Source organism: Zonotrichia leucophrys, chromosome 21 (genome assembly GCF_028769735.1).
Source record: "Zonotrichia leucophrys gambelii isolate GWCS_2022_RI chromosome 21, RI_Zleu_2.0, whole genome shotgun sequence".
Taxonomy (NCBI): domain Eukaryota; kingdom Metazoa; phylum Chordata; class Aves; order Passeriformes; family Passerellidae; genus Zonotrichia; species Zonotrichia leucophrys.
The window spans coordinates 8,156,810-8,294,748 of record NC_088190.1 but is presented as its reverse complement, the minus strand read 5'-3'; the positions used below and the strand labels follow the sequence as shown (position 1 = coordinate 8,294,748).

The 137,939-nt window shown below is 47.5% G+C and overlaps 8 protein-coding genes across 18 annotated transcripts; 5 read left to right on the top strand and 3 right to left on the bottom strand.

The window, feature by feature from the left end:
• The first annotated feature begins 26,396 nt into the window (after positions 1–26,396).
• On the top strand, positions 26,397–28,152 carry HIPK4 (homeodomain interacting protein kinase 4). Its single transcript, XM_064730923.1, has 2 exons — positions 26,397–27,618; positions 28,016–28,152. Exons 1-2 carry the CDS (start codon positions 26,397–26,399, stop codon positions 28,150–28,152), a joined length of 1,359 nt encoding a protein of 452 aa, XP_064586993.1.
• A 6,522-nt stretch (positions 28,153–34,674) lies between these two features.
• On the top strand, positions 34,675–44,006 carry PPIH (peptidylprolyl isomerase H). Of its 2 annotated transcripts, none has more exons than XM_064730606.1 (10): positions 34,675–34,762; positions 35,122–35,186; positions 35,775–35,798; positions 36,302–36,346; positions 36,672–36,714; positions 38,177–38,269; positions 39,783–39,870; positions 40,715–40,755; positions 41,935–42,023; positions 43,873–44,006. In XM_064730606.1, the coding sequence occupies exons 1-9, from the start codon at positions 34,697–34,699 to the stop codon at positions 42,001–42,003; spliced, it is 534 nt and encodes a 177-aa protein (XP_064586676.1). In that variant the 5' UTR covers positions 34,675–34,696; the 3' UTR covers positions 42,004–42,023; positions 43,873–44,006. The 2 variants fall into 2 exon arrangements, with proteins under 2 accessions (XP_064586676.1, XP_064586675.1); XM_064730605.1 differs by lacking the exon at positions 43,873–44,006 and adding an exon at positions 43,612–43,843.
• A 3,123-nt stretch (positions 44,007–47,129) lies between these two features.
• YBX1 (Y-box binding protein 1) lies at positions 47,130–56,449 on the top strand. Of its 3 annotated transcripts, none has more exons than XM_064730480.1 (8): positions 47,130–47,439; positions 47,782–47,845; positions 51,160–51,193; positions 53,248–53,337; positions 53,553–53,855; positions 54,209–54,288; positions 54,391–54,656; positions 56,074–56,449. In XM_064730480.1, exons 1-7 carry the CDS (start codon positions 47,283–47,285, stop codon positions 54,623–54,625), a joined length of 963 nt encoding a protein of 320 aa, XP_064586550.1. In that variant the 5' UTR covers positions 47,130–47,282; the 3' UTR covers positions 54,626–54,656; positions 56,074–56,449. The 3 variants fall into 3 exon arrangements, with proteins under 3 accessions (XP_064586550.1, XP_064586548.1, XP_064586549.1); XM_064730478.1 differs by having other exon boundaries at positions 54,379–54,656; XM_064730479.1 differs by having other exon boundaries at positions 54,379–54,656; positions 56,079–56,218.
• A 1,902-nt stretch (positions 56,450–58,351) lies between these two features.
• LOC135456674 (claudin-16-like) lies at positions 58,352–62,672 on the bottom strand. The gene is made up of 6 exons (XM_064730687.1): positions 62,505–62,672; positions 61,029–61,150; positions 60,580–60,682; positions 59,448–59,612; positions 59,107–59,298; positions 58,352–58,537 (listed from the first exon to the last, which is right to left on the bottom strand). Exons 2-6 carry the CDS (start codon positions 61,140–61,142, stop codon positions 58,434–58,436), a joined length of 678 nt encoding a protein of 225 aa, XP_064586757.1. The 5' UTR covers positions 61,143–61,150; positions 62,505–62,672; the 3' UTR covers positions 58,352–58,433.
• Positions 62,673–64,796: 2,124 nt separating this feature from the next.
• On the bottom strand, positions 64,797–70,124 carry CLDN19 (claudin 19). Of its 4 annotated transcripts, none has more exons than XM_064730723.1 (5): positions 69,888–70,124; positions 68,802–68,966; positions 68,483–68,570; positions 67,920–68,066; positions 64,797–65,714 (listed from the first exon to the last, which is right to left on the bottom strand). In XM_064730723.1, the coding sequence occupies exons 1-5, from the start codon at positions 70,108–70,110 to the stop codon at positions 65,576–65,578; spliced, it is 762 nt and encodes a 253-aa protein (XP_064586793.1). In that variant the 5' UTR covers positions 70,111–70,124; the 3' UTR covers positions 64,797–65,575. The 4 variants fall into 4 exon arrangements, with proteins under 4 accessions (XP_064586793.1, XP_064586796.1, XP_064586794.1 ...); XM_064730724.1 differs by lacking the exon at positions 64,797–65,714 and adding an exon at positions 66,254–67,783; XM_064730725.1 differs by lacking the exon at positions 64,797–65,714 and adding an exon at positions 66,254–67,130.
• Positions 70,125–70,834: 710 nt separating this feature from the next.
• P3H1 (prolyl 3-hydroxylase 1) lies at positions 70,835–79,454 on the bottom strand. 2 transcript variants are annotated; one of them, XM_064730652.1, is made up of 15 exons: positions 78,923–79,454; positions 78,380–78,532; positions 78,025–78,214; positions 77,425–77,556; positions 75,340–75,479; positions 74,593–74,682; positions 74,430–74,482; positions 73,947–74,068; positions 73,643–73,770; positions 73,431–73,526; positions 73,166–73,316; positions 72,575–72,692; positions 72,310–72,385; positions 72,004–72,144; positions 70,835–71,926 (listed from the first exon to the last, which is right to left on the bottom strand). In XM_064730652.1, the coding sequence occupies exons 1-15, from the start codon at positions 79,403–79,405 to the stop codon at positions 71,813–71,815; spliced, it is 2,187 nt and encodes a 728-aa protein (XP_064586722.1). In that variant the 5' UTR covers positions 79,406–79,454; the 3' UTR covers positions 70,835–71,812. The 2 variants fall into 2 exon arrangements, 1 of the variants encoding a protein (XP_064586722.1); XR_010442588.1 differs by lacking the exons at positions 70,835–71,926; positions 72,004–72,144 and having other exon boundaries at positions 72,364–72,385; positions 73,627–73,770.
• A 128-nt stretch (positions 79,455–79,582) lies between these two features.
• Positions 79,583–85,116, top strand: C21H1orf50 (chromosome 21 C1orf50 homolog). Its single transcript, XM_064730795.1, has 4 exons — positions 79,583–79,760; positions 80,653–80,739; positions 83,025–83,156; positions 83,820–85,116. The coding sequence occupies exons 1-4, from the start codon at positions 79,596–79,598 to the stop codon at positions 84,009–84,011; spliced, it is 576 nt and encodes a 191-aa protein (XP_064586865.1). The 5' UTR covers positions 79,583–79,595; the 3' UTR covers positions 84,012–85,116.
• Positions 85,117–87,822: 2,706 nt separating this feature from the next.
• Positions 87,823–115,590, top strand: CDC42 (cell division cycle 42). 4 transcript variants are annotated; one of them, XM_064730664.1, is made up of 7 exons: positions 94,246–94,358; positions 94,772–94,881; positions 100,608–100,748; positions 105,219–105,291; positions 108,149–108,258; positions 108,354–108,551; positions 114,187–115,590. In XM_064730664.1, the coding sequence occupies exons 3-7, from the start codon at positions 100,644–100,646 to the stop codon at positions 114,274–114,276; spliced, it is 576 nt and encodes a 191-aa protein (XP_064586734.1). In that variant the 5' UTR covers positions 94,246–94,358; positions 94,772–94,881; positions 100,608–100,643; the 3' UTR covers positions 114,277–115,590. The 4 variants fall into 4 exon arrangements, with proteins under 4 accessions (XP_064586730.1, XP_064586733.1, XP_064586734.1 ...); XM_064730665.1 differs by lacking the exon at positions 114,187–115,590 and adding an exon at positions 112,715–113,565; XM_064730660.1 differs by lacking the exons at positions 94,246–94,358; positions 94,772–94,881 and adding an exon at positions 87,823–87,906.
• The last annotated feature ends 22,349 nt before the right edge of the window (positions 115,591–137,939 follow it).

The window sequence follows — 137,939 nt, the reverse complement described above, 5'->3', positions numbered from 1 at the left end:
CGTCAGGGCCTGGGTGGGATCCACAAGAGCCCGACAAATTCTTACAGTTCGCCTGGGCGCCCAGCAGCTGCAAAACACCCATCTTATAACATGACAGTCTTGCAGCCACATCACCCCAGTTGGGCCATAGGCCGAACGTGGACAGTTGTCCTTCAAGGGTCAAAAGAAAGATTAAATGTGCTAATTATCAGGCTCCAACCGTCGACGCCCCGAGCGGTCGGACCAAACAAAGTGATTAAAAGCGTGCCGAAAGGGAAAAACGCAACCTACCCTAAAACCCTACCCACTAGAGTTAGCAAAGTCCCAACCGGCCATGCGGAAGTCTTTCAGACAGACCGCGCAGCCAGGGCGGACTCAGACCCAATCCTTCGTATGTTAGAAGCTACCTTTATATCCCTGAATGAATCCAACCCTAACCTAACCGAATCTTGCTGGCTTTGCTACGATGTCAAACCTCCCTTTTATGAAGGAATCGCTTTAAACACTCCCTTCAGTTACTCCACAGCCGATGCCCCTCACCAGTGCAGATGGGAAACCCCTCGCAAAGGAATCACCCTGAGTCAAGTCACAGGCCGGGGCAGATGCTTTGGCAATGCAATCCTAGCTAGGCGGAGAGGCAACGTCTGCACCAAAGTTGTCAAGCCTAACAGGAAAAACAATAAGTGGGTAGTCCCATCCGCACCTGGGATGTGGGTTTGCCAGCGATCTGGAGTGAGTCCCTGTGTGTCCCTTGCCAAATTCGATGACTCTAACGACTTTTGTGTCCAAGTTCTGATTGTTCCTAGGGTCCTGTACCACTCAGACGAAGAAGTGTATCACCTTTTTGAGGAACCCAGCCGGCTCCACAAAAGAGAAATAATAACAGGTGTAACTATTGCGATGCTGCTTGGTTTAGGAGCAGCAGGAACGGCAATGGGTGTCTCAGCCCTAGCGACACAGCACCAAGGACTGTCCCAGCTGCAAATGACCATCGATGAGGACCTGCAAAGGATCGAGAAATCCATCTCCTTCATAGAGAAGTCAGTCTCCTCTCTCTCGGAAGTGGTCTTGCAGAACAGGTGAGGTCTGGACCTCCTGTTCATGCAGCAAGGGGGCCTGTGTGCCGCCTTGAGAGAGGAGTGCTGCTTCTATGCAGACCACACAGGAGTCGTAAGAGATTCCATGGCAGAACTCCGAAACAGACTGGCTCAGAGGCAGAAGGACAGGGAAGCCCAGCAGGGATGGTTCAAGTCCTGGTTCAATCAATCACCATGGCTAACCACTCTGATTTCTACCCTAACAGGTCCACTGGCATTGCTACTTCTAGCAGTTACCTTCGGACCTTGCCTGCTGAACAAGCTGGTCTCATTCGTTCAGGCCCGCCTGGAACGGGCCAACATCCTGTTCATCAGGCGGCGAATCCAACCAGGGAACACTGCCAGCCACAAGTCCTAACCTTGACTGGCGAAAACTTATTCAGATTTACCAAACCCCCTTTTCCCTATCGAACTGCAACCTTATACCTCATTTCAGTATATGACTACCTCATTCATTTGTGAAAAAGGGGGGGAGATGTAGCAGGTAGGGCCTGGCGTTCGGAAGATCTCGTGATGTTACGGGAAGACAGGGCCCCTGCCCCCTTAGATAAGAAAATTAACATAGGAATGTAGCCCCCTGAACCAGATGCCAGTAACTTTCCACTTGCCCAGTAACTTTCCATTGCCTACTAACCATAGATGGTAAGGACAGACCCTCACCTGACGTAGAAGCCCCCTAGACTATAAAACCCCACGAGAAGAGAGAATAAAGGCCTTTGATCCTCCACCATATTGGTGTCCGCGTGTTTCTTAGGCCCGAGCGACCCTGGGGAAGGGGATCGCCGTGCTGTCTCCCGAAACCAGGCCGCCTGCCTTGTATCAGAAGGCAACACAAGAGGCTCTAGGTGTCCTGGTTTAAGCAGGGGGGTTGGGTCTGGTGAGCCCCACTGAGCCCTACCACTCTCATTCATTCTGTGTAGTGAATTCTCTTCGAGATGCATTTCAAGCACTGGCATGACAAAGTTCTGTGCAGACAGAGATCCAAATGAACATGGCATCTAAGTTCCTTAAGCAGTGTTCAAGAAGAATGTAAAACTCTGGGACAAGTGTCTCTTCCCTAACTGAATCCCTTTCATGGGAAAATTCCCAGCTATAGAAAGATCTTCTGATACGCATGCTTAAGACTGACACTGGCTGAGCAAATTTCTCCCTATGTGTATCTAAGACCAGTTAGGATCTTCACCTGTCGGATCTCAGGATCTCAGTCCTGAGGTGCTGAGCCACCGAGACCACCCTGGGGGGTGGCTCGGGAGTCCTGGAATGTTGCCAGAAGTGTCTGGTGGCTGGATTTTGACCCTACACAGGAGACGACCTGTATGAGGATAGGAGGACTCCACCGGGGTGAATGGTGAAGGGATTAGTTAATTAGAGGGTGAGACACAGGGTTTAGGATTTCTGTACAGGGGGGTTTAGAGAAGTAAGATGGAGGAATTGGGGTGTGTCCTGTTCTGCTTCTTCTTCTTCTTCTCCTCCATCTTCTTTGGTGATGGTGGCACTTTTGGATTGGTTATTACTGAAAGTGCACCGGGTAATAAGAATAAATGGTATTGGGGAAAAATGATAAATATTGTACACGTAACAATGGGTATAAAGATACGTGGCTGTCCGGAGGACAGCACAGTGTGCTCATGGCTGACTGCTGAGCAGATCTCTGTCGGGCTGAAAGAACATCTTTTAGATAAACAATTAATAAACATAAAAACCGAAAGAAGAACTGAAGCCTCTTCTCGTCCTTCGATACGCGGGCTGTCCCAAGGCCACTCCGGGCCTTTCCAGGCCCTTCAAACAGCCGAAAACCCGACATTCACCCAAAGTCTTGTCAACATAGTCACAGAATGTCTATTGTTAAGAAGTGACAACTGACATCAGAATGGCAAATATTGGTCCACAAAATGGATTAATGGATGGGAATTATCTACTTGGGTTAAAAATAAAAATAAAGAGTTGGTCTTTATTTATCAATTTCATTGCAATATTGATAAGGGAAGAAAAAGACCTAAGTCCTTGACTTTCTGAACTCGAAGAAAGATTTTAAAAATTCCTTGTAAAAATGTATTATCATGATCAAACTATTGAAACAATTTTAGTTGGTAAAAAAGTTCCAGATTTGTCTAGATAGTGGCAAAGAAGGCAAGAAAATAGGAAAGAAACAAAAAGAGAGCCAAAGAGTCAGCTTCAGTGTTCAAGCTTGTTCTAGAAGTAGTCTGCTGGGAAAAGGAACCCCCAGTTGAATTTCCAATGTATTCCTGCGCTTGATTCAGTAACTGGTCAATGTAAAAACCAATCCTTTTGTACAACTTCTCCCAGCAACAAAAACTCCAACAGGTTGACACCACCATCATGCCTGTTCCAGACATATTTAAAAGAGAAATTATGATTTTCTTGAAAATCTACTTGCATAAAAGTTGCAAGACATTGGAAGAATTCCCACATTCTCCTTCCTCCATCTGGCTTGAAAGTATATTTGATAAAATATGCAACAAAGCCCATGATTTGTAAAGTAGAGTCAAATGAATGATTTGGGAATTGATCTCTTGTTGATATTAAACTTCATATCCACTCTGTGTGACGTTTCTAACACAAAACGTGGAGCTGAGGCATGAATCTGCCACAACAAGTGTTAAGCAAACATACACACTCCCCTTCACGTGCCCCCCTTTCCACACACACCTAGGCACACACAGAGATCAGTGTAGCAGATCATGAACACCTTGGAAAAGACTGAAATGCTAAATGCCTCTCTTTATGGGCAAAAGAGCTGGTACAATAATTCAAATGACTGGTACAAAAATTCTGTTTAATATTTAGCTCCTATTTAAAACACAACTTTTCATTTAATTCTATTTACAGAATGTTTTAATTTCATTTGTTTCTTTAAAATTACTTAGTTCTCACATCTTGTATGTCTAGGAATATTTTCTTCGAAAAATAGAAAAATATAGATTATATGTTTTCAGCAGAAAACATTGGTTGATACAATTTTAAACCATCATGATATGGAAGAATTTTTTTGTCCCTCTCTAAGGTAGAAGTAGTATTTGGATCACAGATCATCTACAATGAAATACTTGACATGTTTAAGATACTTTCAATCAATTTTGATCCTCAGTTGCTTATTCGTTGTAAACAGTAATTTTTCAGTGAAGGGAAAGTGTGTGTGGTATATCTACATGATGTTCAAACCCAATTCCTACTAATGGCTAGGCTGAACTCCTGTAAATCATGTCCCCAATGATATTTTGCCGCCTTCATGAAATCTTACCATGATGAAGTGCTGAAACACAGAGATTTTCTCTTAGAGAGTGTCTCATGCTGTAACACATCCCATGGATTTTATGCTGTAATTCTTATCTCTTTTAAAATTTGCTATCTTCTGTACAGTTTTCATGAACCTTTCTGTTACAGTAGTGAAAATCACAGATAAATGTCATTTTGTACAACCTTGAATTTACCCCAAGAGCTGAGAGAAAACTTGCTCCTATACTTCAATCCTAGTTGCTTCTATAGTCCAACTTTGTTTCTCTACCATCAAGATTCTCCTTTGTTGCTGCTCCAAGCCCCGTCCAAGCTGACCTGGAATACTTTCGGGGATGGGACACCCACAACTTCTCTGGGCAACCTGTTCCAGTGTTCCAGCACTCCCACAGTAAAAAAGGCCTTCCTTTCATCTAATATGTGTAGGAAATCATAAATCTAGGCATAGAAACTTGGAGTGCAAATTTGAAATTCTTTTGATTTGAAGCACATTTTATATGAATACTGACTTACAGGTGACTAAAAGATGTTGATGGGCATTTGAGCTGACAATTTTTGGAAAAGTGCATGGATTTTAAAATTGAAACCAGTAAAATTAAAAACTTCTTGCCATTTTCTTTTTCCTCTCATATTCAAAATTGTATATGTCAGATATCAGTGCTCCATGCAAACCTCTCAGATGCTCTCAGAGAAAAAGCTTTTCTTTCAGACTAACTTGCGGTTGGCGTAGAACACTAGTAGTAATGAAAGTTTTTCTGGGCATTGGGGCAACGCCTTCTCATTGGATTTGTGTGCAGAATGCATTTTATCCAAACTGGAAAATTGATCCCAGCTCTGTTCTATTCATCATTCTTACCGCATCAGGCCTGAAGATTCTGTGAAAAGTAGCCTGTGGACCTTGAAGATAGCTCATGTGAAACAGATGAGAGGTGATGGAGAAGTTGAGGGAGAGAACAAAGAGCATATGGCCCAGTACGGACACCAGAAAGTATCTCTTCATGTGATCCATAGCCTGAACAATTGTTTAGCACCCTTTAAAGGTGGTGTTTGACAAAAAGGGCTGAAGCAGATCTTCAAAGTGTCCAGGAGATCAAAATCCATTGAAGCAAATTCCCCTGGCCGGTCACCTTGCTGCTGCTAATTCACCCTCCCTACCAATTGATCAGGCCTAACAATGCTGCTGCAAAAATATTGTGAAAAAGGTAGGCACGTTTTCACAGATGCAGGGAATATCCCCTTGGATGATGATTCCCAGGGATAACTTGATGGAGGAAGTTATGCAGCCTTGTCTACTGGCAATATCTAAGTTGGTGAGTTCACCATCTGGCAGCATCACTGTAGAAAATAAATGTTTGATCCACAAAAAAAAAATTTTATATGTCCTGTCTACCTGCTTCATTTCAACCAATGAATAGGCTACATTCCATCAGCAAAGGGTTTATGATCCTATGTTTCTTTAAACTGTAATAATTTTTTATTTCTTTCTAAATCAGACACTGTCTATTCATAAGATTCAGATGTCCATGGTGGGAGTGTAATTAAATTCACATGTTAAAAAATATCCTTCTTGTTATCTTTTCTTTAAATTACCCACACGTAACATCAGTCTGAGAGCTGAAGAAAACCCCTTCATTTGCTGTTTGCCAAGTATCATCTATGTGATATAAATTCTACTTGAGAAATGACACCCATTCATTGCCATGTAAACAACCTTTTCCTCATCATTAGGTATTTTTGTGAAGTGAATGATTAGAACATAAGCAAGGGCATTTGTTCAAGATGCTCCATAAAGAGCTTTGGTCTGTTCTCTTCTTTGCTGCCTATGTTAGCACTGAGCTGCAAAAAATGAAAGATTACTAGAAAAAGTGTTACTTTTAGTCTAAATTCGTAAATGATGTTTGAAATAGCCTGTTAAATGAAAAGGTGCTCTTTTAAATGATGGCATCTTAAGGGGAAAAGTCAGCTTTAAACAGGTTTTGAGACAGTTGCTTCTGGAAAAAAAAATTGAGGCATCTAAGGTCTTTAGCCATCCCATCTTGAAGATTGATTCAAAACACAGTTCCTTCATACAGGAAGAACAGAGGACCATAGATGGCAACCTATTTGAAAATGGAGTTCTATTTCTTTCTGGTTGGGATTACCGGACATCATTTCTTGTGAAGTCGAGGGACTGCAGTTAGCTCTCCACTAATTTCCTTCCATGAAATTCATCTGCATTTGCTCCTTTGCCCAGAGTCCCCATTTATTAGTGATGCTATACTCCATCTATGCATTAGAATATTCAGCTAGAGTGTGTGACTCAGACTTGCTAGGTTAAATTTGCTGGAATGGAATGGATAGTTACAGTTGCTTGTATACAATAGTCTTATTTTGACAAGTTTTCTTTCAACAATGTTGAAGCAGCACTTAGCAAATAGGAAGTACAGCTTGTTGCAGGGAAAGACACTCTTCTGCTTTCTCAAGTTTGCTGTAGTTCAATAGACGCCAAAAGGCTTTTCATAGTACTACTACTGTCTTGTAGGAATACTTGATCTAATCCTACCTTTGATAAAATGGGCTACTCTTCTACAAGGTAGAACATTTTTCTTTTAATAATATGTTTTTTGTAAGTTGGAAACATGAACTTGTGTACCAGTCACGTGGAATGTACTCCTACTTCTTAATAAGTTTCACAACATTCTTTAGAGAATATTGACTCTCTGTAACTTCAAAATAAGAATTCTGGGCATCTTCATTCTATTGTAATTTTTTTTTTCTGCCATGCTGGTATTGTTTTCTGTCATTTTTACCAATAGAAATATTTTTCCCTGACACCTATGGAAAAGACCTATTTTTTACTCAATAGTGCAGCATCAGTACATTGTTTAGAATTATTTCAACATGGTCCCAAATATATCTGATAGCTAGACAGCAGAGGTTAGCAACAGTGAATGGGAATAACTTCTGAGTGGTTTCAGTAGATTTCCTAGGAAGGGCTTGTTTTCTGCCACTGCAAAATTTCCCAGAGATATTGTCTGGTTAAGAGTCGCATCAAAAGAGCTGGAGAGAGCAGCAGCTTCCGAAAGGCGAAGAACGAAGCCGCGCAACGCTGGGATTGTGTGGGCAGCTTGCAAACTGATAGAAAACAGGACCTTACCACTCTCCTGCCTTTTCCATTCACATTAAGGTTCGAATGGAAGGCATTTTGGACAACTTTCTTTTGTTTCTTGCAAAACACTCTGCAGACCTCTGTGCAACTTGCAGAGCATGATCGGAGATGTTTTCTGTGCTGGCACAGTTTCTCCTTGCCAGACATAGTGGAAAATCTTATCGCTAAGATGCACACGACAAGAGACACTAAAGATGAAGATAACAAGCTCTTGGAAGCTACGCGCCGATCCTGGAGGTCATTCAGCAGAGAAAGGGCGGTGCCATGTAAGAAATTGGCAAGCGTTTCTGGATTTCTCCAAAACTAAATTTGCCAGCAACAAGGACCCTCCAAGGCTTTGTAGCACCAAAGAAAACCTTTCAACTGACACCCAGACCCTGGGAAAATTATTTCCACATGGAAAATGGCCGCAAGTCTGAGGCCAGTCTGGCTAACTGGTCGGTGCTTGGCTAGAAATTGGCAAACTTTGCTGGATTTCTCTAAAACAAAAACTGCCAGCAAATACAACCCTGCAAGTCTTTAGAGCCCCAAAAGTCACCCCTCAACTGATACCCAGTCCATGAGGAAAAGACTTCTTTTTCCCTTGGGAAATGGCCTCCATTTGCAGCATCTCGCCCTGACTGACAGAGCGGTGCCTGCTCAGAAAACTGCAAACTTTGCTGAATTTCTCCATAACTAAAGCTGCCAGCAAATAGGACTGTGCAAATCCTTGGAGCCCCAAATGTCACCTTTGAACTGATACCTAGACCCTGGAAAAATGACTTATTTTTCCCATGGAAAAATGCCTCTGTTTTGTGGCAACATGCCCGGGCCAACAGTGCTGTGCCAAGCTCCAAATTGGCAAACGTTCTTGAATTTCTCCATAACTTAAGCTGCCAGCAACTTGGACCCTGCAAATCCTTAGAGCCCCAAACATCACCTTTCATCTGATACCTAGACCCTGAGAAAAAGGGCTTCTTTTTCCCTCAGAAAATGGCCTCCGTTTGCAGCATCTCACCCTGACCGACAGGATGGCGCCTGGTTAGAAATGGGCAAACTTTGCTGGATTTCTCCAAAACTAAAGCTGCCACCATCGAGGACCCTGCAAATATATAGAGCCCTAAAAATCATCCCTTAACTGATACCCAGAGCGTGAGCAAAGGTCTTCTTTTCCACATGGAAAATGGATTTCATTCTAACCTGGGCAGCGCCAGGTTAGAAATTGGCAAACTTTGCTGGATTTCTCCAAAACTAAAGCTGCCAGCAACTAAGACCCTCAAGTCCTTAGAGCCCCAAATGTCACTTTTCATCTGCTACCAAGACCCTGGGAAAAAGGACTTCTTTTTCTTATGGGAAATGGACTCTGTTTGCAGCATCTCATCCAGACCTACAGGGCAGCGCCTGGTTAGAAATTGGCAAACTTCGCTGGATTTCTCCAAAACTAAAGCTGCCAGCAAGGAGGACCCTGCAAGTCATTAGAGCCCCTAAGGCCACCTTTCATCTGGTACCCAGACCCTGGGGAAAAGACTTATTTTTCCCATGGAAAATGGACTCCTTTTGCAGCAACTCACCCTTGCTGACAGGGCGGTGCCAAGGTGGAAATGGACAAGCCTTGTTGGATTTCTCCATAACTAAAGCTGCCAGCAAATAGGACCCTGCAAGTCCTTAGAGCCCCAAATGTCACCTTTGAACTGATATCCAGTCCCTGGATAAATGACTTCCTTTTCCCACGGAAAAATGCCTCCATTTTGCGGCATCCAAACTGTCAAACTTTCTTGGATTTCTCTATAACGTAAGCTGACAACAAATATTACACTGCAAGTCCTTAGAGCCCCAGACGTCACCTTTCAACTGATTCCCTGTACCTGGAGAAACGACTTCTTTTTCCCACAGAAAATGGCATTTGTTTGCAGTATCTCGCCCTGACCAACAGGGCCGCACCTGTTTAGAAATTAACAAACTTTGCTGGATTTCTCTAAAACTAAAGCAGCCAGCAACTAGGACCCTGCAAGGTTTTAGAGAACCAAATGCCACCTTTCAACTGATTCCCCAGACAGAACGGAAACTACTTCTTTTCCACACGGAAAATGGCCTCCGTTTGAGGCCACTTGCTCTGACCGACATGGCGGCGCCAGGTTGGAAATTGGAAAACTTTGCTGGATTTCTCCAAAACTAAAGCTGTCAGCAACTAGGACCCTGCAAATCCTTAGAGCCGCAAACATCACCTTTCATCTGATACCTAGACCCTGGGAAAAAAGACTTCTTTTTCCCACAGAAAATCACCTTTGTTTGCAGCATCTCGCTCTGGCCACTAGGGCCACGCCTTGTTAGAAATTGGCAAACTTTGCTGGATTTCTCCAAAACTAAAGCTGCCAGCCACTAGGACGGTGCACGTCCTTAGAGCTCCAAAGGCCACCTTTGAATTGATACCTAGACCCTGAGGAAAGGACATATTTTTCCCATGAAGAATGGACTCCAATTGCAGCAACTCACCCTTGCCGACAGGGTGGTGCCAAGGTGGAAATGGACAAGCCTTGTTGAAATTCTCCATAACTAAAGCTGCCAGCAAATAGGACCCTGCAAGTCCTTAGAGCCCCAAACGTCACCTTTGAACTGATTCCCAGTACCTGGGAAAAGGACTTGTTTTTCCCACGGAAAATGGCCTTTGTTTGCATCATCTCAACCAGACCGACAGGGCCGCGCCAGTTTAAAAATTAACAAATTTTCCTGTATTTCTCCAAAACTGAAGCAGACAGCAATGAGGACCCTGAAAGGTTTTAGAGCACCAAAAGCCACATTTCATCTGATACCCAGACACTGGGGAAACGACTTCATTTCCACATGGAAAATGGCCTCCATTTGAGGCCACTCGCTCTGGCCGCTAGGGTGGCACTAGGTTAGAAATTGGCAAACTTTCCTGGATTTCTCCAAAACTAAAGCTGCCAGCAACTAGGACCCTGCAAATCCTTAGAGCCGCAAACATCACCTTTCATCTGATACCTAGACCCTGGGAAAAAAGACTTCTTTTTCCCACAGAAAATCACCTTTGTTTGCAGCATCTAGCTCTGGCCACTAGGGCCACGCCTTGTTAGAAATTGGCAAACTTTGCTGGATTTCTCCAAAACTAAAGCTGCCAGCAACTAGGACCCTGCCAGTCCTTAGAGCCACAAAGGCCACCTTTAGTATTAAAGACAAACACAGTTGAAATGACTTCTTTTTCCCACAGAAAATGGCCTCCCTTTGCAGCCTATCACCACGGCAGACTGTGCGCTGCCAAGCTTGAAATTGGTAAACTTTGCTGGATTTCTCCAAAATGAAAACTGCCAGCAACTAAGACCCTGCAAGTCCTTAGAGCCCCAAACATCACCTTTAATCTTATCTCCAGACCCTGAAGAAGTGACTTCTTTTTCCCATGTTAAATGGCCTCTGTTTTGCAGCCATTTGACCTTGGGCACAGGATTGCGCTTAGCTCGAAATTTGCAAACTTTGCTGGATTTCTCCAAAACTAAAGCTGACAGAAACTAGAACTCTGTAAGTCCTTAGAGCCCCAAAAGCCACCTCTGACGTGAGACCCAGACAGTGAGAAATGCCTTCTTTTGCCTATAACATATGGCCTCCATTTTTTTCCAGTTGCCCAGGCAGACAGTGTGATTCCAAACTTGAAATTGGCAAACTTTGCGGAATTTCTCCAAAACTAAAGCTGCCAGCAACTAGGACCCTGCAAGTCATTAGAGCCCCTAAGGCCACCTTTCATCTCATACCCAGACCCTGGGGTAATTACTTCTTTTTCCCATGGGAAATACTCTTTGTTTGTGGCCACTCGCCATGGCCAACAGTGCAGTTCCAAGTGAGAAACTTGCAAACTTTGCTGGATTTCTCCAAAACTAAAGCTGCCAGCAAATAGGACCCTGCAAGTCCTTAGAGCCCGAAACACAACCTTGAATCTGACACGCACAACTAAGGAAAAGACTTATTTTTCCCATGGGAAATGGCCTTGGTTTGTTGCCACTTGGCCTGGCCATGAGTGCGGTGCCTAGCGAGTAATTCGCAAACTTTGCTGGATTTCTCCAAAACTAAACCTGCCAGCAGCTACAACCCTGCAAGTCCTTAGAGCCTCAAAAGCCACCTCTGAGGTGAGACCTAGATACTGGGGAAATGACTTCTTTTGCCTATGACATATGGACTCCATTTTTTTCCAGCTGCCCTGGCAGACGCTGCGATGTCAAGCTTGAAATATGCAAACTTTGCTGGATTTCTTCAAAACTAAAGTTGCCAGCATCGAGGACCCTGCAAGTTCTTAGAGCCCCAAACGCCACCTTTAGTCTGAAATACAAACACAGATGAAATTATGTCTTTTTCCCATGGAAAATGGCCTCCCTTTGCAGCCTCTCAGCTGGGCAGACAGTGCGATTCCAAGCGAAAAATTTGCAAGCTTTGCTAGATTTCTCCAAAACTAAAGCTGCCAGTACATAGGACCCTGCAAGTCCTTTGAGCTCCAAATGCCACTTTTAATCTGGTACCCAGACCTTGGGGAAATAACTTCTTTTTCCCATGGGAAATACCCTTCATTTGTGGCCACTCGCCCTGGCCAACAGTGCGGTTCCAAGTGAGAAATTTGCAAACTTTGCTGGATTTCTCCAAAACTAAAGCTGCCAGCAACTAGGAGCCTGCAAGTCCTTAGACCCACAAATGCCATGTCTGTGGTGATACTCAGATCCTAGGGACATGACTTTTTTTTCCCATGGATAATGGCGTCTGTTTGCAGCCACCCAACCTGGCAGACCATTTGGTGCCAAGCTAGGAATTTGCAAAGTTTACTGGATTTCTCCAAAACTAATTCTGCCAGCAGCTAGGACCTTTGTTTTTTTCCAATTGCACTGGCAGACAGTGGGCTGCAAAGCCCTCTCCCAAGCTCTCTTTGTATTTCCGTCTTCAGAAATGATGCAAGAAATCTGTACTTGGCTAAAATTAATAGAGGTACTGGATGAGACAGAGTAATGTATGCCGTGGGAACACTGAGAGTATTTGGAAATTTGGCACCTCTTCATTTCAAAGCCTTCAGTCTCATCTACTGGAAAGTGCCTCAGTCTTTGCATCATCCTGAGAATAGGTGATAACCAGTTCTATGCCTTGTTCTCTCTCTTTTCCATGCCCTTCTTTCTGGTTCTAGTTTGTATTCACTTCAAAGGAGAAACCTCTTTTCCTTATAAAAGAGATAAGCCAATTATTTTATACTTGTTCTTTGTAAGAGAAGTACTTGTCCAAATCTCCACAATCTAAATAAATGACCTCTCCTTAGTGTTGATCAAGCCTCTAGGAAAGACGAAACAACAGAAAGTGCTCAATTTTGTGCCCTCCTGCCGTTGTAGGGTAAGAGGCCAGAGGCAAGAATCCAACACAGCTTTTCTTTAACCTTTCCTTTAAAAGAACACTGTCTGGTCCCACACCAAATGTACAGTGGGTGAAATACTGCCTGGAAGTGACAGGGTGTAACAAATAGTAGATGCTCTACTGCTCTCTTTCCAGAAGAGCTCTGGGGAATGCTTTACAAGTATGTACCAGTGTATATCTATGTGTACATGTGTACCAAGGTGTGTAAGTCTGCACATGCAATACCTGTGTGTGCTGGGTGCACACACACAAGTACCAAGGTGTACACATGATGTGTGCATTACTATATACATAAATGTTAAATTACCCCTTCTTAGGTATGACTAAATTAGTGTACAGCCCTGTGTTTGTGAATGTTCACAGGCTCTACAAGTGTGAGCATAGCCCTGTGTAAGATATGTGTGTTGATGACATTACACATATTAGTGTGCACAGATTTATGTGCCTATGTTATTATACACAAGTTCTACATATGACCAAGTCTCGTGTTTGTGAGCACATGTGCATTAGCAGAGGGTGTACATAAGTGAGTGTCTTTGTGGCACATGTGTGCTGGTGTGTGCAAGTAGAGGGTGCACAGCTCTGTGTGTGTGTGTATGCAAGTGTATGCTGCTGATACGTACCACTGTACCTATAGAACCAAGGTTCTATACGAGTAAACAAGTGTGTCTACTAGCTCTGCAAATACCCCTACGTGCAGACGTGGGCTAAGCACGCCCATAAACACCACTCTGGATGCACATCTCTGTGCCTCTGGCTGCTGTCCCACCTGAGAAAACGAACGTGTGTGTTTGTGTGTGTCTACGTATATGTATCACTATTGAGCTCTACTGATCACAGTAGCCCCAACTCCCTGTGTACGCTATGTTAGAATATGTAGAGTTCAACTTAGTTTATGTTCTTACCTTGTGCCTTAATTTTGCTGTAGACTTGTTAAAACTTATAAATGAGTAAACTCATTCTTGTATATTGATAAATTAGCATTATTCCCCTGTTGCTATACTTTGTGAAAGACAAGTGAAAGCCTCACAGGACTACTCTCCATGGTTTAAATAACTGTTTAAGTAACATTTATAATGGAGAATTTAAATTGTATTAGTCATTAATATAATCATCCTATCAAAATTACAAGTATCTGTTAAGGGGAGGAACAGTGTAAAGTGTTATAAGGATTCACTTAAAACTAAAGTATGGTGGGAACTGAGACCAAGACCAAGTTGGTCCCTGTACTCACCATCAAGAAGATTATAACCCAGCTGCAGGCAGCAATCCTGTAGGCATGGGAGGTGGGGGTAAAAGCCATACTGGACCTTTGTTCTCAAACTCCACCAATCATTTTGCTTAAAACCCTTTTCCACTATCCCCACCCATATCAACAGATATTATTATAACTAATCCATAATCAAACTTGACTTAAGAAAAAAACAGGAGTAGTTCATAAAAAAAAATTAGTGAATTGCTCGAGCCAAATAACTTACAAAAAAGAAAAGGGGGGTTTGTTTATGGATTATCCATTATCTATGATGGATAATGAGAAGAATGGCTCTCACAATTAAGGGATGAATATTGCGTGAATATTAAGAAAAGCTTTAGTGATGTATAGTTATGTTATTGTAGTTTAAATGTCTTCTCCTCATAGTTCCCTATCCCCCCCCATATTGTTGCCATCAGACAGCCAGGGTTGACTAGGACCAGTAGAAAGAAGGTGTGCACATGTGCCCCTTGCATGGGACAGTTGGGAATGGAAAAGCTTGTTGCTAGGCGGGCACGGCCTGATAACCCCTGACCCTCCAATCCAGTTACAAGAAAGCAGGTTCAACTGATAAATGGCAAAGAAGAGCTGCCTGACAGACTTTGGGAGAGGCCAGGGCTGGCTGATGCAACCTCCCCGCCCCAGAGCATAAAAGACTGAGCATCCATCTTGAAGATGAGCCAGCCACATGGTAGGCAGCCATGAGGGCAGTTCCCAGCACTGCAGTTTTCCCCTATTTAGTCCTTTTGTTGTGTTTTTTTAAGGTTTAATAAACTCTTTAAAATTTTTTAAGTGAGCTGTTGTTTCTCACAATAATAACAATGGCAGTATTAATAGCAAAAGTATACAAAAAGATAAGGTGTTTCACCACTGGGAACAAAAAAAAATGGTAGATACTTCTATATATTGTGTCCACATGACTAATATGGCAAGCATTCCCACACAACACTCATGTGGTCATCAGGAACTAAAGCAAGATGGCAGGGAAGCTCCTGTGGCTAAGATTTCCTGCATACCTAGCCTGAAATAACGAAAAACAGTGACAAAATAAACCCCCTGGAAGCCAGGTCATCCAAGTAGGGGTTGCATTGCCCCTCTGCTGAGCTCAGTTTTGCATGGATGCCTGTGGTGCCTATACAGCATTGTGGGGCCTCCCCTGCCAGTCCTTTGCTGCAATATAGCCTTCCTGACAGTGCTGTCAGTTCAGCACTACAGTCAATTAGTGTTTTCTATGCTGTCCATTTCAGCACTATGGTCTGTGGCTGCACTGTGGAGGAAAAATGGGAGAGGGGACCAGTGAGATGGCAGAGGAACTGAGGCCATAGAGGTTGATGCTGACACCTTCGCAGAACGAGAGGAAGATGGCTGAGTTCCAGTTACGTTGCCCAGGTTTTCCTGCCAGAACTAGTGATGACGTACATGATATAGAATAACAACTTGGTCACATCCACAGAGTGCTAAAACTCTGCTCCCTTTCTGTAAGCAGAACAATATCACTTTGCTCATAATGGGCATCCATTGTGCCAGTACTGCCTAAACTGCTCACTGGGTCTGGCCAGAGCTGGGTGGGGTGGGTGAAGTTGCCAAAATGTGAGAGATCCAACCCTGCTATCTGGACTGGGGCAACCTGTTGGAGACTGAAATGTTATAGTTTATGACTTAAACATTTTCATGGATAACTTTTGCCTATTATAGCAAACTGCATTACAAAAGCTGCAAAGAAGACCATCACATCCTGAATAGGCTGTCTGACTGGGGCACTGAACTATTCATGGATGGAAATAAGATAAAGTAAACTCAGTTCTGGGAAGAAAAGAATACATTCATGTAGGAAAGACATTCTGTGTTGTCCCTGGGAGCCAGCAGGGCCTCCTGAAGATAAGGAGAAGCCCTACATCTCTCCTGAAGGAACACCAAGGTCATTACCACAGAGACCAGAGAAGGAGAGAAAGCTGGGAGATATGGACTCTCGCTGGCTCAAGAGTGACGTGGCTCTCTGGGTGTCTACTGAGAACTTTGTTTCTTTTTTATGACCAATGGGCACTGTATATGTGTTAGAGGGGTGTCAGTATCTGGAGGAACTACAAAAGTTACCTTGGTTTAATAAAATCTCTCTTTCGCCCTTCTGATGGAGTTGTGTTTTACTGTACTGTGTCGCGCTCTACAGTGACATCTGTGCTCCGTGATTTCAATGGACTGTAAAAGGGAAAAAAAAAAAAAAGTTGAAGGGTACCCTAAAAAATCTGAGTGAAGGCAGCAGGGACGCTGCGAAGGTCCGGACCTAATTCAGACATCTGATTAGAGGTGAGCGATTGGGAAAAATAATGGGAAATAATTTATCAAAGGAGGAAATTACTGTTTTGTCCATGTGGAAAACTTTATTGAAAAGACAAAGTGTTGAAACTTCTGATTATGCACTTTGCAGTTTACTGATATGGTGCAAATCACAGGACTTTGAGGCTGATGTCGACACTGCCTTCAGTGTCCGGGCATGGAAAAGAGTTGGGAAGAGACTATGGGAAGTGATATCTAAGGGGAATAGGATTGTTGTTGATTTGGCTGCTACTTGGAGGCTGTTGTACGAGGCCTTGAAGGAATGGAAAGTAGAAAAAGAGAGAGAGGAGGAATTGGAGCAGCAGGAATTGGAGCAAGAAACTGGAGTAGAGGAACAGGAGGAAGGTGAGCTTGAGCCTGTCCATGTATCGTCCCCTGAGGAAGCTGCTGCAGCTGCTGTTGCTGTGGAGCTTCCCCCAGGGCTTACTATCGTGAGAATTAAATGGCAGGCTGGGACTGTTCCTCGGTATTTATCTCCTGTGATAAATAGGTATGATTTGTGCTGATAAAAATTGAAACATTAATCAATATTGATACAATAATTAATATTTGAGAATAATAAAACAGCTAATAGTTAAAAGTTGTAATGCCAAAGAAGAGAGGGAAAGGAGGGGCTCCACCCACCCCCCTTCCCAGCAGATGTTCTCAAGGACCACAGGAAAGAAGCTGAAGATACAGTTGCTAAAAATGACCAAGAACCTGGTTGGGTCCAAGAAAATGCTAATTATAAGGGACTTATTGCTTTGATATGCAGATGCAGTGATACGTTAGTCTTGGCTTACATTGTACTGGCTTGGTGCACACGTGTAACCCAAAGGTGAATTAAAGGACAACGAAGAAGACTACAGGGCCTTCATCAGTGACGACCCCCAAAGACTTGTGCGACCACCAAACCGAGTGGTGGCGCATGCGTGGTAAAGGTGGTAATGAAGGCGGAGACAGAAAACTGACGAACTGAAAATAGGAGGAGATGGCATTCACATATGGCATATAAGGGGTGATTTTCACTTGGCAAGCTTGTACGTGAAGTGGCAAGGGTCAAGAACCCTGCCCTCCGTACCCCGTGGTTGTTTTTGCTTATGCGCTATTATTTGAACCAAATTATCCCTGATTTATATATATATATATTTAACTATTTAATTAAAATTGTTGCTACCTTAAATATTGTTTGGTTTTTTTTATGATGGGATAATTGGGCAAACATAACACTCCTAAAGACTGTGTTAAACCTGTGTATACTTCACCTGCTCAACAGTTAGCTGAACTGAGTGCTAGACCAAAATATCTCACGCCTGCACAGCTCCTAGAAAAATGAAGTTACAGAAGGAGCGGAGTGAAACACAGGCTGGGTCGGCTGCTCCCCCCCGCACCTTCCCGCGGCTCAGCTGCCCCTCCCGTGCCCGTCCCTCGGTTGGCTGTTCCTCCCCCACCCGCCCGCTTTCCCTTGAGCCGTCCGCCCCGCCTCTGCCCTCCTTCGAGTTGTCTGCCTGCTCCTCATGTTCCCTTGAGCCAGCCACCCCCTCTCTGCCCCCCTTCGAGCAGTCTGCCTCCGCTCCAACCCCCGTTTGGATCCCCTGCCCCCCTCCTTGCCGAACTAGTCCAACAAATGCAATCTTTAACATTGTGTCCTGCCCTGTCCAGTGACAGCTCTGACGATGAACTGCTGGTTTTAAGTACATCTAAAAAGACACAGGAATGTGTTTCTGTTCAACCTCGTAGAAGATCCAGGTCTGCTGGTTCTTGGACTCTGCCTCCCTGCCAGGTGGCTGTGACCCCTCGACATTCTTTGCATTTTTGGGAGCACATAAGAATGAAATCAGCTGAAGAAGGGGATTGGAATTTGTTAGAGAAAATAGGTCCGCCTAGAAGGATGGGCATGACTGCTGCTGCTTCTGGTGGGCCTGTGGCTTTTCCTGTTTTCAAAGCTGCTCCTAATTCAGGACAACAAGACAGCCATCAGGTTTTTTTCACAGAGGGTTGTACAGGACCTTCAGTCCAAAGTAGATCAGTATGGTGTTAACTCTTCGCAGGTGATGCACCGGATTTGTGTTCTAAGTGCTGATGTACTTGCACCTTAGGATATTGTTCACCTTGCTAGGATTCTGTTTCAGCCAGTGCAGTATGGTGTGTTTCAAGCTACCTGGAAGCAAATGGCTGAAAGAGTAGCACTGGACAATATGCAGTTCCCTCAGCAGGATCCACATCACGCTGTGGGAGTTGATGCCTTGCTGGGCAATGGACCATTCTCTAACCTGGATTTGCAGGCAAGATGTGACCCCCTGGTTCTGGCACAGGCCCAGCAGCTGGGTATGAGTGCCTTGCTTAAAACAATGGAGATGTCAGCTCCTAAACCAAGGTATATTACCATCCAGCAAGTGGTGAAGGAACCTTTTCTGCAGTTTCTGGAGAGGGTTGCTGCAGCCCTTGAGAAGCAAGTTGAGGATGATAAATTGAGGCAAATTTTATGCAGACAGCTAGCACGAGAAAATGAGAATGACAATTGTAGGAGAATTATTGATTCTTTACCAGGAGAACCTTCGCTGTCTGATCTTGTAGTTGCTTGCTCAAAGGTAGGTTCGGTTGAACATAAAATGGCTGCTTTAGCAAGAGTCATGAAGTCCTCGCCCAGATGTTCTGCTTGTAAAGAATCAGGACATGTGAAGACCCAATGCCATCAAACTGCTGGACGAAGTGCACACTCTAGGGTAGTTTGGGCCAGTAAAGTGCCTTGTCATTGATGTGGTAACTTTGGCCATATTGCTAAATTTTGTAAGTTAAGGTCTTTTTCAGGCGGTCGACAAGCACAGGGAAACCGGAGGCAGAACGCGAAGGGGCGCGTGGAGACACAAATACCCCAAAGGCAATCATGAGCCCTGCCAGCACTGCAAAGCTCTCCATTTGTGACCGATACACAGGGGCCACAAGAGGCTCGGCAGGGATTGATATACCGGTAGCTGACACAGTGACTATTTTGACAAGGGGTATATGTAAAGTGCCTCTTGATGCTTATGGTCCCATAGGTCAAGGTTTGAGTGCTTTTTTTTGATGGGAAGATCTGGTAGCACTATTGAAGATATTAATGTTCATTTGGGTCTTATTGATTCTGATTATGTGGGACAAATTCAGGCTATGGTGTCTGTTAGTGAACATCCTGTTGTCATTCAAAAAGGTACTTGTATTGCTCAACTCGTTCCTTTTATAAGTTCTGTTCCAACTGTAGTGGACCGGAGTCGTGGCACTGGAGGTTTTGGATCTACAGGACCACCTCAGGTTCTCTGGACTCAAAAGGTGACAGATGAGCATCCGGTAATACAATATTTGGTCACTGCTAAGGGATATCGCCCAGAAACTACAACAATATCAGGTCTACTTGACGCAGGAGCAGATGTAACTATAGTTTCACAGCTTGTTTGGTCTCCAACATGGCCCCTCACTCAATCAACCTTTGGAGTTGTTGGGTTAGGTGGATCAACTGCTGGTGCTTTATCTGCAATCACGATCACTGTAACACATCCGAAGGCCAACAAGCTAACATTAGACCATATGTTACTAATGCTCAGCCTAATTTATGGGTACGCAATTGTTTAACCCAATGGGGTGTTAAAATTACCACGGATTTTTAGTGGGGGCCACTGGGATGCAGGGCTTTAAACATCCGGTTCTGTCCTTGACATGGTTGACAGATGAGCCTGTCTGAATTGAGCAGTGGCCCCTGCCTACTGAAGAGCTTCTTGCCCTGCAAAGCTTAGTGAAAGAACAATTACTAGCTGGACATATTGAAAACTCATTTAGCCCATGGAATACACCTGTGTTTGTAATAAAGAAGAAATCTGGTAAGTGGAGACTTCTGCACGATTTGCAGCGGATAAACACGGTGATGGCCGCAATGGGTGCTTTACAATCAGGTCTCCCAACACCTACAATGATTCCACGAGGATGGGAAATAATTATAATTGATTTGAAAGATTGCTTTTTTACAATTCCATTGGCTGATCAGGATAAGGAAAAAATCGCCTTTACGGTGCCTTCTTTAAATCATGAGGAACCGGACCAAAGATACCAGTGGACTGTTTTGCCTCAAGGAATGAGAAATTCTCCGAGTATTTGTCAGTGGTTTGTGGCACAGGCTTTATCTTTGGTCCGAGAGCAATTTAGCAACTGTTATTGCTATCATTATATGGATGATATCTTGTTGGCTTCTGAAAATAAACAACAATTGTTGGCTCTTGAAAAATGTGCTGTGAAAAATTTAGAGGCCTTTGGTTTGGTTATCGCTCCAGAGCAAGTCCAAAGACAGATGCCGTGGAAATATTTGGGGTTGATAATCACCAATACACAAATTGTGCCTCAACCTATAAAATTGGACATTGATATTAAAACTGCTGTTGACGTGCAGAAATTGGTTGGTGCAATAGGTTGGCTTAGGCCATACTTGGGGATAACAAATCATCAACTGCAACCTTTGTATGACTTATTATTGGGGATAACTTCCTCTACCGATGAGAGACATTTGACCGCTGCAGCAAAAAAGGCTGTAGAAGAAGTTGAATTTGCCTTAATATCTAAATTTGTCACCAGGATAGATGTTTCTGTTGATGTGCAATTGTTGATTTTGAGAGATAATGAAATACCATGTGGATTGTTGTGTCAATGGAATGACAAATGGGAAGATAAATTGCATATTTTGGAGTGGGGATTTTTGTCTTTCAGGTCACGAAAAACCGCTCCAGGTCTGTATGAGCTTTTTGCAGACATTATCAATGGTCACAGACAATGCCATGAAAGCTTCGGTTGTGATCCTGTAACTATTCTCATACCAGTACAGCAATGGTATTTTGAGTGGTGTTTTCGAAATAATCACGAGATGCAATCTGCTTTATCTTCCTTTACAGGTCAAATAGCATATCATTTACCATCTCATCCTATTTTGAATTTCACTAAGGAGATTCCTTTTCAGGGAAAACAACTTTGCTCTTCAGTACCAGTAGAAGGCACAACAGTTTTTACGGATGGATCTGGAAGAAATGGAAAGGCTGCTGTAGCCTGGAAGAAAGATGACCACTGGGAACATGAAGTAATGGTTCAACAAAGGTCTCCTCAGTTAATTGAACTTTGTGCCGTACTTTTGGCATTTACCTTACTTCCTAGCTCCGTAAATATAGCTACTGACTCTGTTTATGTTGCTAATTTAGTAAAGCAGTTGGATCAAGCTGTGTTGTACAATGTAAAAGGGAAACCATTTTTTGTCATGTTGTTTAAATTGTTGACTGTTATTCGTAACCGAAAGCGTTCTTATTTTATTATGCATATTCGTAGCCATACATCGATACCTGGATTGTTTGTGTAGGGTAACACCTATGTGGATTCCCTTGTGGCTGCCTCAGCAGTAAAAACTGTGCCTGATGTGAACAGCAAGCTGTTCTATCTCACCAATTTTTTCATCAGGGTGCTCAGGCACTATGGCAGCAATTTAAATTATCACACAGTGAAGCAAAGTCAATTATTTCTTCTTGCCCTGATTGTCATATGTCTCATGTCTCACAATATTACGGCACTAATCCTAGAGGCTTACTCCCTTTGCAAGAATGGCAAACAGATGTTACAAAAATGCCTGAATTTGGCCATTTCAAGTATGTTCATGTCACAATTGACACCTTTTCTCATGCCATGGTTGCCTCAGCATTGGCAGGTGAAACAGCTCGGGATGTTATTTGTCATTTTTGCCACACCTTTTCCATCTTAGGCGCTCCATCACATGTAAAGACAGATAACAACCCGGTGTATGTTTCAAAGAAATTGCAAGTGTTTTTTCGTGCTTGGGGTGTTGGTCATTCTACTGGTATCCCTCATGCTTCGACAGGCCAAGCAATTATTGAGCGTGCTCATGGTGTGTTGAAGCACCAGGTGCAAAAACAAAAAGGGGGAATGCAGAAGGAATTGCCTCAAGTGAGATTAGACAAAGCCATTTATGTCTTAAACTTTTTGTGTCCTTTACCTGACTTACAAGTCTCTCCTATATTCTACCATTTTTTGTCTTTGAATTCAAAACAGCCAAACTTTAAGAAAGGTACTAAGGTTTGGGTAAAAGATTTAATTACGGGAAAATGGACTGGCCCAGTAGAATTAGTAACATGGGGAAAAGGATATGCATGTGTTTTAACAGAAAATGGCCCTCGATGGTCTCTGCCCGTTGTGTCAAACCTTATTTGGAGCACACAGAAAAGGACAGGATGAATGGTTCTACAGTGGGAACAAAATGAGCAGGTAATTGCATTGATTATTAGGTGGATGGAAGCATAGACCCTCAAGGACTGTGTGGTAAAGATGGTAATTCAAGACAGAGTAAGGATAGTTATAGGCTTACATCAAAATTCCAAAAGTCAAGTTAGCGGATGTCACTTTTGCTTCCTTTTCTTGAATTCTCTTATAGAGAGGTTGGTAGTAGTGAAAAGTGTGCCTTTTGCAGAGCACCAATGGTCCCAAAATAGGGGAATTTGATGTACCTAAGGGAGAAGTGTTGCTTTTGCATAGGGGTTGAACTAGTAGCTGAAGTCCACACTTGGAGCAACTAGGTTGGTTGCCCGTTATGATAGCAGCAACCAATTGCAAGGTTAAGTGGATGCTACTTAGTTCTGAGTGGTGACTAGGCAAATGACTTGGTCTCTGACTCTATGTGGGAGAAAGTTATTTGATTGGAGGTGAAAGTGTCATTCTGCTACAAATGTGTTATCTGGAAATTGAGAGGTCTGTAACGGTATTTGAAGATCTGTCTTTATGTGTTTTGTTTGTATATGAACCTTACGATTGTGAGGGTGTGTGTTGTGGAGTTGGTAGAAGTTGGTTATCTGTAAGTGAATAAAGAATGGATCCTCCATCTGCTTGGATTTTTGCAAGGGCCCTGCAGAAGTCCTTAGCAGCTGTATTTGCTGGTCAAATACAAAAAGGGGGAATTGTTGGAAAGACATTCTGTGTTGTCCCTGGGAGCCAGCAGGGCCTCCTGAAGATAAGGAGAAGCCCTACATCTCTCCTGAAGGAACACCAAGGTCATTACCACAGAGACCAGAGAAGGAGAGAAAGCTGGGAGATATGGACTCTCGCTGGCTCAAGAGTGACGTGGCTCTCTGGGTGTCTACTGAGAACTTTGTTTCTTTTTTATGACCAATGGGCACTGTTTATGTGTTAGAGGGGTGTCAATATCTGGAGGAACTATAAAAGTTACGTTGGTTTAATAAAATTTTCTTTCGCCCTTCTGATGGAGTTGTGTATTACTATACATTCGCACAGGGATCAAGCTTAACACCTTCAGAGTGGAGACCAAAGCCCCAGGGCTATCAGCTGCCAGGTTCCCACAGGTCCTCACACCAAAGGGTGGGGGGAAAAAGGCTTTAGGTGTGTGATGAAAATTCCTCTGGTTTGAGGCAGTTATCACCCACCCTCTACTAGGACCCCAAGATGCAGGGGCCCTTTGTCCCAGGCAAAGCTTATCCACAGCACAAAGAGTGCCATGGTCCATCAAAGGCACCCCAAAGGGGTCCCCCAGACCCTGCACCAGAACACTGCAGATGATGCAACAAATTCACAATGTTGCAAGGGACAGTGACCTCCTGCAAGGGAGGCACATGGGAATTCCCACCTGCCCAAAATGTATGTTAATGCACTGGATTCCATACTTTTCATTGTAGTGTGGCACAGTGCGGCAACGGTGGACACTCACCACCAAGAAGACCAGATGAAGGGGAGCAACAATACATTGTTGGGACCCCCAGAAAGGTGAAATGTTTCTACCTAACCCCTGTCACTCTCTTCCTGTCCCCCCACCCCTCACACACACTTTTCTTTTTCTTTCTTTCTCTTTCTTTCTTTCTTTCTTTCTTTCTTTCTTTCTTTCTTTCTTTCTTTCTTTCTTTCTTTCTTTCTTTCTTTCTTTCTTTCTTTCTTTCTTTCTTTCTTTCTTTCTTTCTTTCTTTCTTTCTTTTTCTTTCTTTTCTTTTCTTTTCTTTTCTTTTCTTTTCTTTTCTTTTCTTTTCTTTTCTTTTCTTTTCTTTTCTTTTCTTTTCTTTTCTTTTCTTTTCTTTTCTTTTCTTTTCTTTTCTTTCTCTCTCTCTCTCTCTTTTCCCTGCTTCCTTCTGCCACTTCCTTCCTTCCTTTCCTCTTCTACTATTAAATAAAATATATAGATTTTTTGGCACCAACATCTAACCCCATTTGGTTTTAATCTCATTTTTGGGTATGTTTTGAACCTTCAGATTCTTTCCATTTTATACACAGAGACTTAGTTTTCTTTGCTCTTCTGAGTTTAAACCAGATCATAACAGGACCCCAAAATAATGAGACATAGGGAAAAACCTGGGAGCTTAATCATTGCCACAGCAGGAAGGAAGAAGTCACAGTCTCCTGGCACAATCCAGTTCAAACTGAAAACCAGGGGAATAATGGGAGATGAGTGAGTGCAGCCATTGACACAGTGGTTCACTGTCTCCACTGGTGGGTTACGCTGTCTCAGTGCAAAAACCAGAGGATCCAGCCAGGCAGAGGATACCAAAACCCACCAGCATGCAGGTGTTGAAGCTGCCAGTATTGAATTTGCACCACTGAGGACGGATGGAACAATGAAGGAGACCACCAGGAAGGATACAACTCTGGGATGCTGATTGAGAATCAAATTGCAAAAATTTGGTATAGTTTTGGTTAGGACTGGGTTGGAAGGTGAGGGGAGGATGAGGATGGGCAGTATGAAGAAAGCAGCAGTGGTAAAACTGAAGGTGAAAGGAGAAAGCAAACAGGTGGAGAACTTCCAACCCCATTTCAACAGGGCTGCAGAGGGCAAAGTCCAGTGTTGGCAGTAGGTGCCCAGCATGAGTTTCTCCTCTGGGAAGGTCCCCACCAGAGCCCCTCACCCAGCACAAGGGGAAGAAGAGGCTGTTTCCGAATGTTGAGCTCTTCCCCAGGGGCCCCCAATTCAACCAGCAGCCAGTGATGATGGAAGTCACCCCATGTTTCAGTCTGGGGAAACTAAGGGGTGAGGGAACCCTTAAGTTTCAGCTGCATAAGCTGGCACTGAGCTCCCAACTCTTTGGTGAGCAATGTACCCCCCACCAAGCATTGGAATCTTTGGCAATCCCTTAAAATGTTGATGGAGTAGTGGAGCATCACTGCCCCAAACCGTCTTTAACTCATTTACTCTCCTAAAACCATCTTTTTTGGTGGGTGTTCAAAGATTTTGTGTATACTTTCAAGCAGGGGAGGTGTTTAATAGCTCCTTGCACTTGGCTTGGCCGAAATGGGCATGGAGTTGGGAAGCCAGAGACAGGTTTTCTTGGGGCTGGCAATAAGCAGGGGCGGGGGGGGGGAGAGTTAGGCTATGTTTTGGGGAAACAGAAGTGGATTTCAAGGGGCTAGGGCTGGGTTTGGGGGGCCTAGGGTGGGTTATGTTGGGCTGGAGATCTGGAGTTTGGGGATGTATCATGGGGTGCTCAGTTGGGTTTGGGAGACTAGGAGAGATTTTGGGGGCCTTGGATGGGTTTTGGGGAATTGGGGATAGATCTTGGGGGGCTTTAATGGGTTTTGGGGAACAAGGGACTGTGTTTAGAGGACTAGAAATTGGTTTTGGGAGATTGTGTATGGGTCATGGAGGACTTGGATGGATTTTGTTGGACCAGGGAAAGGGGTTAGGGGGTTGAAAATTAGTTTTCGAGGGGCTGGGATCCTTTCTGGGGGGACCAGGAATGTGTTATGCAGTTTGAGGATGAATTTGGGGACAACAGAGCTGGATTCGGGGGGGGCAGTGTTGGTTTGAGGGGGTTCCTCCACCCAGGTTGCTTCTGTTGTGACATCATGTGTTGTCATGGTGATGTTGGAACCTACAGTGTTGTGAGGCTGGGTTGGGACAGTTAGGTGTCTCCAGTCCCCACTGGATGCTGAGCTGGAGGATCCTGAGCCCCTGGTGAAGAGCCAACCCACCATGGTGACACTAGTGGTAGGTGCTGAGTGCTATGACATAATGGCCATGGTGGGGAAGGGGACTTTTGGACAGGTGATCCAGGGGAAGTGCAGGAGCACTGGGGAGATGGTGGCTATCAAGATCCTGAAGAACTGTGATCATGATGGCCAAATAGTGAAGAATGAACTGAGGCTGCTGCAGGCTTTGCGGGAGGGGGACACAAAGGACTCTCACATCATTCATTTCCTCGAGTCCTTCAGTGACACGGTCTGGACCTACCTGGTCTTCGAGCTGCTGCAGCAAAACCTCTTTGACTTCCAAAAGCAAAACAACTTCTCACCACTGCCAGTCCGACACATCCGAACCATCACAGCACAGGTGCTGGTGGCACTGGTCAAGCTGAAGGAGCTCTCCATCATCCACGCTGACCTTAAGCCAGAGAACATCATGCTAGTGGACCATGCACGCTATCCATTCCGCATCAAGCTTGTTGACTTTGGTTCAGCTATCCTCCTCCCTGAGGTGTGCCATGTCCAGGAGCCCTATATCCAAACTCGCTTCTACCGGGCACCAGAGATCTTGCTGGGGTTGCCCTTCTGCGAGAAGGTGGACATCTGGTCTTTGGGCTGTGTGATGGCCGAGCTTCACTTGGGTTGGCCACTCTACCCTGGCAACGACGAATATGACCAGGTATGCTACATCTGCTCTACCTTGGGGCTACCCCGGGGTGAGCTGCTCTGTGCTGCCCAAAAGACACAGTCCTTCTTCCAACGTGCGCCATGTTCCACTGGTACCTGGCAGCTCAAACCACCAGGGAAGATGATGGCAAAGCCGATGGAGAGGAGGGAACATATCTTTTCCTCACTGGATCAGTTGGCAGTGGTGAATGTCTGCCCGAGGCCTGATCCTGATCAGGAGGAACTAGCCAAGCACTGTGATCTGTACAGGATGGTGGAGCTGGTCAAGAGGATGCTCACTTGGGACTCGCATGAGCGAATCACACCCAGTGCTGCCCTTCATCATCCCTTCTTCTCCATGAAGGAGGTGAAGCCCAGCTTTAAGGCCACCCAGTACTACCAGCTCAGTCAGGAAGACCTGAGGGCATCCTGTAAGGATTCCAGCATAGTCAAGGTCTTCCCAGGCACAGAGAAAGGTGCCTTCATCCCTGCCAGCCAGGGAGGCATCCAGAAAGCCACTGCTCAGATGGATGGGCTCAGCCTGGCTGAGCCAGCTGGGGACACTGGTGACAAATGTCAGCAGGACATCTGTCAAGCTCCCAGTCTCGTCCACTGTGGAAGCCAATACTGTCAGCATCACCGGTGTCCCCAGATGGAGCCCACCAGGGGTCACTTGGCTGTGCCATGGTCTCCCAGCAAAATGAAATGGTACAGCCACTGGTATGGCAGCCCAGTTGGTGGCATCATGGAACAGAACCTGCCTGGAAGATGTTACAGCTCATCCTGTGCCAAGGTACAGGGAGGGGGCTCCTGGGCATGGGGAGTCTGGGACAAAGGGTGCTTGGGGTCCCTTACATACTTGGGTTTCCTGGTGCCACATGTCCCCGGGTGCCTGAGGTTCCCACAAAAAAGGAGGTAACACTCACCCTGTCCCCATGCTTTCCGCCCTGTTCCCCACCACAGAGAGCTCTGGTGATGTGGCGCAACCCCAAGCCTCCAGGGATTTGGAGAATGGGCTCCAGAGGCTGGGCTGGGATGCCCCTGCAGTACTCAGCATGCTCTTCCTACCACAGAGCCAGTGGCACTCCCAGCACCACTGAGATCCCACAGCAACCCTTGCATACACTCCAGCAGTCCAGAGCTTGCAAGAGACCTTCTTCTTCCTCACCCTCAAGCACCCCAACCACCAAAACCCAGCGCCTTGCTGGTGGAGACCACAGTCAGGGCTGCAGTAGAACATACTGTGCCAGGTGCTACCGGCTATGTTTCTCACATTGATTTCCCAATAAATAGTTTTGCCAAAAAATGAGAATTTCAACTGATTATTTGCCAGGGGAGTTTGGTACTGCCAAGACTTGAGGGGTATCCCAGCTTCTCACCTGGGGCTGGCAGAGCACTTGGCAAAGGCCTGTCACTTTTCACCATTGCAGCACGGGGAACCCCCATCCTCAGGCTCAACAACAACATGAACTCCAGAAAACTTGGGTTTTCTGCTTTTTTTCCTGTAGCAGGGCATCTCACATCTCACAAAACTTATCTGTAGCTTGTTAACTTGTCAGATAGCTCAAACAGGGCAAGTTGTCTTGTATGAATTATTTTGGTGCCATGGGGTTAACATTAGTCTAGCATCTCCCAACTGCCAATAAACACATTACTGTTGAAGTGAAATTTAGCAAGATAAGCTGCATTTCTGACTGACAGACACTTCACAAAGTATAAAAGCTACTTTCACAAAGCAAAAATCTGAACATTTTTCTGGAAATGTGTGTAGTTTCTCTCCATATCTGGGATGCCTGCTTTTCAATTACTCCCCTGGAGGCTGAGTAAAAGAACTCTGTGTACATAATCATCATCTCGGTAGCAAGTTACATTTGACTCCTAATCAGTACTATTTCTTTTACTAGCTTTAATATAGATACCTTAATATTGTGCACTATTCGATATAATATACTAGTAGTTCCTTTAATTTTATACTGAGTAGTAAGTAATTCTGATTAATATCTTTCATGTTATCACCTTCTGTTTAATAAATAACTCATTTATAAATAGATCTAATGTGCTATCCCTAGAACTTGTGGGCCAGAGTAATTTCTTAAATTTAAACTGGCAAGGCTTGTCTAAGGCTTCTACTCACCCTGTGACATTCCCCAAACTGGAGTGGGAAGCCAGAGTCAGCACAGCCAGACCCAGTGGTTCCTCGGTAGAATATTCCTTGGCCTTGAATAGAGCCTGCAGAGGCTCTCCCAGCACTTGGCACTGCCTGCTTACAAACTGCCTGTGGCTGCTCTTGGGGGGTGCTGGTGGCATGGTATGGGCAGCAACAGCTCCACTCACCCTGAGTGTCGCCACCAGCACCGAGCTTGCTGGCTGCACAAAGTCCCAAGACCAGTCAGATATCCCTGCAAGGAGATTTTTGGGGAAGGACAAAACAACCCAAGAACCTCCCCAAAGCCACTGTCAGCAGCAGCTGGTGGTGACTCACCCAGAAGCGCTGACCCCAACCAAAATCCAGAGTGGAGGCGACACAGGCATTCAGGACACCCTCCAACAATATCCCCACACAGCACCCTCAAATACAGCAAGGGGCAAACCTCCCCCCACCACCCGTGGGACCCCTCCACAACACAGGAGGCCCCCTAAAAGAGGCCAAGACCCCCAGAACCCCCCCAATAGGTCAGAGGCTCCCCCAGCATTCCCGGGATATCCAAATGGGGTCTGGAATTCTCCCAAGCTGAGTTCTGAGTACCCATCCACACTTCTATCCCAGCTCCTCAGCTCCCAGTCATGCTGTTGTACTTGGTGGGGGTCAATTTTGGGGGTTCATCTCCCCGCAAACTCCCCTATGCTGTCACACATGTAGGGGTTGTTCTGCTCCAGAATGGTATCCATCATCATCTTCATCCCCATCCTATGTCTGCCGGAGGTGGAGATTCCCACCTGTCCCTCTCTGCTCCCCTGCACGGTGTCACTTTGCCCTTGTTCTTGCAGCAGGGATAGTCATCGTCCAGCTTGTCCCCTTCAGGGTCATGGGGGAAATTGGGTGGAGAAGGCTTCTTGAGAGGGTGGGGGCTAGGGATAGATGGATGGACAAACACCTCCCTCTCTCCATTGGGGAGATGGATGGATGATGGATGGATGGATGGATGGATGGATGGATGGATGGATGGATGGATGATGGATGGATGGATGGATGGATGATGGATGGATGGATGGATGATGGATGGATGATGGATGGATGGATGATGGATGGATGGGTGATGGATGGATGGATGGATGGATGGATGGATGGATGGATGGATGGATGGATGGATGGATGGATGGATGATGGATGGATGGATGATGGATGGATGATGGATGGATGGATGGATGGGAGGATGGCTGAGTACTGATGGACATCTGTGACAACGGGTGTCACTCAGGGGTCTGCACTGGCACCTGTGCTATTCAATATCCTCATCAATGAAACAGACAGTGGGATCAAGTGCACCCTCAGCACATTAGTAGATGACACTGAGCTGAGCAGTGTGGGTGACACGCCCAGAGAACAGGGCCACCCAGAAGGACTTGGACAAGCTCAATCAGTGGGCCAATAGGAACTTTATGAGATTCAACAAGACCAAGTGCAGGTGCTGCACATAGGTCAGGGTAACATCCGGTACCAATACAGGCTGTGAAATAAAGAGATTGAAAGCAGCCCTGCCAAAAAAGATGTGGGATGCTGGTGAGAGGCTGGACATGAGCTGGCCATGTGCACTGGCAGCCCAGAAACTGTGTCCTGGGCTGATCCCCACAGCATGGGCAGCAGGTGAGAGGGGATTCTGTCCCTCTTCGTTGCTCAGACAGAACCCCACCTGCAGTGCTGCCTCCAGCTCTGGGTTCTCCAGCACAGGAAGGATGTGAACCTGCTGTCCAGAGGCCATGGAACTGCTCTGAGGGCCGGAGCAGCTCTGCTCTGGGGACAGACTAAGAGCCAGGGATGTTCAGCCCAGAGAAGAGAAGTCTCTAGGGGGACCTTAGGCCCCTTCCAGTGCCTAAAGGGGCTCCAGAAGAGCTGGGGAGGGACTTGGGACAAGGTGGTGTGACAGGAAAAGGGAGAATGGCATCATACTGTTATCTGGCACGGTTAGATGGGACACTGGGAAGAAATTCTTTCCTGCAAGGGTGGTGAAGCACTGACATGGCTTACCCATAGAAGCTGTGGAGCTCACAATGTGTCACTTATACTCAAGAGCATCCCTGAACCAGCCTTGGGACTTGATGCCAACTTGCCTCACCAGCAGCCTGGAGAGCTGCCTTCCAATCAGCTCTACCAACAGGATATTGCCAAGGCATTACTGTAAGTTTCCCTCTTCTCCTTGAGAAACCACGTTCCACACCCAGAGACAAACCAGGAGGTGCTGTGATGGTTCCCACCAGCTGTCCAGATCAGAGAGACACAGGTAAGGCACCATGGAGGAGACACTGACTGTCATTTCGCTTGCATGAACCGGGTTTAACAGCAGGAGGGAGCCAGGGCACAAGGGCTCATAAGATCCAAAACATGCATCAAACAGCAGCAAGAGAAGAGGAAAATGTGCAGATCACCAAGCTGGGATAGTGCTTTTAAGTAACATCTGCCAGCACAATTACAGTGAAAAGCATTGGGAGGTCAGGGACTGACTGAGAAGAGTGCCCAGCAGAGAGGAGAGCCCAGGGAGACAGGAGGAGCCAGAGGACATGAAAAAGATGGAAAGTGGAAAATGAGGCCACTCATAGTGTGCAGGCCCTGGAGAGAGACACTGTTGGTTGAACAGATGATGGGGAAGAGTAACCTGGCTTGTAGTGCAATTTTTACATGATTTGCAAGGCTGTTTTTTGATGTCATGTGTGCCTGAGAAGGTAAGAGGACAAGGCACAAAGAACTGGTTTATGCAGATACAATACATGTAGCTAAATAATGAAATCATTTATGTTGGTAATTCTATAGTAAAGTATCTTTCCCTTTCTCCGGGGCTGCTGAAGAAGTGACTTTTACACAGAATGTGCACTTGGATGCTCATCTGGACTCTGCTCCTGCTCACATCCCCTACTCCCAACACCTTTCTCATTGGACTTAATTGCTAGAGGGCACAGCAGTCCCAAGCACTGGCAGTGGAGATCATTCCTCATTTTGGAGTGAGCTTCACAGTAGGCTTGGGAATGGGTGCTTTATACTTTCTGTGATAAGAAATGCTTGAATGTTTGTCTTGGTTTTGCCTCAGAAACTGATTTCTGGGATGGCTGAGAAATAGGACAGAAGGTATAAGAACTGCAGCTTGTATGAGACACTGCAGAATCAATCAAGGTGAAGTGTTGTGTTTTTTAATCAAACTCCGCTGCCCAAGTCTTCCAGGAAACCAATTTCTTCACCAAAAGAAGGAGTAAAAAGAGTGGAAACTCACCTACTTAATCAAACAGCCCTGTTGATGGGAACTATCAGTGTCCATGCTTGCAGTCGCTGGGTTTCCCTGTCTCTTGCAGCGATACCTCTCTCTGGGTGTAGCACTTGGGAGAACGTGAGCCACTCAGAGGGGAGCTGAGCCTCAGATTCAGGAGCCCTGGAGACACTGTTCCTGAGAATTCCTTTTCCCTGAGATCTCTGCACGCTCTTTCAATACAATTGTACAAAGCTCCCACCTTTCTACATAACAAGGGAGTGTTCACAAAGGAAGTCTTGAGTTAAACAAATTTTTAAAAATCCTGTTGTTTCTTGCATGGTCAAACTCTCTATAGAACAATCAGAAGCAACCATATGGGACCAGGTTTGGTTTGATGGTTTTATTGTTTCAATCATAAATGTCAGGTTTAATGGTCAACATTCTTGTGAGATATCTTGATGGCCTTTGCCAGCCTTTGATGGTCACTGGCAGGTTATGCTGGGAAGCTTGGTGACCAGTACTGAACTGGTCTGTACAGAAGCTATATGCACTTGAAATCATTGGCAAAGAGTGAGGCTACTGTTGCAATGTTGCAACTGTTGCTACTTTTTACTCCTCCTCTCTTGAGGATGAATGAAGAAGTTCCCTTTCTGCATTCTTGCACCATCCTCCCCCGAGCTTCTGCCATCAGGAGGCTCTCTCCCTGTGGGAACAGCCGAGCAGGTTCCCAGGGCCATGTCCCAGCTGGCGGTGAGGGCACCCTGAACTTCCTGGGAGATGGAATGTCTAGCTGGCTTCTATTCAAGATCTCCCCCTCCTCAGTGTGTGTGGGCTTTCTCCACCTCCTTGATTTCTTGCAGTCTCTTTGCAGCTTCAAGCCTGTCATTTTCTGGCACACTTGACGTGACATGCAGAAGACTGAAGCAGCACAAGGCTTTGGAAAATAGATCACTGTTTTCTAGTCATGTCTGTCCCTTTCAGGCAGTGACTCATCTTTATGCTCCCAGACATCCATTTTGCCCCTTTTCACAGCTAGCCCTTCTCAGAGAGCATGCATCTGGCAATTTACACAAGCCCAGTTTAGTCAGTGTTCTCCTGGGGGTCAGGGCAACTCAGAGCAGACAGGGAAATATTCCCAGTGCCCTGGGTTTCCACAAATGCATACCTAACAATTTCCAAATCAGAATTCTCATCCTGGAAAGGTCTCTTTCCAAGCAGAAAAGTTGCAGTGCACTTGTTTACATACCTTGCTCATCTTTCTGCCACAGAAAGCATGACTTCTGCTCAAGCACACTGACAAAGTCAGGACATTCAAGCATGTCCTGTAAACCTCTCAAAGGCAGTGTTCAGCTGATCAAACCTTGAAAACAAGCACAGATCTAACTGTTGCCATCGTGGAATTAGTGGAAAAGACCCTGAGGATTAAAACCAATTGCTCACCCACCACTGCCAAGGCCACCACTAAACTACGTCCCCAGGTGCCACATCTACACAGCTTTTAAACCCTTTCAGGGATGGGGACTCTACCACTACTCTGCACAGTCTTGCCAGGGCTGGATGAGCCTTTCCACAGAGATTCTTATTGATGTCCAACCTGAACCTCCCCTGCAACAACTTGAGGCCAGTGCCTCTTGTCCTGTCCTTTGTTCCCTGGGAGCAGAGCCTGACCTTCACATGACTGCATCCTCCTGACAGAGGGTTGTGGAAAGCAAGAAAGTCCTCTCAACCCTCCTTTTCTCCAGGCTGAGTCCTCCCACCTCCCTCAGCTGCTCCTTGTGCTCCAGACCCTTCCACAGTTCCATTCTCTTTTCCAGACATACTCCTGCCCCGCAATGTCTTTTTTGTAGAGAAGCACCAAGAACTGACCCCAGGACTAGAGGTGCCTCACCACAGCTGGGGGGGAACCGCCCTGGTTCCACTGGCCACGCTGTGGCTGATACATCCCATGTGCTATTGGCCTCCTTGCCCATCTGGGCACAACTGAGCTCATGTTCAGCCGGCGTGTGCCCAGGGGGCAGGGAGATGAACGGGCAAGCCTTCCCAACCGAGCAGCGGTCTGCTCCGGGCAGTCCGAGCTGCCCCAGCAGGATGGAGCTCCGGACGCCACCCGGATACCACAGACGCGGTCTGGACACACAACACACATCCCAGACGTCCCGGACAACCTCAGCCCATCTCCCGCCCGTCTCGCCTTTCGTCGCCATTTCCACTTCCGCCGCCATTTCCGCTTCCTGCAGTGGCAGTCGCAATGTCGGCGCTGGCAGCGAATCCCAACAACCCCGTGGTTTTCTTCGATGTAACCATCGGCGGGCAGGTGGGGGTGCTCCAGGACGGGGAGCGGCCGGGGGAGGGACTGTGGGGATAACTGGGGATGTCGGAGTGTTGTGGGGATGAGAGAGCACGGGTGGGGTTCAACGTGGGGCTTGCCGGGCCGCCACTGGAAGCGCTGGGAGGGGCGGTACCAGGAGCCGGATGGCGGGCCCGTCGGGTCACCGGGCCCGTCGGGCAGGGCTCACAGGGGAGAGGGGAAGGACTGCGTCAGGAGGAGCCTGCAGGGGTCGGGATGAATGGGGGTGAATGAGGTGACCAGATTTGTGGGAGTGCCTGGGGTCGGGCGGCGGGCATCTGTGTGTGAGGGGAGCTGGAAGACTCACCTGGCCCTCGTCTCCTCAGGAGGTCGGCCGCATGAAGATTGAGCTGTTCGCAGATGTTGTACCCAAAACAGCAGAGAACTTCAGGTAACAAGCAGCTACCGTTCCTGCAGCTCAGCCTGGACTGGAACTGCTGGTGCAAGAATGGCTTTTTGTGGCAAACTGATTAGCTGACACCCACCCCAAACTGCTTCACCTACTTTCTGTCTCTCTGTTCTCAGAGATGCTGTGTGGCATCCTGCTCTTTCAGGGGACCCTGTCTGGCTGGAATGGGTCCTCCTCTGCTTCTTCTGTGAAGCCTCCTGATTTGCTCCATGCAAGGCAGTGCCTTGTGCCGTGGTGGAGGTCTCCTGGCCACCCAGTTCTCCTGCCATCAACTGAGGGATGCACCATGTGAAATCCCACTTCCACTGGAGGGATGGACATACCCTGGTCTCTGTCAAACACAGTGCCTGCCCCACATTCAGTTTCTTACAACCTTGGTGTTAACTCTCTGACTTCCTCACTACAAAGAGTACAGAATATGTTTTGAAATGTCAGGGGGAAGGAGTTACCATTTCCTGTTCTGTTTCTCTGGGAACATCTCTGATGCAATAAGGAAAATCCTGTGCACTTGTTGGTGCAGCCCTCAGAGTTCATATGCACCTAACACTCTGCTCTCTTTTTGTTTGCCAGGCAGTTTTGTACAGGTGAATTCAGGTAAGTAGATTAAGTGTCCTGCTTTAAGTGTCCTTTAAGTGTCCCACTGGAGAAACAGGGCTGGGTGAGGTAGAGAGGGTTTCTTTTGAACTTTTTCATGTTGTACTAGTACAACATGGAAGAGAAATCTGCTCTGAGGAAATTGTGAGGGGCTGGAAACTCACAGACATGGCAGGTTTCTCTTTCTGATATGACTTTTTGTGCTCAGGTGGCTCTAAAAAGCCCTATCTGCTAAGCCCACCTGCTCATGCTGCACATTGCAGTGGGATCCTGTGAAGGTGATGCTGTGGGTATTGCAGGGAACAGAGTCATTTCATGTGCAGAGCCCACTTGAGGCTTTTTTTTGCCTCCAACAGCAGCAGCTGAGAGGCTGTGGTACTTGGCTGTATTTCAAGGCAGCTGCTAATGTATACAGCAGCCCTTTGGGACTCTGAATTGCTGAGACAATTTTGTGTTGGGATATCTAGTAGGTTGCAATAATTCTCCTTTTCACTTCCCTGCAGGAAAGATGGTGTCCCTATAGGTTATAAAGGAAGCACTTTCCACAGGTAAATCATCTACTCTTGTTTTGACACTGAATGGCAGCCTGAGACATACGGGGTTTTGTGACCTGCCATGAGCTATTAGTGGTGTTGGAGGCACTTGCGGATCATGGCTAATGTAATTCTGTGGCTTTGGGGGACCTGGGGGTGCTGTCCTCCCCACTGGGAGGAATCCCCTGCTTCTCGTGTGCCACGTGTGACATAATCACTATCCCTGTTCCAAAGCAATGAGTCCTAAATAACCTCCTATCAACCATTAATTAGTATTTGTTGTAGATTTTAGGCTGCAGCATTCACAGACTGTTAACTAAGTGTTGTTTTACTTCTTTAGGGTAATAAAGGATTTCATGATCCAAGGAGGTGACTTCGTAAATGTATGTACTCCTGTACTCTTTTTGTCCTTTTCCTCTGTGGTATAACATGCTACTGTTTCCAAGGGTCTGTGCTGATTTGTGGGCTCTCTTTCTTTTTTGAGGTATCCAGTAGTAACTGGAGGTGTCCTCATAGCATTGCTGCCATCCTACTGCAACGGCCTATAAACCACTTGAAAACAAATCTGGAGCCTTGAGTGAACACACCTTCTTCCCAAAATATTTTCTCTCTGCAATAACCTGCCAAAACCCTGGAAGCTTTCAAAACTTGAAAAATTTTGTTTGCCCTGTTTTCCTTCCCCCTTCTGTGGACCTCCTCCAGACAAAATAGTGTGAATTTCAATTCACATTGTTGATAAACCCTAAGTACAAAACCCAGTGCGTAATGTAAGAGGTCATTTAAATCAAAACTAGCCTTTTGTTACTAAATTTTCTCAAAATAGAAAAGTCTTTGCACCCACAATGGTGGTTGTGCTCTGACATGGGGATAAGCAGAACCTATGAGTAAGGCTGATGGGCCACAGGATCTCTTCACTGTTCTAGGATCCAGTAAAATGATTTTATTTTTGGAAGTGTTTCAAAATATGAGGGAAGTAATAAAACTTTTTTAATATAAAACTTGGTGGTATGAAAGTCTCTTAGAGAAATGACCACACAGCAGGTGTTTCAGCAACACCAGACTCTGTGGTAGTTGCTAATCGTGACACTGCTCAGATGTCCCAGTGCACTGTATTACTTCCACTACATCTCAACAAGCTTTACACATTGCTCCAGTATTTGGAATTTATATGTTATATTTATTACAAAGCCACCTGGGAAGCAAGCACAGTCACACTGACCCCTGAAACAGGGTGCAGGTTTCTTTCTCAGCGCCAAAAGTTTAAGTAAACTACAGAGAGCAGGAGGGAAGCAAACAAGGGCTGGGCAAGTAGAGCAAAAGGACTTAGTAGAAAGTACAACATAAACAGAAAATCTTTATTTTAGAAACTGTCCTTGTAGAACAGAAAGATTGCTTTCCTATTTCCAATAAAGTCACAGAAAATAAGGTGAAATATATAAAACCACGGTAAGCCAACTTTTGCCATGCAACCACTTCTGCTTTCTTTGTCACACCATCCCATACTTCTGTGTCTCCTGCTTTTTCCCTTCCAAGTCCTGATGGGTCTGTACCAAGCAATCTGTAGCCTCCACTTCACTCTGGGAGGTTTACACTTACCATCTGCATGGGCTTCTGCCAATATATGAATGATGAACAATGAACTGTGTAGTTAGAAACTGGTTGCTGTTCTTGTTCTGAAATGAAACCCTGAATGTGTTCACTGCTGGTGTATGTAAATGGCAATACAAAGTCCATTTTGCCCTTTCCTCTTGCTTAGAGATTTTAAATTAATTTTTAATTTGAATTGTTCTGTAGCAGTTGCTACGGAACAAATGCTGTAGCTGACCGGGTGCCTCTGTCGTGCAGGGAGACGGCACTGGAGTAGCCAGTATATACAGAGGTCCTTTTGCAGATGAAAACTTCAAGCTGAAACATTCTGCTCCTGGCCTGCTTTCTATGGTGAGTATAAAATTTTTACCTTACAGACTAAAATCTTTTGGAACTTTCTCTGTGCCCTTTTCCTAAGTGTATATAGTATTTGCTTGGCAACAGAATCTCTGCCATTGGGTACAAGGTCTGCTTTGTAGCTACTAGTCAAGCAGCTACTTTTAGGTCAATATGTTGAGTAACACAATAGTCCTGTTCCTGCAGCATCCTTTGCTGCCTGTTGGAGCGCTGGGACAGGCTCAGCTTGATTGCTTTCAGAAGAGCTTAATTCTTGCAGTTTTCATATAGTGGTGAGTTGGTGGTGTTTCCTTCTTTCCTGATACTGCTATCAAACACTGACCTTGGTAAGGATGAAACAGAGACATTTGGGAGTTCCAAAGCCACAGCAGTGTTACCATGGTATCTTTTAAAACAGACCTTCCTATTCAACATAGTAGGAGAAATTGCAACCATTGCACATTGTCTGGTAGGAACAATACCCAGACTTTTGGAATAGAAAGCAAATGGAGCCAGTGGTTCAGTGTTCCTATCCACAACTGCTTCTTCCTCAGCTCTTTCAGCTGCTCTGCCCTTAGAACCACTTGCTTAGGACATTTAGTAATTTGGGTTAGTTATTCATCCATGTTGAAAACATGACCCAAAAAGATGTCATGGCACAGCTAAGCAGCTAGTGTACTGTGTTGTGAGAGAAGGGATTCACTCCAGTATTGCCAGTTTTGTATTAAAGTGGCATGGCTCTGAAGTCATTATACTGGGTCAAACCTGGGATCCCAGGAACCATGGATCCCAGCTGGATTCTTTTGAAACTGGCTAGCATTAACTAGAAAGCCAAAATGACCCTGTCCTTTGCAGTCCTGCAACTGGAAAACTTGACCAGGTCACTCATCAGGACAGAAACTTGCTTTAGTAGCTCCTGGTTGTCAATATGGCAAGTGGCATTCAGTGTTCCAGAGATGTTTTCTTAACAGAGTGCAAATGCTCTGGGGTTTTGTACTTGGGTGTGAATAAAATTTCACATCTGCATCCCAAGGTTCCTGTGAGTCCTGTGCCAATACAGTTGTTACTTTTCTCATCATGATCATTGAAAGTTTTCTATTTGTATTCTGAGGAAACCTCACAAAAACCAGAAATCAGCTGGGTTCTTTTCTTGCCCTGGTTTCTGGTGTTCAGTTTTCCTCAGGGTAATGCTGCAGCCAATAAATACTCATCACCAAAACGTTCAGCCTTTTTTCAGGAGTCTGCTCTAAAGCCCGGACTTCGGCACGGTTTTGTATTGAACATGCCTTTGTAGAAGTATAATAAATAGTTAGTGGCATGGCGCTTGTGCGTTCTGGTCTGACCAGGTGTGGTGACATGCTACATCCCAGCACAGCGTCTCCTGCAGATATGTATTGTTTCCTTTGGTTTGTCTAGCAATAAGCTAAAAATAATACATACTTAAATAACACCTCTTCTTTATGTGTCTGCCTTCAGTTTTGTTCAGTCTGAAATAGTATACTTGTATTTTGCTATTCTCAACCCCCAGGCAAACAGTGGTCCGAGTACCAACGGCTGCCAATTCTTCATCACGTGCTCCAAGTGTGACTGGTTGGATGGGAAACATGTTGTGTTCGGTGAGTACCTGCAGTAAAAGTCCTGGAGTGGCAGCACACAGACATCCCTGCAGGGAAGCTGTTAAAATAAATACTGAGAATCAGAATCTTTTGAACTGGGAGGAATGACCCCAGAGGGATCATCAAGACCAACTCCTGACCCTGCATAGGTCACCCCAAAAATCCCACTCTGTGCCTAAGAACTCTGTCAAAATTCTCCTGGAGCTCTGGCAGCCTTGGGACTGTAATCATTCCCTGGGGTGCCTGTTCAGTGCCCAACCACCTCTGGGTATCAACTGCTCGTTCTTCCCTCCTCTCTTGTGCTATCTGAGGGATCTGTGCAACCTGTTGGATCACTGTTGAAATGAATCACTTTTTCACAGGTTAGCTTTTATCCAGATCAGTGTTCAGTGTACTGTATTTGTGCACAAATCATTGTGCGTGTGCAGAGGGCACGGATGAGCGGAAGGATTCCTTTCTTCTCCACTATCAGAGAGGGCTGAGCTTTCACCAGAGTTTTGGACAGTAATTCTGTGAAACCATAACTGCTAACTTGCATTTACTGCTGGTTAAACTGTAGGACTTCCAGACCAGTCTTAAGCTGGTGGTCTCAACCCCCAAATTTCTAGACACACTACCCCTGTGATGGGAAGAGGCACTTAATCTGTGCTGAATGTGGAGAATGTTTGAAGAGGGATTGTTTCCTTTATGAGTTTAGAGATCAGTAACAAATCCTGAAGTGCCCAGTAGCTACACACTGCCCAGGGCTTTTCAGGAAGGACAGAAATGTGTGTACCTGTGATGAGTGGTGGGGAACAAAGGTAAAAATCAGCCATATTGAAGTGGATAAATTTTCTCATTCTAGGTAAAATTGTCGATGGACTGTTGGTCATGAGAAAAATTGAAGTAAGTTTGAATATGGCTACTTCCTTGTGAATGTCTGCATTGGAAAGTTATGTAAATGATTAAGTAGAGTTGTCCTGCTGTCTGTTTACAGGATACCAGTGAATACCAGTGTTGATAACTGGCATTATTGGTTGTCATCATCATAATGTAGCAGGAAATCTGTTGAAGCACAGGCTGTCATATGAGTTGGCTTTGAAAATGCTAGGATCTTGTGACTGTGATAGTCTTTGAGCGGGGATTGTGCTCTTGGCTTTATTTGCTTTGCATTTGTTCAGAGGCTGAATTAAAAAGTTGTTCCATCAGCAGCTCAGACAAGAGCGTAATGCATCTCACTTCTTTGCCATTGACTGGGATTATTCAGTGGATGCAAAATCATCAGTTCTGCTGATCTACGATCATGTTTAAAAAGAAAAAATTAAGCTAATCTCCTGATAGGCTTCCAGGAGCTGAAGATAAATACAGTCCAGGTGATGATTGCTGCCAACATCAGGCCTGGGTGTCATGGCAGGATAATGAGTAGATTTAACAAATAGCAGCAAGTTCTCTGAGACGGCCAGCATTGACTCCATGACACATGTGGGATAATGTGCATAAAGTCTCTAATCTAGAAAATGGGGCAAAACACAGAACTGTTGGGCTTTGAGACAAGGTTACACGGAAGGAGTAGTACCGTGGTATAATCTGCTGGAGCATTGTGGTGAGCCTGCTTTGGGTATCGGTACAGTGAGACCAAAGTAAAGAAAATTAGGGATTCAGAGAACAGCTGAGTCTAGCACATCAGAAGGTTCAGAATGAGGGTTTCTTTGCCACGGTCTCTTTCCTTTCTGTGTGAGCACAGGTTTGTTTTGCTTGTGGCAGCTGCTTTTAGTATCAAAGCCAGAGCAGCCTCAAGCATGTCCATGAGGAGCAATACAGTTCTTACTCTATTCCTTCCCTCAATTCAAAGGACCAGCGTCTGGTCTGTGTTCCAAACCTCTGCTTACAGAGGGAATTCACCAGCTTATGGCTGAGCCTGTTGCCAAATGTGTAATGGTGCTTTTCTGCTCCTCAGAGCTGTGTCTGGAATTCCCTGTTCCTCTTGTTACAGAGATCTCTCTTAGCCAATCTTCCAGTACCTGTCACTGCCTGAGTTTGCTGTGCTTTTATAAGTTTTAATGTTCTGTATTTGTTTGTCCCCAGAACGTGCCTACAGGTCCCAATAACAAACCCAAGCTGCCAGTTGTGATCTCTCAGTGTGGGGAAATGTGAAGGGATGAAGAAGCAATGTGGTAAGTCTCAATCTTCACAGGCACAGTGTCATGAACTCTGGGCTGCTCTGCTTCTTACTTTTCTCTTGATTTATTTTCACATTTCTTTGAACCTGCAGAGAGCTGTGTCAGCTCATTGAAAGACCAGAAAGTGCTTCTCTAACAGCATTTGTTTTTGTCAGCTGAAGTCCCAGAACTGGCTTCCCTCCAAGCTGCACAAACACCAGAGGCAGCACAGCAGGGATAAGATTTTGCAGCTGTAGTTGAGGAGAAGATGGGTTTGTGGGAGCTTTTTCTTGGATTGGGTTAGGCTGCCTTGAAGCCTCGATTGTAGAAAGTGGATGAAAGGGAATTACAGCAGTAATCCCTCTGGCATTACCCAGGCAGTCTAGCTGGTGGGAAGCCTCACTTTGACCTGCATATTGGAGAACTTTCCAACAGCTACAAAAAGCAGATTATCCATGGGTGGGACAGGCAGGGATCAAGAAAAGGAGAAGAGAAAGGGAGGACTTAAACCTCCTTGCTCAATGTAGCTGTAGGACCAACATTACTGAAGGACCAAGGAATACCATTTTGCATAGTCTTACTATGACTTGAAAAGAGTACCACTGTCTTTATCTGAAGAGAGATGTTTCCACTATTTACTGTTATTCAGGCTTCATTTTGGTTAAACCAATAGTCTCAGGCTAACATACAGTAAGTATTCTGTTTCCATTTGTCTGCTCAATTTACTGTAAAAACTACAGGTATTTAAACAAATCTGTCTGGATTTCAGTGTGTTGGGCTTCAGCTTGTCAAAAATCTGCTGTATTAGCCTTTTGGTTGCTGATTTTTTCCACATTTCAGGAGGCAGTTTGGACAAAAGCACATACTCACAGTTTTTGACCTTCCATTAAATGATATCTAAAGGCAACTGGAATTGCCCACAATGTTCCTTCTTTTGTAATAAAGTCTTAGAGACCTGCAGCACTTCAAACTCTTTGGAGCTCTTGCTAATTGTTGAAGTGACAACAGGGAATGTAATCATTCTTCCATTACCCTGGTACTTCTGGTGGCATTTACAGGCTTTTGAAACAAGCCTGCTAGCAAGGCTGTTCCTTTTCTTGCAGAGCTGTGCTGAGGGGTCGGGTTCCCTTTAGGGCTCTACTCAGTCCCAGACTTTCTTATCATTTCGGTTTGGAGTACTCGATCTCTGGCCAATGCCCAGCTTGTGCCTGGAAGCTTTTCATTCATAGGTGCAAGGCTGGTGCCACCTTACTTACTTGCAGCCTTGCTGTGCTCTCATGTCTCTCATCTGACTGGAGATGAAAACAGCTTTTGCATTGCCTGATGTCACACAGCCACATCAGCTACTTGTCAAGATCCTTGAAAATCAGCTGGGAGAAACAGGCACTGTTGCTTTTAACTTCAGAAGTAGATGGGTTGCCTAGCAGGCAGACTTAGGAGAACTCCTGAGTTCTCTGGATGATGAAAGCTGGTGTGTGTAGCAGCTGGCATGCACTTAAAATCACTGTGTGGCCCCCAGCGTCACTGCACAGCCTGGCTGTTGTAGGATCTATTGGGAATGGCTGTCCAGCATTTAGACTTACCTGTTTCTTCTTCCTTTCAGTGTTCCTTTACTGGTGATTAGACCTGTGCTGGCTCTGTGCTATTCTAATTCCAGCCAGCTCACCTACTGCCCCAGACTTCTGCACAGGCCAGATCCATCCTCTTGAGGTTCTCCTGAAATTATTTAATAATGGGCATCTTTTTTTTTTCTTTTTTTTTCCTTTTCTTTTTGTTTTTTTACATTTTGAAATGTAAATAAAGAATTGTTTAAACATGTGCAGTGCACATCAATTAACATTAGTGGGAATGGATTCCTTTCTAGGTGAGAAGGGCTGTAACATCTTCAGCAACATGTATTATCCCTGGCTGGTTCAGTCAGGAACATTTACCGCATGGAATTGAGAAAAAGAAGGGGTGAAAGGAGCTCGACAGAGCTGTGATGCAGCAGCTCTTTCCCTTGGCAGGTAACTACAACTGTCTGGCTGGCAGAAAGGTTCTTGACATCTTGTGAATCTCCAGAACCTTTGTGTGTACAGCCTTTCTGAGTCGTGAGGAATTGGTATAGCACAGATTGCACCACCACGAGTGCTGTGCTCTGAGGACAGTTCTGATGTAAGCAGGTGTCCTTCAGCCTTCCCCTAGCATGTGGTAGCACCAGGCCATTGAGGTGCTATGTGCCACGTGTTGGAGGAGGGGTTCACCTGGGTACTTACAAAGGTGTTGGAGCAGGCTTGTCATATGGGAAAACCAGAATGGTGATGCTATAGTAATAAAACTGGGGCTGCTTGTCCTGTGTATTGAGGAGTGTGCAGCTGAGGCTGTCCTTCTTCTCCCAGAACAGAGCTGAGAGCTCACCCTCCTGGCAGGGGACAAGCCAACACCCTGCACAGGGCCGGCTTCCAGCAGGAGCTTTTCATCCGGCCGTTTAAAGGTAAAGCACCTGATGAGAGTTGGGACAGAGTCTGTTCTGGCACATGACGGTGCTTCCACAGGCTTGGCTGTGCTCTTTTCTCTCATGGCTCTTTGAAATCGTGGCAGCAGGCTCTGGCTGTCAGGATTCCTATGTCCTCATTCCTAGGATTGCACAGCAGCTGAGAACACTCACTTCTCTCCAGCCTGAGGCATATCACTTTGTACCTGCAGCACACACCTTTATCAGGTGATAAAAGAGACACAGACACCCCAGTCCTGTTTTCCCCAGCCCCACACATGCTTTGCAGAAGGCTCTCCTGTAAGAGGAGAGTTGAAGATTCTCAACAGGCTGGCTCAGGTGTCTCAGAGAGTTATGCCTGGCAGTGCTGTGCTGAGGTTTGCACTGGCTGCTGGTACCCAAAATCACCATTTTTTCACCAGGGAAACCAGTTTATTTCTGGTCCAGGCTTAGCAGCACTTTTTCAGCCTGATATATTTATACCACTGCCATCAGCTGGCCTCACTTCCTACATACAGGGGTCACAGAGCTTCCCCAGATTAATTAAGAGTGGCAAATCCATTACTACCTCTTTGTTGTTACAATGGCTAATTACATCCCATTATATTTCCCTTCAACATGGAGTGTGCAGGATTCCAGCTTTTGTGCCATGTTCCTTACCTGCTGGCTGAAAGTCTTCTCAAAAACCACATTTTTTGTTTGAATTCTCCCATGAAGATGTCACCCTTGTGTTGTATGTAGCAAATCCTGGAATGTCCTGTAGAGGAGAGGATGGACCTCCTCTCAGCTCCAGCATCTTCCTCCAGCTGTGGATGCTGCAGCTGGAGATGGTGTTTCTGATGGCCTGTGCATTTCCCCGAGGGTCTGAGTTGCCTCTGGATCCCATAGTGTTACCCCCCAAAGACATTGTTGGGGCCCACAGATTTGGCTGGAGGTGCGTGGCCCTGAGACATCCCCACAGATTTCCTCCCTGGAGTTTTCTCCCTCATGGGGGACTGCCTGGTGTGCTCCCTAATTCTGATTCTATAGTAAGATTATTTTTCAGGTGATTCACTGTAGTGGTTTTGGTTTTTTAAGATTTCTTTAATGTTGAGATTTTTTAAATTAACGTGTTCTTGTGACATAGGAAGATAGGATTAGGAGAAGGATAAAGTAGGCTTAAAATTTTAAAAGGGTATAAAGAAAATTTTATTAACAGTAATTAAGAGAAAAAAGTAGTAAGAATTAAAACAAACTCTTTAGAATATTCTTTCATAACTTTTTTTACTGATAATGTAAAGAAATAAAATTTAAATTTTGTGTTAGTTTATTACTTTAAAAATAGTGTTTGTTTTTTTTTTCTCATACAAAACTGTGACAGTCACCAAGCAGCATCCAATTTTTACATCATTCTAGCTTCTTTATCCAGGTCATCATCCTGGTGCAGGTCCTTGTGGGATTGTGTTATTGATTTCAAGCCCTTCTCTTCATTAACTGATTTGAAGATTAGGTGAAAGAGTTCCCAAGAGAGCAGATGAGACCAGTGTTCCTAAGAGGTTGATGTAGCGGGTTAAGCTTGGAGACCCTCCCCTGGCTAGGGTGGAATATGGGGAACTGGGATGGCCAACGGCAGTGCTGAGAGAGCTGATCCAAAGGGGACACATGTTGGTTATTGGTTACAGAAATGGTGGAGTGGTGGCTCATCTCCCAGAAATATTCTGGGTGGTTGCTGATGACCTTTCCCTCCTGCCATGTTAGACAAATGATATAGCCAAAGCAGGGCTAGCAATGTGGCCACCAACCACACTCTTCAGCTGCCTAAGAAAAATTTAATTGTTGGACAAGGACAGGGTTTTCCTCTCGACTTTCTGTCTGGGGAATGCAGCAAGAGATGTCGTGTATCTCCGGTGCACTGTAAGGTGAAGACATAGGGGTGAGGAGGCAAAGAGGAGCTGAGAGGTGGTGGTTGGAGAAAGGCTCCAGCAGGGTAAAGCACCCAGCAGTAATGCTTTCCCGACAGCCTGGGTGGGTAGAAGGGCTCAGGATGAGGAGCTGCCTCCGCCCCTCCGGGAAGCGAAGGATGGGATGCTTAGGGAAAAGCTGAATCCGCGCGGGTCAGCTCAGTGCTGTAACTGCATGTCCGTACGTGGATTGGGGAGCTCTGACACGGCTCCAAATCCGTCATTTTCCGCTGGAATTTAACGTTCCCAGGCCCTTTGTGGCAATCACTAACGGGAGTGGGCGCCCCTGGAGCGCTAGGGCCGGAGCCGCCCGCAGAATCGCTCTGCCCTGGATCTTGGCGGCGAGCGGAAGCGGGGTCAGAGGCGGCACAGGACAGGAGCCACCGCCACATGGGCGCGCGCACTTCCCCGTTCGTGCCCGTTGAGGGCGGGAGCGGCTACCGGAACGGCCAATCAGGGGCGGGGGCGGGGACCCCGGGTCGGCCGGTGAGAAAAGCTAGCTTGGCAGCCGCGGGCGAAGCAACCAATGGGCGCTCGCTCTTGAGGAAAGGCAGGTGTTACCGCCAATAGGTTTTCGGTGGAGGGCGGGGGCGGGTTGAGGAAAGGCCAATGGGGTCGCTCTCCGTTTAACGGGCGGCCCGGGTGGCGAATTGCGGCGCGTGCGGGCGGGGCGCGCGGGGTGGCTAGCCGGTGCGCGCCGCCATTGTGGCCAGTTCGATCGGTATCGGGAGCGGAGAGCGGAGCTCAGCGAGCCCGGAGCAGGGAGCAGCCCCCCCCACGGCCGGCCTCAGTCACCATCACACCGCGGGAGGCGGCGCAAACAGCAGTCACCACCACCGTCCGCACCGAACAGCCGCCGCCATGAGCAGCGAGGCCGAGACCCAGCCGCCCGCCGCCCCCGTCCCCGCGGCGGCCCCCGCCGCCCCCGCCGACTCCAAGCCAAACGGTGGGACCGGGAACGGGGGCAGCGGCCTGGCCTCGGCGGCGCCTCCCGCTGGCGGGGACAAGAAGGTCATCGGTGAGGGCAGCCTGGGGTCCCGGAGTGGGGTGGGAAGCCCCGATCCCCTGCCCCTCCCCCGCCATGGCTGAGGGTGGCGCGCGCTCCCTCCCCCCCGAGGGGCGGCGCGCGCCCCCTCCCCGCCCCCGTCTCGTGTCCCCGCTCGCTCCCCCGCGCGCGCGGGGCCGTTGGTCGCCCCTCTCTCCCTCGCCTCCCCGCGCGCCGCCGGCCCCGCGTGCCGGGTGGGGGCGGGGCGGCGCAAGATGTCCGCCACGCGGGGCCTTTGTGCGCGCGCCCCGCCACGTGCCCCTGACGCGCCGCTCCCTCCCCTCCTTCCCCTCTTCACTCTGCCCCTTCCCGCAGCAACGAAGGTTTTGGGAACAGTGAAATGGTTCAACGTGAGGAACGGTTACGGCTTCATCAACAGGTGAGCGCATGGACGCGGCGGGCCTTGTTACGGGGAGGCCCGGGGAGGGGGGCGCGGCGGTGCCTTTGCCGCCTCTCGCCCTTCTTGGTAGAAGGAGCTGGTGAGATGCGCCCTTTCTCCACCCCGGGGTTTCTGACCTGCTCGGGGCTTGCCTGGTTGGCTTTTGACTCCTTTAACCTAGGCAAGAGCTGCGCTCTCGAAGCAAGTCTGTTTTCGCGGCGATGTGTCTGGCATTATGGTCCATCCTTTTATGATGTTTGGGGTTTTTTTTTTCCCCTTAAGGATATAAAAGTACACTGACTGTCAGCACACACAGTATTTGTTTAAACTGCTGCATGAAGTTCAGTCAATGCAAGCAAAAATTGCTTTTAGCACTTGGTAGTTAAAACACGCTCTAGTGAGGACACCCCCAACATGCAGGAAAATGAGCGAAAGGAGCACAGTTCACACTCGAGTGTATGGACTGGTCTCATGAAACAAGTGCCTAGAGGATTCTTTTTATGACAGTGGTTGATGTGAAAGAATAATTTGAACGCTTTGGGACTTAAATAAGTACCTGAAGTAGGCCTGTCAAGGAGAGGAAGTGCTCTGCAAACAAGTTTCTTAAAAATGGGCAATTCTTGGCCCCTTTAGTTGGGGGGGCCTCCCCGGAGTGTTGCCAGAGCTGTTTCCCTTAATTCGTGGTACTTAAACTTCCCAGTCTCAGAATGAGGCTGCATACTGGAAAATCTCCCATTAGGCAAGTAAGTATAGTGTTATTATTGGAACTTTTATTTATGTTTGGTTTAAACACTGCCTTTTTGAACTGCCTGTTACTTTATGAACTAGCCTAAATTGTCTGTCAAGCTCCTGAATTGGTGTTGTGTCTGCAGCTTTCCAAACTTGCCTCCCAGTCTGCCCAGTTGGCATTGTTCATCATGCCATGCTTCAGCTCCCAGTGTTGAGGAGTCACCAGTGCTGAGAGCTGGCCTTGGGAACGCCTCCCAAATCCCAGCCACAAACCCCACCTCGAGGGAAGGCTTTTCCTGTTTCCTCGGCAGTGAAAATGTTCTGTGATGTCAGTCAAGCAAGGAAGCAGCAGCAGCTAGTTGAGACATCCGAGCAGCTTCCCCAGTCATTACTTTGGCAGCTGTTTAATCCCTGAGGTTGCCATTTGTAATGAGAAACCCAGCATGATCTCGTATTATCAAGAGATTAGAGCCTGGTAACTGAAGGGGAGGACATTTCCTCAGCTCTGGAATCTTTGCTTGGCTATAGGGAAGCTGTAGGGAGCTCCTGCCCTTGCATGGCTCTGTTTTAGCCAGATCTGCTTTCAGATGAAATGAGGCTATGGAACTGAAGTGAGCTTTGATGTAGTTGCATGCTCACTTCAGGTGTTTCCTGTGTGTTCTTGGTGTCAGAGGTGTGATTGTGTTTCAAAATTCAAAAAGGAGTTTGAATTCTGGGTCTTTGATGGTTGTTTCTTGTGTTTGCCAAAGTAACAAGTGGATGTGCAAAGGCCGCTGGCTTGGTCTGTGCCATAGCTGGAGCTGCACTGTCTGGCACGGTATTTGGTGCTGTGCTGGACTTGGCATCTTCTTAGTCTGTCTGTTTGCCTGTTTCCCTTTTTCTGATATATTTTAGTGGATAAAAGATGTGAATGGAAGAGTGGCATAGTTGCAAAGATCAGTTAAATTATTTGTTTGGCCTTCAAAATGGATGTTTATCTTGTACCCTTCCAAATTCTCTTTGAAAAAGTGATGATCCTGTTGTTCCATCATCCACATGTGACAGCATGCTTGCTGCTTCCAGATGTGCTTGCTGGAAAACAGCATTGGGAGTGATGTTGCCAGTGGCATGAGGCTGTAAAAATGGCATGGTGTGTTTTTCACTTGATTCACTGAGCTCTGTGTGACCTTGGTAGTTGTCCATCCAAAACTCCGATGTCCTCTTGAATGGAAACTGCTTTGCAAATGGATTTTAAAAACAAGTATTTGGTCTGGTTGTCCAAAATTGAACCTGTACAAAAGTACAAGGCATCCATGTTGTGGATGAGCACTTGCTACCACCGTTTTTCAGCTGAGGATGAAAGGAGGTGCTCAGCATTGTTACTAGAAGCATGTTACCATTCTCTTGTGAAGGTTTTCAGCATTTTGGGCATTTTATTTTGAAGAAGAGTCATTCAGCTGCAGGTTTGCAAGGGCTTCTTAGTGCTGCTTTCTTGGGGCTTTGGAGATGACAAAGGAATGTCTCTGCTTTTTGGCTGCCTTTTCCCAGTAACCTTTGTGGCCTGTAGGCATCAATTTCAAGAGGAAACAAGGGGACTTATTTTTACTGGTGATGTCTGATGGAAAAGCTGTAGCTTGGATGGAGTTTCTGGAAGAAGTTTAATTGTCAAATCTCACTTTTTAAAGCCAGGGGTAAGGAGCACCTGCCTTTATCTTACTAAAAACCATCCCGAGTATTCTGTTACCACTAGCCATGAGCCCTTCAGTTCAGAGCATGTTTTCACACAAGCTTACTTGTGTCTTTAACTAGGAAATAAAAGCCACTTTGCTGTTGATTCAGGCCGTTCCATGCTGTAATAAAACTTAACACCGCAGTGAGGGTGGGTTGGTGTGGTGGGAGCTGGAATGCTTCAGGAGTGGGGGAGATTGCTTGTGCAGCCCTAATCAGTGCAAGGTTGTCTCTGTTGTACCTTTTCAGAGCAGAAAAGAAACTTCTGACTGAAGCTGGTACTGAGCTGTGGTTGTTCAGGCTCGTGGCAGTTGCGAAAGCTCTGCCAGGGTCACGCTGAAGGATGGGTGCTCTTGGGTCCTTATAGATACAGACATGAGCTCTTTTCTGTTCATTGAGAGGGGAGACTAAGGCCTGCCCAGCTGTTCTGCCTTCACGGGCAGCTGGTGTTGCTGTTCCTCAGGTAAGTGAAATGCTGAGGCTGAGGAGTTGTAAGTGAGGCTGCAGTGGCAAGGGCAGAGCTGCTTCCAAAAGCTGCAGTGGGCAGTCTCCCACAGAGCACTGCTGGAAGGAGTGAGTGGTCACTGTCAGGTGTTCAAACATCTCTGGTGATGTGATGTGAGGGATAGAGGGGTGTGCAGCAGTGAGGAGGAATGTGCCTTACTGACGCACGCCTTCAGCATGTGCTTTGTACTTTGTGTAAGCTGATCTCTTTCCTACACACAGTAAGCTAATAGGAACTAGTTGAGAGCAGGTTGAGGAGTTATGCTGAAAGCCTGTTATGATAGATCTGCATATTTTGCCTTTGTGTCAAACAACTGAATTTTTAATTTACTGTGCATTTTATTAATGAAGTTCAATTTCCTGTTGTCTTGCAGGAATGACACCAAGGAAGATGTGTTTGTCCATCAGGTAAGATTTCCTTGAAACTGAAACATATTCTCTCTCAGAAATTGCCTGTTCCTGACCCATTTAAGTAGGATTGAAGTTGTGGAAGAGCCTTGCCTTTTCACTGTTACTTGAACACAAACAACTGATTCTTGGTTGCATTGCAAGAAGAGCCTGCTTGCACTTTGGGGTTTTGCACATCAGCCAAGTGGGCTGAGGTTGTACAGTGATGAGAATTGCACTCAATGCTAGTATGGGCTTGGGGGTGACTGCTTGGAGTTCAGTCACCTTGTGGATTCATACAGTGGTTAAGCAAGCATCTGGAAATAAAGTTAAATGAATAGCTTGCAGCAGGGAGAGAATTGAACTTAGGGATGAAGCGACAATGAAACTTTTTTTTCCTAGGCAGAATTACAGATTTTATTGCTCTAGGCTTTCCGTGGAAATCTACCAACATTTTAGTACAGGCTTTTCAATTTAACTGATATGTATCTGTAGATATAATGTGTGGCAAATAGGTAAGCTGGAAAATAGACCAGGAGTGCACACCACACCTGTGTCTTACTTTATGGAGCAGGTTTGCCTTGGTTTAGTTCTTTGTCTAATTGAGAGGCTGTGATCAGCAATTTGCTTTTTGCCCTTTCTGGCTCAGGATCTCCTTAGTAAGCAGACCACAAAGAATTCTTAGTGGAGCCTGCATTACTCTGGCATTTAGGAATCATTCTTTTGTCTCAAGTTAGGAATATGCTGCTGATGTTAACACAAAGGAAGGGAAAAACAATGCCTGGAAAGTGTTTTGTTTTTATAATCTCTCAGCCTCATGCTTGTTCTTTGTATGAATTACCAGCTTTTAGAGGCACTGGTTTGTGAGAGGTTATACATACCCTGAGGGGAGGCTTTCAGACCCAATGGGCAAGTAGGGCCGCCTGTAAGTGACCTTGACTTACTGGTTGTGTTACAGGACTTGTCATGTAGCTGGTATCTATGTTTCTGAAATAACAGTTTGGTAATGATTTGTTTTAGTGTAATATTTTTACAATTAAACCATTATAGGGCTCTAATCAGAAAGAAATCAGGTTGTTTGAGAAGTCTAGCTGTGTATGCTTTTCTCCATCCCTGTTACATACTTCAGGTGTTGCAGAAAGCTGTTGGACTGGCTGCTTATTGTAATAAGGCTTTCCTTAAAGTTACTAAGACTTGTGGGCATGTTTTCCCATTGATTTTGTACAACTTGGGCAGAAGAAATCCAATCAAATTGTGTGGCAGGTGTTTATATTAAAGTTGTTACACTGTTACTGCCCTTCATTTAAAGTGTTTGATAAGCAGGACATGCCTGAGCAAGCTGTGCATTGAGTATTAACTTGTCCGCTGAAGGTGTCATCCAGTACAGCAGAGCACTGAAAACTGAGTCTGTTCTAGTAATGTTGTTTGAGAGGTGGGCCACTGATACAGAGGATGTCTGGTGCTGATGCATGGAAAAGAACAATCCTTGTTGTGCAATACACAACTGGAGTAGATTTAGGATTAATTGGTTAGACCTGTAGTAGAAACTATGGTGTTGGAAGCCTTGGAGGAGGAGATCTCTTGATACCTGGCCATTTTTATGTTTACAGAGTATGGAACACAGAAGCTGCTGTATCCTGTGATGTGTAGAAAAAAATAATGGAGGGCTGGAAATCCAAGAGGGTGATTGGAAAGGTTGTGATATATTGATGTATAGGCATCAGAGGAATGTATAACTATCATAGTGATATTGAATTTTAAACTCTGATTATAGGAGTGCTTTAGCCAGTGTGTGGTTTGAGAGTTCTCCTCTTTGTTTTCAAACTGCCTTTTTAGCCAGCAGACAGCATGTTGACAGGTGCTTCCAGTTAATAGTAAAGCTGTTCCACATTTCAAATAGTCCAGAGCATAATACAGGTACATTTTATGACTTCCTGGATTTTCCCAATTATTCAATTGCTTTTTCAGAAGTACAGGTCTTTCTCCTCAGATAAAGAAACTTGAATATTTAGTAATCTAAAAAAAAAAGTCTTCCTTTGTATTCTTATGCTGTGCCTGCACTGTTGTGTTGTTAGACTGCCATAAAGAAGAATAACCCCAGGAAGTACCTCCGCAGCGTAGGAGATGGAGAGACCGTGGAGTTTGATGTGGTTGAGGGAGAAAAGGTAAACACATCTCTCGGGTGTCAGCACACATGGAAAACTCAGGTTGCAGGCTTTCGTGTGGTGCCTGTGGTTTGAGTTGATGCCTGATGACATCCAAGGAGGTGAATGGTTTTTCATTTCTTCACAATGTGGATGTAAATCTTTGCTCAGTACTAGACTTATGCTGTAGCTGGTGGGATGGTGACTGTTTCCCTAATGCTGTTTCCACTCTTTAGGGTGCGGAGGCAGCCAATGTCACAGGACCTGGTGGAGTTCCAGTGCAGGGCAGTAAATACGCAGCAGATCGTAACCATTACAGACGATATCCACGTCGTAGGGGTCCTCCACGCAACTATCAGCAGAACTACCAGAACAGTGAGAGTGGGGAAAAGAATGAAGGAGGAGAGAACATACCAGAAGGCCAAGCCCAGCAACGCCGTCCCTATCGCAGGCGGCGGTACCCACCTTACTATATGCGTAGGCCCTACGGGCGTCGTCCACAATACACCAACCCTCCCGTACAGGGAGAGATAGTGGAGGTAACATTTGCCTGACAGATGATGCTAAACGGGCTTGGTTGCTTTGGAGCAGGGTGATGGGAGGCAGCTTTTGACACTTCTTGTAGGTACTCCAGCTGAATTTGGTAAGGTTTGGCAGTAGCGTGAGATGAAGTAGCTGAAGGTCTTCATGTTATAGCTTCTAAAAACCAGAGTGTTCCAGTTTGTATGATTAAGTGGAGGATTCTCCGTCATGTGTGCACCTCTTCCCTAGAACTGCTGTCCACCTTGACTGAACTGACGACCTTCCAGCTCCTGTCTCACAAAGTGACAAGCTGTGGAGTTAGCACATTTTGGGTTGGGGCTGAGGAGGTCTATGGCCTGATGTCTTGCAGGGTGCTGACAACCAGGGTGCAGGAGACGGCAGACCAGTCAGGCAAAACATGTACCGGGGTTACAGACCAAGATTTCGCAGGTATGCTGCAGATCCGCTGCTGGTTTTAGCCTTGTTCAGCAACTGAGCCGGGACATGGCGATGCTCAGGTGCTGCATAGTTAAAGCCTAGCTTGACTTTCAGGGGTCCTCCTCGTCAAAGACAGCCTAGAGAGGATGGAAATGAAGAAGATAAAGAGAACCAAGGGGATGAAACCCAAAGTCAGCAGCCACCTCAACGTCGGTACCGCCGTAATTTCAACTACCGACGCAGACGCCCAGAGAACCCTAAACCACAAGATGGCAAAGAGACGAAGACAGCCGAACCACCAGCTGAGAACACGTCCGCTCCCGAGGCTGAGCAGGGCGGGGCTGAGTAAATACCGGCTTAACATCTCTACCATCATCCGGGTGCGTGACAGGGGCCTGGGGATGCCATTTGTTGACTTTTTGTTGCTTTTTATTTGTGCCTTACAGTGTTTGGACTCTTCTTGCTCAAACATGCTGTAACTGATCTGTGATTGTGTCTGCAGAACTGAATTGTGAGGCTTTGTTGCATCAATGCTGACTAATTGGGAAGACTTAGTTACAAGCTTCAATGGTTATTGATGGAATACTGTTACACTTAAAATCTTGGCTGTGTGCAGTAGTTCAGGTGTACAGCAGTCTCTGCTCACCCAGAAATTCAAGCAGTGCAAATGTAAAGACTTGGAAATAGTCAGGAGAAGCTGGGAATTACATGCTGGGATTTACCTAGCTCCATCAGTGCCTGAGCTGAGTCCTTACAGGGAGGTGGATGGCATTGAGACCTTGGCATCCATTTCTACAAAGGTGATGCAGAATTAGCAGGAGTGTCTCAGGAGCAGCTTTTTATCTAATCAAAGCGCTGAAAAAACTGGTAGAAATTGTGGCTTTGTCAGAGCACGTGGGAGTTGTGTTGCAGTACTGAGATGTGGACTCTGGAAGGGTTGTGTGCAGGGCAGGGGCCAGAGGCTGGGTTAGTTGCAAGGGAACCTGTTTGTGTTTGAGGCTTGTTTGGTGCTGACTCCTGAGAGACAGTTCTGCTAATTTGGGAATATTTTCATTGCTAAGACTCTACTTGTTCTGCATTTCTTGTCACCCATGTGTGTATCCTGTTCGTTTTGTTCCTTGCTTATTGGAGGGCAGGAAAGTGAAAGAAGCATTTAGGCTGTAGTGGGAGCAGTCTGAGTGGTCACACGGATGGGATGGACAGGGGCTGGAGGAGTTGGGCTGTGAGGTGGCTCAGTGTTGGCAGCAGCTGCAGCCTCTCCCAGCTGTGGGAGCTTGGGGACTTCCATCTGCATGGGCTCTACTGCTTCATGGTCTGCTTGCAGGTGGATCTTTCACTCACTGTCCAGACTGTGCTGCAGTGATCTCTGTGCACTTTTGGTGAACATCTGTTGTATCCTAGTATTCATCTTTGTGGTCAGCACCTCCTGGATGAATTCTTAAAACGTAGGCTTCAGAAGAGTATGACAAAGTCACCTTTGTTCCTCTTGTCGTCTGGTATCATTGGAGAATATTGGGTTTAGTTTCTTGCTTTGAGCAGTGGCTGAATGTTGGCAGAGCCTGGTGGAAGCAGCCTTCCCGTGACGGGAGGGATCCCTGTGAGTTTAAGTTGACTGACTCTTGGGAGTCCTTGGCATTGTTCCTTTGCAAAGGTGACTGGTGTGGTTGTGGGGGATAAGGAGAAGTACCCGGTGAGTGTTGCGCTGTGATCTTGAGTTGCAGGTGAGCCTTGGTACACAAAGCACCCCTTTAACCCTTTGACACCTGTCTGATCAGCCTTTTTTTCCCTCTTTTTCAGTTTAGTCATCAAAGAAAAGACTTCAAGAAATGAAGAAGAAAATGAAATTCCAGCAATAAGAAATGAACAAAAGAATTGGAACTGAAGACCTTAAGTGCTTGCTTTTTGCTGTTGACCAGATTACTAGAACTATCTGCATTATCTATGCAGCATGGGGTTTTTATTATTTTTACCTAAAGAATTCTCTTTTTGGAAATGATAAACACGTTTTTTAAAAGCCTGGTTTTTCTCAATATACCTTTAAAAGTTTGTAAATTGTTTCATATCTGGTCACGTTGAGATTTTTAAGAACCTCATTTTTAATTTGTATGAAATATACGCCTGATTTTTTCAAGTCAAACTGCAAGCATCTGTTAATAAAGGTCTTAAAGAGTTACCATGTGTGCTTAGGTGTTTTAAAGGTTTTCAGTATTCATAGAAGGTTTGGCAAAAAAATGACTGCTTTACTCTTTGGGCATACAGGCTGGTGGGGTAAAGCAGAAAAGTTGAAGTAAAAAAACCAATGAAGGTGCAGTTGAGTCACATTGGAGAATGATGGGCAGCCACAGAGGGGTGGGAGTTTGTAGTGCTAGCCCAGTGTGTTTCCAGGAGCTGTTTGCTGGTACAGCTTGGCTGTGTCCTTGCTGGAGTACAGCACTTGTAGACCTGACTTGGTGTGATGGTGCTTAAAAAAAAAGGGGGAAACCCTCCCCCAAAATGGTAAAATCACACATTGGTTGGGGTTGGAGGAATGAGGAACTTAAAGCTCGCCCCATCCCATGCCCTGTCAGTGGGCAGGGACACCTTCTACTTGCAGCTTGCAGATTGGATTGCTCCAATCCCTGTCCGAGCTGGCCTTGAATACTTCGAGGGATGGGACAGCCATGGTTTCTCTGGGCAGCCTGTGCCAGGTTCTAGATACCAAAGAAGTCCCAAACTTGCCATTGGGGCTGTGCTATGGCGCTGTTGCTCCGTGAATGCACTGCAGAGCCAGCTGGGTGCAGAAGCGTGGAGATGGGGCTGCGCCTTATGACAAAGCTGGCTTTGGCTGCACCCCACTGCCATGGTGAGAACTCGGTGAGTGGGGGCTGCTCCTTCAGCATGGCGCTCACAGCTGTGCCATGGTCTGACAGCACCTGTCAGAACCACTGCAGAGCACCTGCACGAGGGGGTCACTGTCCAATGGCAGTTTTTGGGACCCTTCTGCATACCAGTGAGCTCTGTGCTCTTAATAATTTTCTTGTGGGCTCCGGTGTCCCAGTCATCCCAGGTGTCCCAACAATCCTAGTGCTCCAGACTTTGCTCTCTATACCTGCTAATGCTTACACGTGCTCATCCCCTGGCTGTGCCATTTGTGAGCATCCTGCCCTCCAGACACTGTTGTTTGACTGCACAATCTGATCTCTGCTCTTTCCTGCCACTCAGTGTTTGGATTTTCTCCTTTCCCAGGTTCCTGGGGTCCTGGGAAACAGGACAGACTTGCCCCAGACATTCCATGTTGCAGAAGTGTGAGAAGCAGCACTAAAAAACAGCTTTGCTGCCCCTTTGACTTCATGTGAGGGGGCAGATGGCTCAAGAAGACCCTTACAGCTTCTCTAGGTTTTGGATGCCAGTGCTTTGCAGCCTGGCTGGGCTGCAGGAGTGGGACTCTGATTCTTCACACCCATCTGTTTTGGGGACTGACTGTGTCCCTGCAGCACCATCTGCTTGGGCCTGGAGCTTGACTTTCCTCATCTCAGGGTGACAGTGCCGAGGAGATTCTGCTTGGTTTCCCTGTGCTGCAAAGGTGTCTGTGTGCTTAGCTGGGGGTGAGAAGTACTCCATCAGGCTTCAGACTGACTCACCTCCTTGTGTGTATGGCTTCGGTGTTCCTTCATGATTCCCCGTGAAAACATGGATAACTAAGTATTCCAGACTCCTGGTTTTACCCAGTTTTTGAGCACAAGCCTCATACTGCCCTGAGTCCGAGCCCAGGGAAGGTTTCCAGTGGGGCTGGTGTGGGAAGGCTACCAGCCACATGGAGTCAGTGCTGCTCCATGTGGAAAAGACTTCCCACTGAATTCTCCCAAAGCATGGGCTGAGCAATGTCAGAGGAGCTACTCTGCCCTCAGTGTCCTGACAGCTTCCCCAGGGAACAGGGGCATCTTTCCTTAAAGCAATACTTTTCTGGGATTTATCTTCATGAGACCTGGCTGGAAGTGGGGAAAAAACCCTTCCCTGGCTGACTGCTGCAGTACCTTTGCTTTTAGCAGTCAGCTGGCTACATCAGAACCTGGAAGCAGCTGCAGAAATGTCTCAGTACAGGTGCTAGTGCTTTAATGGGGTCGGACTGGCAGGGAGAAGGTCCCGTATCAGGGCGGGTGCAGGAGGTGGTGCGGCCATCACACACGGGAATCCATGGCGTACATCTTGCTGGTGGCTGTCCGGGTGGCTGTTCGGCCCCGGGGCTGGGGATGCTTCTGGGGTTGACAGCGGCTGCTGGGGGCTACCAGGAAAGAGTTAGGCTTGTGTCATGGCTGGCAGTTGCAGGGTTACTTGGGACTGCCACAGCATGGGGACACAGCAGGAGAAATTAACTGAGACAGCCAGCAGGGTTAACTTCCACCCCATGGGACCTGGCATAAAGATTGGAGATGGCGTCTGGAGAAGAATCATCTGCCCAATGTCCGTGGTGGGAGGGCTGTATTTCAACCAGCACATCCCTGCAGCCATTGTCTCAGGCTTTGGCTGATGACAGGGATTCAACTTCAGCACAGCTACTGCTTTGAGTAAACATCAGCACACCTTCATCAGGACCTGGAGGCCCACAGATGTGGATGGATCCCTGCACCCTCTTCATGCCCTTATAGGGTTTATGGGGCCCCTCACTCAGCCCTGTTCTGCCTTGTGTAGCCTTCCCAGCCAAGGGGCACAGGTTGGGCACAGAGGAGTCCCCCTTGGTTAGGCTGGGCCCTGCAAGAAGCCTCTGTGCCCTCTGAGCTGGTCCTTTACCCCTTATATCTGCCGGGCAAAAAGCTACTTGAGATAAGATGGGGTGGAATGAGACAGACTGACCTGTGCAGGCATAGAGGCAGCAGGTCAGCAGAACAGATGCCACAAAGCAGCCCATGGAGCCAGCCATCCCCAGCCAGCATGACCACCCAAAGTCATAGTGGACTCCCAGGAATATATTGTGTGACACCAGCATGGCCCTCTCCACGTAGACATCCACTGCATACCACACAGAGCCTATGAGACCCAGGATGCCTAGGAGAAAAGGGGCTTGTTAAAAACAACCATACTACACCCCATGCTCCCCAAGCCCCACTGAGTGGGTGCCACCAGCTCCCAGCATGCTCCCCAGCTCCCTGTGGGACATGAAGTCTGTTTGCTCCAAAGCTCTCCCAGTCACGCACTGCCAGCGCAGAGTATGACTCCAGCTCCATAGCACATCTTCAGTTTGACATAAGGATCTTCCTTGAGGAAGGTGATGCAGTCAAGCCCAAGGACCAGTGTGGCCAAAGCCAGGCCAGCCAGGAGATCTGCTGTGATCATCAGGGTCCGTGTCACCACAATCTTCACTGGGTAGAAAAGTTAAAAACAACCAGAAACAGGAATGAGGAATTACCAGAGGAACAGGGGTCTCCAGATTTCTGCCCATGTCCTTTTTGAGTCACCCAGCTCACCAGTGGCCATCACACTGGAATCCACCAACTCCATCCCTGCCACGGGCCAAGGGAAGGTGCTCAAAAAGCTCATCAGAAACTTAATAAGGACTTAAACCCATGATTAGACCAGCTCAAGAAACCAAACAACTCAAGGTATACCCATCACCACCTGGTATGTAGTCGCCTGCTCAAGCCATTCTTGAGCAGAAGGCGCTGCTGCTCACACTGTTTTTTCCTTCAAGTTGTGTAGCAGGTGTTTTAAACAGCAAATGTCAATATACCAGTGAAAAACTAGAGCTGGCATGGATCATATCACTAGCTGTGATGGGACTGCCCTGCAAAGCTCGTTTCTCCCCCAGAGCAAGGTGGCAGTCCTCCTTAGTCCATACCAACTACTTTCCTTCTCCACTGTCTGAATCTGTGTTCCATGTCATGACCCAGTACAAAGGTTCTCTCTCTTGGTATGCCCTGTGCAGGCCAGAAGAAATGTTCCTACCATGATGTGACTGTCCCTGAGCTGTAGGCATGAGTCCTTGGCCAGTGGGAATGGTCCTTGCTCTGCCTGCAGCATAGTGGGTAGCAAATCCTAGGCTCTACATGCTGGAGCATGTTTGCTGTGAGGTGGCACAGCTTCACAGCATCTTTCCTGCCTGATGACCCCATGGCAGGTCTAACTGCCAAGTTTCTGCCAAGACCAGGCTATTGGAGAGATCAAGAGATCAAGATCCTGCTATTGGCAGGAGATCAAGAGATCAAGACAGGCTGATGCGGCTGACTGACAAAGGGCAGCTTGGTGCAACGAAAATCACTTTCCCTCTTGCCTTTCAAGAAGACTCTGAGCTGTGAACTTAATAAATGCCTCCAGGGCAGGTCAGCTCACCTGGGTGGTCAGCCAGAATTGAGTCATATTGGTCACAGGTCCTGACCCCGTCCTGCATGTTGGTGACACACTCCCTCCAAAGGCCCCGGCATTTGTGACTTACCTGGAAGCAGGAGAAAGGCATTCATGCAAAAAGCACCAGAGTCTCCCCAGCTTCCCATGGATCTCCCAGCACAGCAAGGCAGATTTCAGGCTCCCACTACTACACCTGGATATGTCCTGGTGACTCCCTGCCCATACCTGCTCTCTGTTTTCTTCTGCTCCATTCCTCTGCCTCCATAATCATCTAATCCTTCAACTTAGAAAGCAGTGGCTTTGCCCCACCGTGTCCCTTTTCCAAGCCTGTGGAGCCATTGTGCAACCTCATGGATGGCAACACCTTGCTCTCAGCTGCTCACCTTGAGGATGATGTTTGCTTTGCTCACCTTAAAGGTGGCTACTCTGCTCACCTCCAAGCTGTCATCAGCATTGACCATCCAGCAGTCTGTGCATGTGGCCAGGAGTAGGAAGAGTGTTGAGAGAAGAGCAAGCCCGAATGCTGTCACCTGTAGGGCTGCACTCATGGGGAGACCTGCAAGGGCACAGAGATGTTCACCAACTCTGCTCTGGCTACTTCCAGACACCCAATCTTACAAGGACAAGGTGCCACCGAGGCCAGGCATCCTCTGGATATCTAGGAGTCATCTGGGTCCTGTCTCACAGTGCTCACTTGCTGTCAAAATGCTCTAATATCCTCAGCCAAGGTTGGGCCACGAGGTTTACATGTAGAGGGAGTTTTTAGACACACAGTAATTTTGTAGTGGATACGTTCCCACATTGGTTCCCTTTCTTCCAAATAGAAAATGCCAACCATCATTACTTGCCCTTTGGCAATCAATAGATGCTGGAAACCACTGTCAAATAACTGCTGCTAGGAAAACCTGTGACCTAAGCATGTTTCCAGAGAACCTCTAGAGACCTCCATCCCTGCCGTATGACTTGGTGGGTGCATCTTCTGCCTTTTCTTGCTTTTGATTTTCACTCTAAGAAAAGCTATGAAGTGTTAAACGTCCAGATTGGAGTACAAACAAGTGTCACATGGAGATGTCCTAATCCTAAGCACCAGCCCAAAGACACGTCTCCCATTCCAAGGGGGACAAAGGCTGCTGGGGCATGATGTGGGTGTCCTGAGGAGCTGCCAAGGCTTTCCACAGAGGAGAAGGGAGGGCACCATTTGTTTTCCGTCCTAGATGGATGTTCTCCATGCCTAGGTGAAGGGACTCTGGAGAGAGGAGAGCTGTGCCCAAGGTATGAGCTGGGGACACTGTGTCTGCAAACCCTGGACAGGAACCCTGTTTTGTCATGTTTTGCAACCCAAAAAGCCAAATATTTTACTGCCTGAATTTGCAACCACTGCAACAACCCTTTGGACAGGGATTCATACAAATGAGTGAATTAGCAGCACCAGATGAGTTTCTGAGCTACATGAGTTAATTACCATGAAATGATAACTCATCATGATCCTTGTTGAGTACCTGCAGCCAGAGGGCGCCCACCCTGGCATGGCACAGGCTCCCTGTGGGGCAAAGACGGAAGGAGAGTTGTCCCCACACCCAATGTGCCCCATGTCCCCCCACATCGCCTCTTGGGATCTCACTGGCAGTAAATGCATCACTCTCCCATCATCTCTGAGCACTTCCATCAGCTTCACTCCAAGTGGGCAGTCTCTTAGACCCCAATTTACAGTAAGTTTTTTTTAATTCCCCAGAGCATTATTTGTTTCTGCTACAGTCTAGCTGTTTTGGAGCCTTTGAAGAAAATCTGTTCAACCACTTCAGTTATATAATCAAGAAAAAGGAAGAGAAAGAAAATCTTAATGCTAGGAAAAATCAGCTCTAAACCTTGTTAATAATAAAAGGTGTTCATGGAGAGCATGAACTATTTACCTTCACTGCAGGCTCATCCTTGTTGCAGAGGGGGTGATGACAGAATCTCTTTGTTGCTGATGATTTGGGATAAGGGATGTAAGTCTGGAAGGCTCTTAAGTGCTGATGGGATTGGATCCTGACTCATCTAATGGAGTCAGGGAAACGCAGCAACAGCTGGAGCTTGTGCTGGGCTATTTAGGGTTTGTCCAAGGTATGTCAGCTGGGTTTTGTGCTCTGAGACATGATGGGCAGCCCTGCAGTTAGAGCAGTCATAGGCTGGGAATGGAGCCTCCCCAAAAATGTCACATGAGGAAACCATTGGAAACCTGCTGGGAACTCTCCCCAGGTGGGGGACTATGTGTGCTGGACAAATAATAGTTTTTTTATTAGACCTTTCAATTACTGCCTAAGAATGAGTGGCCTAAGACGCTGGAATGGAGTAAGATCCAGGAGTGATGCCTGAGTTCAGAGGGTTGGAAGGGGCCAAAGAAGGGAGCTGGAATGCCAGGGTGGTAATGAACCTCTTTGGTAATTAAGACCTTTCTTTTTTTCCCATTAAGCAGAAAACAAGTGAAAACCCCTGCAGCAGCGATGGCTCAGGTACCTGTCTGGTCAGCCCCCAAGGAGGTGCCTCTGAACCTGAGCAGCAGCACCCCAGCCGTCTGGCACTTGGAGCGGCCCTAAAAGCTTCAGGTTTGTTCTCTAATCCCCTACTGTTTGGGGATTACACAGGATCTGTGTTACAGCATCCTCCGAGCATCCCTGGGCTCGGCTGCGCCTCATGGCTCTGCCACCGCTCACCCTCATCTCTCATTTCCATTCGTCGGTCATAGTTGAGGTGCATTTGGGTTTTTAGGGTGGGTTTTGCTTTCTTTTGTTGTGTGGGTTTTTTTGTTTGTTTGTTTGGGTTTTTTGTTGCTTTTTTTTTTTTTTTTTTTTTTTTCCTCTAGGTAATCCTCTGCAGCATTTTACTGTGGCCATTTTGGAAAAATACCAATCTTGGCAAATCCTTCAGCCCTGCAGAGATACCCAGGTGCCTGATGTGTGACATTCCTGGGGCTTTGAGTTATTCTATTTTCCCAGAATTCTGGCACATGGCAAGCCTAATGCTTTGGAATGCAGCAGTGAATTAAGGCCAAAAATGTTCAGAAGGGTTTGTGAACCTTCATTTTCCAACCTTTACAGATCAAGAATGGTTCTTGGACATCTATGACACATGAAATACTGTGTGACCCCAAGTGATACAAAACTGTACCTCCATGGTCTTGGCAACACCTATAGAATAGGTGTATTTGTATTTTCTGCTCTGTCTAAACACTCAGTTTATGATATATCAAACAAATCCACTTTGTTAATCCCCAACTGAAACCTTTCTGGGGGTGAAAAGAGGCAGGTAGATGAGCACAACTAGGAGCAGTCTGTCACAGCACAGCTAGTCTGTAGCTGAACAAGGTAATCCTGGCCATAACAAATCCAATTCGTCTGACCTGGCTCATTCTAGAAAAGACCTCAGCCAACCCTGTTCAAGTTTAGATGCAGATATACCACTGGCCAGAGAGCTGGGGGAGAGGTCCCATCCCATCAGCTGTCTAAGCTGGGAGATTCAAACACCCTACAGAAAGGGCAGCACATTCAGCTCAATGCTCTTTGCCCGTGACTCTGTGTTGTGTCGTGTGTCTGTCTCCCACCCACCACTCCACATAACAGTGGTCAAATGATTAAGCTCCTTTCCCGGGTTAATGACAGTGAAAATCAGATCTTGGGTTTGTCAAAAAAATTTTGGTTTGTCAAAACGATGAGGTTTGTCACATGTGTTAAAAACGTGCTGACAAGACTCAAACCTTGAACTTCAGCAAATATTTTACTAAAAAAAAACCTGCTGTGGCTGGAAGGGGAAAAAAAAGAAAGATGTTTTCTGAGATGGGATGATCTCAGAGAACTAGAGAGGACTCAGCAGATGCTGTAGGGGCAGGACAGTGAATAAGAATTATTAAAATCACCACCAAATTCAAACAACCATGTCTCAGATGTGTGAGAAAAGCCCTTCTGCATGCCTATGTGTGCGGGTAATTTTCCCTTTTCCCTCATTTCTGCCTATTTAAAAAATGACTGTTATTTCACAGGGCTTTGGCTGAAAGCAAGAGGTATGACCCAAAACCTCAATACTGCTCATTAATCTGGTGTGTTTGTTTGAAAGACTGGTGTCTGCCAGGGAAGGCAGAAGCCTCTCTTGGAATGGAGAATGTAAACCCCCGACCCCTGGATTATTATAATTTTGAAATCAAGGGGCTCTCAGGCAGATATGAGGACAGGAATAACAATTCTTTACTAGTATGTATAACAAGGCAAACAAAACAATAACATTAACAACAAACAGAACCAGGGACACAGCAAAAGCCTTCTGGACTGCTCGCACTTTCCACTTTGGTGCAGTTACCGTCACAGCTGGCAGAAATGAGCAAAAAAAATCCGGGGGTGGTGGACTAGATGTATTAGGAGTTCCACAGTGGTAGCTGGAACTCAGGGACGGCGCCGGCCACAGCGTGGAGAAACCGAAAAAACAGCGGGGCCAGAGCAGCGGGGCCGAGGCGAGGTTCAGGATTGCCAGGGCACACGAGCAGATGGCGATCGGTCCCTCAGTGCCGGTGAATTCTCTCTTGCAGGAAGGGAGAGCCTGGCTGTCCTCCTCTGATGCCAATGAGCGAGAGCACCCAGCTGCCTCCAACCCCGTCTATTTTACCTGCCCCCATTCCGGCGGTATCTCCGTCCCCCGGAGAGAAACTCGCCGAAGGAAAAAAGCTATACCCAGATGCTCCACTCCTCTCCCGACTTCAGACACAGTCTTTTGTCTTTCTTAAGTACCCCTAAGTATCCATAAGTCCCCAGTAGTTAGTTTCCTAGCAATTTATGGGAAAAAGAAAAATCTGTAAGTAAAAGAAAAAGGAAAAGAAATCCCAACTCCCAACAACTGGTTTAATGACTAAGTGCGTCGGAGGGGGTGAACTGTTTCAGCCTGCCTGTGCTGTGACCAAAGGCAGATCCCCCTCTCTGATGTGCTTCCAGCCTGGGTGTCCATCCCCAGGAAGCCTTCAGGTGACTATTGGAGATGTCGCAGCAGCCACCAAGGACAGCAAATCCCTGGGTTTGAGGTGGGATGGGATGTATTTCTGAACTAGATGCAGGAGGCAAGACGAGGATGCTAAGACGACACAGCAGCCATGCAAAAACCTGGATGGAAAACATGACCTCTAAAGAAAAACATGCACAGCAGGGGCCACGTCCCACATAGTGGAATAAAAATTGGCTTAAATTAGTAAATACCCAATTAGGCACAAGTCAGCTCTGAATTAATGGCAAATGGGAGAAAACAGGAAGACTTCAGCTATGAGGGTTCATAAGAGGGCCTATAAGTGGAAGATGCTGGTGGCATTTCAGCCTTGGGAAGAGACTTGTGGAGGGGTCAAGCTGGATTCCCAAGGATTTAATCTGAAGAAATTTGTAAGAACACATCCCCACCTCTGAGAGCAATACGTGGCAAAAGATGCAATATATTTAGCCAGGAGGGCAAGAACTGTTGAGGATGGAGGAAAGGCTCCTGCCACACTGCAGAAGTAGCTCTGAACCAGCACTGGAGGGGACTGGTCCAGATGGGGAGTGAGGGGAGATCAAAGAGACAGCTCCAGAAAGATGCCCATGATTTAAAATATTGTAATACCACCAAGTCACAATTTTAAGTACAAAAAAATCCAAGGCCATGCATCCCAAGGGAAAGTTAAGAATGTTTTTTATTCTATTAATATAAATTTCATTTACACTGAAATATAAAAAGAAAAGGCCCTTTTAGTGTGTGTATGTGTTTTTTGGTTTTTTTTTTTTTGGGGGGGGGTGTTTTTGTTTGTTTGTTTTAAAGCATAAGATTCCTTTTCAATCCTGACTGCAGTGGCTTTGGTTGTTGTTTTTCGAACCCCAAAATCCGGGTTCAGCACCTGATGGATGATGCCAGCCTAGAAGCACTGCTCTCCCATGAGGTGTGCAGGACAGCTTTACAGGGGGACTGCAACTTAAAAGAGATAAAGGCAGTTAATGCCAGGGAGAAAGAGAAATCACGCGCCCCCTTGGGGAAAAAACAGCATTGTTTCTCCTCCAGCACAGCCAGGGACCCAGAGCCGGGCATGGGCATAACATCAAATAGAGGGAAAGGAAATAAAACAGAAGGAAAGAAAATAAAAACAAGAAAAGTAGAATAAAACAAAATAGAGCAAAATAAAATAAACAAAATAAAATAGAGCAACACAAAATTTTTAAAAAATCATCTTTCTCTTCATATTTGGGTTTAAAGATAAAATTAAAAAATAGATTATGAAGCTGTTTGGATAATTTTCAGTGTTCTTCCCTGCGGCTTGGTTGGCGCAACACTGCAGCAGGGCTGGAGGGATGGAGTACAGAGAATCTGGAGGATTTACAGATGAAATTGGAGCTTTGGCAGTTGCAAAACAATTAGTAGCAGTAGAATAGAGGTACAAAGTGGTGGAGGCAATTAGCAGGTTGTATTTGGAACCTTCACTGTCTGCTCTAGGGGATCTTGGCAGGGGAAGAGGGATTTGGACCCAGCAGGGAGGCACCAAAATTCAGGGCTCTGTCCATCTGTAACCAAAAACAAATAATTTATGTTCAGACCCTCTTTTTGCTGCTTTAATTTGCTGAAACCCATTCATTGTTTAACAAGGCACAGCCCGGTCCTGGACAGGAATGAGTCCAAGGCAGGTTTGGGCTGGCAGAGCTCAGCTGGAACAACTGGCCTCCAGGAAGGAATCAATAATAATTAATAATAATTTTAAACTGAATAATAATTAATAATAATTTTAAACTGTTGCTTTCCAGTAGCAATGAGGAAGGGCAATGCTGCATCCTAAAAGCATTCCTCTGCCAAGAACGGGATGTAGGGATGCTTGAACCCCAAGTTGGGCTGGTGCTGTTAGAAGTAAAAACCTCATCCAAGGAAAACCAAACTCTGGCTTTCCTCCCCACTTACTCCTGAAACCAGGATGTGAGAGAGGAGTGGCCATGGTACAATCCCTGTGGGATTGGCCAATTGGCTCTGTGCCCCTTTGCCACTGGCATCACCTCCCTGCACCACCCCCAGAGAATCCCTGTGACAGACAGAGATGGCGTGGCCATGATGTGGGGCTGGGGGTACCACCCCGCCCAGCTGAGCAGAACACAGCAATGATGGATATGACAGGTGTGACACTTAAAACCTCTACTTCAGAGGCTGGCACTGAAAATGGTGCTGAAACCTGGAAGATAAGAAGGAGAAAGGTCTCACGGGACATTCAGGGTCCAGGCAGAGTGGGAACACCAGGGTCTTGCCTCTTTTTGGGAGGGAAGGGAGGCACTGGGCAGCAGGAGCGTAGGGCGAGGGCTCAGACATACTCGCGGGCTGTGGAGGGCTGTGACTGCTGATGGTACTGCTGTCCTCGGTGCTCCTTGGCAGGGCAGGAGCAGCACAGGAGGGACCCCCCCAACATGGAGAGGCTGGCGGCCCCCCAGCCCACGAAGAGAGCAGAGCCGAATTCGTACCTGTGATGAAAGGGGTAAGGGCGCATCAGGGAGGGGCAGAGAGGCACAGGTGCAAACTGAGATGGGCAACAGGATGCTTGAAGCTCCGATGAGGTGATCAAGGCAGATTTTAGTTCTTCCCTCTCCATCCTCATCTTTCCTGTTGGCTGTATCCAGCTACCACATGTCCCCAGCTTATAATCCTCCCCTGGGCTGAAATTCCACACGTGCACCACTACCCAGTCCCAGCTGGTAACAGCTAAAGCTTTAGCATCAGCGACATCTGCAAGGTGGCAGCGAGGGCTGGCAGAGGTCCCACCCATGGGGCACACTGGCCCACAATGCTGTGCCTCACCAAAACCAGAAAGGAAAGGTCCAATGGGAAGTGCAGGGACAAGACAGGATTCAGAAGGGCACCTCCTGAGCCAGGGTCTTACCTAGTGTGTATGGGGATGGTGCTCTCTCTGAAGAACTCATAGGTCACCTGTGTGGCATACAACGACACGGCAGCCAGTGTGCACAGACCTGGGCACAGAATCGTGGAATCACAGAATGTTTTGGGTTGGAAGGACCTTTAAAGATCACCTAGTCCAAAGCCCCTGCAGTGAGATGGTTGCCTAGTTGTTCCACTAGACATCAAACATTGGCTGTCAGTGACATCCAGCCCTCACCAAACTGCTCCCCTTCCTCTATCAGCATTGAAAGGTGTTTGAGGATTCCTGCACCAGTGATGTATGAAGGCTAGAGCTGCCTTACCAGAGAGAACGAAGAGAACACCTCCAGCAACAGCTATGCGGCTTTTGGTGACAGGATCCTCCTCCCCAACTTTAGTGCATTTCATGCCCACCACGCTCACGATGATGCCAAAGAAGCCCAGGAGGAGAGAAATGACCATGAGAGCCCGGCATGTCTGGATGTGAACTGCAAGGGTGGAAGAAAAACTGCTCCCAGCAGGTGCCTTTGACCACAGCCGGGCACTGGAAGCAAGGTCACTGTGTTCCATGCTGGTGATGGATCTGTCCTTAACCCTGTCCTTGCTGTGTAGCTCCTGTGTCATATCCTCCCCACTTGGTAGATATGGGGACCTCAGCTCAGCTCAAGGCACTGCTCCCAAATGCCTTCCCTGACCTTCCTCCTTTCCACCCTCATCCTGGTCATGACTGTGCTGGGCTAGGAAACACCTTGCCAGGAGCAGCACCACAGTCACCAAATGCTAAAAGGGTGATGCACGGTCATGGAGCAGGGGCCGGGGGGAGTGTTTGATGTCCCCATGGGGCACTGTTGGTATCTAAATGTGATGCCCACATTGGGGCTCAAACCTGCTGCGGCCAGGAGCATCCCAGCCACACAAATGGGCTCAAACCCACAGGGCCAAGAGAGGCTCAGTCCTGGGAGGGGGCCTAAGATTCACAGATGGAGAGGGAAGCTTGGATCCACATCAAGGCTCAGCTCAGTGGATGAGTGGACTCAGACCCTTCTGAGGGAGGGGTCAGATCTACAATAGGGGTGGGGGCAAGAAGGACTTGGACCTGAAGGTGACTCAGGCTCCAGGAAGAGCCAGGGGAGCTCAGATGCATAGGGGAAGGAGGCATCCAGACGTGAAGAGGGTACAGACCTGTTCCGGATGTGTGTTCAAACTCATACAGGTGGGTTCAAACACAGAGAAGGGCTCAGAGCCATACGGGGGAGGGTCAAACCCACAGCGGGACTCAGACTTACAAAAGGGCAAGGGCATCTCAGGATCCCAGGGGAGCTCATACCAAGGCAGAGACGGGGAGCGGGGACTGCATCCAGGAAAGGAAGCGGGGCTCATCCTACGGGGCCCCGGGCCCCCGTACCCACCTTCGAGAGAGAGCAGCGAGTCGTGCAGGCGGCACTGCACCTGCCCGGTGCTCTGGGCGGCGCAACTCATCCACAGCCCCTCGTGGAGCCCCACGGCCGTGATGATGGCGTCCCCGGCGTACGAGCTCTGCCGCCACTGCGGCAGCACGGCCGCCGCCAGCCCCGCCACCCAGCCGGCCAGGGCCGCCAGGTACCCGGCCAGCTCCCGCGCCCCGCCGCCCATCGCCGCCGCCGCGCCCGGGCCCGCCCCGGCGGACGGAGAGCGGCCGTGGGAGGAGGGACAAGGCCCGAGGGGCGGCTCTGAGGGGGAATACGGGTCGGGGCGGGGGGAGGAGGGCAATGTCGGGAGGATTTGAGGTGAAGGGAGAGACGTGGGTCTTGCGCGAGGAGATTTAAGTCCCAGAGGGGATTTTTGAGTCTCGAGTCGGAGAGTTGGGGCCAAGGGGGTGGGTTACCTGGAGCTTAGGGGGAATTGGGTACCGGGAAGTGGGCATTAGAGGCCTAAGGGAGGGGGGGGGCACTGGGGCCCAGGGAAGAGCATTCGGTCTGAAGGGGAGAGATTTGAATCTGAGGAGAGTGATTTGGGGTTGGAGACAAGGGATTTGAATCCTAGAGGGAAGAATGTGGTCTTAGGGTAAAGATTTGGGGCATGGAAGGTATTTGGGTCCTACAAGAGAGATTTGGGTCTTGAGAGAGATGGAAACCACTCAACGACAGTGTTGGGATATGCGAAAATGGGGCTCCCCGACAGGAGGAGCGAGGGGGTTAGTGGGAAGTTACCATCCTTGACCTCCTGCCGTGGACGGGGAGCCCCCAGAGGCCCCAGGGGTCACTCCAGGAATTCAGCAGGGAGCAGGGAAACAGTTCATTCAGTGAGGGAATTCAGGCACACCATGCCACCATGGCACCAACAAGAGAAGCCATTGTCAGTGGTGTATGCCTGCGGGGGTGTGGGGAACATGTGTCACCACCCTGGTGACACCAAGCCCATTGCAGCCCTAGGACCTGGCAATCGTTAACTGCCATGGCCTCATCAGCAGTCTGCTCACGAACTCAGGCAGCTGGGGGTGGACACTGGGACGGTGGGCAGCCTACACTGGGACTGTATGTTCATCCTGGAGAAAACATCCTCCAGATCCCCCCTTGCCCACCCCAATGCTGAATGGCCCTCCAAGTGAAATAGGGGTGCTGGGTGGCTGCACATGGGGCAGGATTTTTTTGCCCACATTCCCGCGATGGTTATGGTAATGGCCAGACATCTGCAGGAACAATTCAATGCCCTGTCCGGGAGTGCCAGGGTGCTCAATGTCCTTCTTGTTCAAGGACAGTTCCCTCCTCACTGGAATGGTGGGTTCCTTCCCACGCTATGGGAGCGAGGTCCAGGGATGCTCAGCCAGAGATTGCATTGCTGCTACTGCCCCTGGGACACCCTGTCTCCCATAAACACCTTTGTGAGGCTTACAGGGCTACAATACTCCTGGGTAGATGCTTGCCAGGAGGGAAGGTTGTACCCCAACACTGACAACAGCCAAAGGGTGACACCAGCCTTCAGTCCCCACCTGGAAAGCAACAGCTTAGAAAAAAAATACCTTTATTCACCCATTTTCTGCAGAAGGCACTTATATACCCCCAAGTTCAGGAAAGGCACACATCTGCACCCATTGGCACCAGGACCCCACCCCTAACAGAGCACCCCTCCCTTGTCCCCATGTCACCCACCCCTGAGCCTCCATCACACACCCCAGGTCAGCTCCACAGGGGAATACTGGATGCTGCAGGGGTAGTACACAGCATTCCCCAAAGCCCCACTCCAACTGGGTCAGGGGCAGAGGGGATCCCCTATGTTACCCTTATGACTATGCAGCTTGAAGCCACAATGCTGACATGACTAGTCCCAGCAGAGATGTCCTGGTCCCTGCAGGATGTCACAGCTCATCCTTCCCGACTGCAATGGCAGCTGATGATTCCTTCTCTGGCTCCAAATCCCCCTCTTCCACACTGAAAAGCATCTTCACCAGGTCATCTGCCTGCACACGCTCCTGTGGGCAGACCCATAGTGGTATGCATAGCCACTGTCCCAGCCAAAAGCCCTACGCACTGCTGGGAGGGAGCTTACCCGCTCACTGTGCCGAGGGTCCAGGGTGAACCAGAGGGCAATAGCGCAGCGCTGACCCTTGGTCACAGCTTTCACCCCGTGGGGGTTCTCTGAGCCAGAGGAGAAGCCCACAGCACGGCCACACTGTGGCTGGACCTCTGCCTGTCAAGGGTGGGAGACCAGGAGACCCCACTCAGGGGTGAGTTGGTTCCCCTCAACCCAAGTTCATCTTTTGCAGTGGCCCAGGGGATGTTCCCAGGGCACAGGGCCAACAGGCAGGAGCTAGATTTGGTGCTGCCCATGGATCCTTGGAACTGAGCTACTCACGGTCTCAGTCTTGGCATCCAGCTCGGTGAAGTAGAAAGCTCCTCCTTCAAAGTCCCCGTTGAGGTAGAGGATTGCACTAAAGGGAGCAGGGGACAAGTGGAGGTGACAAGTAACCATCACCAGAGCTCTCCAGCATGATGGCAAGAGCCAGAAGCAAGAAAGCCCAGGTCTGGTGTACTTCCTACCTTGCTCCTCCCAACTGAGGTGCCACCAAATTGTGGTACCCTTAGGTGGGGAAGCTGCAGCTGACAGCCACCACCAGTACCTGTAATCCCGGAAAGTGTAGGCTGGGGGTTCCTTCACGCACAACAGTGCCTCAGCATTGAGAATGCAGTTGTCCACATGCACCTCATGGCTGTTGTCATTCCGGCCTTCTTGCTTCTCTAGGGTAGAACAGGGCACGTCAGGAGCCCTCTGTGCAAGAACAGGGTCCATCCCCAAGTATCCCGTGCTTGTAGATGACAAGAAAGTCATGCGTTAGCCTAAAGCACTTCCACTTGCTGGAGCGTGGATCGTGCAAGGCCATTTGGGTGGCATAAAACACTGTTGACTTGTCCCATGGCACTTCCATGGCCCTCCAGGTACAACCTCTCTCAGCGCCCATCCCAAAATGCCTCAGAATGATGAAATCCTGTATGGCATGAGGCCATCTGCCCTGTTAGAGGCAACCAGCAGAGCTGCTGCTCATCTTCCCAAACTGGGCTTAGGGACAAGCTTCCTACACCCTCCTGGGAAGAAGAGTGGGTTAGGGAGCAGCAAGGTCTCCAAAGAAAGGTCCAAGACTACACCACTCCAGCTGTTAGAGGAGATCCAGACAGGAAAAGACAAAAGACTTCTTCCTCTGGGCCACACTCACCATCAATGGCTGTGCGGCACACTAGGTGGGAGTAGGAGAAGTGGAGTGGGACCTCCAGGCGGAAGTAGGATGCAATCATGCGCCGCACCTTCTCTGTCACGTTGTAGTACAAGTAGGCACTGTGCAGGGGCACCTTCCCCTCCTGCCCCAGCTGTGGAGGACAGACAGGACAGGGACTCAGCCCCACATGGGCATGGGCAACCATCTCCCCCAAAACTACCCTACCTTGTCCCCACAGCCTGTTTCTCCACACAGCCACCCCAACCTTGAGGGCCTTGAGGACAGTCACGCCATAGAAGGTCTCGCTGGGAGTGTGAGGAGAGGTCTTCCCCCGATAGCCATCTCCAGCCGAGGCAGCCGCCTGTAAAACCCGATTTGTGTTACTGGTCTGATGTGTGAGCTGCAGGATGGGACCCCTTGATGGATAGATGGCATCCTCTATCCATCCCTGCCTTCTCTACCTGTTCTTGCACTCACGTTAGTGAGTCTCTGCAGTTCACGGCACTCCTCAGCAGACAGGACTCCATCCACCACGACACGCTGGGAGCCATTCAGGGCCTTGGAGTTCATGGTGACACTGGCTCCTTCGTACACCAAAGGGCCGCCTGCGGCACAAGTGGGATTGGTGTATGTGGGGAGAGATGCCACCAGCTCTGGGAGGGCTGGGGGAAGCTGTGGTCCCTCCACCTGCTCCTGCTGCCACCCTTGTGTAGAGGGACTGTGAACTAGCAGCAGGGGTCACAAAGGTCTCCATCCCACCTCCCCTCCTGGCCTTCTCCACCTTCTCGGATGAACTTGCTCATGTCGGCAGACTCTTTGGCCTTCTCCTCCACCAGTGTCTCAATCTCCTTCATGAGGTTGCCGATTTCCTCAGAGATGCGTGCTGCAGTCTCCCGCTCCACCCTGGGCATGCGGCAGCCATCAGCACCACCACCCCACTGTCCCCACACCAGAAATGAGGGCCACTAAGACAAGGGCAGGACAAGCTGTCTCAGGTGCTTGTAACAAAGCTTGCACCTAGACTGGAGAGTCACCTCAATGCATCCCACACTCTGAGGCGTTTGAGGTGACCTACACATGCCCATCATCCCATGGGCTGATGGGAAATAAAGCTCTGCCCTCCAGCAGCCTCTTCCAGTCCCAGCATCAAAACATCCCCTGGGAGGAGCTCTATGCCGTGTCCTTTGGCCCAAAGCCCACACTGGAAGAAAGGTTTGTCCTGTCAGACCCCCATTGGGTGAGCTTGGCTGGGGACAGCACTCACTTCTGTTTCTCTCGCAGTCTTTTTGGTATCACCTCTTCAGGTGTCCATGTGTCCTGCCACCAGAAGAACAACATCAGGAGCTGGACAAAGATCTGGCCAGGACACAGATCTCTCATCTGCATTCCATCTGGCCACTGCATCACCCTGGTCTCACATCACCCACCGGGTCCACAAAAGGGATGCCAAAGACGTCATAGCTGAAGAAGAGCAGCTCCTTCTCCATCAGACTCTGCTGGTAATATGCCTGGATCTCCTGTGGCAAGGGGCAGAGGGATGGGGTGAGATAGAGCAGGAAGATTCTGAAAAACCTCGAATGTGGGCAGGAAGATGCAGGTTTAGACCATTCCTGTGGTCCTTGCTCCAGACCCGCAGCCTTGTTTCCTGCTCCATCTGGCAGCTGGGCAGCAAGTGGCATTCCCCATGCTGTCTGAACTTCCCTGTGGACAAGCCCTGGGGAGATGACAGTTGAGCAGAGGCACATGTGTATCCCCTCTGCAGGAAGCTCTTTAGGAGCAGTTTCCCTTCCCCTACTCCAACTGGTGTGGGGCAGATACTCCCATCCATGCCTATCACATCCCAGGCAGGACCTGGCCATCCAGATTTGGCTATTTTGAAGCCAAATCCTCTCCTTTTTAAGCAATTTCACTTCCTCCTAAAAAGATTGTCCACCTGCCTCTCACAGCCCCCTCTATCAAGAAAGTGTCCATGTGTGCCCGTCATCCAACTTCACTTGGCCTAAGACATTTTGCCAGTGATGTTTTTCAGCTACTTTCCAGGTTGTCTGACCTTAAATCCACCCATTCCTGTCCACCTTCGGTATCTGGTACGGAAGAAAACCTACAGCTTCTGCAAAGGTCCCCAGTGAGAAGAGAAGATGTCCCTGCAATCGTTCGTCCTTCTGACTGCTCACCTTTCGCGGCTGGATGGGTCTGGCCAGGTTTTCCCCCAGGACAGCAGTGTAATAGGCCAAATTTTGGTTCATCACCTCGTCATGTGGGAAGAAGAGCAAATAGGTCTTGGCGCATTCAATAGCTTTTTCATAATTCCCATCTGCAATGAGAAATGGGCTGTTAATGGCACGTCCAAGGACACTGGAGGCAGAACAAAGACAGATATGGAGGAGAGATGAAAGACATAGTCCTTGTGTTCCAAACTGTGTCACAAGTAGGGCAGATCCCCTGGGGCAAGGATAACTGCTGCCACAAAGGCAAAATTCAGACTCTGTGGTACTCTCCTCTCTCCAGAAACCATCACAGCAGAAACCAGGGGTACTTGTACAGCTTGGGTACTTTTCTCACTTGGAAAACGTGACAAAGCCTATTTAGAGGAGCCAGACCCAACCATTTACTGGCAAACCTGCAGTCTCCAGCCACTGAAACATCCTACCCCACTTTCATGTGGTCTTTCACAGCATCACAAAATCACAGAATGAGTCAGATTGGAAGGGACCACAGTGGGTCATCTGGCCCAACCTCTCTGCTCAAGCAGGGTCCCCCAAGAGCATACAGCACAGGACTGTGTCCAGATTGCCTGGAATATCCCCAGTGAGAGAGATGTAACACCCTCTCTGGACAATCTCTTCAGTGCTCAGTCGCTGCAAACATCCTCATATCCAGATGGAACTTTCTAGCCATGAGTTTCTGGCTCTTGTCCTATTGCTCAGCACCACAGAGCAGAGCCCGATCACATTACCCTGCAGATACTGACAAACATTGATGAGGTCCCCTCACAGCTTCTTGAGGATTTCTGTTCTCTTGGACTTCATATTTTTCCTATCCTTTTGGAGAAATTCACACAGAAACATCTTATACTTTTCTAAAGAAGTATAAAATATTTTATATTTCATATATATAAATGAGTATATATGAAATAAAATGAAGTCAAATCAGGTGTATTTTCCTGGGTTGTAACTCTTCTGCAGTGGGAGTGTGCTGCTGTGATTTGAGGCAAGAGGTGGACAGCTGGCAAGGAGGAAAAAAAAATGTTTCTCTCGGCTGTTGTTTCACTTGAAAAGTGAAGCTGCCCAGTAATAAAGCAACGTGGACAGGGGCTGCAGCCAAGCACAGAGTGATCTAATCTCCTGGAGAATGTTTCAAGCAGGAGGAACATGCCTGTTGAACCTCATGAAGTACAAGGCCTAGTGGAAGGCTCTCCAGCAGTATCAGTGAAGATGGGGGGATGGATGGGATTAGAGCACCCAGAGGAGAAGGATATGGAGATAATAGTGGATGAAAAACTGCACAGGACCCATCCATGTGCACTAGCAGCTCAGAAGCCCCCCCTCCCCAGGCTGATCCCTGGCAGCACGGGCAACAGGTGAGGGAAGGATTCTGCCCCTCTGCTCCACTCTGGTGACATGCCACTTGCAGTGCTGTGTCCAGCTCTGGGTTGCCCAGCATAAGGATATGGACTCATTAGTGCGGGTCCAGAGGAGGCCACCAAAACGCTCAGAGGACTGGAGCCTCTCTGTGAAGAAAGGCTGAGAGAATTTGGCTTGTTGAACCTGGACATGAGAAGGCTCCTGAGAGATCTTGATGGCCTTCCCATACCAAGAGTGGCCACAAGAGAGATGAAGACAACTTTTGTAGTTTATAAGGTTTATAGTGACTGGACAAGGGGAACTGTCTTAAACTGAAGAAGGGCAGCATGAGGTTGGCCATAAAGAAGGAATTTTATGTCTGGGCAGTGTGTGCCAGGGAAGGAATCAGGTTGGCCATAAGGAAGGAATTTTAGTCTGGGCAGTCTGTGCCAGGGCTTCACCACTCTCATTAGAGTGGTGAGGCCCTGGCACAGACTGCCCAGAGTGTTAGAGACTGCGTTGGATGGGGCTCTGGGAGATCTGAGTGACCAGTGCTAGATGTCCCTTCATCTTCAGTTATACCGATGAGATTATCTTTGAAGGTCAATGATCCACCAAACCACTCTAAGGATCTATGATTTCAGGCAAAATGACGAGTGCTGACAACCACAGAGGATGAGGTGAGGAGCTGCTTACTGTTGTAGTAGGCAAACTGCAGATAGTTGAAGTGCGAGGGCAGGAAATCCTCCAGAGGCTTCTCCTGGCCAGGCTGGGAGGCCAGCTCTGTGACACAGCCCTGCTTGCAGCTTAGCACTTGCATGGAGTGATCTGGAAGAGAAAAACACCATGCTCACAGTCACCCATGGGCTGATGGGCAGGACCCTGAGGGGTATTCAATCTCCTGCTCATACTGGGGTTGTTGCAAGCTTTTTGGTAGTGGAAAACCCTCAGGGATGGGGGTCGTCCACCTCAGAGTTGACCAGTGTGGAGTTGTGGTGCTCTCTCAGGACAGACTAGCCATCATCAGCCTCCCATCACATCCTGGTGACCCTCTACTGGTCTCTCTTCTGTCTTTCCATGTTCCTCTGGAATTAGGAGAATTCCTGGGCATCAGTCCCAGTGCTAAGTGGAGGTAAACACCTCCTGCCATTTACTAGCCACACCTTCCCTAGTGAAAGCTAGGATGGGGTTTCCACTCTTCAGGGACCCTCTACCCCCACCCCAGGTCTTTGTGGACCAACCTCCTGAGAATTGTACTCAACTCTTGTGACAGGACACAGAAGGCATGGCTCCCACCTGTAATGGCCTGGAAAAGGTCTGCATTGTACTCAAGGTAGTTGTAACCCTCATAGTCATACGGTCCCTCGCAGAGAGCGCGGCATTCAGCGTCTGCCACAAAATACTCCTCCAGCGCCTTCTCCAGGTGCAGGATGGCAGCAGCTGGCTGCTCCTCTGTGTAAAACCGGATGCCCAGCTGAAATTCGCTCTGCGGAAGGATGAGAAACGAGGGGATCTCAGTGCTTCACCCCCCTGTGATGGGTCATCTCATCCCCACCTCAATGGCACCTCACGAGCTCTCTGAGCTAGCAGCTGTGGTGTGATTGCCCTGGGTTGCACAGCGGACAGGGACTTTGGGAAGGGAGGTTCTCACCAGGTGGGGTTTGGCCTCCAGGTCAGTGAAGTCATCCTCGTGGACTCCCACCATGGCCTGGTAGTACTCCAGGTTTTGCCTCATCTCCTGGTGCCCAGGGTTGGCCACGAAGAAAGTGTGAGCGGCCGCCGCCGCCTGCGCTGGCCGGTTCATCTGGGTGGGACGAGGGTGAGAGAGCGCGGATCCCGTGCAGAGCGGAGCGGACACCCGTCCCCGGGGCATCCCGGCAGCCGGGGCGGAGGGCGGTGACGGGGGCGGCTCCGGCGAGCTCCGACGTGGCACTGGTGGGGGGGCGCGAAGGCGGGGGGGCAAGGCCGAGACTGCCGGGCGGCAACCTCACTCCTCCGGGGCAGACACTGAACCCTCCCGGCGGCCCGGGACCGGGATCGCCACCGGCCGGTTCACCCGGTCCCACCCATCCATCCTCCCGCCTGATTCCGGGATCCTCCGTGCATCCCGTCCGTCCCAAAACCGGTCGTAGCGGGACACCCCCTTTCCTTCCCTTCCCCCTTTCCCTTTCCTTCCCCGCCGCCGGTGCCGCACCTTGAAATAGGCGACCTGGAGGTAGTTGTAGGGGCTGCGCCGGCTGAACTCCCGGTCCAGCTCCTCGCCCAGGCGGTATCGGGAGGGCGCAGCGGGCCCGCAGCCCCGCAGGCAGGCGGCGCGGCGAAGCAGCGCACGAAAGAACCACAAGTCCCGGAGCACCGGGTCGGGCTGGGACTCGGTCGCCTCCGCCGGCCCCGCTGTGGCGTTGGCGCAGCGCAGGCGGCACCGCATCAGACGGGAGCGCACGGCGGCCCGCGCCCGCAGCGCCCGCTCCATCTGCAGCACTACGGTGGGCCAGTCCCCCCGCGCGTACGCCTCAGCACCGGCGGCGAACAGCGCGTCCGGGGACTGGGCGGGCAACGGCGGGTCGCCCGGTGCTAGGGTCGGGACCGGGACCAGGACCGGTTCCGGTGGAGTGGCCGCCCGCGCCAGCAGCACCATCAGCAGCGGCAGCAGCAGAAGCAGCGGCGACAGCGCCATGTCCGAACGCCGGCCGAACCGCGGCACCAGCCAGCCCGGGCACTGGAGCGATACTAACTCCGCCCCCTCCTCCCCGCCGCCGGCCAATCAGCGCCAGCAGAGCCCCGCCATGGTCGCGCCCCTCACCGTGCGTGCTGACGCCTCAGCGGAAGCCCCTCCACCGGGCGGAAGCGGTGGGTCGTGGCTGTCCATGGCGGAGGGCGGCTCGGAGCCTGGGCATGACGGCCCCGGCCCCGGCCCCGGGCCGGGCCCGGGTCCCGGCCCCGGGCTGGCCCTGGTCGAGGGCAGCGCAGGCCGCGCCGGCCGCGTCGGGGACCCCGGTGACCTAGTGGCCCTGGCCCAGCAGGTGCAGCAGGTGAGGGCCGGGTCCCAGCGACGGGGCTGCGGGAGCAGGGCTGAACTCGCTGTCCGCTGCTTCCCGGACGTCTCCGGGGCCTTCTCAGGCGGCGGCGGCCTTGGTGCCTCCCAGCACGTCCCGCTGCTTTCCGGTGACCCCGGCGGCCTCCTGGTGTGTCCTGTGCTGATTCCCACAATCTCCCACTGTCCCCTCCCAGTATGTCGCAGTGCCCCGCCAGTATCTTCCCGAGTTCCCACGTTGTTGGTGTCTCCAGAACCTCTTATTGCACTTCAGTGCTTCCCACTGTGCCTTGCTGCCCCGCAGTGACTCAGAGCATCCCACTGAAGTCCCATTCCAGTATGCCCTGCTGCCTCCCAGTATGTCCCCCTATATATAGTTCACAGCAGCACGTACAGATGCCTCCCACTACCATACTGCCAGTCCATCCTAGCACCCCTGATATGTTCTATGACTGCTTCAGTGATTCTCGGTCCATCCTGCCTCTCAGTCCTCCCCAGGTTTTCCTGATATGTTCTACTGGTCCTCCCAGTGCACTCCAGTATGTTACACTATTCCTCCAGTGCCTCGTAGTACGTCCTACTGATCTCTGGTGATGTTCCTCAGAGCTTCTCAGTTCACCTTAAAGCTCAGTGTATGTCCTGCTGCCTGCTCCCTGTGTAGCCCACTACCTCCCAGTCCAAGCTGTTGCCTCCCAGTATGTCCTGCTGCTCCCTCTCACTGCCCCTCAGCTTATCCAGACAGCTCCTGGTCCTTGCTCCTGCCCAGGGGTGCCAGGACAGCTCCTGCACCCCCCAACTCTGTGGATGCCTTGAGCTTGACCACAGCTGGCTCAGCACAGCCAGAGGGCTGTCGTTCTTCCTGTTCGGACCTGCCCAATTTTCTCTCCCAGGCCAATGACTTTGTCCGAGCAAATGCCTGCAGCAAACTGACAGTCATCGCTGAGCAGATCCGGCACCTGCAGGAGCAGGCGCGGAAGGTGAGTAAGGACGGGCAGAAGGCTCATTGCCTTGGGAGATGAGCATTTGCTGCCGCTGCTGGGCATTTGGGAAGGGCTGTGGCCTACATGTGAATTGGGGCTGGGAGCTGAGCAAAGATTTAGTGGAAAAATAAGGAGATCTATTGTCCAGTGTCAATGGGGGATAGTGGGGGGTTGATTTTTGTGCTTTCTCTGTGTCCTCACCAAACCAGGAAGGACTTTATGAATAAAGTAGGGGGGCAAGGGCAGGTGGTCCAAAACAGCTCGCGGGTATCAGGAGAGAAAGAGATTACTCTAGTTTTGGAACTGGTGATTTGTGTGTGCACTATGCTCTTGGAAGGATCTGATGAAGTGACGACGTGGCCCTAGCTGGATCGGAGGCCCTGGGGTAAAGTGGTGCACTTCAGTGGATTCCTCTGTGAGCGACTAGCGCTTTCAGGGCCTGGAGCACGCTCGCTGTGAGAGCTGGCACCAGAGGCAAAGGACAGGTCTTTGTATGGAAATCCAGGGACAGTCTGTGGAGTCTGAAGGGGAATCCAGGGACAAGAACAAACTTGGACTGAGGGCACAGAGTTTTATATGGTGAAAAAGGGGTGGCTCTGAGGGCTAAGGTCCGATGGGAACAAGTGAAATTGGTGCAGAGGAGGGGCAGCCAACCAGGGGAACCAATAGGATAACAGGGGTGGAACACTGAATCAAACTGAGACCAATGGGGATCAGGAGAGGGAAGAACTTTCTAGGGAACATACAAATATGGTGAATAGGGACTGAACTGGGGTGGAGCAACTGTATGAACCAATGGAACTTAAGATATTAACATGTGCCTGCAAAGGCTTATGGGAGTGAGGTACTTCTCACCCTAACCCTGGAGGGGTGTTTCTCCTTGCTGCTTCTGCCTCCCGCCAGCTTAAAGGGTGATAATTCTAGTGGTTGGTTCTCAGGCCTCCCTACTAGGAAAGATGAGTTTTCTATCTAGTGGTGAGCTTGGTTTTATGTTTATCTGGATGGGTTTGCTGGAGTGGGTGGTCCCAGGAGTACACAGCAATGCTGGGCTGTGTTCATCAGTCTAGCTTTCCATTCTTCATAGTAAAATCAGAAGCCAGAGTGAGGAAGGATCTGCCAGTCATTGCAACTGGCCCACTACCATTGAGGCCATTGCATCATGTAATCATTAACTGGTGGAGCTGGAGCAGTTGGGTGGTGGAACTGGGGAGATGAATTCTCCTTTGTTTGTTGCCCCTTCCCTTGGCACAGCAGGAAGGCCTGTCTTTGGTTGCAAATGCAGGTTGTGGCTGCGGGTGTGTATTCTATTACCATCTGTTAGAGGTGGGGCACTTATCTTCTGTTATTTGGGCCACCTGTTAAAACCAGGTGGGGCAATTTTCCTTATCTCTGCCATGACCCATCCTCCTTCCCGGGAGATATCTTCTGCCAATGGCCATTGAGTGTCACTGCATGACTGATAAAGTTATCATCGTCCCACTGGGAGATGCTCTGCCCAGGGGGAGGAGCCAAGCATTTCTACCTGAATATAACTGAGATTTGGAACACCACAGTCAGCCTTTTCCCACTTGATTCCCAGAGGAGCAGCTTTCTTTTCCACTGGATTCCCAGGGAAATAGCAGGCCCATTTACATCACCCCTGGACCTTCAGAGGAAAGCTCCACCCTTCTACAGGATCACTGCTTCAACAGAACCACAGCTGGCACTGCAGGAGGACTGCAGCTATTATTTAATCAGTTGCTACCAACAGCCTGACCAACAGGGTGTGAGGTCATATTTCTGACTCTGTCAGTGTTGTTTTGTATTGCTGCATTTTTGTTTTCTTAATAAAGAACTGTTATTCCTACTCCCATATCTTTGCCTCAGAGCCCCCTTAATTTCAAAACTATAACAGTTTGGAGGGAGGAGGTTTACATTTTCCATTTCAAGAGAGGCTCCTGCCTTCCTTAGCAGACACCTGTCTTTTCAAACCAAGACAAGGCCCCAGTCCAGCAGCTGTATGTGGAGATGAGGAATAAGCCCAACATGTGGTGGCATCAAGTATAGAGATGAATCTGGGGTGAGATGCAGAGGTATCTCCACCTCTGTGGAGAGGTTCTCTGAAGTCCTACTGACAGGGAAGAATTAGAAAAAACTTTATCTCTGGAAAACGTCTCCTTCCTGTTGGCAGGGAGATCAAGGCCTTGTGACCCATAGGTTGAGTGATGTGTCTTGGGCTATGGCTGAGAGGCAATGGCATGTTGTCATTTTATTTCAAGTGTAAAGATGTTTTGTTATTCCAGGTCTTAGATGAAGCTAACAGGGATGCTGATCTGAACCACGTAGCCTGCAACATTGTGAAGAAGCCAGGAAACGTTTACTACATGTACAGGCGGGAGAGTGGGCAGCGGTATTTCTCCATTCTGTCTCCTAAGGTGGGTGGTTACAGGCCATGAAGAAGCAGGGAGGGGAAAAAAGTAGTGGTTTTGGTGCTTGGGAACATATGAAGCTCAGGCAAAAGCACCAGCTGGATGGGGGCATTTGTTTGTTCCTACTCAGGTTTGGTGTTTGCCCTTGCTCTGGGTTAGTCTGCTGGAGCCAGAGCCATCTTACAGAGTTCTCTGGCTCTTGATGGAGAATGGCAAGAAGCCCTTTGGAGCATGGATCTGAATTTTGTCTTTTGGTACCTGTGGTTCTTTGTCTGGGAGTAAAGAACTGCCAATGTGCCCTGAGCCTTCGCTGGCTGGTGTGGCTGCCTGGTAGGACAGTCTCTTAGGTACTTCAGCCCAGGAACTGAGTTTGCCTGCAGCTGAGGTGATGGTCTTAGAGACCTCCTCCTTCCAGACTACCCATATTCTTACATGCAGGGTGAAGGCTTCAGGGCAGCTCAGGGAGATCTTGTGTCCACAAGCCTTCCTCTGTCAGTAGTGCTGGAGCTCAGCCTGATCTTGGACTTGGGGTAGCTGAGCTTATTTTTAGGTTAGGAAATGGTATGGTTGTGTAGCTGGGACTGCTTCAAAGGTAGTAGGGCTTAAGGACAGCACAGCCCACCTCCAAGGGAAACTGAACACTGATGGAATCTCTCTTTTCTCCACCAGGAATGGGGTACCACTCCCCATGAATTTCTTGGTGCCTATAAGCTCCAGCATGACATGTCCTGGACTCCGTTTGAGGACATAGAGAGACGAGATGCTGAAATAACTGTCCTGGAGAAGCTGCTGAACCAGCAGGCAGCACTGCCCCTGTGCATGGAGCCCAACTTCCAGGGCCTGACCAAGTCACACAAGTGACCCCACAGGATCCCCTGAGCAGAGTCCCTGAGTGAGGGGACACAGTGCCTGTATGCTGCCAAAGGCGAGGTGGAAAGAGACCAAGAAACAAAAATGCTGATTGTTTTTGTGCTTTAAGGAGACTAATTCTGCATTCAGTCTTACTGGATTTTATAGTAATTGAATAATTTACTTTATTGACCTATGCCAATAATTTACTTTATTGACCTGTACCAGGAGTTGTCAGTTCCAAGAGTGCTTGGAGCAAAAAGCAGAAATGCTTGGGGTAGATGTGCTAATGCTGTAAAATAATATCCCCTATCTGCCTGGCTCTGGTGTACCTCACTGTGAGTGCGTCAGGTAATGATCTCAGGGCTGGATTTTCCCCCTTGTTAAAATCCACATGTTTAAAGAGCTCTGTGGCTTGGGAAGAGTAGTCAAAAGCCTGTGCAAAGGGTCTGTTGTGATGAGTCTTCTGGTCTCTGTCCTAGCTGGTCTGAATCCCTGAGCTGGGAACATAGGGTGACCTGAAGCTCTTTTCTCTGGAAAGAGCATTCTCAAAAGTACAATGCAGGCTTCAGGTGCTCTTCAGATGATGTGTTTTTGACATCTGTGACCGTGTTCACAGGGGTTTTCAGGATGAGGGAAAAGACTTAGATCTGACTCTATATTTCAGAAGGCTTGATTAATTATTTTATCATATATATATATTATATTATAACTATACTAAAGAATAGAAGGAAGTTTCATCTCAGAAGGCTAGCTAAGCTAAGAATAGAAAGGAATGAATAACAAAAGTTTGTGACTCAGACAGAGAGTCCAAGCTAACTGGTCTGTGGTTGGCCATTAATTATAAACATTCAAGATGGGCCAATCACAGACACACCTGATGCATTCCACAGCTGCAGATAACTGTTGTTTACATTTTGTTGCTGTAGCTTCTCAGTGGGAAAAAATCCTAAGAAAAGGATTTTCATAAAAAGATGTCTGCAACACACATTCTCATGCACTCCCCCTTGGATGTGAGTGCATGAGCTGCCAGGTAGAGGCAGGATACTGGATGACTTTATGCCAGAGCAGTGGGGAGAGTAAAATAAATCAACTGTTATCTCACATGTACCACCAAGACAGGCCCGGTGTTTTTCCTGTGTGGCAAAAATACCTTTAGCTTTGTTAGGAGGACTTAGTGGCACGTGGAGCTGGTAGGACACTTCCAGCATGTTTTTTCCACCTAGGAAAACCAAGGAGAAGTAAAGATCAGAGCTGCTGAGGAGATATCCTTTCTCTGCTCAGCCACACGGGGCTTCTTCAGGAAGTTGCCTGCTTATCTGTGAGGAGCCAAAGTTGTAATTTATTGACAGAGAGGATGTCCAGGTTGGATCCTGGTATGTAACATTAGATCTGGTTGGATTCTTCCATGACTTGCTCACTTTCCTGACATTACAAGATGACCTTATATGCTGCTCTAGGCATTACATGTACACAACCACCTTGCCATCTCCATGGGCAACATGGGAGGGTTGGTGTCTACTTGTAGGAGCTGAATTCTGACCTTCGGGTCTGGGCTGGCTATGGGTGGAGTTGGTGCTTCTTGGTGGAGCCCAGCTGTGAGGGCATCTGCAAAAACGAGACCCTTGGGGACCAGCACTGTCACTGTGTTTTGTCACTGCTGGAGTTTATTCCCCCTTTGCAGGACACAGCCGCACCTCAAGTGTCCCTCTGTCCTCATCCCCACACACTGGGAGATGCTCAAGGCTGCTGGCAGTGACAGTTCCTCATGGGAAGAGCTGTTTCCTGCTGGTGTTACAGAGGATTGGGAGGTTTGGGGCAGCTCCCTAGCAGCCCAGGATTTTTTTTGTCCCAGATTTTCTTCTAGCTGTGTCCAGTGCAGTAGCTCACCTACGTCCCACAATGGCAGAGCCTCTGTTTGACAGAAACCTGTTCCTTGGATCCAATATGGGACATTTTTCTCAATATCTTTCCTCACTTAGAGCACAAGGGCATATTAACAGCAATTTTTTATTATTATTAGTAGTAGTAGTATTAGACCAGGCTATAATTAATTCCTTATCAAGTTACAGGTGCCAAATTTGACAGGGTTTTTCTCTGCTTGTTTCATTGCCTTGAGTTTGATTTTACTGCATGCTATTATATCTTGACTTGGAAGGGAGAAAGTTAATTACTGCATGGACTTTGTGTGTTGCTAATTATAGCAACACCAGATCTTCATGTGTGCTGATTTATGCTCCTCTGAGAAGTGGGGATTCCTGCCCCAGTCTTATCTGTTTCCATCATTAATATCTGTACCATGGCGTGCAAAAGAGGATGGGGGGTGGTGGCTGTGGGCCTCTGTAGCCTTTGGTGGGATGTCCTGTGTGTCCAGCAGACACCGCAGGCCCTCCACACCCCACAGCTCACCCCTGTTCTGCAGTTGCTCTAGGCACTGTCAAGTCTTTCTCGTGGATTTGTTCCCAAAAAGCAAAACCACTATGGCTTTGTATGAAAAGACAAAGGAGGGCCTAAGAGACAGGACGTGGAGGTGATGAGCCCATAGTGATGCTCAGTGTTCTTGGCACTGTGGGGAGTGGGGAATGAGGCTGGTGCAGGGAGGTGTTGATGGAAAGGTGGAACCATTCCCTCAATATTGCTTATGCATTGTTGGGATCTAATTAAAGCCAAAGAACTGAGGCATCATCAGAAATACTGGAAGGTTCTCTAAAGCCAAAGCAACACATAATCTGGAACACAGACAAGGATGAAGCTGATTGAGGTGGAGCCTCCTGTGATGCTTGTGGGGAGGATGCATTTCTGGTGGAATGATGAGATGGTACCCTGTAGGAGACTCCAGGGTCTCTCCGGCTTCTTGATCTCATCCACTTGGCTCAGCCTCTACCCAGCTGGTGCCTTTGTGCTTGACAGGGCAGGGATTTCATTGAAATTCATCTGGAAGAGACAGTGAGACACTGATACCTATTCATGATTTCATCTTGAAAATTCTTTTGAAAAGATTCCTCTTCCTTTGCTCTTTTGTGAGTGCGCAGGGCAGCAATGAGCATATTCAGAAGGAATGGCTCTTTCCAAAATCCCCAGTGATGTCCAATATTTGCAGAAGGCACAGATGTGCTTCTGACACCATTACATTGGGCAGAGTGGGTTTTGTTTTGTTTTTAGCCATGCAGATGAACCAGGGCTCATTTAAGAGGTCCACCACAAAGATGCTCTGAGGGTTTGACCCATTCCAGGTGATTCTCAGAGCCAGTGTTTGGTAACTTGAGGCTGCCAGCACTGGTACTTGCAGCTCTTCCCAGCTTTTAAAATTTGAATTAGCCTGGAGTTTTTAGTTTCAGGCCAGATTTTTACTTTGCTTCTGAAAGTAGCCATGCCTGGAGATTTTCTTTCTAGCCTCTTGCTCCTGAACGATGTGGGTGGTTAGGGGGATTGAACCTGCCATAAGTGCCCACTGCTCTCAGCCACGAAGAGTGTCCCAGCAGGAGGAATTGTGTGTCTTTGGCCCTTCTTATGTCAGCCTCGGGTCCAGGGAGAAAAGACAAAAAAAAAAAAAAAAAAAACCCAAACAAAACGACAAACCAAACAAAAAAACCACTACCACCACCAAAACTAAAAAGCCACAAATAAACAACAAAAAACAAACAAACAAACAAACACTTATTAAAAAAAACCTTATAGGGAGTTTGGGCGCTGCCCGGGCGAGCCCCGCGATGGGGCAGGCCGTGCCCGCGCGCGCCCCCTGCCGGTGCGTGCACCGCCCTGCGAGCGGAGGCGCGTGGCCGGCAGGGGGCGCTGTAGCTGGCACGCCCCTCGCCAGCACGCTGCGCGGTGACGTCAATCGGCTGCCCCTGTGCCTTCGCCGAGGAGACCCCGCAGTGAGCTGCCAACGCCCGGCGGAGCGTCCGAGGTGAGAGTGGGGGGGGGAGGGGGGCGGAGACGGGACCGGGACCCCCGGGCGAGCACGGGGACCCCCGGCACCACCGACTGGTCCTGATCTCCGCGCAGCACCCACCAGCGCAGCCCTGGCCTTCACCTCGGTCGGAGCGCCCGCTGTGCGGGAGCCGCCCTGCCGGGCCCGCTGTGTGTGTGGAACCTCCCCGGCAGCCGCCTGCGGGGGGGAAGGGCGGCCTCGTCCCAGCGGGTCTCGGTGGCTGCTGGCGGGCGCTTGCCTTTGTGGGCCTGGTCTGTTGAGACGGTGGGCATGGCCGCCGCTTCTGCTGCTGCCCCCCCCCTCCTGGCGGCGGACGGACTGGACCCTCGGAGCAGCGCAGGAAGCGTTTCCGCGGCCATGGCGGGGCCCGCCCGTACTCCCTTGGCCCTGCCCGTCCCAGCCCCGCCCTGCCCGTCCCGGCTTCAGCCGCGGCCCTCCGCGCTTGGTGCAGCCCGGCTACGCCCGGGGCTGTGGGAGAAGCCCCAGGGGGATGCGGGTTGAGCGAGGTGTGCCGTCCCGCAGGAGCCCTGAACCGCAGCAGGGTGCGGGCATGGTGAGGGATTGAGCTCCAGCTACGTGCCCTGCACAGACAGCGCTCAGTCGAGAAGTCGCAGACTCTTCTGGGCATCTGCCTCACGAGCTCCAGTGCTCCAGTGCTGTGGGTTACCCAGAGCCGTCCCACAGCTCTCGTTACAGCGTGATGCCCCTGGCTGTAGCTAGGGCAGCAGCTAACACTGCTTCGAGGGTTCGTGTTGTCATGTGTTCTTCATTCTCCTTGGGAATCTCATAAAATGTATGTACTGCAGCAACATAACGCTTGCCTGTGTTTTAAAGGTCTGTTTTAATGATCTAGACTTCAGTTGTGTATTTGTAAGTAGATAGAACTTGCCGCTGGTGACAGCAGTAGGAGACAGTCACAGGGCCAGTCACAAGTAGCTGTGAACACAGCAGCCAGCATTGGAAACCTGTGCTTAACAAAGAACATTCTCATGCTCAGGATTCCTGGTGTCCTTTCTGTGTGGATGCTGTGGCCGGGGCAGCCAGAGATCCCATCTTGACAGCAGCATGAGGAAGAAAAGCTCTGGCGAAGAGGCCATGTTAGATGGCAACTGGGCGATCAGAAGTGGATTGCTTGGTCTGGCCATCTGTGATTGTCTTTGTCTCGTATTCACCTGTGCTTCTCTCCCAGGAAGGAAGTTTGGGTTGCTCAAAGTATTGAGTTGCACTGCCCCAAACACTTTCTTTTTTTGTAGAAGGGGGCATTTAAAACCTGGATCAAGCTCTTTGTATTGCTGATTGGGATAACTCAGTAAAGCATTACAGCTTCTCTTTTTCAGTAAGCAAATTATATTCAGCTGGTTGTATGTGGGGAAGCTGTTGTAAACTTCCCTTCTGTTGTAAACTTCTGCTTTGTAAAGTCTTGTTGTTAATGTAAGGTTCTGAGGAAGATAGTATAGGCAAGTGTGTTTTTGAGTCAGGTCTTAGACATGCATGTAAGTTTTGAATGAGTATATTGCTGACTGTAAAAATGATTTGGTGTTTAAACAGTTCTCATTTATGCTTCAGTAACAAAAAAAGTCTTGGCAAGGAATAAAAAATTACTGTGGTGCAAGATAAAACATGTTTTCACTTCGGTAACATATCCTAGGCAGAAATTTTAATCACTAGATTTGCATACTTTGAACTTGGTTATTCATGACCTGCAACTGATGCTCTGAATTCATTAAGTGCTCTGCTTTAGAATTGTTTGTTTGCCCAAAACTGATGGTCAGGCTGGGGAGTTCGTGATGTTTTTACTGTTTAAATAGAAAAGCTCTGGAAGCTCTAGAGCGTGAAGTACCTAAAAGGAAAATTGTCGGAAACTGTTGTTCTGCTAAAAACCAGCAGTAAACAGAAATGGAGCCCCTGTGAAACTCCCAGGGATTTCTCTCATAAGTGTGCAGTGGGCTTTCCTTGCTCTAAACTGTGTGTGTGGCTGATGGAAGGTGTAGCATGAAGCTGGCCACTAATCTTGATGTAAAGTTTGACTTTTTGGTTAAAATGGTGCTGTAGTACTAAAATAATTTTCCATGTCTTATGAGCATAGATAGCTGGACCTTACAATTAAAACCTTTTCAGTCACTCTCTTGTTACCATGGAGGGGTTGGTGTAGCTGGGTTCCAGCTCTGCTGTTAGCTCCGGAAGACTTGGACAATAAACAAACTTTTTTATTATAACATATATTTATATTATATATATATAATATAAATAACAGCACTACAGCTGGAGTTTATGTAAGATGTTACAGGTGAGGTGTGTGTAATCTGCTTGATGCTGTGAGGCTCTCAGCTTTGAAAGTTGTCTGTGGGCTTGTGTGTGCTCATTCCTCTGCCTGCTCTTTGTGGTCAGCCGAGCTCTCCTGCTGGCCTTTGACACCATCATGAATTTATGATACTAGTTTCTGGAACAAGAGACAGGAGGAATTGTAGGGGGTGTAGTTATCTTTGTCCTTTAGGAAAATATTCTTTGCTGAGAAAAGAATGACATCTTTTTAATTTCAGAAGATGAAAGTTCTGTCAAATCAAATGGAAGTAAAATTGGTTTCTGGTGCTTCAGGTAGCAAGAAGCCCTCTTTAACCACTTAGTCTTCTTCCTTGGCTCCTTTCACTCCCTTACATTAAATGTAGGTGAAAGCACCCTTGTTAATATATGACAAATAAAGCAACTTATTGACCAGATAAGCTTTTATGCAAAATTTTCAAAGAAATTCTAAGTATCTTTGCATTTCTGCAGCCTGTCACCATTTAATTATCTGGCTTCCTCCAGACCCTACACTTTACACTTTATTGTGGTTGTACACTATACAAACTAAGTGTATATCCGTCAGGAAGGACTGCCACTAGGAGTGGTAGGTAAAGAAATCCCTTTCTCCAGAGTTTCTGCAAGGGTTGAAGCCTGGTACAAAAGCTCTCCCTCCCTGAGGATGTTGGGCCACCCCAGCACAGTGGTCAGCTGCCTCTTGCAGCCCACGGTGTGTATGTCAGTACTTGAGGTGAGTGACAGGAATGGCATTGAGGCAGGTAATTTCCAGCTTCTTGTGGGGGATCCTTTAGGTTGCTTTTGAGTGGATAACTGGGTTTGGTTACCTGGCCCTGGGTGTAGAAAAAACTGCAAACAGTGAGAACAAGAAGCAGAGTTTGTATAATTAATCTTTGTAATCTCCCCTTGGAGTTTCAGAGAATGACTCTGACCTAAAGAGTTGTAAAACTTCAAAATACTAATTGACCTGTTTTCAGTAAGCAGCTGTTCTTTCCTTGAAAATGTTGATTTTTCTTCCAAACAAGTGATATTTTATAAAGAGAAAACAAAGAATTTGTTTTGAAAAGCTTTTAAAAGCTGTTGTTATGTTTTAAGCTCTTGTGCTGCCAGTTCACCCCATTACTTTAGAGTGTCATGGCATAATTCCTACCAGGAGAGTTGGTCCATGCACCATTTTCTTGTTTCATGAAAAAATACAGAAGCTTTTTTAGTAAAGTAATATGGGGGTTTCCTTGGGGCCTTTGTCTGGTGAGATATTACGTGTCTCCTGTAGGTGCTTCCAGCTACATTTTTGCCAAGTTGTCCATGCCTGTGATGAGATTGCATGGGAAGACACATCCGCCTGTGTTTTCCAGCATAGACCAAACTCTGGCAGGTGAAGGTTTTCACCAAGCTGAGGGGGTGTTAGAGCAAGCCTTAGGCTGCTGTGGGCTGGGACCAGTAGAGACCCTGGGGGAGCTGCAGAGGATTGCTGTGGCGTGTGTTGCTAGACTCACAGCAGTAGCTGAGACTGCCAGAACTGTCTTGCTTTGGAGCAAGCTGGTTTGAATTGCTCAGCTCGTCTCAAGTTGAAGGATACTGTGCTGTGTTTCTGGCCAGTGATGAGTGTTCTGTTTGGGGAAATAATGACAAAAATGCTCCTGCAGCTTTGCATGCAAGTCAGGAAGGCCTCTGCCACTTGATGAGCTGGATGACTGTGTGCACCAGAGAGCAGCTGGGGAACAGCTGAATACTGAGGGGCTTGTGTGGGGCCTGGATCTGACTGCATCAGTGTGTTGGAGCAGTTACCTTGAGTTCAGTGGTACTTGGGGGTTTAGTGCATGTGTGGTGTTGCTGAGTCTCCCATGTCCTGGAACGCTGTTACTTTGAGCCGCTTGTGCATCTGGCGATAGCTGAATAAGTGCCAGTTGCCCAGCAGGTCCTGAGGACAGGGCTGCTGGGGCTCATCTTGGGCTCGGTGAAGTGGGGTGGTTCCAGCTGCTCTGGTTCCTTCTGTTGGTTAGGTGAATGCAGGGCAGCTCCCCTGCTGCTGTCATGGTGTTGGTGAGCCTTCCAGCTACTTTATTTAAACAGCGATCCAGGATAGCTCAGTATCTGGATAAAGTTGCTTTTGCAGTGTTTTTTAACCAGGCTTTATCTTTGGAGTCTTCAGACAGCATGTTGGTCCACAGCCTGAGCTGTTCTCCCTGAACACAGTGTGTCTTCCCGGGAACTTTCTTTCTGTTTGTGTGCATGGAGGACCTGCAGCTGTCCTGTTCCCTGAGCAAAACAGGGGTAAGCAGGATCTGCTGCAGTGTGCAAGACAGGGTGCTTCTCATGAAGGAAAACATGCCTCAAAATACAGGAACTTCTCCCAATATCTTTTCCAACTCTGTTGAATGTAGCTGGCCACGGGAAAGTGGGGAGAACCATCAGGGCCATGTGGGCCTTGGTTGGATGCTGTGTTCAAATAAGAGTGTAGGTGCAGCTTGTACTTTTAAATATTATCAGTATGCAACAAAGTTAGTGAAAATAGGGGTTTTTAAGTGGTAATAAAATATTGAACGGGATTTTGTTGCATGGTTGAGGAATACAGCCTCCTTTAGAGTGTGAAAGTGAAGAGTAGTAAGATAAGATTAAAATGCCTTTGGCAAAAAAGGACTTAATGTAACCCCACACACATCCCAGTGCTTAATCTGGGGCAGGTTTTTCCAGCGGTGATGCTACTTTTGACAGCGTAACCTTAACCTGAGTGATAATGGGAAAGTTGTCACTTTGTGATAATGGGAAAGTTGTCACTTTTTTCCTGTGGAGTTTATGTTCAGTTGAAGGTGGTTGCTTGGAGCCTTGAAGTGGGATAGTGGGCAGAACCTGTGGCTAAGGAGGTGCAGGCACAGCTGTGCTGCAGTGTAACTGATATGGCAGCAGAGCCTGCTGAGTCACACTATCTAGCTGGTCAGCTTTCTGGTTTTGAATTTAGGGCTAAAATGGGATGACATGTTTTTCTTCTTTTTTATGCAGTTGCAAAACTTGGAATGTGTGTTATAGTGCTGCTGGTAGTTTGGGCTCAGGCTGTTCAAATTCCCCTGCCCAACTGTCTTCACTTCCTGTTTTGTGTGCATGTACCAGGCGGTTGTGAGGAGTCTTTAGGAAGATGTGCAAAGTAGCTCTCAAATATTGCAGAATTAGAGAGAGAAAATTGCATTAAGTATAGAAAATATCAGTTGACCTCAAACAGTGAGGTCCCTTCCAACTCAGCATATTCTGTTCTATTCTATGATAGCTCTATGATAGTTGCCTTTTTGAGAAGAGATCTCTTATTGCTTCTTTGGCAATTCATGGTACTTTGTCCAGAAAGGGGACTTCAAACCTGCAGAGGTGCTGGGGTATACAGACTCTGTTGAGTCCATTAATCTGCAGATTAAGGGATGCTCAAGGACCTCAGACACATGCTTTATCTTCCAAAAGGGATTCCTGTGATGATAGCAAACTTTGTGGGTTTCAAGAGCAACAGGAACCTGTGAGATAAACCAGGGCTGTCATGGTATTGATCCAGCTCTGTTGGTGATGGTGATCCTGTGGCTCTTCCCACTGCTTGTTTTTGTGTGCCTGCCCACAAATTTCTCATGCTGACATCCAACAGCAGGTTGAGACTGTTGATGTGAGCAGGCATGTAGATGGAGCCATGCACTATGCTCTGCTGCTGTTGTTCTCTTCAACTTCAGATAAAAACCCACCCACTGCAAATCCAGGTCTTTACCTGAATTCTTGTGTTTATCTTGACAAAGCTTCTAGTGCAACTGAACTTTTGTGCCTCTGTCTTGTAATTAGACACACTTACAAGGTAAACAGCAACACTGGTTTTTGGAGACAGAATTTGTACTCTGCAGGGAGAACTGGTAGTATTTAAAAGATTGTGTCTGATCTGTTAGTGATAGTTAATCCCAAAACAGTGCTTAAAGCAGGATAGCCTTTTCAAGATCCTGAAGTAATGGAGTACAAGATTGTGTCTCAAGTCCATCCCTTGTGCTTTTGCAGGTTTTAGCTTGGATTTCATGATTCCCTTGTTCTAGAGGAGTGGAACTCCAGTTCTGTGCTGGTTTGTAGTTCAACAGCTGCCTTAAGCCTCACCTAAGAAACTAAAGACCCAGGTGATAAGCTTGACTTGGAACCTCTGGTAACAAGTGTGTTTGTGTATAGAGATTAAGTGTCTGCAGCAGCCTAAGCTCTGGGCAGGATGGGCAGTTGAGCTTGGGCACCAGGTAGTTTAGAACCTAATATATTCCTTTATATGTCATTTTACTAGCATTTCCCACTTTACTAGCGTAGAAGTGGCAGATGTGTTTAGTTCTGGGGCGAGATCTTCATGAAGATGATTCCTAGCAAGCTGGAAGGGGTGGGCTTTGGGTTGGAGGATTTTCATTGTGTCTTTAGATAGGTTGCTGCACACGTGCAGAGGAGAATTCTGGCCATAGTGATACTACTCTTAAAACCAGTTTTGCTTTCTGTGCCAGTTTGTCCTTCTATAGTTAACTCCGGCTTCTGTTTGTGTTTTACATCACAGGTTTGTGACTGTACCAAGAGGTCCAAGGTCTTCTCCCTGTGTGGTTGGCAGCTGAGCTCATGTGGTCCCTTCGTTAATGGCTTGGGATCTCTGCAGGGAAACAGTGTGTTGTATGTGGTAACCTTTGCATGTAGTGTTTGTAATATAGGCATAGAGTGCCTCTTCCATGTAATGCTGGCAGGTATCTCTGGTGAGGCAAATCAGGTTGCTGGGATTGTAGCAGCCAAGTACCTCTCCTTGGTGCCCCTGTGACTGCAGAGATTTGTCACTTTGAAAAGCAAAAGTGTTTGTAGTAGGTCTAGAGGAGGTGGCTGAGGGTAAGGACCTTGAAATGGATTAGATTAATTTGGGAAGAAATTATCAAGTACAAAGAAGGACTTTGTTTAGAACTGTGTGGTTTTACAGGATATGAAATGAAACTACCATGGAAGGGCAAAAGTAGTTACCTGAAATAATGAATAAAATCCTGTGAATATTGTTCCTGTCATTGTGGACTCCTTGAGTGCATTGAGTTGGATGAATAAACTGTTAACTGTAAAATGATATTGGATGGGGGAAAAAAAATCTTAGTTTTCAGAAATGGCTGCTTGTTTTCTTTGAATGAGGAGCAGGTGCTCAAACAGGATCTGGAAGCTGTGATTGACTGGTTAAGGTTCAACTCTTATGCTAATGGTGTATCCCAGAGAGCACCACAAATTGGTTCTTAGTTGGCAGTAGCTTGCAGTGAGCCAAGGTAGCCAGTCCTAGTGATGAAATGGCAGCAGTTTCAGTCCTGCCTCATAGAGGAAGTGGTGGTGCTGCCCAGGCAGGAAGTGAGTTCAGGACGCACAGACAGATCTGACAGCACAGTTTCCTTTAGCTGGGAGAATGTGCATATTTTAACCTGAGAACAAACTTCAGTAGCTTAAAAGTTAGAGAAATTTTAACACGCATGAAGGCTTGTGATTTCTTTTTCAGATTCCATGGGAAGCAAGAGTGAAGGTGAGATCGTGGGAATTCTTAGTAGGGAACACTGATTGTGTACAAAACCACACAAAATTTCACTTAATTCTCCAGTTAATAGTGCACATAGGTGCTGGAACAGATTGGAGCTACTCTTTAAGTTACAGAAAGTTTGTGAAAGCCAAGTGCTCCCATAGTACCGCCATGTTTCATATGCTTGCCTTTAGGATGGGAAAGTCTGACTTGCACAGGAGATGCAAGTGTGTTTGGGATGGTATGGCTAGTGCTTAGTCAGTGGCAACCTGCCTTAGGTACCGTGGATTTCTTCAGCCTCTTGTGATTGGTTATTGTCTTGGTGCTTGAAGGCCTGTGTGACCGAAGTGCGTCCCTCCTGAATTTCCTTTGCTCCAGGAAGGATTACCGAGCTCCAGAATGTCCCCCTGGACACTTCTGTTCCTTGCTTGTTGTATTGCTCACATCTCTGGTAACACTTCTGGAATTAATCCTAAATGCAGATCAGTTGTCTTCCACAAAAGTGTAATTGAGCTTTAAAGCAAAATTCTGTAAAACGTGTCTATGAATTTGACAGAGTTCACATGGCTGTGTAATCCACTGTTTCCAGATGCCAGGTCCCAGTTCTCTAGGACAGTGTTGAGTTCTCTGAAATCCTGCTGTTGTGGTCACATGCTAAGCAGGTTAAAATCCAGCAAATACTGCAAGTGTCATTAGTTAACATGTACTTTACTGAATTGCTGAAGGTTTTGATTACACTACAGAGAGACTTGAGGGATCAAATCAGTGCAATGCTCTGGTTTTTTTTTTTATATTTTTTATGTTTTTAAGAAGTCTTCAGAGCTCCTTGAACAGAACTAAGTCATATTGACCTGCATTGCATTCCTGGTCTTTATCAGCTCTTCTGTCTGGGCTTGACCAGATGGCACACAATTACATGGCTCAAAATCCACTCACTGCCCTCAGGCTGGGATAACTTCAGTGCTTTCCAGTCTCTTTCACTTCTTTCAGATATTTAAAACTGCTTGGAGTGCTCTCTCTGCTGGGTGTTGTACATACAGACTGTGGTGACTTCTGGGGAGCAACAAGCCCAAAGCCTCTGTAATTTCTTTGTTGCTATTGCCCTTGTCGTTGCACTCTGGGGATGAGTTATTCTGTGGTTAATCTTAAATTGGATTAAATTACTTTTATACCACAAGTCAATGATGTATGTATCCTTAAAGCTATTCCTATGGAAGAGGAGGTCCCAGGATTGTGAATCTAAGCTCCTTAGAAATGAGCTTGTTTTCAGCTGTGGACTTCTTACAAGTGCAAAACATTAGCTCATCCAGCTACTTTGCCACTGCTAAGATTTTGGAGGCCTGTGCTGAACACTCTAAATCTATTTAAAACTTACACCATTTTATTTCAGTATTTAAGCATCAAGTTATGCATCCATTTAAAAAATGTAGGGGATCTCTTTACCTAAGGGATGTGCCCAAATTTTTGTTTCTTTTAATGTGTAATTTTGAAGTGTCTTATTGTGGTGGGGGCAACCAGAATTGAACAACTTGTGTGAGAGCAGTGGTACTTGCTTGTTTCATAGAGAATTTCCAATGATCCAGTTCAATTGTTTTCATGGTAAATGCTATTAGTTTTGTGTTTTAGAAAGGAGGAAAAAACAAAAAAAGAAAGAAAACAGCCCTGCCTGGGCTTTTCCAGACCCCTGTGCCATTCAAATTCTACTTTAGGCTCCAGAGCAAGGTTTTGGGTTATAAGGATCAGGTCACCTGGTAGAAAACAGTATGCGTGCTGCCTCACCCCGTGCAGTGGCTTGTGTGTTTGAGTCGTTGATCTGCACCACACCAGTGCTTTGCTTCAGGAGGGAATTGGAGGTGCAGAGAGAATGAATGAGCAGCGCTCCTGCAGATGCTTTTGGTTTGCAGTGCTGGTGTTTGTTCGAGAGAAACTGTGTGGGATAGGGCTGATAGCTCACTGCCGTAGTCGGAGCTGTGGTAGGCATGATATGAGATGCGTGCAGCTGGTGCTGTGTCAGCCCCAGACTCTGACCTGAGCTCTTGCCAGAGAACATCATCTTCTCTCCCAGTGTCAGTGTGGGGGGACTTGCCTGTGTCCAAGGACAGAGAAGCAGCAAAGGCTTGCAGCACACTCTGTGACCTGAGACACTTTGTAGTACTGTGGCTTGCTTGATGCTCTCTGGAGTAATGAGCTGTAAAATGCTTTTTCTTTTTACAAAGGTGTATGTGAGGTTTTTTGGTAATACACAAAATCTGAGTTTATGGAGAGTCATGGATTGGTCTGTTGCAGTGAGCACAGGGAATGCTTCAGAGTCAGGATTTTACCTCTTGGATGTTTTCTGGGCTCTGGACAGATGCTTTGAAGCAGATGTGTAACCCGCAAATTACAGGTAGAACAGGAAGGGAGGATTACAGCATGGAGGAGTTCTGGTCTGCCAAGGAGAGAGCTGCTTGGAAAGAGTGCTTCTCTAAAGGTTTGACTGTAAGTGCTGTTACGTGAGAGGAATGTTTCTCCTCTTGTGCCAGCCCTGGGTGAGCAAGGACAGCTGGAGCAGGGGTTCCAGGGACTGGCTGGGCAGTGGAACAAATTCGAGTGGAAATTGGAAAAACATGAGAAGTGGCTGGGAAACCCAGTCTGGAGATTTGTTTTGTACTTCATTTACTAACTCTGAGAGGAATTCTTGGAGGCAGCAGCTTACCTGCATTGAGCAGCGGCAGAGCTGAATGCTTTGGGCTTTGCCCAAACCGAAAGGTAGATGGTAGAATTGTATTGTCTATGTGAGCGGGGCATACTGCTGACTGTGTCTGGGGTTAGCTGGAATGCACTTGGGTTCATTTGCTCTGCCTGAGTTTTGGCATGTTTTCCTTTTGAAATCACCTTAGTGAGTGGCTCATCCCTTTGCACTTTTTCTCTGAGCATGAAAACTTTCTTAAACTCACAGCCTGAGCTGTGCTGCTCCACTGCCTGCTTTCTGTCTGGTTGGTTTTTTTTTTCTTCTGAAATGGGACTTTCTCTGGGGTCAATCAGTGCTGACAGCACGGCAAGGCAGAACTGTGGGAGCCCTTCACAACTGAGGCAATATTGAATAATAGTATTTGGGTGTAAACAGTTGAACTGGCCTGAACACAGAAGATGTCTTTTGAAATGTAAATAGTTGCTTTTTCCTTCTGAGTAAATATGTGCTTGCTTCAGGGCCAAATTGCAGAGCTTTTTGTTGTATTAATGAAGGGCCTGTTGATACGTCTGCACAGTGCATCCTTCTGGATGTCTGCTGGGAAACTGAGATCTGCATAAATCAATAGATTCTATTGATATTGAAATGGGGTACTGGTGGCAACACCTGATGCTTATGCACACAAGTTATTATCTCTGTGCTTGCTGAATGAAGAATTATAGGTGAGGATGGCAATGTGAGTGCCTGGTGTACCAGGTGCTTGCTGATGGCCTGCCCTGAAAATCTTTGCTGCCATTTCCTAAAACTGCTTGTGGTTTTGTCCAGGTCTTGTGGGAATGGCTGTAGCTAGTATTCCCATACAAGTACTGTTCTTAGGAACTTTTGAGGATGTTTATTATGAAGGTAGCTGTCTTTCTTGAAATCTTATAGCAACCCTGTGGTATCTAAAGAAGAGCTGGGGATGGTATGTTTCTTTTGAGTCCCGAGCAATTTCCTTTCCTTGCAGGCATGATGGTATGATACACAGTATCAAATCATGTTGGTGGCTGTGACTAAAGCCTCAAAAATTTGGATTTGCATATTTACGTTACTGTAAGAAGTGAAATCTTCAGGAAGTGACCGAATGAATAGTTCAGAAGGGATTGATTCGTATTTTTTAATACAGTTACCCTGACTTGCGGTTACCCAGACCTGAGAACCGTGGCAACATCCTTGCTTGCTAAAGCTTTGCTGTTCCTGTGATGGCAAATTTGCTGCTTGCAACACCTCCTGCTCCCCTCAGGACTTTACAGAGACTTTGCGGCAAGTCTTTGTTGCTATAAATAAAAGTGTTTTGGATGATATTATGCTGACAGTCAGTGAGAGCTTTGCCACTAATTTCCTGGGGTCAGGATTTCACACATCTATGTGAAGGCATGACCAGAGGGCTGGTACACCTCTAATTAAAGTAATACACAAATGAAAGACAGCTGTGCAACACTGGAGATAGCCAGCAAGTGTTTGGAGGAGATATTGCTGATGCATACTGGTTTAGTTCATGTACTAAAGTTTTTGCTGAGACTGTGTTGGAGTAACTGGGTGCATTTAGATTTTGTGATATCAGAAGTCCCCTTGGGATCTGAATGCCCTGCTGAGCTCTCAGTGTTGTAAACACTTCACAGTGGGCATAAAGGTATGTGTTAACTAGCAACTTTAATCAGAAAATTGTAAAATGATGCTTAGGTCTTAAAAAAGGCAGGGAGAGAAGAAAAGAATCATGTTTATTTCTGTCTGTACATGTTAATTTCTGTTCCACAAACACTGCTGGTGTGTCTTACGCTGAGCTGCTCTCCAGCGGACGCTCTCTGGCAGGCAGGTGTGTTCCTGTGCAGCTCTCAAGACCAGAGCTTACACTTCCAGCTTCCAGTGCATGTGTGGCTAGATACTTCCTTGCATAAAAATTGAGTCTGGAAAAGCCAAAAGATGTTTTTGTCCATCTCTAGGTAACTAGGGAAAAATTCTTCTGCTTATGAATGTGAGCTGCTTTGTGGGTGTGGTGGAGGGAAAGGATCTACCAACTCATTTAGGAATGTCATGTTTTCACATCTCACATGTGCTATAGTGGTTTGGGCTCATGTCAGAGGGGATATGCATGGCTATCTAGTGCATCTGGGAACCATCTAAATATATGTATCTTTTTTTTTCTTCTAGGTTCTCTTTGGATTGGTATTCTAGTAGATTTCAACAATGCAGACGATCAAGTGTGTAGTAGTGGGTGATGGTGCTGTTGGTAAAACCTGTCTCTTAATTTCTTATACAACAAATAAATTCCCATCGGAATACGTACCAACGGTAAGTGTGAGAATGGCTCAAACTCTTCTTTGGGCTTGCTGGGGCGGGGTAGCATGAATTCCTTTTCGAACTAACCTTGATGGCATGCATTCCATAATACGTGTTCTTATAGCCTCTTGGAGACTGACTAATACAGCATGGAAGAGTGAGAATCAGTCTGACACCATGCTGTTACCTTCCATATCACCTGGTAGTGCTAGTCAGTTCACCTGTGTATGGTCAGTTCTTGCTACTTGACTGCTGTGCAGATTCTGTATTTTCTTTGTGGATGGACTCTGTGAGTGAGATAAGCAGTGTGAACAACTGCAGATCAGTGGAGAGTAAGCAGTAGGAACACCTGCTCTCCTGGTTGTGCTCTCACTTCCTGCTACGTCTTTGTTTTTAGGGAAGGGAGTGTTTCATGTTGCTAGAATAGTCAGTGACAACAGTTAACATTTTCTGAGGCTCATTTTCTCACCCTCACTATGGAGGGTGATTTGTCTGAGGAGCCTGTTTGGAAGCAGACACATTCTTTTGTACTTCCAAATGTATGCATAGTCCTTAACTATGTTGAAGTAACTGTTTTGAGTTTCACAGGCTCAGTTTTCTGAAATACTGAATCCCTTGACTTATCCAAAGTTCAAAGTGAGAGTGGTTTGACTGCCTGCGAGGCATGTGCACAGTCTTCCTGTTAGAAAAGTGCTTTTGTACTTGATATTGTGTACGCAAGATCGGTGTACTGCCACTGAGGTGGGCCAGTTTTTAGTGAGGTTGCTGGAAGACACTGGCAGCTGGATGTTGTAATCGTATTGTTGTTATAATATTGCTGGAGTCCGTACCTTCTGGGTGGTTTCCTCACATGCAGCTCTTCTCAGCAGTGCCCTTCCTTGTGGCTTCATCAGGGCTCTCAACCCACCCCCTTTTATCCTAGTAACCTTCACGAGCCACAGCTGGTGCCCAACTAAGGACTTCACACCTGTGGCTCATTTAGAATAACTAGAACTGGGGCAAGGCCACTTATACAGTACATAGATTTTACAGGGACTCCTACTATGTTACTCTAGCTGGATGCTCTTTTTACTAATTTTCTCTGTTATGGTCTGAAAAGGCCATCTTCTGTTAATATACAAGTTGAAGAGTTTATCTATGTGTCCCAAACAAATTTGGATGTGGAAATGCATCACAGAGAACACCTGCCAGTAAAAGCGTTTGTAATATTCTCTGTGTTACAAAGTAACTCACAAGACCAGGTAGCTCCTCTGAGATGGCCAGTAGCTCAGCCTGATAGCTCTTTTGGAATAGGACTTTACGAAAATGTCTTCTCTTTGTGGGAAAGAAGTTGCAGTAGACATCATCATGTCTCTTTGAGATACTGGCTTTATATGCTATCCAGAATTTTTCAACTTACCAGATACGAGGTTTGTCCTGGGTTGGACAGACTTCCACAAAATAAAAATGTTTGTCTTTAGTTGTAGATCAGGAGCTGAACATGAAAGGACTCCCAAACCTCCTGGTGTTCAGGGTAGAGACAGTGGTCACTAGTGGGAACTTGTGGATTGTGCTGTAGGCACAGAGACCCAGGATCAGCCTCTCTCATGGGCTCTGTTTTGGATTGGTAGAGAAGTGGCATTTGAAACTGTTTCACCATTAAGTTTTTCAATGGTGTCAGATGTCCTGATGTGATGCTTGTAGGGCAGCTACATTCTGTGCTGAACCTGTGAAAGGCTGCTTGTCCTATTTAAGCTGTTCTTTATAGTCAAGGCAAAATGAAATTGGTCAGTGAATTCAACAGTGAGTGTTTCTATACTTATCCCTTAAGGGAAGTGATAGAGCTGAAAAATGTTATAATCTTAAAATGTATGTTTTGAAAGCCGTCAAGTTGGTATCCTGTCCTGCACACAGTAGTACTACCTGTAAATCTCTACTAGAAAGGAATGTGGAAAACATGCGAAAAAGTTAGTTGCCAGTGAATTGTGTTCAAGGTGTGCTAAGGCTTCTCTATAGTGCCTTTTAAATCTGCCTCATGTTTCCAAAATGTTATTTACCTCTGAACTTCATGGCTTGAGGAACTCACTGTTCTGGAGATATCAGAGGCCCATTCCTAATTCTGTGAACAGCCTAGAGGCATACTTCAGACTCTGGAAACTGGTACATCACCTCTGATATTCCAGCTAATGCTTCTAATAATGAATGGACAGAGAAATAGAACGGATACTTCAGTTCCTGTGCAGTGGCCTGGCTGCAGTATGGATGGAGAGCACACCATTTCAGTTCTATAGATAGTTCTGTTCAGTTGGCACTGTGTTTTGCGATCCTTTCTCTTCATGGAGGATGTTTCCCAGTGGAAGATGTATTTCATGGTGGTACTGCACATAGTTTGTTACCTGTATGTTTTTGAATTTGTTGCCATTCTGAAAAATCAAGGCAGTGAAGGGCACGTCTTTGGAAAGGCACTGGCAATGTTTGGGTTGTGACAGCTCAAGTGAGAGCTCATGCCAGTTGCTGTAGTGGGCTGCCTGGCATTGGCAGGAACTGCTTTGGGCTCTGTTTTTTAGCCATTTTGGCACAACTGAGGATGAAATTGTCTGTGGATTGTACTATGAGACTATAGTTGCCTGGTTTCTGTGAAGGCCAGCCTCATAACCCTGGCCTTCTTAGGGCTCTACCCCAAACATTTCAATAGAAACTATACCTTAACACAAAAATTGAAATTAAAAAATCCCATTTTGCAGATAGGGAGCTTTAAAAACAAAAAACAAGATGAGAAAGGAGACATGCTAATTGCCCTGAAAGGGCAGCTGCAGGTGGCAGCTGAACAAAAATGGGGGGATATTGCTGTGGGATTGAGCTGCTGACCATCTTCTGACATGTGCAAGAGGAAATGCTCTGACCTTCATCACTTTGGCTCCTTGTTCTGTTCCTAGGAACAGAGGAGATCTCATCCTGATAAGTCTTTTGGGCTCTTGAAGCAGTACAGTCGTGGGATGTTGAATGTGCCCTGTGAAAATACTTTCAACCATCCCTCAACCTCAAGGTGTGATTTGGAGCTAGACCCTTTCTTGTGTGTTCAGTAAGGCAAACCCAGTGCAGTGTTTGATGGGTTGAGTTGCAGGTAGTGGGGACAAGTGGTGATGTCTCTTGCATGTGCTAATTCAAAACAGTGTGAGAAGTGGATTTCTGCTTCTGGATGATGTTCTGTTTTGAAAAGCTGAAAAAAATAGGATAGTTTGGATTTGTCTTTAACCAGGGCAGTCAGGTGGGAAGGAGACATTTGAACTCTGGGGAGTACAGCTTTGAAGTGCAGTCTCACTGCTCTTCAATTTTTGTTGTTTTTTTCTTTTTCCAAGGACCTAAGCTCTTACTGTATTAACAGCAGATGCGTGTGACTACTTGTTTTCCACATCCCTCCCTGCTCACTTCCATGAAAAGCCTTTGAGGTGGCTGCTGACATCTTTCCTGTTGGGATTTACTTCAGCTGTGAGAGCTGCTCAGGCTGCAGTTCTGTGAGGAAGCAGAATTTCCTCATCATTCTTTGGAGATCCTGACTTGCCCCAAGTGACCATGCAGCACCTTGCAGGGGCAGGTGGTGGGTTTTTGGTTTTTTTTTTTTTTGCAGTGGGGAGGATCTTTTGCCATAGGTTGTTTCTGCAGTATTGTCTCTTGTGGTTCTGAAGATAACATCGTTATTGAAATGAAGGATGCTGACCTCAGACAGTGCTCTCCTGAGTGGATGGGTGGAGGAGTTGAGCTTTTGGGTAGGTTGTTATGCTCAGTTGTACTGTAAGTTACTTTGTGGGTGAAACACTAGCGGGTAGTGCTGGTTTTAATCTGTGCAACGTCCTGGAGGGCAGTACTATTGTACCAGGTGCTGTTGCAGAGGCAGTAGAGCTTGGTATCTGGAGCCAGACTCTCCTTTCAGATTCAATTTGACACAGATTGATTTTTTTTACCAGATACTGCTTCCTTCAAAGGTGGAGGATAAATCTCTCTTGAAAGGATGGACTCTATAGAGTTCCCTAGATACTCAGAAATTTGGACTTGAGAGGATTTAGGTGCTGTGAGATACAGCCCCATCACTCCGTGCCCTTGAATGGCAGGGCTGACTTCACCTGTTCTGTCCTTGTGAGGATGTGTTTACTGTGTCTGAGACTAAGGTTGAAGTTTGGAATTTCTGTGGCAGCGTGGGAAACCTCCTTGCAGTAACAGGCAAACACTGTTGTAGGTGTTTTGCTCAGTGGTTTTTACTGTGTGTTATTCAGTGGTGTGCCTTATATGCCTTTGCTTGACTATGTTGTGGAAACAGTTGGAGTATCACTATTACGTGTGGAATTGTTCTGTTAATAGTATTAGTGGTAATAGCACTGTAAGCCTGATGGTTCTCTTTTCTTCTAGAGGTGTCTCTTATTCAAATTAGATGTGCTCTGGCAAGGTGGGTAGGATGATGGTTTGAGAATCATGTCTCCTTGCAACATGTGTCTCTTTTCTTGCCAGGTTTTCGATAACTATGCTGTAACAGTGATGATTGGAGGAGAGCCTTACACCCTTGGCCTCTTTGATACTGCAGGTGAGAAACCAAGTGTTTGTGTCATGGTACTTGACCAAGATTTGCCTGAGGTGATGTTGAACATGAAGACATACAGTTGGGTTTTTTTGTTGAGATTTTCTTTTAATAGAAGGGGAAAATCTCTCTTGATTCTGGCAAGACAGAATGACTAATATTAGAACCTCTTAAATGTGTTGTGTGTCTCTGCATCCTTAATGTGGATGAAGTCAGGGTGTGGATTTCATAAGCCCTCTCACTGCTTGCTTTTAAAAATTAAAAATCTCCTGGCCTCTTGTTTAAGCTGCATCTCAGTTTTAGGCTGGAGAAATGTGCAGTGATGAAACAGCTAAACATGGCTTTGCATGTATGAAGAGAAATGGTAGAAACTGGTTCAGCTGCTGGATACTCGTCCCTACCACCTAATAATACTGAAGTGATGTGGCAGCAGCTGGTATTGTAAATTCTTCTTCAAAAGAGCCCTTCTGGAGAGCTTAGTCCATAAGCATTCATGTAAAATTGCCTGATAAAATTTAATCTGTTTCCAGCTGTGTTCTTACATGCATCATTAATGTCTAATTTTATTAATGAAACAATCTTAGGTTTCCAGTTAAACACTATAGCTGTTAAAGGAACTTTCCTTTTTGGCCATCCGGTCACACTTCACCACCTGAGCTGGGACTGAAGCCTGTTCATAGTGGCAGCTCCAGTGACGCAGTGGTGCCTTGCTTGGTTCTCGGTGTGCACCACACTCCACAGTCAGACAAGGTCTCCTTACTGCCTCAGCCCCAGATTTCCCATAGATGTCTCAGGCAGCCAGGGCCTTAAAATTTAATTGTGGTGCAAAACCAAAATAACAGCTTGAGCTAGTGCCTCTGGGAAGAGATACTGAACAAAGCAAACCGTGGGCTTTTATGTCCCTCACAGCATGTGTTTGAAAGTCTGGGAGCTTTCAGCTGAGTCCTTGGTTCCTGCTGTATCTCTGCATCAGCTGGCTGTGCCACAGGTCCCTTCATTGTGCAGAGGGTCAATGCCAGCTCCTCTGGAGCTCCTGGACACCCAGAGCTTAACCTGCAGCTGGCACTGCATCTGTACCTTGAGCTGTCTGTACTGAATGTATTCTTCAGCATGGCTTCACTTAGCTCTCCATGTTCTCCTCCCAAATGTGATTTGTGTTCCCACTATTGTAAGCTCCCTAGTTCATGATGAGGAGTTAGGTGGGGAAGAGAGACTCTTTCCTGACATATGTTGTGTGGTCTGCTGTAGGGATCTTAGTGGTCCTACAGCAGTTCCAGCATTGCGTGGTCCCTGTGTGGGTGATTGTGTTGGTCCTTCTCTGCCTGTTTTCCGGCTGAGGGTTCAGACCACTGAGAAGTGTTGTGTGTGTAGTTACGCGCATTTTCTGTTATCAACATGAGCAGTGATCCAGCTAGTAATTTTGAGAAGTTACCAAATTGCTTTAATGCATGTAGGTGACTCTGTGCACTTGTGAATGTAAAGGCTTTCTTTCCTGAGCAGGACTGCTGAGGGGAAAGTATGTGTTCTTAATGGTTGCCTGCTTTTTCTAAGTACCAGCCAGCACAAGTGACAAAATTTAACAATGCATGAAGCCCCTATTGCTGGTTCTCAGATTAAAACCCGTCTTTGTTTTGAGCGTGTACTTGGAAGGTAGACTTTTGGAGTAGTCTGTTAATTGCAACATGTTATTTTAGATTTAGATTAGATGCTAGGAAGAAATTCTTCCCTATGAGGATGATGAGGCCATGGCACAGGTTGCCCAGAGAAGCTGTGGCTGCCCCTGGATCCCTGGAAGTGTCCAGGGCCAGATTGACTGGGGCTTGGAGCAACCTGATCCCAGTGGAAGGTGTCCCTGCCCATGGCAGGTGGTTGGAATGAGACGAGCTTCAAGATTCTTTTCACCCCAAACCATGAGACTCTGATTCTGGTCAGTGCTCACTCCTCTCTGTCCAGCCAAGCACAGTAGACAGAATGAGATGTCTAAATTTCCATCTTCAAACTGTAGGTCTTGTCCATTGAGGTGTCCCAGCTGCTGTGTTGACTCCTTCAAGGTCTTGTAGGTCTTTGTCCTGTAGGATGAGTGAGACAGCATTAGTTGGAATCTGAGACATCTTAAACAAGTATCTTGGATTTTGTTGCCAGTAAGTGCAGCAGCTTCATTGCCAAATTGGGTTTCTAACAGTAGTGCCACTGAATTATGCAGGAGGAGGTTTAAGAATGAAATTTGACAGGCTGGTGGATCAGTGCTAGTGATGCCTTGCAGAGACTCCATGCACATAGGGACTCAAAGGGAGGAGGCTGGCTTTTTCCAAAGCACAGCCCATGCTGGGACTTGGGTGAGGTTTTAGGGGAATACTGCTGGATGGCCTGGTTGCAGTCATGTGTACCAGCAACATTCTCCTCTTTATGCCTGGAGACACTTCAGTGAGTCACAGCATAAGTCGGAACAAAACGAATTTTTTCTCCCTTCTTGAGAGGAGGGGATTTTTTGCAGGGTAATGAAATTTGATGGCATAATACTTGTAATGAATGGTCACGTATAACTGGAGCGATATTCTGCAACTGTCCTTCATAACTGAAGAGAATGTTATGCAGTCCGAGGGTGTTTGATCTCAAAATGTACTGGAGGCTTCCCAGCTTTCCTGTGACTTTCAGCGGCTCACTGTTACATAGCAACTGAATGAATTCTGGATTTGAAACATAGATTTTTCAGATGTTTGAGTTCACTATGTGCTGGCTATTTGCTTCAGAGTTAGGATTAATCACAGCCATGTTATTGTGATGAAATGTGAATTCTGACTCCCTGTAAAGGGCAGGATTTTGTCGTCTGGGTCTAATACAGTGTTAATTTCCTCCTTTCTAGGTCAGGAAGATTACGATAGATTACGACCCCTCAGCTATCCACAGACAGATGTATTTCTGGTCTGTTTCTCAGTGGTCTCTCCTTCTTCATTTGAAAATGTGAAAGAAAAGGTTGGTTGAACTCTGCATGAAAATGGAGCTGCTGAAGTATGTCAGGAGTTATCTTAGGTAGTTAGTAACAAGTGCTGTGTCTCTTCTGTCTTTAGTGGGTACCTGAAATTACTCACCACTGTCCAAAGACTCCTTTTCTGCTTGTTGGGACCCAGATTGATTTAAGGGATGATCCCTCAACAATTGAGAAACTTGCCAAGAACAAGCAGAAGCCCATAACTCCAGAGACTGCTGAAAAGCTGGCCCGGGACCTGAAGGCTGTAAAATACGTGGAATGCTCTGCACTTACGCAGGTAAGGGTTGGTCTTTGACCATTTGTGCTTCCTTTTATTCCATGCTTTTTTTCAGTTCCAGGGAAAACCAGCTCAGTGTGGATGTGAAGGGGTGTAAGCTCTGTTTCTGCTATTTACAGTGTAGCTTTCTCTTTGTCATGTTGTTCTAAGGCGCAGAGAGTTGGCAGTGGTACAAAGAAAATCAGCCTGTGTGGTTTAGGCCTAATGTGGGTGATGAAGGAGGATGTGCTTACTGTGTTTACTTCTGTGCTGGAGAAAAATAACCGTTGATAACTTAGAAGGTACATTATGGACAATAATTGGGTTGGAACACAGTGTGCACGTCACTGCTGAAACAAGCAGGCAAAGGAAAAAATGCCTCTCGATAAAGTCAATGCTGGTACTTTGAAGACTGGAAACCTTCATAGGTGATAGCTGCCTTCTCTTCCTGTGCAGCTGGTAGTCGGCTGTTTCCTGTGGCCTTCCTCCAGATAGAAGTTCTGTTAAAACAGAAAGTAACAGTTAAATAGTTCTTAAGACAGTTCTTACATCATGTTTATAACTTGTGAATGTGAATCAAATGCCAACTAAAGTAGCTGATTTGACAGCAAGAAACTCAATTATCTTTTCCCTTTCAGTTAGGAATACTAGAGTGGGAGCCATTTTCTGGCTAGCTGACTGTTGCCTTGACTTTGGATGCTCTGAGAACTTAATCCTAGGTTCTTACTCTTGCAGAATTGACTATAACACTTTGAACAGCTTCCTTAATGCTGGTCTGTAAAGAATTTGTTCATCTCTGATGTGCATGGAACCAGGGGTGCACAGTATCGAGCTCCTCACTCTTTCCAGTTATGTTGTTCATTGATCTCCTTGAGCACAAAGCTATTACCAAACTTCACAAATCCTGAAGTACTACTTATCTTGCCCCTTTTTTCCAGATTGCATGTTTACTCTTCCATTTAAAATCCTCACGCTTTTTTTGTAACAAAGATTTGCCTGGGTGTCTCCTGTTACGGAACTTTGCTGGAGTTGTGCAGGACACTGACCCTGGAGGTGATGTGGTGAGGCATGCTGCTGCTCATCCTGGGAATCCCTGATCAAAAGGTGGTCTTGGCCATGCTTCGAAACTGCCCGCAGGCAAGCTGAGGGCTGTTTATGCTTGAGCTGTAGTTTTTCTTGGGTCTGTTCAGCCCCAAAATACTGTTTTAGATGGTATCTGGCACAGCCTGAATGCTGCTGCTAACTAGGTTGTAGAACCTGCTAATTGGGTAAATACCTGCCAGGGCCTTTGTCCTGTATTGCTCTCTGATTCCCTTTCCTCTGTAGCTTTGGACTTGAGCTTGTATCTGCTCAAATTGCATGGTATCACTTAGAATTACTACAGCAAGAGCTGATATGACAAAAAATGTTGGTGTTTATCCATTCTTTCTATTTCCCGATAGACTAATCTGTATCTGTTACAGTGAACAACTTTATGCACTTGGAAGCTCAGCCTGAATTTTCTTCCAGAGCGTTAGTGCTTGTATACCAAGTGATGATTTTAGTGGTCAGGAGTGACCTGGGAGGAGGATTCAGAAGCCTTCTCACCTGGACAACTAGTTGGTTTGCATCTGCTCCATTTTTCTCCCTTTGTTGTTGACTCACCAAACACTTTTTTCCTGGGTCTGTCATCAGTAGCTGGTGAACAGCATTGTAACTGATCTGCAAAGGGTTGTGTGGAGCTCCTGCAATGATCTCACTGGCAGCTTGCTGAACACAGAAGGCATCTTCCCTGGCCTGCAGGGTTATTTTCCTACCTGCAAGGTGATGCTGTAGTAGCTGATTTTAGCTGAAGTGAGACTCAACTGGGTATTCAGTCTCTCTTTGCCTTGGATGCTGTCTGTGTGGTTCACTTCAGCAGTGCAGGGTGTTTTTTTTCTTCCCAACTAATCTACAAATTACTTTGACACCACAGTAGCTAATACTCATAGAATCATGGAGCTGGCATTATTTGTTTTTGTACTATGTGAGTCATGAGAGGCTGAGTTTTGAGTTTTTTCTGTAAAGACAGAGTTTCTCCTCAAGTTTGGATAACTGCTCTATTGGAGAGCCCGTTCTATCCCCCTTTCCTCAGACTGTGGAATCCCTTTTTGTGATGAAGGCATTTTCAGTGTCTGTCTCCAGCCTTTCTTTACAAGATCACCCAGTGCTACTGTGACAAGTAGGTGAGGTTTTGCTGTTAGGAAAGGGTGACTGACAGATTGCAACTACAGTGATGGTTGCTTCTGTTACTCTTGAGTATGGATGTCTGCACTTTCTGAAGCCCAATCCTAGTACCTCACATCAGAGAGAATGCTGAATATGATTTCTTTTCCTCCTGATGGTGGGCTGCCAGTTTTGACACAGATATATAAAGTGCTTTAAGCTGTCCATAAACAGAGGAAGCCTGATCTCAGCCTGTTTCCAGTGTAACACAAAAGTCATGATTTTAACAGGCCTGTGTATCTGTGGTATTGAACACAATTTCTTCCCTTCATGTTGTTACTCGTGGTCATCCAGGCTTTTAACCCTGGTCCATTTTCACAACAATTTTGTCCCAGTCATTTTTTTTATCCTCTTCCCTTTTTTGCTAGGTCCTTCAAAACAAATCCCAAATTCTGCACTGCTGAACAAATTTCTTGCAGGTGATACAAAAATAAGAGGAATCCCTGAATAGGAGAATTTAAGTAAAATTGTTTTCTTGACTCTTGCCCTGCCTGGGTTCTTAATCTGTTTAACATTACATAATTGATTTTATGCTGCAGCCTTATTCTCACAGAGAAATTAAATCTAATTACTATTTGGACTTCAGAGGCATTATTTATCGGAAGCTCTTTTGTGAGCATGAGTTGCAACTCACTCAAAGAAAAAGAAAAATTTCTGGGGAGGATGTACAGAATGTACATCATAGTTTCCTTAAACTATTGTTCTTTCAAGTATAATCTTGCATGTTATGTGATGGCCTTAAATGCTTCCAGATGGCACTGCCTTAGAGGTCTCATATGTATGTGCTTTAGTAAAATAAGATTAAAGACCTTCTAAAAGGGATATATCCAGTATAACCTGTAAGGGAAAAACCAGTTACATTTGAATGATCTGAAAATAAATTAATTTTTGCACAGATTGCAGTTGTTTACAGGATGTAATTGAAGCTTTTCTGTTTGCTTTCAGCTATCATAAAGCAGTTCTCCTGAATCTTTGAAGGGTGCACTCATGACAGTAGATTTAGGCGAGTCCAGTTAGTCTAAACTGAGCCAGGTTTCACTTCTGGTGTGGTGTGTAACCTGGCAGACTTGGGTGGGAGTGGTAACGCCCTGCACTGTTCCTGTTGTGCTTACAGCAAATGCAGCGCATACTTTGTGCTCCGGTGTGACCCCTGCAGAGTCCTGCAGCTCTGTGACTGCTTTTCTGGTGTTGGATCCCAATCGTTGCACTCATAAAGCTGTTCCTGTCTTTCTGTGGTTACACTTGCTTTGGCAACTAAACTGAATAACTGAAATGCACCATTTCCATGCTGGCTCCCAGTGTCAGAGTAGCACTGGTAAGGTATTGCATCACTTCTAAAGACTTGAGAGTTAGTGACTGCCAGTGATGATGGCTTACCAGGGTGGTCCTGCTTCCCTCCCAGAATGTGTGTTCCCAGCCATTTGGAGACCTTCAGTTATTCAGGGGCTGAATTCACAAAGCAGAGGAGTTGTTTTGGAGCCTTTGCTCTGGACCTGGAGAGTTGGGAGCAATACTCTGTGCATCCGAGGTGTTCACTTATCCACAGTGGGTGTTGACAAAAGGTTTGACTGACCTTTTGGTTCTCCCTGCTGTGTGCTTGATTTATTCCCCTGTAAACTCCCTCAGTGTAGTACAGCAGTGGAGCAGAAACTGTCACCATTTGTGTGGCCCCCTCCCCCATGTTCTTGCTGTGTTTGTGCCTCTGCCCTTCTGAGTGTTGATTTTGTCCGACGTGGCCTGTCACTTGTTCTGTCTCTGTCATTGACTTCTGGGTTATCTAAATGAGATTTTCTCCTGGGATCTACTTTGTTTTTTTGCAAAGTAAATCTGTTTACTGCCTCTGTGAATTCAGCCTGCTCCTGAATGCTCTTTGTATCTGCTTGTTTTTCTCTAATCCTCTAACCTGGCTGCTGTTTTTTCTCCTCCCCTCTGTCTTGTAGAGAGGTCTGAAGAATGTGTTTGATGAGGCTATCCTAGCTGCCCTCGAGCCTCCGGAAACTCAGCCCAAAAGGAAGTGCTGTATATTCTAAACTTTCTTCTTCCCCTCTTGCTGCTGCTTCCTCTGTCCCACTACTGTAGAAACCCGGTTAAAAATGAATCAAACCATCTTGATTGAAAGCTGTTGTGCCTGCTTGCCATCTTAGAGCGACCTCTGTATTAGCTCTTGGACTGAAAACAGTACTTGAGATCTTTAGTAAAACATTGTGACTGTGGAACATGAACTGGACTCGCTTAACTCCCTGCTGCTTGGGTTGCCAGGTGTGGCTAGCTTTATAATTCAGGCTGTTGGGGGAAAGGATTTGGTTACACTGTTATTTAAAGAACGACCAAAAAAATGAGAGATGTTTGATCTTCCTGAATCCAACTGGAAGAAACAATGGGTGTGTTTTCCATTTCTGCTTGTGACTCTTAACTGTATTTGCATGACAAAAGTACCTGAACTGGTGATCTGCAAATGATTATGTAAAGTGAAGGGTTTTCTGGTTCTCCTGTGTGCAGTGAGATGTTTGCTGTTGCTTTGGCTGTCTGTGCTTTAGTGGAGTATCTGTCAGTCCTTGGGGGGAAGGAAATATCAATGTACTTGCTACTGCTTTATGAACTGTTAAAATTATTGCTTTCATTAACATGGTAGAGCTCTTCATTTCAATAATAGATTCTTAAAGCCTGTTACTGTAAGATGTAAAGCTGCTGCTTACTATCGTGCTTCTGATTTTTATTGTTTTAAGGAAAAAACATCGATTGTAGCTTGTCTTTAAATTTTGAAATTAAAAATTGCAGTTGTTTGTATAAATGACTGATGAAACTTTATTCAAGTTGCATTTCCTGGCTCCAGTTTAATCCTCAACAGAGTGTATGATACCCCTGTGTACTCCTCCCAGCTTGACTTCTCTGTTACCATGGCAGCTTTCTGGGCTCTGCCGGGCTGCTTCTAACCCTGAGGTGTTTAGGGCTGGATACCCGACCAGAGCATGTACTGTACAAGGTTATAATGGCATACTTACCTTGTCTCTCCTCCACTGACACAAGGGGGTGTGTTGTCACAGGTGTGCTCCAGGTTAAGTTCTTCCGTCTGAATGCAACACTTTCTACTTTGTTATTAGCAGGTGAAATATAAGTAGCCAGTTAGTCATAAAAGTTGCCTTAAGGAAATTACTTTGGTGCACGTGTTTTGCTACTTGTGAAGCACACTGGTCCGTTCTCTGAGGATTAGTTTTCTTGTTCTGAAAATGAGATGCTCTGTTGAGAAAGTGCTGAGAGCAGTGGTACAGAGCTTCGCCGGGCAGGCAGGCTTTAGGGATGGCAAATCTCCATGTGTCCTTAGAGGGGTGTGCCTGCCACTTGGCTTTCTGGGGTTTTGTATGTGTGAAAAATCAAAAATGAAACTGCCCCTTTCTCTCTTTGCCCCTTTCAGAAAGGCCTAAAGAATGTATTTGACGAAGCGATATTGGCTGCCCTGGAGCCCCCGGAGCCGAAGAAGACTCGCAGGTGTGTGCTGCTATGAACGTCCCTCCACAGCCCCTTCTGCAAAGCTGGTGTTTGATGTCATACTAAAAGCAATGTTAAAATCAAACTAAAGATAAAATTTTAAAATTTGTTTTTGCAATAATGACAAATTCCCTGCACTCCCATCTCCCCCACACGATACCTGTGTGAGATGAGAATGTTAGTGTTTATTCCCCCGTGCCCCCTCAATTCACTTAAACTAGTTAATTTTGAGTAATTATGTATTATCAGAAGACACTGATCATTACTAGTTTTTTATTTTGTTTATTGTTTCTAATTTTTTTTTTTTTAACATCAAGGCATGCTCAATGACTTTTTCTATAACAGACTAATTTTAGGCTGTTTAACTGAAGTCTTGCCCCTTACGCTGGTGTGGCAAGACTTGGTTCTGGTTTCTAGACCTTGTAGGGCTGTTCTGCAGCCAGCCAGCAGCCTGGGTATGAGCAGACTTTAGTCAGGAAAGCAAAATGTCCCAAGCTGGTGCTCCTCTAAGAAGGATTGTAGAAAATACATCTTCTCTGAAGTTGCCTTGTATCTTTTTGCCCTGGCTCTTTAACTGTGCAGGTAATAAATTTATACCCCATCCTCTAAGTTATGAAGCCTTAGGAACAGGAGAATGATTTTTCTCTGGATGCACCATCAGACTTGAGACTAACTTGCCGGTCTCTTCCTTAATCTTTGCCATCACATTCTTTTGGCTCGTGCTGAAGAAATAACTGCCCCATTGGAAGTACGCCTAGCTGGGTCAGTTGGCTTTTATTGAGTCTACCTTCTGGCAATCCTTAATTATTAGAGAAATGCTTACAATGACCAGCATATACACGGCTGCTTGGACACCCTAAAGGAACCTGGGATGTGCTGCAATGGGTTTTGGAGCTGGCTCTGATGGTGCATCTCTTGCTGGATGGCTTGGCATCCTTCAGGGAGAGGTGGAAAGATAGACCTGTGTCAGTTGAAAAGAAGTGCAGGGAGAGGCTTCTGGTGTTTGGTGTGACACCATATTGGGACCAGTTGAGGGAACCCCTTTTTCTGCATTTTGCTCATGAGTAACCTTGAACCTGTAAGAGGGGCTCCAACCCCTGAGGATCATGTGCAGTGTCTCTACATAGACCATCTGGAGTATCATAAGGATTTTACCAAAAATATATTTTGGTTTGCAAATTCAAAAAATTTTAAAACTTAGGGAATCTTCTTTATCTTCCACAATTTAAATTTCTTGTAGACTCATTAGTGTTGAACCAATGCTTTTTCATGTCTAAGTTCTTTGTATATGCATTCTTTTCAGATGTATTAAAGTATCTTCACAAGCCTGCCTGAGGGTAGTTATTTCCTTTGCCTTTCTTCTGAGTGTGAAGGACTTGTAAATATGGCTTTTATCCTTTGTGAGTCCCCCTTTCCTTCTTGTGAGCTAGCCTTTCCTTAATGTTTAATCCTTGTCAGTCTGCTTCTGGCCTCAGTCCTGTCAAAATCGCTCTGATCTTTAATGCAGCATCTTTCCTGTCAGACCCCATGAAGAAGAGGGTTTGGTAGTTCTTAAACAAAGAAATACTCAGTGTGCATGTTCCCAAATAGTAAAAGCTGTCTTTTGGGGCTTATTGGGTTCCAGAATCTCTTCTGTCAAGAAATTTCCTGTTGTTCCCTGCTCATGGGCAGATAGCAGAAAGCCTAAAGGGACAAATGATGTCATACCTATCCCAAAACTGCACGCACTTCATCACACCTTTTTGTTCATGTTTGAGAAGAATAGCGAAGTCCTAACACTGTTGATAATAACTTGTATTTATTATTAAATCACATTAGAAAGAACCTCACTTTTCTTTTAAGAAGCTGATTTTTGGGCACACTAATCCTGAATCTTAGTGTAAAATGTGTGGTTTTTCATTTTTTCATAGTGATTAGTGCTGCTGTTCAACTTTGCAATTCAGTTTTAATTGCTGCCTTCTGTGGGGAGATTTGGCTGGAACTCTGGGCTTCCTGGAGAAGGTTATGCTGGTATGTGTTGGTGGCTGTTCTTACAGCTTCTTCACCTTGTAACAGCTAATCCTAATTCCTATGTCTAAAGCCAGCAGCAAGACCAAGGGATTGCCTGCAGGAAACTGCCTTTGGAGTGGAGGGAGAACCCTTATGACTTCTTCAGGGTTACCCTGTCAAGCCTTTTCTGTCTTGGATATGTTCTTAAGTGGTCCCTCTGCATACATCTTCATGGCAGTGATCTGTGCCAGCCCTTTTGGCCAAGCAATCAAGTCTATTCTGTTGAATCAAGGCCACAAGGTTAAACTTCACTCTGGAGGGAATCCAGGAAATGCTAGATGGAAAAACATACTTTTCAAGGAGTGGTGCTGTTTCCTTCTTCCTAGTGTTCATTAGCTTTGCAGAAGTCTGATGGCTCCCTGGATCTGCTAGGATATAGCTGTCCCAGGCCTATGACTGGTTAAACAAGCTCAAACAGCTCTCATGCCGTTTCACACTATGCCTGGTTTTTTTCTGGAGTGTGGTGGAGAGGTTTGTCTGAGGCTAGATGTGTGAGATGTGCTCTCTCTCGCCAGGTTCTTGAGTGAGCTCTGTGGTGACTGTCTCCCTTCCCGTATAAAAGCATGAAAAGCTGTCAAAAGCAGGCAAATCCACCACTTGCTTCCCCTTCTGGAACTGCCACTTTCAGCTACTGGGTTTGAGAGCACAGGGCTTAGAGGCAGGTGGGAATATGTGGCACATTTTTTGTCCTAGAATGGCAAACCATTCTGTAGTGTGAGCTGGAATTTCCTCATGTTGCTGACAGAGGATTTGCTTCTGCAGATATACTTGTGGCTAGTGGCTCTTGTCCTCTCACCTGTGAGGGCTGCTGAGGTACCTGCAGCAGCTCATGTATACAAATAGGACATGAGGTTTTGACTGGCTGCTTAACCAGCTGCCACATAAAATCCCAGAATCCCAAACTGGTGTGGGTTGGAAGGGACTTGAAAGCCCATCTCTTTCCACCCCCTCCCATGGGCAGGGACACCTTCCACTAGACTTGCTCCAAGGAAACTCCAAGTCCTGTACAGTTTGGCCCTACATGTGCTAATGGAGTCCTGTGTAAAGGGCCAAACATCTTTGATGGGAAGATGCCTGAGAATTGTATCACGCTTGGGCTGAGGGTTACATGGAGGCTGAAGAGCAGCTTTGTGTTTTATTGGCCGAGACACTCCAATTTCTTATTAAATTTTTTGGGTTATTTGTATAAGTCTTTTACTAAACAGCCACTTCTTCCTGCACAAGGATTAAGTTTGTGATTTGAGGGTTTTGGTTGGCTCTCATTGTGAGCTACTAGTTCCTAATCAGGTTCTTGCTTCTGTTGGCTACTCAAAACAAGTGGCACTTGATCAGCTGGTTGTTGTCTCTGAAGCAGGAATCATCTCTTTTCTCTATCTGGGCTGTGTGTTCCCACACGTCCTTCACATCAGTTCCATCAGCTCCTGTACAGGGAGACAGTTACATTCATTGCATGGAAATTTGACATCTTGCACAATATTTTCTTGATGAACTAGTGGACCCTGTTTTTCAGGGTCAAGCTGATACCATAAAGAGTGCAAGGTAGGAGAGCAAATCTGCAGTAGAGGGTTAGGGAGTAGGTGGGAGCATGCCCACAGTGTGACCACTACAGCTGTGTCAGGTAAACTCCTGTGTGCTGTGGTGACAAACAGCATGAATCAGTTTGTTTTCCCACTGTGCTGTTGTCAGTGGAGTTGACATATGGAAATCAAGGACTAAATACGGAAGTAGTTAATGTGGAGGAAAACCTTGCCTCTTGTAGGGGACATACTTGCACCTGAAATCCAAACCAAGACACTGAACTCCAAGGTTGATTACTGTTGGGAAGAGTGCTCCAGGGCAGCAGGTGCTTTCCTGAGCAGAAGATAATTTTAAGCATACCCTAAGCTTAGTCCCTCCCTTGCTGATTTAGATGGTATATGGAAATTTTCCACTATATATAAAGATGATTCAGCTAATCTTGCTGTTCCTGTACCTTTTGGTGCAGACAGAGTCTGCGTGGCTGCTGTAATGCTCACTGGTGCTAAGATTGTATTAAACTAGTGGCCATTTTTTCTCTCCCAAGCTTTCCTGTGCTCTACTATCATGTTGGAGTCATGAGCCTTTTCTTGCTCTCCCTTGCCTGTTTCCCTGTGGGGCAATGGGAAACTGTTATGCCATGGAAGAAATGGTGCTGTTGAGCATCAGATGCAGTGAGGGTCATCTTTACTGATGTGTTTAGGAGATCAGTGAGACAGGCTGAGCTCTGCAACTTTCCCAGAAGGCAGCTTCTTTGATCAGCTGTGTTCTTCACTCCTCTCCTCTCTCTCTTTCCTAGTAATGTGCTGGGCATTATACATAGTGTGGCCCTAATTAAAGTATGGGGAGGGTATCAAGTAAGGAGAGATGGGCATATTTGATAGGACCTCTGAGAGAAGAGCTTTCAGGAGCAATGGCATCTTCCCCAACACAACTGAGTCACCCAGGCTTCTGAGCAGTTGGTTTCATGGCATTACATAAACCTGTCATACACCCCCAGTTAGCTGTTGACTGTGGCCTTGAAGGCTTTCTGAGGATTGTGTTAGTTCATCTGACCTGGGATGGTTCCTTTTGTGCTTCACTGTCTCTGCCTTGATTATGTGTCTGCCCTTCCTGTCATAAGGGGTTCTCAAAAAGGAGATTTGATCCTAGAATGCAGCTGTGAAGCTCCTTTAGTGTTACATTAGATTGATGTACAGATCTCCTGAGTTTTCTGTCATTTATGTGCTCTGTTTCACATCCAAGAGTGGTTTTGGAGTGTGGTATTGAGATTTGCACTAGGTAAAATGTAAGTGGATATTGCCATTCAGTGGAATTTGGGTCATTGGCCCTGACTGGAGGGAGTTTGAAAGGCTCCCAAAATCTCAGTTTTGCTTTTGGGTTGGTTTTGCTTGGTGGATCTATTCCTGTTGCCTCTGCTGCTTGCTGCTGCTGAAGCTAAAAACAGACCAATGATTTTCTCATGTTTCCAAGAGACAGCAGTGTCCTCTGGTACTTCGCCACCATCTAGGTCTCGATTTGCAGATGGCAGCAGCTGCCTCCTTTTAAAACCAGAGTCTGAGTGGTACTTGCAAAAGCATTGTCGCACTGACCTGACCCAGCCTTCCTGCTGCCTTGTCTTGTGTTAACCAGCCTTCTCACTCTTCCTGTCCTACTCTTCCATGGGGTGCTTCTGGGGTGCTGTGCTTGGAAGGTGTCTTACTTTGCTTCCCCTGGCTGCCCACACTCTGCATCCTCTGAAGAATATTCCTCAGTATTGTTGCTCTTTAAAAAGGTCAAGCATGACAGAGGAAATTACTGCTTCAAAAATTGCAAAGAATAATCCTGAACTGATTAAACTATAAATAAACAAATTCTAGCTACTGAAATGCACTCGTGAATTTCTGCTAGTTTTGTCACCTTGGTCCCAGTGGTGATCTGTCCCTTTCATGGACTGAATCAATTCCTGAAATTGAGCCTGGAATAAAACAACCATGATCTGGGAGTTGGCTGGAGCTCTCTGTGAACTTCTGCCCTAAATGACTTGTCCAGGATTGCACAAGAACCTGGCAGCATTGGTTCAGGCTGGAGCTCAACAACAAGGTTATTTTAGCTAGAGATCCTGCTGCCCTGCCACAAACACACCAGCAAGTCCAGAGCTCCTCCCTCTTTTTCCTGTGGAAGCTGGTGCTGACTGACCAATTCCTCAGTACAGTAAGGTGAGATGAAAATACAGCTTATCACGGGCTTAGGAAAAAAGCCCCTGAATGCAAAATAAATTGACTGTAGAAGAGATGGAGGAGCTTGGATGAGGGGCAGGGGAAATCTGATCTGCATCTGGACTTCCGTCTGTGTATTTTTTTTCAACCCATCCTGATGCTGCTACCCTCTGCTCACTGCTCAGCTTTGGAAGAGTAAGCAAGGGGGGTATATTTATCATATCACCCCCTAATGCAGTGGTCCCTGGAAGTTAGTAATTTTTTTAAGTTATGCCAGGGAAGTTTTTGGCTTGAATTATTAATGTGAGCCCTGTGAGCTAAGGACCAGCTGAACACGGGCCCTGTGCAATGTGTTCTGTCAGGTTCCTGGCACCTGAGGCATGGATGGGAGGGCAGCTCCTGGCCCCTGGAGGGCAGTGTGTATGCTGGGCTCTTTTCAGTTCCTGTGGTGCAGTAGCTGGGCAAGGGGAATGCTCAGCAGTGGAACTTTTCACCTTGTGTGCTTGTCTGTGGTGCGTTTCCAGCTGCCCTCTGGTGGTTTGTGACAGAAGGGCTGAGATTGGGACTTGGCCCATGTTCCTGGCGTCGCATGCTCGTGAGAACCTCCACGGCCAATGGGACCTTCTGGAGCTGAGTGACCCTTGGAGCGGGAGCCTGCAGGGTGGGACATGGTAGGCTCGACTCAAGCAGCCATCCAGGCCTCCTGGGTGACCTGCAGTGATGCCTGGGTCACAGCTGCTAATAAAGCCTGATGAGGTGCTAAACGAATCGACTATAAGGGTCATACAAGTTGGTTCCTGCACGGGAGTTGGCCTCATGTTCCAAGGTGAGGGGATGGAGTTCTGGAGCAGGAAAACGAAGACTAAAGTCTCTACGGGGGAGACGTCTCCATGGGCTCTGGTGAGAAAGACAGACAGATTTGCCATCAGTATTAGTGCTGGAATAAACTACAAAAAATTAAACTAGATATATACTGAGTTCCTGACCTTTCATCTTAATGTGTGTGTGAAAATACTTCTGTTAGTTTTGAATTCCCAGCTCTTGCTTGGTTTTGAAGAAATCGGGACCCTGCTGAGGGTTGTGTAGGGCAGCTTGGGGTGGCTGCCTGCACATACTGGAAGTGTATGTGCTGCATCTGCTCACCTCCCCATATAGTGGCTATTTTTGCCCCCGACGAAGGAGGAATGATGAGGAAGATTCCATCTTATCAGAAGGCTAATTAATTACTTTATTATACTATATTATTCTATACTATGTTATATTACATCGAAACTGAATGTGCCAAGCACCCAACTGCACTCCAACTGCACAGCATCTCATGACTGTCCGCTGATAGTCCCGACACGCACATACGCTTGGCCCTGATAGGCCAAGAAACAAAACACTGTCACTTTGGGAAACAGTCTCCATATTGCATTCTACTTTTGCACAAACACAGGCACGGCAAATGAGATAAGAATTGTTTTTCCTTTCTCTGAGGTTCAGAGAATGTGAAACCCAGAAATATTCTTGGGAAGAAGAATTGTGCCTCGCTTTTCTCTGTGAAGAGAAATGTGGTGACACCCCTGTGCCTCTTTGTGCTGCAACTCTCTGCCTGAAGTGGCTGTGTAAATGGTGTTTTCAGTGCATGAGGGAGAAGCCTAAACTCCATAATACAAGAGCTGTACTGGTCCTGTCTGCACAGTCCCTGGAAATCCTATCCAGAGTTGGACATGTACTGTGTAGGGTTAGTGTTGCTTATTTGGGGATGATGGTGCTCACCAAAGTCTGCCTGTAATTGTATGAGGAGGAGAGAGGATTTCTTTCCACAGCAGGGAAAGGTTGGTTACTTAATCCAACACCCAGCTCTGGAAGGATGGGGGTGTTGGAAGCAGAGTGCTGCATACGCCTTCCTTGAATTTAGTGTAGGACCTAGGTCCAGGCTGCTGCCCATGCATTGCTGTGACAACCTCCCTGTGCTCCCAGTGACAGTTACAGCTGGAGGGAGCTTATCCCAGGAGAAACACACCTCTTGGGCCTTCCAGAATGTTTTGGGAGGATAAGATTGGAATAGAGGTTCCCTTGCCAGATGCTGTGGCAGTGGTGAAGCCCATGGGTATCTAGCCTCCTCCTTTATAGTTCTCTGCTGATTTGGTTCCCATCAGTTGGGAGCCGTCAAAAAGTCCCGTGCTCCTGATCTGTAGCTAGTCCTGACTTGGATCATATGTTTCCCAAATCTCCTCCCTCCTACCTTTCACTGTTGGCTATCCAAGGGGAACTGGAGATGCTAGCACAATGCTGCCCACTTCCAGAGCTCATGGTGGGGTGGACTCCTCCTTGATGGTTTCTGAGTTGTTGGCTGTCTGTCACCTGCTTATGCCATTCTGGGCTGTGGACCTTATATCCCAGGGTCAGCGTAGGGTGAGAAGCAATTCCTTTTAAATGCAGCTGAGGCTAGTGAGGGCAAAACACAAATGATTGGAAGCTTGCAAGAGGCGAGACCTGATACATTCCAGGCAAGGTAAGTGACTGCTTTGGACCTCAAGGAGTGTTTCAGCCCCCTTGGCCATGGCCTGGCAATGCAACCAACTTCTTCCTTCCAGCCTGTGTGTGCTGCAGAGGTGCAGGACTGTGCTGAGTCCATGGAAGATGCTTGGATATATGTGGGAACTTAGAGCATGAAAAGGGCTTGTCTAGGAAACCTGCTCTAGCTTCTTCCCTTCTCTTGTGGAGAGTCTGAACTGGGCATCACTTTCAGAAACTGCTGCAGAATCATCCTGGCAGCCAAGAGGTTTGCTTCCTGTGAGCCTGGTGAGCTCTGAGATCTGGCCATGTCTGAGTGGTTCTGCTGCAGAGAAGCCACTTTGTTTTCTGGAAAGCAGAGCAGGCAGAGGCAGGAGAGCAGAGCGATGGGCTGGGGGGGCTGTGATGGGGCTGTGTGGTTGTTCTCTGCTTTTATCCAACTTGTAGCTTTAAGAGATGTTGGCAGCCCACTCTAGAGCACAGCGTCCCTGGCTCATTGCTGGTGGTGACAGTGCTGGGATATGTAGGTGGCTGGTGAAGTCACTGTTCATGGCAGGGGATACTCAGGAACTGAGGACGTTGTTAGGGCAGATCATAGAACCCTAAAATTGTTTGGGTTTGAAGAAACCTTAAAGATAATTTAGTTCCAATTCTCTGCCAGGGACAGGAATACCTTCCACTAGACCAGGTTTCTCCTGTCCAGCCTGGCCTTGAACACTTCCAGGAATGGGGCAACCACAGCTTGTCCAGATCCCTGGAGGCATTTAGCCCTGCTTCAGAGCTGGAGTCTCTTGAGCCAGCAGAGGGTGAGGTAATGAATGCTGATTCAGCCATGACTGTCTGGGGTTGGATCCTGGTGGAAGGTAAGGTCTGCTCAGTTTTCCAGGATTGCTGTGTGACAGGAACTGGAGCTCAGTGGCTCCTATAGGGTGAATCAGAGATTTGTGAGCACAACTGGTATGACATGGGACCCTTTACTCCCTGTCAGGGTTTACTGTGGGTGGGACAGTCTTGTCCTGTGTTGCCTCTGTTCAGCTCAGCTCACAGAAGTGTCCACCAGTAACTTGCAGCTTTCCAGGGAATTGCCTCTGAAGCACAAGGAAAAAGCCTTTTCCATGAAGCTGCATTTCCCATCTCATCTTCTGCACCAGGAGCAGAGCTCCAGCAGTAAACCAGGTAGGTATTGGTACAGGCATGGTATTTGCAGGGTTGGGGTGCTTTTTTGGATTTCATGACAAAGAAATGAGCCCACCAAGCCCTAGTGAGGCTGGCTGTATGTTTTGCCTCAGGCAGATAAATCTGGGCTTCTTGCACAGATTCTGGTGATGGTACCCAAGCTCCAGGGATGCTGTGAGGCTGCAGGCCTTTTTTTACTTCCTTTGAAATAAGGAAAAGAAAAAGGGAAAACTAAAGAAAGATAAGTCTATGGCAAACAAGGGCAAACCAAAAGGTGCTGGCTGATAGCTAAAGCCTGTTTAAAATAAACCTGAAAATGTTTTCACAGCATCTTCTTCTTTCCTGCTTTGAAAAGCAATCACTGGTTTGGGATGTGTTTGGATAACATGAAGATTTGTCACTTTTGTGCGGTGGGCGAACAGGTGGAGATGGAGTTGGCTGCAGGAAGTCTGGAATTTCTCACTGTTGCTCAGCATGTGTGTCTCTGGGGCCTGTGCAGACAACTTTATCATGGGGTCCTCTCCTTTGGTCATGGGGATTTATTTACCTAGTATCAAATCCAGCATTTGCGTTGGTAGTTTTCCATTTCCTGTCACATGCAGGATGACTGTGCCACCCCTGAGCTCCTTTTCTACAGGCTGAGAGCCCTCAGCTCCCTCAGCTGCTCCTGGTGTGCCAGACCCTTCCCCAGCTCCATTCCCTTCTCTGGACACACTCCAGCCCCTCAGGGTCTTTCCTGTCATGAGGAGCCCAGAACTGACCCAGGATTTGAGGTTGGGCCTCACCAGTGGCCAGCACAGGGGACAATCACTGCCCTGGTCCTGCTTTGCCTTGGCCCCTTGCCCACCTGGGCACACACTGGCTCATGTTTGGCACCCCCAGGTCCTTTTCTGCCCAGCAGCTTTCCAGACTTTTCTGCATGCCTGGAGCACTGCCTGGGTTTGGTGTGACCCGAGTTCAAGACCTGGCACTTGGCCTTGTGCAGTTGGCCTCGGCCCATCAGTCCAGCCTGTCCTGATACCTCTGCAGAGCCTTCCTGCCCTTCAGCAGATCCCACTCCCACCCAGCTTGTGGTGTGACAGCACCACCCTGGCTGCCTGGGGTGGATTTTTGGCTCACTCCACATAAGCACAGCCCTCTTGCCCTGATGGATGTTGTCCTCAGCCATGTTCTCCCAGAGCTGGGCTCTCATTGGCAGGATGCTTTGCAAGGTGCTGGTCCACCTCACTGTCTTGCCTGCACCGCAGAGCGTCAGGGGGCTGAACTGGGACACCGCCGTGCCTCAGGCAGAGGTGAGTTCCGGCTGTCTCAGGACAGCCCATGTGAGGTTGTTCCCAGCCCACTAGATGGCAAACATGTAAAGGCTTTGCTCGTTCCTGGCCAGCCCGGTCCTTGGCTCCAGTGCCAAGAGGAGTTGAATTTCTTTTTGCTGGTGCCGGCTGCACCAGCAGCCACCGGCTGTGAGTCCAGTGCAGTCATTTACATTTCCAGCTCCTTTGTGTAAGATCAGTATGGGGCGTGCACTAACTGCTGAGCTGTTTACAGCTGTGCCAGAGCTGCAGCATCGGCTGAGCAAGCCACATCCAGCTGTGCTCCCATTGCTGCTGGTGTTGGTTTTGGCTTCCTCTGGATGAACCCAGCCCTGGTTAACAGAGGACCAGGAGGAAGAGGACAGAGGCTTGGGGGTTTAGTGGGATAGTTTGTTCCACTGACTATCCTGAGCAGTTTGGGTTTTCCTGGCTGCTAAGCAGCATAACCTCGGCTGCCCTGACACTGTCCCCATTGAGTGCTTTACGGGCACAGTCCCTCTCTGGTACCCCGATCCGAGACATTACTGCAGTCCACAGCTTCCTCTCAAGGGGCAGTGGAGAGGCAAGGGGTGATTTCTGCTCTCTGGTGACCAGTGACAGGTCCTGAGGGAATGGCATGAAGCTCTGTCAGGGAAGGTTAAGACTCGATGTTAGGAAAAGATTCTTCCCCCAGAGGGTGGTGAGGCACTGAACAGGCTTGCCAGGGAGTGGTCATGGCCCCAAGGCTGCCAGAGGTCCAGGAGTGTTTGAACAATGCCTTCAGGCACAGGGTGGGATTGTTGGGGATGTCCTGTGCAGACTCGGGCTGAACTCGATGATCCTTGTGGATGCCTTCCTGCTTAGGGCGTTCCATGGTCCAGGGTGGGTAGAATGCTTCCCAGACACCCTCTCTCTTTAGATGTCCCTTCAGTGCTGTCTCCTGTTGTCTTTAGCACTGGTCAACCTGGGGCATTTTGGCCTCTTTTGTCAAAGAAACTGCTGCAAGTTGGGTAGGACAAACCTGTCTGAGAGAGACACTGCCAGCAGACCAGATTCTCTGCCCAGCTTTGGCTCCTGGGCCTTTTGCCTTTCTTGCATGAACGGAAGGTGCCGCTTGAGTTTCCAGGCTGGGGCTTTTCCTTTGCAGTTCAGTGAAAGAGTGGGAGCATCTTCTGTCTGCTGAGAGTGATGAAGCTGGAGTCTGCCAAGGTATTATGGGGTATGGAAGAGCTGCTGCCAGTTACAGATACTGGCCAGGGAATGTGGGGACATGGCTGTTGCTGCAGCAGAGCAGGAGACTTTTGAGATGCCTGAATAATTCAGGAACTTGATGGATACGTGTACTAAGGTGCCTCTGAAAATCCCTCCAGACTGTAATCTGTATGATGAGGAACTGAAATACCTTTGAAAACGTGGCTGTGGTGTCTAGTTGGAGCTCAGCTGCCATGATTAGAGAGCAGTATTGCTTTGAAGATGGGATTATGTTGCTTGATGGGCCTTTAGAAGTGTGAGCTTTGACCTCATGCCCTGATCAAGCCTGTCCTGTTCCTCAGTCCTGTATGGAGACAGAACAGGGCATAATTTGCCTGGGATGACCTGGTCTGACTGAAGTGTATGTTCAGATACATTTGTAACCCTGGTAGGAAAGAGGAAGGGTCTGGGCCCTGTGGTGTGTCCACAGTGCTAGGGGGACCTGTGGAGTGCATATAGTACTTGTGCCATCCTTCAGTGATGAACTTGACAATGGATGTGAAAAGCCTTCATGTAGTGCTATGACCATCTGCTTTTTCACAGTAATCCAGACTAATTTGGACTGGAAGGGGCCTTAAACCTCATCTTGTTTCACTCCCCTGCCATGTGCAGGGACACCTTCCACTATACCAGGTTGCTCCAATCCCCGTCCAACCTGGCCTTGAGCATTTTCAGGGATGGGACAGCCACAGCTCCTCTGGGCAACCTGTGCCAGGGCCTCACCACTCTTGTGGGGAAGAATTTCTCGCTAATGCCTTATCTAAACCTACTGTCTTTCCGTTTAAAGCCATTTTCACCTGGGGTCCCGGCCTACTGCATGGTCCAGGCTCTGCCTCTGCAGTTTGATTCCTGGCTCAACCTCCCTTCCTTCAACTGTCTTCCCCTTACTCTGCTCCCCTCTAGTTTCATCCTGCCTTGGCTTCAGCCTGGCTCCAACATGGGTTAATCTGTCAAACTGTTTCTAACAAGCCCAGCCAGACAATGGATGATCATGGATCTCTGCCTCCTCTACCCTCCTGTGACCTACCGCAGTTTAGGTTAGAAAACAATAGTCCTGGTCTAACAGACCTGATTTCATTCTCAGGAAGATTGCAGCTTTGGTTGTAAAGATAACCAAGTTTGCATAGGGGGCTCCAGATCTGCAGAAGGTGCAATTTATGGTTGTGATATTTAAAACTTCTCACAACACACCGTGAGCTGAGGGTGCTTGCTGGCTCAGCCTGCTGCTCCTGTCCTGTGGGGGGCCATCCTGCTGAAGAGAGCAGCAAATGGCAGACACCCTGCTGTGTTACTGAGGGTTAGCTGAGGCTGTGCCCTTCCTTCCTGAAGCACAGAGACTCAGGACACTGCTTCTATGGCAGAGTTTTAGGGTTGGAAGGGGATGGAGCACTGACCATCTCTGTTGAGGGGAGTTCCAGGGTGATGGCAGCTGCTGAAAACATTTTGAGCCAACTACAATGCCATCCATTACAGCCAAGCATGATGTCCAGTGCCCTTTACCAGCTTTAAATCTGTGGAAGGACTTGTTTGTGTACTTAGAGGTTCATTGCTAATGCAGTGATGCCAAGATGGTGGTTGTGTTGGAGATGGACTCCCACCTTTGCCTTGCCTGGTAGAATCACAGCTCAGCCCCAGTGCCCTGGTTTTATTTCCAGGTGTGCTCTCCATAGGTATCACGAGTGAAGCCAGATTTACAGTCTATTTCTTGCCTGCCTCCTGCTTCTGAGGGGGACATCTATTTGCGTACTGATAATGGAGCCTCTGAGCTACAGCCATGTTATCCTTTTCTTTGTGTGCTGGTTTTGGCTGGGATGGAGTTAACTGCTGTCATAGTGGCTGATGTGGGGCTGTGTTTTGAATTTGTGCTGAACACAAGGCTGATAATATAGAGGTGCTTTTGTTATTGTTGAGTGGGGTTTACACAGGGCCAGGGCCTTTTCTGCTTTTCCTAAGGCCATGCTGGGGAAGAAGTTGGGGATGCAGGGGAGGTTGGGAGGAGGCACAGCCAGGACAGGTGACTCAAACTGACCAAAGGGGTATTTCAGACCACATGACATCATGCTCAGTATATAAAGCTGGAGGGAAGAAGGAGGCAGGAGGGGACATTTGGAGTTGCGGCGCTTGTCTTCCCAAGTTGCTGTTCCATGGGATGGGGCCTTGCTCTCCTGGAGGTGTTGAATACCTGCCTGCCCATGGGAAGCAGGGAATTAATTCTGTTTTTCTTTGCTTGTGTGTGTAGCTTTTGGCTTCCCTGTTGAGCTGTCTTTATCTCAACCCACAAACTCTCCAGCTTTTGCCCTTCAAATTCTCTCTCCGATACCACTGGTGGGGGAGTGAGCGAATGGCTGCAAGGGGTTTGGCTGCTGGCTGGGGTTAAACCAGGACAATGTGCCAGATGCCTTTTATTACTGTCTTGGGTGGAGTTAGGAACTGCTGGAAAAGCAATCCAGGAAGTGCTGGAAAGCATAGTGCACCCTGCAGGTCCTGCCACAGCTAGAGCTGTAGGGGAGACACATACACCTGCTGTATGTTCATTGCCACACCCCCTTGTCTCTCAGTATCAACCCCCAAGGCACACCGAGAAAGCTGGGGAGACCTAGGCTCCCTCCTGGGTGCCAGAGCAATTCTACAGCTTTGCATCAGTGATGCATGTATCCAAAGACCAGCACTGGGTCCTGGAGTCTTGGAAAATGAGGATGAATAAGGGGGGAACATGAAAGCAAGTGACACTGGAGGAGCTACTGCTGACTCCAGTGACCCATGGACATGTCTTGGGACCAGGATGCTGATTTGGGAAGGTCTGTGTTGTATTTTCATTCTTTGGAACAGTTCAAGGAACCAAACCTCTAGTATGCAGCTGGTCTGTCAGTCTTTTGACACTGTCCTATCCAAAAAGCCCCAGAATCTGCTTGTTGAGCTTGCCAGCTCTGGCTCCTTGCATGCTTCCCTCCTGAAGGCTGGTTGGAAGGCATGAGTATGGGCAGAAGGAATCTGTCCTGATTTCACTGCAGTGACAACAAGGATCATTTTGGTCACTACAGGTGCTGTCAAAGCTTGAAGGACCAGACACTCCCAACACATCCAGCACCAGAGGTTGACACCCAGCTCACTGGTTGGCTGTATATTGGCATCTCTGGCTGGGAGGTTCTTGTCTGTTTTGGGGAGGAGCAGGCATCTGGGGAACCAAGACAAAACGGAAACACTTTTTCTAAGCTCTCATGAGCCTGAGCAACGGTTGCAGTAGGGCCCTAATTCCAAGGGAATCGTTCTGTCTGCAGCTGTGGCAATGCTGGGTCAGTCTGCTCTGTGGCACCACTGCTGCCATGGTGTGCTGGGACAGTCCCAGCTGGCCTGGAGTTTGGGGCAGACTCTGTTCAGTCATGGCTTTTGGAGGTTTATTCCTCTGCGTCCCTGGCTTTTTCCTTGTCTTTGAAGACCTTGCATGGGAAGGGTGAGAATCTGAAGGGTAGATGCCCTAGGAGTTCAGCTGCCTACACAACATTCTCAAAATAAGCTGCCACTGCTGTGGCATTTGTATACACAATCTTTGGTCATGTATTGTACTTACGGCTTCCTTCATTCTCCTGTCTGGGGATATGGCAGCAGCCATTGTGCACACTGGAATACACTGAGAAGACACTGAACCACAGAATCAATTAGAAAGACCTCTGAGATCATTGAGTCCAACCTATGAACACCATCATGTCAACTGGACCATGGCACTGAGTGCCTTAAATGTCTCCAGGGACAGTGACTCCACCACCTTCCTGGGCTGGTTGCCTAGGAGCAGAGCCTGACCCCCCATCTGGCTACACCTTCCTGTCACGGAGTTGTAGAGAGCAAGAAGGTCCCCTCTGAGCCTCCTTTTCTCCAGGTCGAGCCGTGCCAGATCCCTCAGCTGCTCCTCACAGGGCATGTTCTCCAGACTCTTCACCAGCTTTGCTACTCTTCTCTGGACCTGCTCCAGCTCTTCAATGTCCTTTCTGAATTGAGGTACCAGAACTGGAGACAGCACTTGAGGTTTGGCTTCCCAGTGCCCAGTACACGGGGAGAATCACTTCCCTGGTCCTTCTGGCCACACTATTCCTGATACAGGCCAGGATGTCGTTGGCTTTCTTGGCCACCTTGGTCTTCTTGGGCACATGCAGACTCACGTTTATCTGCTGTTGACCAGCACCCCAATGTCTGTTCCACTGGGCCACTTTCCAGCCACTCTGCCCCAGCCTGTAGTGCTGCATGCGGTTATTGTGGCCAAGGTGTGGGACTCAGCACTTGGCCTCATGCCACTGATCTGAGCCCATTTATCCAGCATGTCCAGGTCCCTCTGCAGGCCCCTCCTACCTTCCAGTAGATAAACACTCTGACCCAACTTGGTTTTGTCCATGAATTTACTGAGGGTACACTTGATCACCTCATACAGATCATCAGTAAATACATTAAACAGGGCTGGGCCCATCACTGATCCCTGGTGTACTCCATTAGTGGCTGGCCACCAACTGGATGCAGCACCATTCACCACCACTCTCTGGGCCTGGCTGTCAGCCAGTTCACCTTCCCCCAGTGAAGATGTACCTGTCCAAGCTGTGGGCTGCCAGCTTTTCCAGGAGTATGCCATGGAAGATCATGTCAGAGGCTGATGTCAGTCTCATGTCAAAGTCTCATGTCAGAGACTTTGCTAAAGTCCAGGTAGACATCTACAGCCTTCCCCTCATTCCCTAGGTGGGTCACCTGGTCATAAAAAGAAGAAAGGTTGGTTAAGCAGGACCTGCCCTTCCTAAACCCCTGCTGGCTGGGTCTGATCCCTTGGTTGTCCTGTATGTGCTGTGTGATAGCACTCAAGATGATTTGCTCCATGGTCAGACTGGCAGGCCTGTCATTTTCCAGATCCTCTTTCCGGTTCTTCTTCCCAGCCTATCTGCCTCGGGTGAGTGCTCAGGAAGAGTTTGGTCCTGCCAGGTATAGTGGTCTGGCTCTCCCACTGTCAAATTTTCCGCCCCTGATCCATCTGCCAGCTTATGCCCTGGTTGCTTCACATTTCCCTCTTCTGTGTCTTTGCAGATGCTTTATGGGGTTGGAAGCTTCTGGGTACCCACAAGCACAATAGGAGGGAGCCCAAGGGCTAGGCAGGGTTGGTAAAGGGGTTGCTTTGTGTCTGCTGGCAGCCTTTGGGCCCTCCTGGTGCTAGAACCTCCCATTCCTTGAGATGCTTGCACTGAGGCATAGTTTGCTGAATGCCACCAAGTGCTCCAGCATGGGGACTCCTCGCCTGGAGGACACGACAGCTTAAGGCTCCACACAGATGGGAACTTAACAGCTTGACCTTGGGACATCTCCATTAGCCCCTTGGGGCAGCAGCTGTGATTTTACAGTGTGGGTGAAAATGTCTCCTTAGCCAGGCTGGACACTGGAGTGAATTCCTGGCCATGTGCTGCAAGAGGGGCTGGACAGACCCCGGCTCGTGGCAGAGAACTGAGTGTCTGTGGGCCAAGGGCTTGTGTGTGCACTGTGATGCTGCGACACAGTAGCAGAGTGTCCACATGGGCTGTCTGAACCCAGCTCTTCAGGGCGTCATGGTTCCTACATCCTTCTCCATTGTTTGGCCATGGAGCTGGTTGGGGAGGATGGGCAGCAAGCCCCTGCTTGTCCAAGTGTACTTGAAAGGACCCCACAGAAGGAGAGGCTTGTCCCTGGCTGTACATGGGAAATGTGAATTGGAAGACACTCCCTGATGACGTAGCTCTCATCTCTCCTCCAGCAGATGACTGCAGCATGATCCTGTCCGTGTCCTGCCATGGATACTGGGTGGGCTAAGTACAGCTCCAATATAGTGAAAGGTGAGGAGGATGGCACACTGGGCTTACAGCTTCTCTGATGCCATCTGGGATCCCCAGTACCTGCTGATTGCAGGCAAGACACAGTTCTCAGCATCACCATAAGCCCACCGACTTCTCTCCCACACTGCTCCCAACACATCTCCTGGTGTGCCAGCTCTGGTGTGTGCTGGCTGCTACCATGTGGCTGTCTCAGCACACTTGATCATACAGGCAGCTCTGACCTGCTGGGGATGCATGAATGGCATCTTGGCCTGGCAGCAGCTGCACAGTGCCTGGTGCCAAACAGCTCCAAGCAGAGCTGGCCTGATGCAGGCTGGCATGCCAAGGGGCAGGGTTTGCTGCCATTGTGCCTCCTGTCCTCATCTGTCAGTCTCCTGGAGAGCAGCCTGGGTCCCTTTGTTGTCACATGATGTCCTTGGAGAGGAGGGGCCTGGTTTTAACCTGTTTCATCCAAAATTGTGATGTGCCTCAGGAAAGCCTGTCCACCCTGCTTATGCTGCTGCTTCCAGTGATTCTAACATGAGCAGGAGGTCTTGGCTGAGTCCCAAAACTCTGCCAGGGACTGTCACCAAGCCCAGGAACATCCCTGGCTCCAGAGGGGATGCGTTGATCTTTGTGGTGACCCACTGGCCTGCATCCCAGCAGTGCCTAGCCAAGCAGGGCTGAGGCAAGGGGGCCCAGCAGTGTTTTCCCCCTTTCCCCAAGTTGTTATTTCAGCTGCTGGAGCCTTGGCAGGGCTGATAAACACCCTGCAGGTGCCGTTTGCAAGTACCTTCTCTATGAAATATCCCCGTGCCCTGGCTTGGGGTTCCCTTGCTGCCTGCCCCCCGCCCTCACGCCTCTTCCCCAGGCCCCTGGGACAGGCACTGCATACATGGACCCTTGTACTTGCCTCCCTCCTAACCCACTGGTTAACAGAGGCTGCTTTTCTGTGGGCGTAGAAGCCGGCAGCAGAGTTCAGCCTCAGCCATCGTGCTCCAGTCCTCCAGGGCCACTTCTTAACCTGGAGAAGCAGTGGGTTATTTGTGTTGCTCTTGGCAGGCACACCCAGGCCCTCCAAAATGCATGGAGGTGTGGGGCATGGGCCAGCCTGTGCTGTTTGTGTTGGACCCAGCATGCTAGGAATTAATTCAGTTCAGCTGCTAATTGCTTCAGAAGTGTGGGGCTGTGTCAAACAGATGCATGATAGGGACAGCAAGCATGGCTAGGGAGGAAGGCTGGCCCCATGCTGTTTTTGCTCAGCACTCTCAGGACTTTGGTATCTCATTTCTCCTGGCTGCACCAGCCCTGGTGAATCTGCAGGGAGTGGAGGTGTTTGGGCTGTGAGCCTTTTTCTCAGAAACCTCAGTATGGTGATGTGATGCTCTTTTTCTGGTGGAGAGAGAGCAACCCCCTTCCCTACTGCACATCATCTCTTCTAGGATGGAGAGGAGAACTGGTGGGCAAGAGGCTTTCCCAGCCCCAAATCCCCATGCTAAGCCCTGCTGATTCTTCCTGCATTGGCTCACCCAGGTTTGCTCACATGTTTGTTTATAAGTTCCACAGTGCTCACACTGGTGGGAGTGGAGGATTTTGCGCCACAGAAGGGTTCTCCCTTGCTCAAGCATGAGCTGATTCCCTCCATTCCTGTCCTTCCACTGTACCTGGTCCCTGCCATAGCTTCAGTGCTGGGGTGGTGGTGGAGTTCACTCACCTTGATATGAGCACAGCTGATAGGGCAAGGAGGAGTGGAGAGGCCCTGAAAGCACCACCCTGTGTGTTGTACAGAGCATTTCTGGGACCTCTAGACATGCTAGCATCCAAACCCTGGATGCTGGTTGTGGGCTGCTCAGCATTTGCCTTTGCACGCTGGACACACCACCATTCCCCTTTGAGCAGGTCAGCTTCACCGCTGTTCCCTGCAGCATCAGCTGTCCATCCAGGTGGGAGAGGATGTTCTTTCCTAGAGCTGGGTGGGATCTAGGGCAGGAGGAGGTGCCAGCAGGTGCTATCCTGGCCTTGGAGGAGGCTACCAACCCTAGCACCATCTTTCATTCAGCCATGACCATGCTGCTGACTTAAGGGATGTTGACCCCAGGGCAGTGTCCAGGGAGAAGGCTCTGTGCCAGGTCAAGGACTGAAACCCCAGGCAGACTCAGGTCTGGGGTGGGCATGGTCCCTTGGTCTTCATGCCTCTGAGATTTAGCATTGACTGTTGCTTTTGAGCCTCTGTGGGCTTAACCAGGATGCCTGTCCTGTGGCTTCATCTCTCCTGGATGTTTAGCCCTGCCTGGCCTGCTGCCCCACTGGCCTGTATCCTGTCATCCTACCTGTGTCCTCTCCCACCCTTCTCTCCTTGCCCCTGCTTTCCTTCTGTAATTGTCCTTTAAAAGTCCAAACACCTGTTGTCCAAATGAGGATTAAGCACCATCTGTACAAACTTTGAGGCCATTTTCAGTGACTGGAAGGAAGCAGATGACTCAGAGAGGCATTGTGGCACAGGTCATCAGTGACCCTGGCTGAGCCAGAGGATCTCAATGGAGCAGCCCTGTTAACCCAGGAACCTCCCAGCAGACTTTTAAGGCTCATGGCAAAGCAGCCAGCAGCAGTTTTCAGAGTGTTGTGGGATCCCCCCTGATTTGTGATCCCTCATGGCACAGCTGTAGTCCATCTGGTCCTACTGTTAGACCCTGAGATCTGGTTTGGAGTGGTGCTGTGAGAAGGTGATGCAGTATGTGGGCTTCATGGCAGAGCGGTCAGGCTGGGAGGTCCATGGTTAGTGTGGGACCTCCCAAGACCTTCATGCTGTGATCATTTTCCTCAAAATGGTGACCAAAGATTGGTGAAGGTAGCCCTGGGAGAAGGTGACAGCATCTACTGATGGATGTTGGGAGATGTCTCTCATGGGAGCAGAAAAGTGCTCAAGTCCCTTCTCTCCACACCACCTCACCTGCCTTGTACCTGGCATGTTTCTGTAGCCCCTTGGGACTGCAATGGCATCCAAACTGAGGACATGGTAGTAGTGCATGGGAGGCAGAGGACCAGGCTGCTGGCTGTGGTGGCCCAGCAGTGAGGAGCACTTGGTCAAAGTAGGATATGCAGCAGGATGTTTTGCAGGCAAAAGCAAAACCCTGCTTTAGCAAAGTCCAACAAAAACCCCCTTTGATCCTGTGTCCTGAAGAAAGTTAGGCGAAACAAAACAGATGAAGGTTGGGAAGACTGAGTGGATTCGATGTTTTGAAGGATTTGAGATGATTTAGCTGTTCCCATGGTTACAGGAGGTGGATCTAGGTCCTGAGGAGTGCAGGCACAACTAAGCCCAAGGAACGAAACAGGGATCCCTGGGTGATGGATGTGAGGATGAGGCGTGAAGTGCTCCTGTTTTTTGTTTGTAGGAAAACTGTAGCTTGCAACTTTTTCCCTTTGCTTGCTGTGTTTATCATTCTCCAGCTCCACCACGGCTTGTTTGTAGCTTGCCCTAATTCTGCTGATTTGCAAGATGTGATGCTGGAGCATCTTTGAGCTCAGGTCCAACAGCAAGGATGAGGCAGGCCTGGACTTTGGGTGATGGCAGTGGTGTGGGAGGAGCATCAGGAAAATGATCCTCATTTGGGAGTGTTTTGCCCAGCTCCTCATGGTGCTGTCCATGCTCACTGCATTGGCATGGCAGACTGGTGTGATATATACTGGGGGTGTGCATGTATCTGAACCTCATCTCCTGTGCACAGCTCAGTGCCTTCACATCCTGAGAGGTGATGGCTGGGACAAGAAACAAGTAGGTCTCAACAAGGAACTGTGATGAAGACAGCTTTACCACATGTGAGGCCTAGACAGATACAATAGGGCCAGAAGTTAGTAAAACTATTAGGCAGAGTTTAAGTAAAATTATCTGAAGGCAGTGCTAAGACAACTAAGATTTTGCTTGGCTTAACACACAAAACAGAGAAGAAAAGGAGAAGAAAGAATTTCCCCTGTGAAAGTCTCAGCTGGTTCAATTTCTAGTGACAGTCAAATAGTTAAAGTGATATGTTGGGAGTTATGAGTGTTTATCTAAAAGAAAAGTGGCAGGTGAAAGGGATAAAATAACACAGTTTGTACAGCAATGCAATATGTTTGAATTATCCAAGGATCAGAATAGGAATTTGGAAGGTAATATTGGATAGAAGGAAATGAGAGATGGAGACAGAAATAGGATGTGGCAAAACCAGCTTGAGGTGGCTTTCCCATTGGTTAGTGTAAAGGAAAAAAAAGGGGTTGGTATCATTAGGACCATTGTGAATTTGTCTGTTAGAAGGGCTTTCTATTATACTTTTAGAGTTAAGCTCAGGGTCTCTGCTGTATCAGGATGCAGAACAGACCCTCCTGAGCTGGGTTTGGCTTGAAAAACGTGTGCAGAGTCTGTTGCTGTGCTCAGAACATCCCTGAACAGCCCTTGTTCTCAGATGACCTGTGGAACACCCAGTGCCATTCCTGACTGAGTGCTGCATCCTTTGCTTCCTCCTCGGTGTGCTGTGAGTGCTCAGCCCCATGGCAGAATTGGGTTTCCCCCAAATCTCTGGTGGCTGAGCACTTCTTCAGCAGTGCTGAAACAACTGCTTTCCATCTGCCCAACCAGGTGCTTCTGCTCTTGCCTGCAATAGTACGAGGAGGTTTTCTTCATGGGGAAGCATGTGGGCAAAAGAGTGCTGGCACCATGGGAAGATGCGTGGGATGCAGCTGGGAAAGTGCTCTGCTAGGAGAGATTGGGCACTTCCAAAGGGCTGCTCTTAAACTGTGGCAGAGCCATGCAGGAGGATTTAAAATAAGTGTATCCCACTGCCCTCACTCTTAATTGCCTTCTACAACTTTGTCTTCACCTGCTTTTCAGGCACTATCCCCACTAGCCCGAAGATCAACTTTTCCTGGGCTGTTTGCTTGGTTCTGTTTCCAGCTCAGGCTGGCTGAGAAACTCAGAGAGTGCTTGAGGAAGTTGCAACACCTCCACCATTGCCTCTGCCTGAAGCCTTCTTTCTGGATAGCTCTGAAATCTCTCCCTCTTCAGCCACATCTTCATCCTCACCGCTGCTCCCCTAAATGGTATGGTGTTCCCTCCAGCATCTTCATCTGACAAAGCCCTTGGATGGCAGCTCACAGCTGTGATGTTGGAAGATGCTTTCCTATTCCATAAGTGCATTTTCTTATCATGGCACTTATGATTTTGCACTTTGGCACTCACCAAGGAGACCAGGACTGTATTCCAACCTTTGTGAGGTTTACAGGTACAGTGACAGACATCAGCCTTCTCTAACCAAGAGAAGGTAAAACTAAAAATCTAACGAGAATGAGTAATTGATGCCTTGACTCCCTGAACCTGCAGGCTCCTCAGAGCAGGGACTCCAAGGTCACCATAACCCCAGTGACATTTCTTATCAGCCTGACATTTCCTAGCTATGTCACATGGAAAATTGAAATGATGAAGTGACTTTATTGAGAAAAAATGTCACAAAGGACTGATTTAATTTGCATCTAACTCAGCTCTAAGGCCCTCCCAGATTTGCTAGGTTTCTTGATGAAAATTAAATGGTGGCATATATTTCAGCTGGTCAGGTAGCAGAGTACTCACCCCAGGCCAGGTCTCAGATGAGCTATCTGCAGGGCTTCCAACTGCTGCTTCTTTACTTTGGTTGTTCTGCCTTTTCCCATAGTCATCTCAAAGTTCACTGTTCTTCACAGCATCCTGGAGGTCTGGTCTGTCCCACTCTTCCCTTGTGGTCCCAGACCCCTTGAGAGTGTAATCGTTCTGCAAGGTTGTCCAGAGAAGCTGTGGCTGCTCTATCCCTGGAAATGTTCAATGCTAGGTTGGATGGGGCTTGGAGCCTCTTGGTCTAGTGGAAGGTGTCCCTGCCA

Coding starts and splice junctions, on each gene's coding strand:
- HIPK4 (XM_064730923.1), top strand. CDS start 26,397: ATGGTGACACTAGTGGTAGGTGCTGAGTGCTATGACATAATGGCCATG. Junction 27,619..28,015: donor TGAGCCAGCTGGGGACACTG/GTGACAAATGTC, acceptor TCCCCACCACAG/AGAGCTCTGGTGATGTGGCG.
- PPIH (XM_064730606.1), top strand. CDS start 34,697: ATGTCGGCGCTGGCAGCGAATCCCAACAACCCCGTGGTTTTCTTCGAT. Junction 39,871..40,714: donor TGGGAAACATGTTGTGTTCG/GTGAGTACCTGC, acceptor TTCTCATTCTAG/GTAAAATTGTCGATGGACTG. Junction 40,756..41,934: donor TGGTCATGAGAAAAATTGAA/GTAAGTTTGAAT, acceptor GTTTGTCCCCAG/AACGTGCCTACAGGTCCCAA.
- YBX1 (XM_064730478.1), top strand. CDS start 47,283: ATGAGCAGCGAGGCCGAGACCCAGCCGCCCGCCGCCCCCGTCCCCGCG. Junction 47,846..51,159: donor GGTTACGGCTTCATCAACAG/GTGAGCGCATGG, acceptor GTTGTCTTGCAG/GAATGACACCAAGGAAGATG. Junction 54,289..54,378: donor TACAGACCAAGATTTCGCAG/GTATGCTGCAGA, acceptor GTTAAAGCCTAG/CTTGACTTTCAGGGGTCCTC.
- LOC135456674 (XM_064730687.1), bottom strand. CDS start 61,142: ATGAGTGCAGCCCTACAGGTGACAGCATTCGGGCTTGCTCTTCTCTCA. Junction 60,683..61,028: donor ATGCTGATGACAGCTTGGAG/GTGAGCAGAGTA, acceptor TCCTGCTTCCAG/GTAAGTCACAAATGCCGGGG. Junction 59,613..60,579: donor AATTCTGGCTGACCACCCAG/GTGAGCTGACCT, acceptor TTTTCTACCCAG/TGAAGATTGTGGTGACACGG.
- CLDN19 (XM_064730723.1), bottom strand. CDS start 70,110: ATGGGCGGCGGGGCGCGGGAGCTGGCCGGGTACCTGGCGGCCCTGGCC. Junction 68,571..68,801: donor TGTTCTCTTCGTTCTCTCTG/GTAAGGCAGCTC, acceptor TTCTGTGCCCAG/GTCTGTGCACACTGGCTGCC. Junction 65,715..67,919: donor CAGCCCTCCACAGCCCGCGA/GTATGTCTGAGC, acceptor TTTTCCATCCAG/GTTTTTGCATGGCTGCTGTG.
- P3H1 (XM_064730652.1), bottom strand. CDS start 79,405: ATGGCGCTGTCGCCGCTGCTTCTGCTGCTGCCGCTGCTGATGGTGCTG. Junction 74,683..75,339: donor GACCCATCCAGCCGCGAAAG/GTGAGCAGTCAG, acceptor CCCTTGCCACAG/GAGATCCAGGCATATTACCA. Junction 73,317..73,430: donor CTGTCCTCAAGGCCCTCAAG/GTTGGGGTGGCT, acceptor TGTCCTCCACAG/CTGGGGCAGGAGGGGAAGGT.
- C21H1orf50 (XM_064730795.1), top strand. CDS start 79,596: ATGGCGGAGGGCGGCTCGGAGCCTGGGCATGACGGCCCCGGCCCCGGC. Junction 79,761..80,652: donor TGGCCCAGCAGGTGCAGCAG/GTGAGGGCCGGG, acceptor TTTCTCTCCCAG/GCCAATGACTTTGTCCGAGC. Junction 83,157..83,819: donor TCTCCATTCTGTCTCCTAAG/GTGGGTGGTTAC, acceptor TTTCTCCACCAG/GAATGGGGTACCACTCCCCA.
- CDC42 (XM_064730660.1), top strand. CDS start 100,644: ATGCAGACGATCAAGTGTGTAGTAGTGGGTGATGGTGCTGTTGGTAAA. Junction 100,749..105,218: donor CATCGGAATACGTACCAACG/GTAAGTGTGAGA, acceptor TTTTCTTGCCAG/GTTTTCGATAACTATGCTGT. Junction 108,259..108,353: donor TTGAAAATGTGAAAGAAAAG/GTTGGTTGAACT, acceptor TTCTGTCTTTAG/TGGGTACCTGAAATTACTCA.